A 144,179-nucleotide genomic window follows, 5' to 3' on the forward strand; every position below is an offset into this window, starting at 1 on the left:
GTGAATCACTGTTCCTGCACTGTTCAAGCCCAGGGCTACCCCCAGGTCAGTGAACGACCCAAAGAGCCTCCTTGTCCCCGCTCAAACCACTGCACAGACCAGCCTGGGCATTTGTCTCCCTTCAGCCTGACATGGCTGTCATACTCGTGTTTCCAAGCTTGGAAGAAGAACTGAGAAAAATTCCACTCGCAAGAGTCCTCTCAAGAGATGGGTTTGACCTGCCCCAGTGCCATCACCAGCCCCAGACCCCACTCTGGCAGTCCCAGGGCTTGTAAGTATTTCCCACAGCACAGTGCAGTACAGGTCCAGAGCACCATAAATACCATCCAGATTCTTGCAAACCAGTTTCTCTTCCTCCCTGTAAACGGTTATTAGTAAAACTGATCTTGTCTGCCTACCCCAGGCATGTCCAGGAGCCCTCAGCTTCAGTCCTCCAGGAAGACACAGCCTGTGCTACAGAGCCTTGCTTGTCCTGAACATTGTGCAGAGGGATACACCACCAAAGCACATTGGTGGGACCCCTTGGGTCCACTGTAAAATATTTAATACCAGGCATTCAGGGGTGCTGTGCTAGGTGACACTCAGGGATGAGCCAAGGTTCATGTGGAGCCTGAGTCACCCATTTATATTTGTCTCATTACTCAGGATCAGGACAGAGGCAGCTTTGGCTGAATGTCAGGATCCCAAAGGTCTCACCACATACCTGGAGCAGTCCAGGCACAGAGCAGCCCCATGAGGGTAGAAGCCAGAAGGAAAGGTTTCCTCAGATGTACATGTAACATCTTGAACTCACTGTCTTTTTTCACAGACCTTCGTTACAAAGTTGGCCGAGCCCACCTATTTTAATAAGAAAAGAGCAAATATAAAGCAGTGATCCTATGGCAATGTGAAAATTAATGGTGGAGAGGAGGAGAGAAAATATTATGGTCCTTTTTTTTTTAAACTAGGATTTGGTCTTCTCCCAAGAATATTAACAAGTGGAGTTGGGGTTGTCAATTAACTGCACAGTGGTGGTGGCAGTGACACTGGGGCCTTCTGCTCCAGCTCCTTTTAAAAGCAGAAACACAAGTCAGACCTGTCCCTGCCTGCCTGGGGCCACTGTGGATGCTCCTGGCCTCAGAGTCACAAAAACCCAACTCTGCAGAGAGCCACGTTCTAGGACAGCCTGTACCAAGGACAGATTTCCAGGCAAGATCCCACCGAAGGTGTCTCAGCATAAGACAGTTGCCCGTGGTTATCATTACTATATGAAGCCTCCTAATTGGAAGTACCTATTTGGTTAATCCCTTCATATTGTGGTGGTTTGGGTTTTTTTCTCAGTTTCTCAGTGAGGGCAAATGCCAGCCCTGGTGGTTACTGGGCAGGTAGGAATTACCCTGTTGAATCTCACCCATTTCCTATCTTTGATCCTTGTGAAATTTGCCTCCCACCCTTTGATGTGGCAGGATGGTGTGTTATTCTTGCTTCTCCTGACACCTCCCACCAGAAGCTGGGAAAATGGTGACTTCCTTGTGAAAAAAAGTGATTTTCCAAAGACCACTGAGTCTCTGAGTCTGCTTTCATTTTATTCAGGTTTTGCTTGGGTTTAACTGGAGGTTTGTCAGCAGCTACGCAGGGGTAAATCAGAAATAGCTTCAGGCCTGACTCATTCAGTACTCCATTGCATCTCATCCCAGCTGGCGAGAGCTCCCCTTCGGCTGCTTCTGCACAGACCTTGCTCCTGGGAAGCAGAGCTGGGGGTCAGGGGGGGCTGGGATGTCAGAGACTGCTCTCAGAAGGGGTTTTAAAACCAAAATGTGGGAAATCACCGCTCATGCCTGTCATCAGCCATTGATGGAGCAAGACCTGCCCGTCCCCCCAGCTGGTGGGGCTCGCCCAGCCGCCCAGCCCGCCGGTCTTCAGATGTCAGCTTTCCTGCCTCTGCCAGATGGAAGTAACGGAGAAAACAAATGTTTTCCCCAAAATAGTGCCTCCCTTTGTGCCTTTGAGCAGCCGTGTGTCACTCGTGCTCCTGCTGAGTCTGGCTTTAGGTACAGCTGGCTGCTCCGGGTAAAGAGGGCTATTACTTCTTCCCACAGCAGATTGTCCATACGATGGACAGACTTTGTGCGTAATGACTCAATTTCTCTAAAAAAAAAAAAAAACCAAACCCAGGAGAGGAGCTATTGAACAAACCTGCTGGGCTAGAGTGAAGGCAACATGGGGCTGTGCCAGCCAGCCAGGAGCCCAGGAGAAGGGTCCCCGCTGGCCCCACTCACGTCACCTGGAGACCCCTAAGCTCCCGTGGATCAATCTGGGTGGCTGCAATTCACCAAGGGGAGGCTGTCACAGCGATGTCCTCAGACTCCAGCCCTGGGCATGGGAGAAGGTGCCAGACAAGCCATGGGGGTAGAGAAATGGAAATTACAGCAGAAGGAGGAAAGGGAGCAGAGGAAGGTGCTACTGCTCTGAGTCTTCACGGAAGCTCTGATTAAACACAGCACATAAACTTCAAAAAAGCAGGTGTGAGAGTTTTCAAAGCATGAAGGACATTTTCCCTCATCTGCTCCTGACAGACCTGCTCAGGAAGAGTAGGCATGGGGCCGAGCTGGTGGGGAAAGCAAAGCAGTACATCTCCACAACCCCTGTAATGCTGGCTCCTAACGAAATTCATAAAAATTTTAGAAAGTGATAGAGATGCCTGGAACTTCCTCTACCTGTCACTGGCTTATTTCTAACAGAAGCCATAATGAGGTGCCTGGAGGACAGGATCATTTAGTTTTCTTTACAGTAATCGCAATTTAGATGCTCTGTAATATAATAAGAGCGAGAAGGGAACGGCAACTGGAATGGCTCACCAGCTTGTCAGGCCTGATGAGCTGCAACACAATAGCCTGGCAGGCCCTGTCCTGCCATGTTGGGAATACAGCTTTGCAGTCCTATCTTACAATAAAAACTGCCTGTTGCTGTCCTCGCTGGACGAGCACGTCGAGCAGAGGCACAGCTGCCCTGTGCTGCACACCTCAGTGCTGCAGGTGCCCCGCGGCACCTTTTGTGGCACACAGTAGCCCAGCATACAGTGAAAGCCAGTGGCTGATGGAGGCAAAAGCAAATATTTCAGCTCCTACCAAATCAACCGGGCCTCTCCGAGGGCCTTTGGTCACCTGAGTGTGTGCCCAGCATGGCCTGAGCACCCTGCAGCACTGAGGCCAGAGTGCAGAGGCACGTCTGCCCTTGGAAAGTCCTGGCTCACACTGCAGATCACTTCCTTCAAGCTGGGAAATTTTACCTACAAACCATAAACACAGAACTGCTTATATATTCTATACATGTACTTACCTGCAGTTATCTCTGCGAAACAAATAAAACCCCTCCTGAGCTGTGCTGACCAGGGAGCACTCATTCAGCTCTCTCTACATCTGGGCAGGGCTGGTGTTCGTCAGCTGGGCAGGAGCTGCAGCTAACGTGTGTATGATGTATAGTGCAGAGCTCAGCCAAACTGCGCCCTAATGCTACTGCTCTGAAAAGCAAAAAGTCCGTTTTACTGATTCAGAGGCCAGAAAAGGCCCTGGCTCTTCCTCTCCCTGAGCAGCTGCTGGCACCACTAGCACAGGACAACTCTCCTGTTTCACTTTTTCCTCCTGAACCTGCAAGAAAAGGAGCAGCAGGAGAAGCAAGGAGAAACCCACCACCACCTCTTGCCGGGTGGTTTCCCAGGGGTTTTCAGGGAGGAGCAGGGCTTGGGAAGAGTGGCCAAAGGCCACATGCAGGCTCTTGGGGGCCACCAGTGCAGGGAGGTTTGGTGCCCACCACCCCTCTCCCCAGCGCAGAGCACTGGCTGCTCCAGGGATGTGCGTGGGGTCTGGGGTTTCTTGCCTCCAGCCCTCCCAGGCAGTAAATCAGCTCAGTTATCACCACTGCTGCCAACTGCTCCTGGCATTCAACCGGTTTCACCTTCTCCTAACTCTCACACATTTACAGCTTCATTAAAAAAGCAGGTTCAGTACCATTTGCCTCTGCCTTTGGTTTCTCCAGCCATAATCTATATGTGTAGATGATGGAAAACTAAAGGACCATCACCAAGGATACCCTAAACTCATATCCGAGACCATCTGCTGTCTCTGGGGGCTCCAAGTGTCCTTGGTGTAATCTCAGCAGCATGCCTTGCCATGTGCTGGCTGCTCAAGGAGCTGTGCAGGGCTAAGGAGCAGCTCTATCTCCTCCCCATTGAAGACTGTGCCTCTCACAGCATCTCCTAAAAAAACAGTTAATCATTTTGCAGAGTGACCTGGGAACCTCAGCCAGCTGTGAAGCACAGCAGGAGCCAGGCTGCTCAGATCGATCAGTGTGCACGCGTGAAGGAGGAAGCGTGTCCATCAAGGAGGACATCCTGTGCTGGGAGATGTTCTGGGGAGGGGACAGCAGGCGAAGAGGTCCCAGCCTGGGCAGGACTGGCCGTGGCCCCAGTAGCCCTGCAACGGGCGGCTGTGGGGCTCTTGTCTGGGGTGTCAGCTCCGGCAGCGGCGTTGTAGGGGGAGAATCTGCTCTTTGATGACACGAAAAATCACGAATCCTTTTTCAATTGCCATTCATATCCCTCTCCCATATCACTCCATCAGCTCACCACTGTCTCTCAGCTGCCAGACACATTTAAGGCGCCTGCCAGGCTCCTGGCAGCAATCTCCTTCCAATCTTCAGTCCCTCCTGTGATGCCCATAGCCCAGCGCTGCCGTGGAGGAGAGCCGGGCTCATGGCCCGTGGTCCCCATTGCTGTCCCTAGAGCTGGGCAAATGGTGCCACAGGGCCCCAGCACTGATGCCTTGGGTACAATGGAGTTGGCATGAGTTTTGCATGTCACTGCAGCGGAGGACTGCAAGTTAACACCTTGTGCTGGAGTTCTTTCCTGTGTCCACAGTGGTTACTAACTAATTTGTTTAAAAATATATATATCATGATTGTAGTCCTATACTAATTAGGCCTGCTGCTATGATTCTTTGTTGTAAAACTGGACTTAAAAATAGGGTTGCCCCTCTTGGAGAGGTGGGTGGGGCATGGCCCCCCAGCAGCCCTCGCTGCCGGCACCACCCCGGCTCAGGCCAGGGCAGTGGCAGGGCCACCCACCTCCAGCCACTGCCAAGCGCTGGGTCTCCAGCCCTCATCTGCCCACACTCCTGGAGGAATAACCTCTCCAGTTACCTTTTCCCTCACTCCATTTTCTCCCTTTACAAACCTAGACTACTACCTCATTTTTTGGTAATCACAGCTAGTCACTCTCATTTAGCTTCCACCCACAATACAAAAGCAAACCCTAAGTGCCCTATTTAGCACCAGGGTGTGCTCACTGGTGATGGTGGATATTTTCCCCTTGCTTCCCAAAGCTTTATTGATTCAGTGATGTCCCTGCTGCTCTGGGATGGCCTTACAGGACACTTTCCCATGAGAAAATGGTCCTAAATGGTTGACTTCATTTGCTGTGATGTTGATGTGAGTATCCTCAGACCTGAGCACTGTCTTGCCCTTCCCAAAGCACTGTTAGGGGTGCGTGTGCTACCTGGGACACTGGGATGCCCAGGGCACATGTACTATGAGGGAAATGCTGTTCTTAAATTGGCATCCAGCATCTTGGGACACAAGTTGGTGGCTCTGCCGGAGGCAGCATGGTGCTGGCTGGGTGCCCGAGCTCATTTTAGCACCTTGTTGACTACCCCTGCCTGGGCTGTGTCTGGCTCTGCAAACTGCCATCACTGCAGGGAGCTGTTGGGCGAGCCTCGGCCCCTGCCCTGGGCCCCCCATCCCACCCAGCACTTCTGCGGCACCAGGTGTTTAACATTCATTTCATGGCATTTCTTTCCATCAGTCCCAGACAGCTGGTGCGAGGGGGTATTTGCGTGGGCCCCCCCCGGCTGACGTGGGGTGAGGGTAAATGCCCACACAGAACTGGGGGGAAGGAGCTCGCTTCTGCAGGATGGGTTTGGGGACAGAAGAGGAGGGAGTTAAGGGAAGGAGAGGAAGAGAGCACCTGCCCACAAAGTACAGGAATACTTTAAATATCCTCTTTTTTTCTATTTCAGTCTAACAGGTTTTAAATAAAGCAGCAATTCAGCTGCTTTTGCCATTGTTAAAAAGAGTTTTTGGAAGTCTGGTACTTTCTTGCAATGACACGTAATAGACAGATCTATGGGTAATGACACAGTGCATGCATGAACAAGCATTTAAAATCTCTCTGTACTGTGAAATACCTAACAGTGCCAGAAAAAACCCTCGCTAATACTGTGGGTGTGTGCTAAAATGTGTATTTCTTTTCTTGCTAATTCTTCCAGGGCAGTGGGAAATGTTGCAGTGCAGCTGACAGCATCTCTCAAGTAATGAAATGCTGCGATTCAATGGTTTTCCACACTCGCAATGGCAACACATTCTTCCCATTTGTATTCCTCCAAGAGGCTTAGCAAGATGAGAAAAGCTACTTCAGAAGCAATTTCAGTGTGTCTGCAATTGACTTGTGGGTTGGGGGATTTTTTTTTTAAGGCTTTATCTGCTATAACACCTCTTCTTATGCTGGAGGGAATTTAGTGAGGGGTAAATAGTTAATTTCATTAGCAGATGCAATTTCTCCATATTGTGAGTTCTACTGATTGAATCACAGAGTAAAATGCTAAAAAAAAGTTTTATTCTAAGCTTTTTGAAGGGTTACCAAAATGCCATTTCCAGAGGAGATTTGTATAGGTCTGAGTTAGGGAAATGTGACAAGTTTTGAGGAAGTCTAGATATGAGAAAATGAGGATGACTCAGGTTTTAAACCAGTGGGGTTTCTTTCATCAGATACTTGTCATGGTTGCAACAAAAGAGTGTCTGCAACTCCAACTGGAGAAGAAACCATTAGCTCAGCAGAAGGTCAGTGGGGGAGAGCATTATTAACCGACAGCTTGTATTGTAAAATGATTTTCTCTCTGCACCAAGGAGGCATTTATCTCTGAATTTTTACATGATGAACATGCAAAGCACAGATTTAGGGGCATCTGATAATGTTAATCCAATTATAGTTCTATTCCAACATCCCTTAAATGCTTCTTCAATTCTTTTATCAAGAGACTTAATTCTCTGTTTTGAGTGCATGACTTAGAGATATTAGGAAGATACCAGTTCTTGTTACTGAAGAAACTGACTGTTTCAGTATAGCCTGGTGCTATGAATCCTATGGATCCAACAGCATATTCTGTGTCACCCCTGTAAAGGAATTGTAGAAAATATTTCTGTTGATTTTTTTTGTTTGTTTTTGTTGTTTAGCAGCCCACATGCTTAAAATGTGAGTTCTAGCTCCCAGACGACCATGCATCAGTCACAGTAACATGTGTGATGTGCATTTGTTAAATGGCAGGTAACAATAGCTGAGTACATCAAGCCAAGGTGTCACGATTATAGAACTGACTGTACTTAATTATCAATGGGAACTGAGGACCAGTGACATCAAGAGCTAAAGCACACAGAGATCTTGGTGCTCAGCTTCAACGCCAGTGACCTGGCTTCCCGGAGTACCCAGCACCGTGTTGCAGGCCATGCTGGCCGCAGAGATCCTTCCAGCTCCACTGCTTCAAGCTCATTTCTGAGACTCCTTGAGCTCTCTGGTCTTCCCTGAACACGAGCTTTCACATCCAGCTGGAAGCATGGACAACAGCAGCGGGCTGGCCATGCTGCTTGCCTTTTCCCCCACCCATGCTCTGTAAGCAGTCTGGTGGAGGGGAGATGTCTTGTGCTGCAGGTGAGTGAGAATAATGAAACACTGGAGAATCAAATTCCCAGATATTGCAGGCAATAACGTGATGTCCGGCTCTTTCATAAGCTCATTTTCTCTTGGAAACAAGCCAGATTTACTGCTGTTCCAACACCTCATTGCAGTTATGTTTAGAAACCTCAGATGTGCAGGCAGGGACTCTCATCTTGCTGTCCTCTTGTAGCAACTTGCTTGGCATTTCTTGCTCCTCACCTGACTTTCACCATCCCGGTGTGACCACCGTGAGACATTTCCCTCCTTGTAGCCTTTGGTCACACACAGGGGCTGGTCATCTCACTTGCCCACTGAACAGACATCTCCTAAGAGCCTCTCCTTTCACCAGCCCATTAGGTCTATCACTTTGAAAACCTGTGACTGGAAGCATATACATATTTCAGACAGAATCTCACCAGAGCCCTCCTCAGCCCTCCCGGTGCCTTCCTACCCACACACCCACTCCAATCCTCCTCTCCCAGTATATTAGCCTTGACTCTAAATTAAACCGTCTACATTTGCAGGACTGACAAACAGGGCTTTGGGAGGATATTTAACTATTTAGTGTATTATCTTCCTGCTCAGAGTGAGGCAACACAGCTCGGCCATCCCTAGCAGCTGTCTAGCCTGTTCTGAACAATTTCTAAGACAAAGATGATGTAATTTCCCAGAGATGCACTAGAAGGGGACTCCATTTGGTTAGGGAAGTTTGTCTATTCAGCCTGTATAAGCATTCCTTGCTGCCAAAGATGATAACGTCACCCATCATCTCTGACCTTTGAGAATAGCTCATTATAGCACCACTTTGCACAGACACACAGTATGCTCCCTCTGGTCTTTTGCACACGAAACAATCCCAAGTGATTTATATTTTTCCTCGCGGGTTAAAAACCATCTGCTTTTTTTCTCTCCTGGCCTCTCAAAATTCTCATCCATCGTCCTTAAAGTGTGGCCCCATGTTACAGACACAGTGCCAAGCTAAGGCTTCAGAGTGGCTTAGCCTGGAGCAATGATTATCCCCCTCCCCATATGAAGACAATTACTGTTAACATCTTCTAGGATGATCTTTGCTTTTTATGAAGCAGTATCACAATTTGACTCATATTCTGTTTGTAGACCAGCTGCAATGGAGCTGTTTGGAGTCCAGAACTGCTGCTTACCTAGTTATTTTTCCTTTTCATTTCATTTGCCTTTATTTATTTCCCTCCTGAATGCAGTGTTTTCCACTTTTTTTTTTTTTTTTTTTTCCACAGCCGTTCATCTCACTGATTCCTGACCTTCCCTCCAATTAATCAAAACCAGTTTTGAATTCTAATCAGGCCTCCCAGCCTGCAATCCTGGAGGGTTGATGCATTCGTTGGTTTTATAAATGCAGCCTCTAAGCCTTTTGTTAATTGCATTAATGACAATATTTGTCAGAAACAGTCATGAGAGACTCCTGCTGAGTTCCCCTCCTTTCCTCCAGGTTTGACAACCTATTGATATTTTCTGTTCTCTCCTGCTTACAGAAAGCAATCAATCAGGATTGTGTGCTCGCTTCTGTACTTTTTGGAGCTTTCTGTCAGTGCCAGTGGAAGCATTTAATGACATTGTGAGGGGATTATTCACTCCGTTCTCCACAGAGAAGTTCCCCAGCCTGCAGTACTCCTGTGCTCAGGGAAACTAGCCAATTCGCTTCCCTCTGAATCCCCTTTGGCTGATGATTGTGTCCTGATGGCCCACTCTGTAGAAGACACAGCATTCAGGGCTAATCACTTTGCACATGCAGTCAATTGGTTTGATTTCATGATGAGCCTGAAGCAAACCGAACTCCCTAACAGCCTGTGGCATGGGGACGCACAGGCCACCCAGATATTATGACGATCATGTTCCTCTCCAGGCTGGGCAGAATTTTTGTGCCCTGAGGAACAGACTAGTGCAGGAGTGATGGAATTGCTCAGTGCACAGGCACACCCCACTGTGGCGTGGGGGGGCTGTCCCACCACCCGTGGCACACGTGTCACCAGGAACCACACTGCACGCTGGCAGGGCTGGTGTCTCACAGCAGTCATACACCTTCTGCAGCATAGAATATCTATAAGAACACTCAGGCACTTCAATGTTTTTGATTGTTTGCAAAATAAAATCATCAAATAAGAATCCCAGTGATGAAATTTATTGTTGTCAGATGTTTGGCTGTAGGTACACGCTCAGAAATGTAGTACTCCATGTCCTTTGTTTAGATGGCCAACTTGAAAACACCGGTCATCTGCAGTCACTCGCACTCTAATGGCAATAAACATAAATGCACAGTGCTGGCTTGAAATAAAACCTGAAATGATACCGTATCAATTCAGTGGCAAAGAAGCAATAATCCATCATGGAGTGCTGAAGAAAATTTGTCCTAGTGCCATAAAGCATTTTGAAAGAAAGTAAGAGTGCATTTCATATGAAAAACGTGAGCAGTATGAAACAGCCTAACACTGCGAATGGAGACGGTCAGTCCTTCCTGAAAATATTTGTCACGACGGCATCAACCTGCTTGCTCCCCCACATGCGTTCACATGAGTAGGGCTTGGCTTGACCTCCCGCAGTGACCCTTGATGTGGTAGTTCACCGCGGTCATCAAAACGTGTCAGAGACAATCCCTGACGGGGAGGTCAACCTCACGGAAACCATCCCTGAACATTTGCCCAGTTTGTTCCAAGTCCTCTGTGACTTCTTCCAGTCGACCCACATGTTATTTGAAATCTCAAAACTGGACCTGGTACGTTAGCTGAGGCCTTATTATTTTGAGAGGCATGGTTATCTCAGGTGGCCTATATTCAAAACTTCTACTTAGACACCTTCCCCTCAACATCTCTTGATGCACTATAGTGATGCACTACAACCTCAAACACTGTTTTGCAGAATTGCTGCACAGCCAAAAACTACTGCGACCGTGTAGAATGTTTTTGTTACTTAAGTACTCTTACCTATTTGTCCTGATTGAAATTGCTCCTCTTTCAGGTATTTTTTCTAATTCATAAAAATAATTTCAAGGTTTAATCCCATCCTTTGAAGGGATTAAACTATGTCCAGTTGATATAATCTGCTAATTTAATAACCATCTTCTGTGTATTGTGTCATCAGTGGAAATGACTGAATAACACCAAAAGCAAGTCAGGTCCCTATGGAGCAACAATTGATGTATTTTTCCAGCTTAATGATGAAAGACTGATAGCATTTTTCTGAACAGTCTAACCAGTTCTGTAGTATTTCATAACACTTCAAATGAGGCTGTTATCCCCTGTTTTGCTTTTAAAATGTCATGTTAAAGGAGCTGTTTCTCTTTTTTATCCTGAAGCTCATTATATTGCTTTTCAGGAAAATAGTTTTAAAAGTGTGTATTATTAACAAATTTTTGTTGGTAGATGTAAACCTACGTCTAATTTTTTTTTAATTGACTATTTAATTAAATTATTATCCCTCTTCTGTGAAGCCTGAAGGAAAAAGACACTCAGCATTTCAGTTTCCCCTAGATTCACTATCTGTTCATTTGTTTGTTAAACAATGGACCCAATTTTCCTTCCCTTTCTAGTATGGGTTTTACTAGGCTTTAGCAGCCATAGTTTGTGTTTTTCTGTCCTTTTTCACACATATCTGTGCTACCTTTTACATTTATCCATAGCAACATATTTTCCCTTTCTATTCTTGTTGATTTTTCTGTTAAAGAACTTCTGATACAGTCACAATAGCCTCTTACTATGTTCCCTGGTTTCCCACTACATTGACATCATTTGTCATTATGCGTCCTTTTATTAGTTCTCACAGATGATCATCATTTATCATTCTGGTTGTTTCAGCCATTTTAGAGAGTATTCTGCAGTGAATTTCATATGTCCCTACGTAAGTAAGAATTTCCAGCTTTTCAAAATGTGTCTTTTCAGAGAATACCTGCTCTCCTGACTTCTGTTCCTCACCTTCAGATACATCCCCGGGGGACCACACTTATCCTTTTTATGTATAGAAGTGAGTTGATTTGAAGTCCACATAAATTCTATTGTAAAGGTTGACATTTTTGCCCAAAATTACAGAATTATATTCTGTAACTAAGATCAAACCAGTTTCTTCTTCCAGATTAGCAAACAACTCCTCTCTAGTCAGAATAAAACCTGAAATAGTCACTCTCAAAGTACATCCTCTGCGAGAGAGTGTCCTTCCTCATTTGTAGACACATTTGTACAGTTTGCACTCTGCCATAGCATTGTCTGCATGTGTTACAAAGAAAACATCTGTTCCAAGATGGGTTTCAGAGGAAGAGAGCTTTCGTCAAGGCCAACAGTCTCCCTTTCAGGGCAATTCATTTGTAACCTAACATGTCATGTTTTACCTTTCTTAAACATAAACACTCTCTGCTACTCTTCAGTCATAGAAAATTACCAAATTTTGGTAGCAGATAGAATTTCTTGGGAAGGAATACGAGTTTTGTGTTCAATTATTCTTAAGAATAAAGCTAGAAGTAAAAATAGCTGCGTATAATATTTTGGATAAATTCAAGTTCTGACCATCAACTCTCCTCTCTACTACTGGAATGACTGAGGCTACTATGTGAGTCTGCATAATGATTCTCATCCACATTACAGGATCAAGATGTCAGACACACAGGGAATGTCGCAAGTCTGGAAAAAAGTCTCCTTTTCCCACTAGAATACTTAGTCCACTAATGGCACAGATTTCTTTATTAAATATGTTAGATTTTGAAGCCAACAGCAAACAGAAGAAAAAACAGCAGTGAAGAACAGAATAGGCTGGTACTCGGTCTGGATAGAAAAAATAATTTTGATTAATACCTATCTTTTAAAGTTCCTTCACATGTTAAATGAGTTGTTAAATTAGTTTTGAGACCGATCTTTGGATTAGTGAAAGGTGCTGGCTAAATGAGAGCTAATAAATTACTCTAAACTGAATTTTAAAAGTTTGTAGTTTTGGCCTTAGAATGAAAACCTGTTAGATATATGAGCCACTGGGAACCAATATAAATGTCAGCATAAAGATTTATCTAACCAAATGAAACAAAAGAAATATAATACATATTTCTAAAGCACCAACACTGTAAGTATGAAAAATAAATGCAGAAGATGGAAAGACAACACCACCACCATTCAGTAGATTTAAACTTATTCTTTATGATGCACTTTCATCAAAATTTGTAGTTGCCAGGTATCAAATTTCATTCATGCAACATCAATCCACTAAGAAATACATACTTTGGTGAGAAAATTAAAGTCCATATTTATGTAAAAACTGCTTTGAAATAAAAATAAAACAAGATTTATTTATACCAAAAAAAATCTTTTTTTTTTTTTTTTTTTTTTTTTTACTAACAGAATAATTATCTGGAAAAAGTAATTTCCCACATGATATAGTTAAAGGAAGTTAAATATATTTAAAAATGGAAGATTCTGCATTTACATAGTTATATGCCATTAATATTGAAGATATGCTTTCTGGCAAAAAACTTCTCATGCTTAAAAAACGCACCTTAATTTTATACTGTACATTACAACATACAGTAGTAAGAAACAGAAGTAGTAAACAGGTTATAGGCAAAGAAAAAAAGTTACGTTACAAGACAGTTACAACTGTGACACAAAAAAACTAAAATGTTCAGTTTTAACAGTATTTGAAGGCAATTCACAATCATTTCCGGAGTTTTGTGAAATTTAAGGCCATTAGTTCTAAATAAAATGTATCTGACACAAACTCACAAAACTGTGTATTTTGTAAAAACTGTACATGCAAAACCATTTTATAGTTATATACGAACAGGCATATAATAAAATTTTTGGGTAGATCTGTCCACAAAATTGTGCACAAAGCAACATGGTTGCGCAATTTTTAAACCAGTTAATTAACATTATCATTCATGCACCCTGAATGGAAATGTGATTAAATGACAATATTAAACCCAAATATTAAGAGCCAGCATCCCTTTGAATGGGTAATCTAGACAAAAAAAGTTAAAATTTTAAATTAAGTTTAAAATGGTCCATTATAAAACATCTGCTGTAATCACTCCAAAAGACTTTTCTGGTGCAAAATCTCCAGTGCTTTAAGGAATGCATGATAAGATTTAATGAGCTCAGTGACTCAGCTATAACACTCTGATAGTTCTGATTTGAGGTAATTTTCTTTAATTACTTATAGCAAGTAACTCTTCTAATTTGCTTCAGTAACTAGTTTAAAAAATTGTAAACTTAGATAAACTTAGAAATTGGAGAATCTCTGAAAAAATACACATACCTCCCCCTCAAAGTTTGGAGTTAGTCATAAGTCATATGCAATTATGTTATTCACAGTTTAGGAGTTTATTCTCAAACTGTGAGATGAATGGATTACTGAGCACTGATTGAAGCAATTCAGGTACTGGAAAACACATATATTTGTCCTTCTCTTAGCTTTCATTTTTATTTGTCTGGACAAACAATTCAAAGAGATATTGCTTCTCTTGTTATCTTGTGACAAACTATTGCAAGCTAGAAGACATGTGAGTCAATATTCCAAACTTTTATTCTTAAGAATAGTTATAAAAGTACTGAAATTTAAAAATAGTAACATGTAAACATTGATACAGAGTAATAGCATTCCTATACATTTATATACACACAGTATTCAGAGAGGACAGAGAGGACAATTATCATCTGAGTTGAAATCCTGACTTGTGCTTTCCCCTCCAATAAATACATCCAAAAAGTAGGGGGTTTTGTCAAAAAAAAAAAAAAAAAAAAAAAAAAAGGGAGAACATCAACATTTTGCTCCTAGCATTTAAAAGCTTTCCAGTTGCTCATGCAACCATAGGAGAATTTTGGTATGTGAAGAGACTTTTTCTAGCTCCAAAAAGTTGTCAGAAGCTACTGCTGCATCCAGAGACTCTTGACTTGTGATAAATGCTAAACACTTTGGAGCAGTCATATCTGAGTCTGCAGCACGTGGATGGGGGGTGTATAGGGTGGTGGTGCAGGTGATGGCTTTATTCCTCTGACTCTCATGTAGGACAGAAACTGCTCTGGGATCTCAGCTAAAACATCTTTAGCAAGTCTTGCCATGCTTAACACGTGGTTTCCACTTCTGTCAATGTAATCTCGGAATGGCACAAACTACGAAACAAAAGAGACGTTCACACACGTCATCATGCAGACACAGAATACATCTCACAACTTAAAAATAAAAATGTTTTATCTAGGGTACATGAATATGCTACCTTACACATTTTATATATACACATACATACATTGCATTTTATATTATATATTCACATTGTATCTCAATCTTAAAAAATCTGTCTCCTGATAGAAACAGTGTCATGCTTTCACTTGGATGAAGTTCTTCACATAAGCCACGGCTAGTGCACATTGTCAATTATGTGTTTCATTGATGTATTTGGTTTATCTCAACCCTTTTCACACAAGAAGGTAATTCTGTCTCAGAAAGATATTTTTAGCTTACATTGCCAGCTTGTTAGGCCCTCCTACTAGACTGCCTCTGCTCTGGCAGTTTGTTAATAGAATTTTTGACATCTGAAGTGAACAAACCAGAAAGAATGACTTATTATTCTTGGCCATTTTGCATTATATGTAGTAGAACTATGAACCACCTGAATACTTTTTATAGGATACTAACAAATGCATAAAGAATATAAGCAAAAAAGGATCGGATTCAAAAAATAACTTGATATGTGATAACCAGATCTGCAGATCTAACCTCAAAAACTAGCTACCCAGCTCTGGCTTGGATTTCATAATACTAATGAGATGCTCGTACTAGTGGTATAGAAAAAAGAAACAGTCTAGGTTCCTTCATTTTTATTTATAACAGCCAGCATGCAGAGATGTAGTGGGTTAAGTGGGTTAGCTAACAGGTTATGCCAAAGGGAAGGCTGGTTTGAAATTCTGCTTCTTGCTCAGATCTTGAAGCCTGTATCAGGGCAACAGCTAGGTGACTTTTCAAAACTGGGATTCAATGTCCAAAGCTACTTCTGGCACTGCTATGCTATGCTGGAATTCAAAACCTAAAGGTGCCTTCTGCCCTTCCCCCCTCCACGCCCCAGGAAGATTTGTTAACTGTTGTACTCCAGGGTAAAACTAGAACTGACTGAGAGGTCAGACCCACAAGTGTCTCATCTCCTGGCTGAAAATCTAAAATGTGAAGACTCTTTTGCCCATTACACCAACCAGACAAATTTTGCTTTCTTGGATGCACAGTAACCTAGGCTACAGATTAAATTCCGTTTTCCTAAAAAGCACTGAAGTTTTCAAGATTTAGAGGAACACTGAATGACAGTGAGAGTTTAGCCTACACCATATTTCTGAGATCCTGAGAGTTTTCCAGAAAAGACAGAAATAAACAAAAGAAATCTATTAAGTATATTAAACAAATAAAAAAACCTCTTGGGGTAAAAAAAAAAAAACAAAAACCAAACCCCAAAAACCAACACCAAACCAAACCACAAAAAAACCCCCCAACCAAAACCAAAGACAACATTTCAGCATTAAAGAACTCAAACTTAATTAAACCATTTTTACAACTTTGGAAAGCACTTCTCATCCTGGACTTACAAAACCTATCTAGGCATCAATCTCCTACTAAAAGGTATTTAGAATTCAAGAGATGACTCTTTGCATAACTCTCGTGAAAATGACCTCAAATTGCCAGAGAAATGGCTTCAAACCTAGATATTTGAATTACGTTGAACTAAACAGAAACCTGTCACCAAATTATGAACAGCTACTACAGCTACTGATTAGGGCATTTCCCCAGGAAGCAGTAGATCTGTAGTTTCTTAGAAGATGACTTAGTCACAGAATTGTTGAAGCTCGAAGTGACCTCTATAGATCCTTTAGTCCAACCCTGCTGCTCAAGCAGAGCCAGCTAGCGCAGGTTGCCACGGTCAGCAAGACTACAAAAGGAGTGAGCAAGACTATTCAATGAGAGTAGCCTTTATTCCAGATCGAAGCATCCTTTACCTCTTGTGTTGTGTCCGAGAATGTATCAGGCATAAGGGCAGGAGGGCAAAAGGCAAAAAGGAGCCTGATTTTAGGGCATTAAGCCAGGAAGCAAGGTATCTGCAGTTCCATAATTAGCTGTCTTAACTATTTCTGTGTTTATTCAGTAACTCTTTAACACAAGAGACAAGCATATACTGTGGTATTTACTAGTGCTGACTCCCCTGTTTCATAAAAAAAGCTCTAGCAGTTTTCAGAAGCAAGCCCAGCACTGCCCTGTTTCAGATGGTTGTTCCATCTTAAACTATCAACTTTTCTGTAAGAATACATCTGAAAAACAAAAAAACAAACCAAGCATCTCTGTAGCCTGCCGGTTTACACATTCAGCTGGGACAGGATAACCTTAGTGCTCATTTCCCCCTCATGTGGTTATTCATTTTCTAACGTAATATCAGTCTTATGTAAAAAGCACATGCAGCCTGAGTTAAAGAACAAAATGTGTCCCATCCCAAGAGATCACCTTACCCATTAGTGTGCAAACATGAAAACTCAGACCACTCTTCTGCAGCAAAGGGAGGTTATTTCTACCGTGTAATTGCTGAAATGCAATTATACAATATAGATGGCCTGAATTAGTTCTCCCTCCCTTCACAGTATACAGACGTTGGAGGAACTGGAAGAACTATGGACAGAGAAGCATCCATACAGATATACAGGGAGAGCTGGCAATGACAGCAAGGCCTAGAGCTAACGTGTAGAAGAAGTAGAAGTGGCAGAGGAATAGAATGAAAGATGTAAGAGAAACCAAGGGAAAACTAATGGAATGTAAAGTGCTTTTTCTGTAGTTTGAGAATTCAAGTTAAAAGGCTAATATACAAAATTTCCAAGAGAAACAATAGGTACACTACAATGAGTAAGTATTTTCCTAAAACTTCTTAAATAGAAAAAGGATAACAAAGGAGCAGAGATGAAATAAAACTGAAGAAGAATTGGTACACATGTAATACAGAGACCCTAAAATACGTATGTATACCAATGAGGAGGGAATAATGAAGATCACGTCTTTACAGGAATTGCAGTCAGTAGTAAATATAATAGGTACAGTGACTCACTGTTAGCAGGCAAATTTTGCCTTTACTAATTTAATTAAAATATTTCACAATACTGACTGTTAAAATTATCAGTTAATTTCACTAGCTAATTTTAACTAACCTATCACACAAAAGATAAACTTTTTATATTTAGTAGTTAATTTTATAAAAGCAAATCAGTTTTGTCCAGCCAGATATAAAATAAAGGTCATATCAAACCTAAAGGGTTTGACATTATCCATTTTAATTTATTTATCTAGCCTATAATGTATTTGGTAGTATTTAGATAGAAAAAGAACACAAAATAATACTGCCTTCAGGTAATTCAATATGGCTTGGGGCAAAGTTCTGATTGAAATATGGTAATAGTAAATAAATGCTTTATCACATTTCTGATGTGCAATTAATTCTACAGAAATACATGAGGGTATTCATTGCATATTATTTTTTATTACTCAGCAGAAGTTAGAACATTTCTATTCAAAGCATTTTCACAAATCTTGTTTATAAAATTTGAAGAACTCCATTTATGCTCTTTGAATGTAAAAAGTTGTTGGGAGAAATTATGTATAATTACATTGTGAATATTTAAATGCATTTAAACATAAGTGCAATGCATGCCAGAGATACCTGAATTAGCTTTAAAAAATCTGACATTGCACAGGGCTTTGCAGAAATACTAGTTTGGGGTCCAGAAACACTTCAGCTCTGGAGGCAGATCTCCACATGTTGCTCTGTTGAACAGCACTGACCTATACAGCATGACAGCCCCTCTCTAGCCCATTATGGACTACCAAGGAACATTATAAAGGCTTTGACAAAGTAAGAAACATTATTTCTTGCCTCCTGTTCAGCTGTCCAGCTTCTCCTCATCCCTACTTTTATAATTACCTTTTTGACAACACTGACTAAAGCAGCCAGCATATCTTACTCTTCTAAGAGTTTTGGTAAGTCATTCTCTCATCAGTTGTTTTCTCTGTGTGTTGCAGAAATTAAAAAAGTCTCTTTTTCAACTATTAGTAAAAGTAATTTGGGAATCTATGACTTACTTTAATGTATATCCATACAGATTCATGAGGGTAATTTAACTGCTGTCATCTTATTCTTATTTGTGATCCCCATTTAGGAAAAAAAGCAGAGAGGGAATTTTAATGTAGTACTTACTGCACTGAGAAGCTTTAAGACTGGGGAAAAAGATCTGATCATTTTAATTTCCATATATTTATGTAGACTTGTTTATTTTGTATTCTAAACAAAAAGAACTATAAATCAGGTGTCGTATACATGTTTTGAACACTTCCTTGGATAGAGATATTGTATCCAGCAGCAGTTATCAAATCTTTAAACATTCACATACTAGTACTTCTAACATTAAACATTCTGAAAAGTTTCAGTTCCTGCATATATAAATGAAAACAAATACATGCATTCCAAAGTTTATCAGCTGCATCTGACCTTAATTACTATTAAAACATTATCACCTGCAATATGAGCTATTCATATAGCTCGGTTATTCTACACAGACACACATATATATATATGTATATATATATTCTAACCAACAATAATATAGAAATCCGACCTGGCTTGGAGAGGAGTAAGTGAAAATAAGCAGGAGGAAAAAAAAAAGCAAAGACCATGAATTTTAACAAACATGAAGAATAAAGGGAGAAACAGAAATGGCAGATATAAGGTAAAGTTTGAATCTAAGGATGCCTGTCAGTGTTTAAGAGGCATTTGGACAATACTCTTAATAACATGCTATAAATTTGGATCAGCCCTGAAGTGGTCAGGCAAATGGAATAGATGTCTGTTCCAGCTCTCATCCGAGGTTCATTAAAGCATGAGACATCTGCATGGTTGCATGTGGCAGACACAGCATAGGAACTGGGAGACAGTCTTCTGGACTGGCAGTTAGAGACAAGAAAAGATACTCTAGGCATCTCAAATGCACTTCTTATAAGCCTGGGTATTGCTGACTTTCACAAAAGTTGCAGTTTTTCATAATGGAATCACAGTGAGATGGCAGTACAGAGGCAGTTAACCCTTCTCCCACAGCTGTATAACCCTAAGACTTAATGTGCTGCCAGTTAAGGATCATTTCCTAATGAATGCAGATCCACTACTATGTGTTATATAAAGGCTCACAGTTATCACAGAGTTTCTGAGCTTGTTATAAACACCCCAAGATAAAGTATGTCAGTGCTAAGGTAAAACGAAAGGCAGGAATATAGATAGAAACAAGAATTCAAAACAAACAGGATCAGTAAAATCTATTAAATTTTCTCTCCCACCTGCACAATGTCTCTTTCTGCAAACTTTCCTCTTGAAGAAATCCTTACTACATCACCATCCAGTTCTTCCATAGCTTAAAAAAAAGATAAGAAAAAAAGGAATTCATCTATGAGTTCAGCTACACGACAAAAACAATCCTACTGATAAAAATTTGAGTAAATTTATACTTTAGGGCAACAAACCCAACGATTGTTATTTAGGTAACTCTAAGATAATTGGTGCCATAAAATACATGACGCTTTGTAGTTATTTTACACAGACCATGATAAGGTCCTTATCCTTCCAGCTCTCAAACCAGCAAGTACATCTGTTTTGGTAAGACTGTATTTCTACTTTCATAGGTGGAGAAGAATTAATCTTCAGCAATTATTTTTACAGAAGATATCACAGGATACAGCATAAAGAGGTAGTAACTCACATGCATACTGAAAAAGTAATGACTGTTATAACACATAGGAATGAGGAGTTCTTAAAAAAAAAATATTAAGTTCACGTTATCGGGAGACAAGTTCAAGCCAAACTAAAGAGCATGTTTTTTTCAAAGAAAAAAAATAGTAGGTCTATAGAGCACATCGCCAGATGATGCTCTTGATGCAAAAAATGTACATGTGTTCAAACCAGGAGGATGAACAAGTATTTGAAGAAGAGATACACCAAAAATTTCCAAAATAGACTTAAACCACATCCTGCTCAGAAAATTCAAATCTAAAAACAGTGTCCAGGGAAGTATCATACTTGCTTATTCTGTTCTTAATATTCTCTAGATAACCACCCATGGCCATGTCAGATACAGAACACTGGTCAAAACCAAACCCTGATCTGACCTGTTATAGTCGTCCTAACATCCTTAAGTAAAGCTCTGCCAAATGTATGTGCCATCTATCTGAGCTCCAGACTTTTAAGAACCCCTCTGGTAGCCCCCAGGGGCTGGGAGGTCTAGGGGGCAGTGATATCTGGAGAGGAGTAGCTTAGTCTCTCTACAGCAGAACTGAGGCTTGACTGGCATTTGAATCATAAGACAGTGTGCCTGGAACATACACACCTACACACACACTTCTTCAGCATCCACATCAGACGTGGAGTCTGCTGTTTTTTCCAGAAGGAATTTCTGCAGATGGAAAAGTCATTTCTCTGCCTTCTTGGGCATTGAGGGACTATGGATTTGGCACACATCTAACAAGTGAATTTCACTGCAGCAGTATACTCAAGGAGTGTGAGTCCAACGATGGAAACTGTATCCTCCAGTACAAACAGAATCCTGCCTCAAGAAAGCAATAGGGATGACACCCAAGAACTCTGCAAAGACAACCTCCAGAAGTAAAAAGAAGACAATCTACAAGTCCTGACTGAGTTAAGGGGAACCTGGGCAAACCCAAGGACTGGACAAACAGGGAGAAAGGGAAAAGGCAAAGAAGGGGTCAGAGAAAAGTAAGTAACCCACAACTAAAGTTGGAATTCTCAGGGGTAAAAATTAAATTTGCAAATCTCCCTCATACGCATATATGAAGATAAACTGTCATTTCTCATTGCTTGTGGCATACAATCACCTGAAGTGTAAGCGTCCACTTGGACAATCTCTTACAGGAATAAGATACTTAAAATAATCACTAACATACCACTTGTCAAAAAGCATAAGAAAGTCAACCTCCAATGAATTTTCTCTCATCTTTTTCCTCTTGTTTTCATACTCTTAGAATATCTGTACAAGAATTAACATGTACAGTTATTAGTGACTATTTACATTATATCACTGTGGTAGTACTAAGTATATTTCATGTACAAAAGAAGGCATACTGTCTAACCAGAAGTACTAGAATTAAAAAGAAAGGATGTAGGACTTTGAAGAATAGATATACAGGGCATGTCTCTACTTCATAGTGCAGTGATACACATGATGGCATTTAATAAATCTGTCCAAATAATGGAAGCAGCTTAGTTACTGCAATAAAGAATGGTGTTCCAGAACATCACATGAAAGAATATGTAAATAATCATGGTAACTTCTCTCTTGCGGTAATATTCTCTCAATGCTGCTACACAGTAAGGCTCACTCCTGTTCAGACCACCTCCCACATATATTTATTTTTCTCAGTATTTTCTTACTGCAGTTAGAACAGATGATCAATATTTCCAGTCAACTGACACTTCACAAGGCAACTAAATACCCGTGTTGAAGAAATTCAACATAACTTAAGTATACTTACTTTACTGTGGGTTTTTTTTTTCCACTCATCTTCTGGAGCTCTGTAAATGCTGAGCCCCCATATGGTTCTGTGACTTGAGCAGAGAGCCTAAGGGGCTTCACAGCTCCACATGGTAGCTTGTAATCATACTGAGTTATCAATCAATCCAGCTGGAAATGTCAACAGTGCTTACAGCTTGTTCCTTATGCTCTTTTAAAGAACAATATTTGTTTGAAAAGCTACATATTACTAAAATATAAAGTAACATAAAAAATTCTGGGAAAAATACTAGAACACTTACCATCAAACTCTGCTGGTCCTACCCCCACAATAATTATTGACATTGGAAGCTTTGAAGCCTTCAAAAGAAGAAAAAGAGGTTTAATGCATTACATAACCTCTGCCAATAATATGTGAGCTCTGAGGACAATCTGAATAAAAAACATGCAGAAGTTATGTTCCAATAAACATTTTTTTGCACCTAAAAAGTTGAGTGGTATAAACTGTCTGCTTAAGTGGTACAAAACATCTTGAAGATAGAAAAGCAGGTGATTATTTTAATTTATTTTTTCCTTATAAAGTCTTGAATCTTATAGGATCACAACTGAACACAACAATGTTAGGATTTAGAACTAATATGACAAGTAAGATGACAAATTTATCTTAGTAAAGTTTGTAAACAGACAATAATTGAAAATATGTACCTAATGACAGTTTGACATTTATTTAAATGTACTTTGCTGTTTCTTGATATTACATAGCTATTTGGAACTGTGTGACACTTTTTAACATAGATCTTATGCCAATTTTTCTCAAGAGAATAAATTACCTATTTGAGCAATATGTATCATATATTTCTTCCATGAATGAAATTTTATTCAAGTCAGTTATCCATACTACAAAGTAAACAATATATTGAACTGGCTTACGGAAAGATTTTTAATTTTACTTTATCTTTTTCATTCGATGAAACAAGGAAGAGATGATATTTGGCTTTCCTTGAATAAACTCCCTGTAAAACCTTTAAAATTACAAAGACAGTATCATAAATATTGGATTCTTCTGCCCTGATAGTAGCATCAGGAATCTGCTAGTTTACAGAAATAATCTGAAACTGCCTCTGTTGAGGAGGGTAACATCTGAAAAAAAAAAAACAACTACCAAATGTCAGGGTTGACAACTGCTCCTTATTGAGATATTCTCATGAACTGTGAAATGTCTACAGTCATTTTAAACAGGAATAGACAACACCGGCCAAAAATCATAGATGAAAACTTTCTGCTAAATTAAACTCTGTTTCACTGAAGTCTGAAGTCAAGTGGTTTTAGAACATACTGTTATATTTTTCTTTTGGAATATAAAAAGTGTTTTTCTCCCTCATTTAAAAGATACTCTCATTTTAGATATATCATCACCATTTCCCATTCCTCATCTGTCATAATGCTACATATAAAACCAACTTTCTTTAAGCAGATTTACAGTTAGTTACTGTAACCATGCTATTTAAAACAATGAAAATACGTCATTCTATAAATCACTAATGTTCTACACCTCTATACATTATACACTCTATACTATACTTTGACTGCAAATTCATCACAAAGTGTTACTATGAAGTCAATCTTTCAGCTAAAATTTTGTAGCAGAGTAAAAAAAAATTAATAATCCGTTGTTAGTTAAGTACTAATATGCTACTGAAGATAACAGTAAAAGCCGTCTGGCCATGGTCTTGGGCAAATAGCTCTAGGTGGTGGCCCTGCTCGAGCAGGGGAGTTGGACAAGATGACGTCCAGAGGTGCTTCCAACATCAACCAGTCTGTGGTTCAGGGCCATAAATACAGCATAACTGTAACTGAATTACAGTGCACTGTGTAAGTCAGTAATACTGAATATATATATATATATCAAGACATGAAGGCATTCCTTAGAACAGAACACCCTCTGTTTTTCAGGTGTTTTCTAGAACCTTATTGCTTGACTGTGAAGAAACATCCTTTAAAGAGATTCCTGCTCACACAGACACAGTACTATGTGCTATAATGTATATGAAATAGTAATTGGCAAGGACAGCATAAAGACAAAGAGTTAAACTTTTGCATATAAACTTAAGTGTTGGCATTTCCTGAATGACAGCATAACCTTTAAACAGTTCGGTAAAACAGAATGTGTCTGACATACATGCTGTAATGAGAAAGATGCCTAAAAGCACAATTAGTTTTAAAAAATTAAATATACTTTTCCAGAATTCTATACATACCAAACTGCATTGAACATCACTGCCCTTTTGACTATTTTTGATGTTATTAAGACTGAAAAAACTGCTACTGAATAGTATTTAATTTGTTCTGCCATGTTATACTGTGCTCACACTTCAAGAAGAATACAGAAAAATTAATTCATCTTCATAAAAATAAAAGACAGCAAATACTCCCAAACTTCCACTCATTCCAAGCTAACAACACATCTGTATTTCCAGACAGTTGCAGACTAACAGCTATTATTCCTGGAAATGAACTATTACTAGAAACAAGGTTTTTCTGTGCATCTTAGTGGCAAATTACTTAATCTTACAAGATATCAGCCAACTGGACTTGCTGGTCTCTCGCTTACGGACTTCAAATTGAGGGGTGAATTAAATCAAGAGCTGCTCATTTTTCTCCACAGAGCCTTTTTGTCACCTAAAAGAAGCTCATGTAAAAGAAGCTATGTTCCAAACTTCTGGCTAGATGATGAACTTCCAGGCCCAAAGCCTGTTTATCTTCTTTAAAAGTCAGAGTCAGTTCATCCTATTTTAATATTGAAGCTGGAAGAGGAGAGGAAGTAAACTGGTACCTTCAAACACAGTTACAGCTCTGGGTGTAAAAACTTACCAGGTGGGGTCAGAGTCCTTGTTAACACACAGACTCTGCCTACATGCTGCTGGTTAGAACCTGAGGGCATCTTCCTCTCCAGTGAAAGACAGAACATTTCAGTAATATTTTAATGTGCATCCTACAAACTGGAATAGTATTGAGTCTCTGCAGGAGGTAGTGGAAGTGGGCCTTCAAAAATATGCCACCTAATTCTACATTACTCATTTTGACATGATGCTTAATTATTTTAATGTAGGCTTTTCACCCTCCACTTCCCTATTAACTAGATCCAGCATGGTATATTCAAAACTATTGGTATGGATCTTTTCAATCCCTGTCTGGATGTTGTTTCTGTGTGTACTTTGATCTGACATGTCCTAGGGGCAAAAGCAAAACAGAACCTGTTCATAATACAGAATATTACTTATATGATTGGCAGTTCTGAAGAGAAAAACATTGAAAATAATGCAAAAACCGATAAACAATTAAGAATTTTCAGAATTCTAGGGGACTATTTAGAAGGAAATCAGGTGACTGGTATGCTTGCTATTTGGGATTAGAAAGTCCAGGGCAGCTTTTAGAAAGGGGTGGGGGGGGCGTGTCTGCAATTGCTAGAAAGATAAAGAACAGTTCACTATGAAAAACTGTATGGTGGGATGTGCATGAGGAACGAGGAGACAAGAAGCAGATGAGGAAAATCATACTAACATACAGTGTTAGAAAGAAGAGTATAATTTCCCATAGAACACTAATTATTCTGAGATTCAACTTTTGCTTTCTTTTTGGCTTGATGCATAATAAACTTTTGCCATTTGGAAAAAAAGGTTAATTTATGGAACAAACTTAGTGCCTGAAATATTAACTGATTTAGTTTATTGCCTAAAATATGAATTCCTAGAAACATAATTCTTTTACATTTCAACACTTTCAGCAAAACTTACATTCACTATGGATTCTTTTGTCTGAGCCATATCAGAAATAACTCCATCCGTAATAATGAGAAGGACAAAATACTGGGAGCCATCTTTTACTGAAGCAGCATATCTAAGGGAAGAAAAACGCAACATTATAATAGTAAAAAAACTCTTTATACAAAGGAACTAATATGAAAAGAGGTGTACTTTTAAAATTTGACTAATGACTAATAAAAATAAAGAAACATGATGCAGTGGATTTTGAAAGTAAAGACATTCATAACTAAGATGGACATTCTACTTCTAAAAGACAACATTAGAAAAACATAACTAATACAATATTGATACCAATAATCTGCATGTGTTGAATCAGTGAAAAATGGGGACTGTATCACTACCAAGAGAAGCATGGACAGAATGTCCTTTATAGAATTGTGAGTCGTTAGAACATCTAAGTTATGTAATAGTTATTACCTCTGGGGAACAAAGTTTGGTATGAACGGTATACACTGAATGGTTGGTTTTATAGCAGCAATAAAATTCGTTAGGATTCAGCACATTGCATAAATATATATCAATTTTTTTTTGTCTTACAAAACCAGGTTACTTACCGCTGAGCATGATTGCAGATTTATAGTTCACATTTATGTGCCCATTTGTAAAATGGCTGAACTTGCACCCTGCAGCCCTGGCTTAGATACTCGTCTCTTTGTACCACCCACAGATGTCCTTTCAAGACTCAAGTTTATCCCTGTGCAGCACATGAATACAAGACAAAACACACCTAGTGCCATTTTAGTCCCACTTCAGCCAAAGCACCCATGAAGCAACTGATCTTTGAAAACGAGCAGCTCTTGAAGATTTGTGAAGCGCCACTGAACTCCATAGCCTGCATACCAGAAACTAAGAAGAATTCAGTTCATTTATCTTCAATTCCCAAGGGTCAAAGTGTCCTATATTGTTAGAAAAGAGATTTTTTTTGTGTGGAGCAGGCTGCTCCACTTGCTGTTTCACTTGACAGCAGCCAGTATAGTTCATACTTTCATGAAGACTCTTGGTGCTGTAAAGGAGTCAAACAGTAGAACTTTGTAATAAAAGTAGCAATGAATAGTACAGAGAGTAGTAAAAAAAAAAAAAAAAGTTAGTCTTCATATGAATACTGTGGAATATATACCCAAGTACAGAATATGACCGTCAAAGAACTCTTCTTGGTCACTGAACATGAAAGGCCTGGGTCACTGAGCAGGATATGTTCTAATGATGCTCATGATGATTGCATGTGCTTAGAAAATTCTAACTCTGATGTTACACAGTTCATTTGCAAGCAAGTATTGCCAATAAACAAGATGCTGTGACAACAACATTTACAAAAGTTTGGAGGAATGTGTGTGACAACTCACGGAGAGTCATCACATTCCTCCACCTCCCTTCCCAAGATACAGCTGGGTAGAAAAGCCACACAGACAATGAACCAGTTGAACATCATCTATCTGCATGCTGGCAGTAGGGACTGATGGTTAAATATACAGATTAGCAAGACCTACTGTGGAATACATTTTCACTACCATGAGGAGACTTCTTTCATCTAATTTTTCCATGATGCTTATAATCTTTTCAATGATGACTGCAGTGACAAGGGATGAGAGAGTAAAACAAAAATTCATTACCATTTCTGAGCACTTAAGACTGACTACATACGACTCCACAATAAATGGAACAGAAATTTGGTTATTTCAAATTTCCACATAATAAAACATTCTTAAGCCTTTTTCAAGAAAGATTTCATATGCAGAGGGGAGATGACAGAAGACACTAGGTTGAATGTGGTGTAATTTAGATAATTCCCTAGCTGAGGGAAGGATAATAAACTCATTATCTGCTTAAAGAGTTTCTGAAGAGTTCTGAGATCACAACAGGATAGTAATATCTGACATTGTTTCCAGAGATTTCATCGGAGGCATATTTTTAAGTAGGAGGAATGTGGGAAGAAGAAATTTCTTTGAGACTGAAGGTAGGTTCAAAGAGTACCTGTAAGCTAGATCATAATTTTTAGTACCATGTCTGTGAGTCAACAGAATAGCCAAGAAACTGAACCTTGAAGGAAAATGATGTTACTGAGAACTGGACTGGTACATGGACTGCATTAAGGCTGATCATGCAGCAGAAATCCTCATGAAGATACTTAGCTTTTCCACTACAGCATAGTATGATTTCCTACCAGAAGGAGTTCCCAAAGTTTGTAACAACTTGGTGTTTAGGCAAAAGTTCAGTGGAAGAATGGCAAATGCTGGTGGCAGGCTTCTGTAATTATGTGAACGTTGACAAATATTCCTGAGAAACAACTAGTGAGAAAAGGAACTCAATTTATGCAAATGCTTTGATGGTACTAGATCAAGAATTCCAACTTTTGCAATGAATAGGAGGCTTGAGGTTAATTGCCAAATTCTGAACTAGCCAGCTCAGCTGATATGACCAGTTCTAAAGAAGAAGAAAGAGCCAGAAAAGTCAATGGGTTAGATTTCCACTTAACGTGGCTAATGCAGACACTAAATGCCACATATATGGAATTCAGCTGTCGTAAGGATTGGCATATTTCCTCACAGTCTGAAAACTGCTACTGAAGAGATCCTATCAAAAGAAAGATAAAAAGGAGACAGCTAGTTGCTAAAGACAAGTAATGGAATATACATGTACATGTTTGAATGTTATGATTCAAGATGGAACAACTAATCCTAATGATAACTGAAATCAGCTATCTAGCCATGCTGGGGTGCACAGAAAATTCTTTGCACCATAGAATTTGCAAATTATTTTTAATTGGGCTATAGAACTAACAATAGCAAGAACAGATAGTAAATAAATATTTCTTACTACAACAATTAACTATTTCGCAAGCTCATAAAAAAACATTTAACAGTATGATGATTTACACATCCCTACTGCTTTATTTTATAAACATTAGTTCTTTCTCTGTAACTATAAATAAAATAAAACCTGTTCAGGTAGTTACTCAGCTAAATTATCTAAGCCATGTCACTTTTCCTATACCAACACATGGAGATACACTGTAAGTCAAGATCTTGTTGGCCAAAATAAGACAACATTATCCTTCTTAAGAAACTTCTACAAACACAAGAAGGGTTTTACTTCGAGAAGTGAGATGAGGTGTTGCAAAACACAGCATCGTGGCTCCCCAACAGTGGCTGCTGTATTACTGCCTGAATGGCACCACTACCAGTTGGGAATTGTGCCACAGGGAGCCCAGGAAAATTTTGTTGATGTTTTGGACATTCTGAGATTAGAGGAACTACACATGCCTAAAAACTCTGTGGTTTTTTTTTTTTGTTGTTTTTGTTGTTTTGTTTTGTTTTTTTTTTTCTGGATAGATTTATATTTTTTTCTGTGAAGCAAAATTCTGTGCTCCCAAAGACAAAAAAGGAAGACAGTAGAGTGATCTCAGAAAAATTTTCTTTCCTTGTGATTATTCCTAAGATTTTAACATAGGGTGGATCAACTGGATCACTTCTATTTATTTTTAATCATAAATGAAATTCTGCATAATACTAGCACATGGTCTTCAAACCTACTCAAAAGGTACAAGTTAATCATGTTAGATTGAATAAACAAAACAAATGTAAATACCTTTTTCTATGTTTAGCATCATGTAACTGTTAGCTTTTTATATGTAATAGTTGTACTGACAATAAGAAGCTTCTGCAAAGTACCTGTTATGCTGCTTACCTGGCTACATGGTTAATTACAGGGGCAAAGTTTGTTGGTCCATAAAGCTGTACAGATTTTAGACTTCTGTAATATGCCTCCATTACACCATCAATTCCATGGCAGTATGGATTTTGAGGGTTTCCATTCTAATGAAAATAACAGATGATTAATCACTAAAAATTGTGAAGCAAAATTATGTAGGTTACTGAACACTACCAACTGTACATTTTTAAAGCATTCTAGGATCTTATCAGAGAATTTACTACAAATGCCCAATATAAGTGCCATGGCTGCCTGTCAGTGTTAACTGCCTCAGGAAGGAGGTTCTGGCAGTCTCATGTCATATGCTGTCTGGATCACTGGAACGGGCTCCTAGACATAAATACCATCTGAAGTGGAATTAAACAGTCCTTCTTACATGCCACAGTAACAAGCACTTCCCTGTGTGAATTTAAGGTATGAATTACAGGGCAGATGTAAAACTGGAATCATGTTTATGAGCACAGCTCTGGCTCTATGATTTCTTATTTTAAAAACGTGAAATAAAAACAAAACCAAAACGGTAGCCAGATCCTGATGTTCATACATTATGTGAGTATAAGGTAAACTATAAACTCTTCATTATTTTGGTACAATGTTTCTGCATTGGAAAACTGATTTCGGACCTGGTATAAACAGATGGAGAAAGAAACTTATCCTTTGGGGACCCAGTGAAATGGCTGGGTCTGTAAATTCTTTGGGTAGGCATTTTACTACCTATCTGCATAATGACTCTATAACAAGGATACCTACTTACAGATGACAATACAAACATATAAGCTAAATCTCAGATTAATGACCCATGTCAGGCCAGACAAATGATCCATATAAGGCTTCAAAACCTTCCAAATCGCCCCACCATTCACTCAAACCCAGGACATGTGACAGCAGAAGTAGAGTATACCTCCCTGAGAATCTAGAAAAGCAAAGGGGATTTTTCATGGAATTGGTCTAGAACATTAGAAGAGAGTTCTGAAAACACTGCTTAGCATTAACTGAGAAACATCTATAAATGTTTATATATGGAAGAAGAAAAAAAAGACTGTTTTTTCCTCTGTAAAAGCACCACAATGCCTCATGAATTAACTGAATTAATTTTATGAACAACTTTTAAATCTGAAAGTTGCCAGGAATAAGTCTGCTGTTTTAATAGCCTTAAGATTATACGTATCAATATATTTGAACTTGTTACAAGAAATTCTGTGATTCAAATGAATATCTGCAATTGCACCTGTTTTAAATTACTATCTATGTGGAAAACCTTTCCTTAAGATAAGACATGTGGCATTGTTTTCTAGCACAGTCTGACAGAAGAAATACACATCTACAATCACAGTCTTCTGCCATGTCTTTGCTGCTATCTAATTAAAACTCACCTGATATACCTACACTTGCTGGAATTCTGACAACTTTATCCTACTCAGAGAAGAACAAAAAACTCAAAATAAGCAAGTAGATAAATATCCACATAATCACAAGCATCAGTTAAACACATCAAGCTTTCTGGCAAATCCTGTTAGATTTTAGGTTTGCAATTTAACCGGCACATGGACTAGTCACAGATTTGTTCTTGTCACCTCAGTTTACAGTCCATTTAGTTATCTCTATGCCTCTAAACTATCAGCCTGTAAAATATAAAGAGATCCCAGAAAATGAGATAGAACAATAACAATAATAATGAAAGATTATCTTGGATCATGATTCACTTGCTTCTTAAGATAGATTAGCTTCAATCTAAAGTCTTTCAAGCATCTGCTTCTCATGCTGCTACAGCTGAGGTTAAAGATGATTACTGTTCTTTATTACTATTTTTGGCCTAAAGGGACTTCTTGAATCTGGATTTCTCTCAGTAACTTGACTATGATGAAAAATTTTGAAACAGTCTTTTAGACAGAAGAATTAGCACATTCTCCGTTCTTTACTTGTCCAGTAATTGCTTAAGACTACAACCTTAACTCCCTAATTTTTGTTGTAGTAACGAAATTAAAACAATATATATCTGCTAACTTACCAGTGCAAATTCATGTGACACTCTTCCATCTGGAGGCAGTCTAGCTCCAAAACCCAGTGCTGGGAACATTTTATCACTATCATAGTCCTGAATTATTTCACCTACTGCTTTCAGTGCCATACCATAAGCATTCAGCTGATAGGGATTCATGTAGTGCAGTGAAGTAGGCTGTGAGGGGTTACCTGTTGAAGCAAGGATCAGATTTACTTTAAAACTGAATCATTTCAAAATTTTCTCTCTTAAAAATGACAGAAATCTAAGAAAGCAAAAATTGAAAAGAAAATATCAATAAAAGAAAATTAACTTATTTTCTGTATACATAAATGTGGTTGTATCAGGTAAAAATGCAATGTTCTGAATACATTTTTAATACGTTAATAGCTGTAATAGGTTAGTAGCTGTAAACTTTTTCAGCATTGAAAGGGCAGAAAGAAAGTGTAATTAGAATTGTAAATTTGTGTCATTTTATAATATGATATACACTTTTAAGATTAAATTTACAAAAGTATTATGACATTCTGAAAGCAGCTTTGGAGGAGGATCAAAACTTATCGCTGCTTCACCCCACTTCAGCCTCACTTCACCTGAAACTCTTTTCTTTTGCCCCTCTCAATGGGGTCTTTCAAGTTAGCCAGTTTTCCCCCAGAAATAATGAAGGAACAAACAAAAACAATCAGAAAGTACACCTGTATTTGTAAACTGCTCCTACTTAGTCAATTTTATATGTAGCTTTTCCAATTTTGATCTCTTCTGTTTGCCCTGCTTTTCTGGACAGAAATTGGCCTCTAGTCTGCTGATCAGCAAAACAGAATCCTGATTCCAGGTGGTGCCAGGCATACAGACAATAATACAATGAAGTTAAGTAGAATACTGATATATATACATACACACACACATTTCTACACTTAAAACTGAACACAGCACATACGTACAAAATATGTTTATTTTTATTCTTACCATTTGATGCTGTGAAATCAATAGCTACTGTGAAATTGATTTGGGTTCTGTAGAAAAAGCAAATACAAATCTTATTAATAGTTTTAATGTTATTTGGAAAAATAAACAAGAGAAGACAATGTTGTTTGTGGACAAGCTGTAGGACACTGATTTTCTAATACTGGAAATAAACACTGAAAATACTCTTTTATAAGGTACCAGAAAAGAGCTACACAACACTATTTTATTAACACCCTGAAAACAGTTACTTCACTCCATCCTTCCTTTTTTCACTGTTTATGAAAACTCCTAAATCATTAATAAGGTTATTAACAACCATAAACATTATTAATTCATTTTCAACAGTAATACTGATTTTTCCTTGGACATATTTTAGCCCTAGTCATGGAAGACTTTGACAAGGCAAGTAGACTTTTACTAATCTGCTACGTTTCTTAACACTAAAACTGTGTCTTCAATCAGAACATGCTTGAAATCATGCTGTGCACAGAATCTTTCGACAGTATATCATAGTTTTTGGCAGTGGATTTCTTTCATGTGAACATAGTCAACACTTTGAGTGAGCATATCAGGGTAGTTCTTGGCAGACAAAAGTAAAATCTGGAAGCAGGAATATAAAGATCTGTGTCTGGAGCAGTAGCTAAATAAAGCCATTATCGTACATGGACCAGTTGTTAGCAGAGAATTATTGTCAGAAAAATTAATCATTAATGGACTTTTACAGTGACAATCCAATTAAATGCAGTTCTGCTTTGCAACTTCCTTCAGGACAAAATACTGTCATCCTGGAGATAATCTCTTAGTAAGACTCTAGCAGGAAAAAGAGTTTGTATGAATTTGAAAATGGACTTTTTGCTCAGATTTAGTCTTTTACATCTTCCTTGAAATTTCTGCCTCTCAGTGTGTGCTATTATGAGCTTAATGGTGAAATTAGCACCAATTAAAGCCCTCTGAAAGTTACTTAAACAGAGTTAACTGATGTGCATTTTGATTAAACACCAACAGTCTGACATCTGGCCTTTCAGCAGCGGTTTTACTACTCAAATAACCTGACACACCCTTAGAAAATATTATTTATTTCATAAAAATCTGGGTATGAAAAAAAATTCACATGGAATCATTTTATCATATTGACCAAGGTTGACAAAAACTAAGCTAGTTTACAGGTGGACTCTTGCCTCCAAAAAGTGGTAAAAATTGGCATATTAATGCCCACAGTATGAATAAGAGTCCTTGGAACATGGTCAGCCTGGAATATGTCTAAAAATGTTGTGGACTCAATATGAAATTCAACAAAAATAAAAAGCAGTGAAAGCTGCTGCAATCTCTGAAAAGTTCAGACATCTAAGCTTTATGAGAGAAGTTTTCTGCCAATACGTCTGCATTCTGCTTTATGCAGTTTCACAAAAAAAAATGTAATGGCATGACAAGTCAGATTTTGTTTGATCTCTACCCAAACATCAGGATCTGTGGCTTCTCAATCACAATGTCCTTCTGCATTGGCAGTTACTTGCACGAATAAAGATCTTAAGAAGTGTATGTTAACTAGTTTTTCACCACGATCAGTACAGTGTGCAGAAAAGTTGTCTTCCTCAGATAAGAATAGGTTAGGAAAAACAACAATAGAAAAGTCTAATAGAATACCATTCCTAAATTTATGCCTAGAGTCCTCATTGGCACTGCTAAGCAAACCTGCTTTTTGGCTATAATCCCCCTGTACTTAGATTTTAAAGACTTTGCTGTGATGCAATGTTTGAAGAGTAAAACAAAACTCCTCCAAGCACTACATATCAGGTACATCAAGTACAGAAATCCTTCAGCGTGCTGAAGAATGTGTCACTGAGAAAAAAAACCTCAGCTTTTCCTCTGTATAAGAACAGCAAAACTTATTTGTAAACTCATTTCCTGGACCAGCTATTGGTAAGAAGAAATAGAGTTTCACAGATTCTGAATTCAAGACAGAAACAAGAGAAAGCACAGTAAGAGATTTAAAATGAAAATGGCTAACAAAAGTAAAAGAAAAAATACTAAAATCACCTGTAATGGCAAAAAGAACAAAGTCAATTTTCATGTGACTATAGGTAATGACTGACAGCATCAGTTTCTGAAGTATTCCTCAAAGCATTAAATGTATACTGCTCCAGATAACAGAAACCCATCTGGTAAATTAGAAAAACTCCCTCTCCCATTTACAATGCACTGTAATCTGGACTATGATTTTTGTCCAAGCAAAAGTGTATGCAGTATCTGTCAATTTGACAACTATAAAAATCTTGATATAAAATAAGATCAAAACAGATAGATGTCTATATCTCTAGAATTTGCTTCTATCCATATGTACGTTTCAATGATACTGCTGTAGAAAAACATGCAAGAACTTAAACCAATTATTTGATTTCAACAATTTATAGATGACTGCACATAGTTTAGACTTCAGTTTCCTAAATATAGGTTCCTAATGTTATTTTAGAGCCCCCAGGGTATTTATTACACAACAGAAATTTTTGGGAGTCTAAAATGGCATTAAATGACTATATAGTTCAGGAAACTGCATCGCACTCACAATGCAACTGTCAGTTTGTATTATGGACTCATGACAACAGAGAATGTCATTCATGTCTTACAGAGAACCAGGGAAGCTAGAACAAACTCTGTTAGGGCAAACCTATGCTGTGATTGCCCTACGTTTTTAATGACCATTTGGTTTCATATATCATACAAAATACGCAGAGAAAAGGAGGCTGAGGGGAGACCATATCGCCCTCTACAACTACCTGAAAGGAGGTTGTAGTGAAGTGGGTGTCAGTCTCTTTTTCCAAGTAACAAGTGAGAGGGCAAGAGGAAATGGCCTCAAGTTGCACCAGGGGAGGTTTAGATTGGATATTAGGAAAAATTTCTTCACCAGAAGGGTTATCAAGCATTGGAACACGCTGCCCAGGGGAGTGGTTGAGTCACCATCCCTGGAGGTATTTAAAAGACTTGTAGGTGTAGTGCTTAGGGACATGGTTTAGTGATGGACTTGGCACTGCTAGGTTAACAGTTGGACTTGATGATCTTAAAGGTCTTTTCCAACCTAAATGATTCTGTGAATCTGTACCAGAAACATCCCTCTGAATATGATCTCATGGAAAAGAGACATAGAAGCCTAAGTTACACAAGGCACCAGTGTCCTCTGAGGAATGGAATAACAAATTGCAAAATGGTACAAAATAAAGATCAACTCTTGTAGTCAAAATTATCAAAATATAATTAAACCTGCTTTGAACACAAAACTGGGTCTTTCAAACAAACAATTCAACTTCAAATTAGTACCACTGGAGCAAATATTTTCCAAAACAGCTGTAGCATTGTGAATATGTGTATTTTGTGTGAAGGATTATTAAGAAAAGATATTTATTTCTCTACTGTTTCACTAGGATTGAAAAAGTTTACCATCCATAACTAAAAATATTAATCCATGAAGGATAATTTAAAAGCTGTGTGTCATTAAAACACCAGATACAACTATTTTGAAAGCCAAATAGAATGACTGGGAAATCAATCTGGATGACACCTTAAGAAGTGTTTTCATGATAACAAGTGTTATTCTAGAACCAAATTAAATGTAACAAATGCATCTGTAAGTCCACTGTCCTGATTTTATTTCTACTTTGTTTTATTTGTTTCTAATAGACTAATTCTTAGGTTGTACCCAGTACATGTTATTAGGTTACTGTTATTAACATACTAACCATCATCAACAATGACTATTATTTATAAGATTATTGATTACTGTATTTTGTGCAAGGGACATTAGCTGAAAAATCATTAATACAGAATAAGGATGCTCAAAATTTTAAAAAGTATATAAAATTGAAGTCTTTGAGACAAATTTAGGAGCCTGATTAAACGATGTAATTTTACAACACATCAAGAGAACAAAACTTACTGTTTCTGATGCGGAAATTCTTTGGCTAAGGCTGTGTCCCTGCTTTTCCAGCTGTATAGTTCTCCAAGGAGCTACATCAAAAGCTCATGACACCCTCTACATCAGTAACCTGGTCTGGGCTGGAATAGAGTTAATGTTTCTTTTTGGTAACTAGAATAGTGCTGTGTTTTAGATTCAGCATTAGGTTTGGCATGAGAAGAATGCTGATAGCACACTGATGTTTTCAGCTGCTGCTGAGATTTCAAGGACTCTCCAACTCCCCATGTCCTGCCCGTGCACAAGAAGCAGGGAGGGAGCACGGCCAGAGTACCAGACCCAAATTGGCCAATGAAATATTCCATAGCAGGTAACGTCATGCTCACTATATAGAGGAGGGGTGATCGGGAAGAGGGGCTCTCTGTCACTTCTGGGATTGCGATTGTGGGATTTTGGTATTTCGGGATTGCTAGACAGGAACAGGCTGGGTATTGGTCAGTGGGTGGTAAGCAATTGCATTGTGCACTGCCTGCTTATATTTTCTATTACTGTCATTGTTTTCATTTTATTACCATTATTAAACTGTTTCTATCTCAACCTGCTAGTCTTCCTTTACCCCTACAGTTTCCTCCCCCATTCCCAGGTCTGGGGGGAGGGTGGGTGAGCGGCTGCAGGGTGGTTGGCTGCTGACCAGGCTCAAACCACAACAATCAGTGATACTTCTAGGTCATGAGGCTTTGCACAAAAGCCAGTAGAACATTGACACCTGGCTGGGCAAGCTGAGCTGCTGAATGTCCTGTCCCAAGAGAGAACTCAGGTAGAATATGCAAGCACAACAATGTGCCTTATAGATTCAGAGCTGGATAGATCACTACTACTACTCTACCAGAGTTTAGTTGGTATAGAAAGACATGATTTATTTGATACCTGGACAGGGGATTTTACCCTATACTACCACAAGAAATGAAGAAAGTGTCTTAAAAAGAACAGTAATCTTCACCTCACAAACAAAGCAGCCATTTTGTTTGTTTCTTTGGGAGAGCAAGGTGAAATCTATTTTATTTTAATAAGAGCTCTATCAGCACTGATAAACATAAGGGAACAAACTAAGTCTGGATGTAGCTTTTGACTAGGCTTGATAATGTTTGTAATGATTAGGTTTTTTGAAACAGTACATTGAAAGAAAACATGATTTTCCTCCTGTGGCTTCAGAATGACAACCAGCTGGTCTGTTAGCGGCGGGGGGGGAGCTGCTGAAGGTTTGAGGACCACTTACTGCGCAGAACTCTACAACAGAGCTCATGGAGTAACTAACACTACTAAGAGGCTGTATCATCTCCATGGCATTTAAGTCACCAGTGACAGTTATTTTATAATTTTGCCTTTGCAGATGCTTGTTTGGCCAAATGCCGTATCAACATAAAGAAGATTTTTCTGATAAAGACTCTACAAGATCTTTCTCTTATGTAGTCTTATTACTCCTTGTTATTCTCCAAGGATGCAAGAAATACATGTTAAAGCTTCCAAAATATCTAGCTATGGCAGCCCTTGCTTCATAACTGTATCTCACACCACATCTCCTCTGAACATCAGATATGCATGCCATTACATTATATGGTGTACTGGTTGGATGAAAATAGTTATCATGAAAGGAGTTCTAAATTTTTATTTTGACCATCAATGATTCAATACAGTTAAGCTAAAAAAGTATGTCCAAAGTCCTTAGAATCCAAATGACATGTTGGTGTTCACTTCCAAAAACCTGCATGAAGGTAAGGCTTTTAACATGATGGGAGAAAAACATTTCCTCTTATCTTCCACTAATCTGGGACAGAAGAAATGACTTAATATTTTTTTAGTTTCAAAAGGATTCAGGTCCTGAATTTCATTGATTTACAAATGCCTAGAGTAACTTGTTAGCTCATTCCCTATTCTAACAAGTCAAACAGGCTAGAAACTTCTGCACAGAAATATTCTTTCTGTTCACCAAGTCTTGGCCACATTTTTCGCTCCTGATCTCTTCCAGAGAAAAACAGAGCCGACTATAAAGTTAACTGTTTGACAGTCATTCCTGTAAACCAGGATAATTTCAATTGCATACCTCTTCAAGGCTGTAACCCTTATGTTCCTGATCTTATTGATATATTTGGAGGTGTTTTGATAGGAATATGTTATTAATTGGTAAGTGGAAGGGGATATCTGACTTTGAAATATACATTAACTTTTAGCACAATTTATCTATTTTAAATATGAGAAGGTCAGTATGGCAAAATATGTGATTAAGTATCAAGATGTAAGGAAAAGCCAGCTACTAAAATGGTAGCACTTGATGTAGTATTCAGATGCAAAAGAGACGTCCACTTCATTCCTACCATACCACTATAAAATTCAGTCTTATGCAGTAAAATGAAATTAGAGTTTATGGACAAACTTCTACTTCATTCTTCAAAGCTCTTTAAAAAATCAAGTCATATTGATGATACTTATAATGGAATATACCAATTAAACAGATGCAGACTCAAAACATAAATGAAATCAATACTGTAATCCCAATCTGTCACAGTTAAAGCTGTCAAGATTTCCATTAAATCAGTATTAGTTCTAGACACCACAAATCAATTACAATGAAAGTTCTGAACATGATGTATTTCATAAGCATCCATTTATGGAAGAGCCAATGTTGTGCCTATTGCAGAATCAGTGTCTTCTTCCCCTTGCCTAACTAAATGGAAGAAAAACAGGGAGCTAAAAAAAAAACCAAAACATTTTGGAGGACATACTTGATGGGAAAACAGACTGATAGATGACAAAATCTTCTCCTCCCTCTTCCTTCAGAATCTGTCAACTGGATTGCAACTGATATGTAGTAGTATTAAATGAGATGAACAAAGGAAGGGAGAAGCCAAGAAAATGACTGAGTCAGCCTCCTGGTCATGTTTACAAAACTGTATAGGTTGCAGAAAGAAAGGTAACATTTTATACAAGTACTTATACAGTTTTTACTGGCATGTACATAGAAGTAACTGTATGAATCACTAAACAAGATTCTATATAAAATAATTAAATTGTAAGTATTACTGCTCATACTTTTAAGTACAGAGCATTCTACTGAATTATACTCTTTTTATATAAAAGAGAGGAAAAAAGTTTAGGCAGTAATTATTAATATCACAAGTCTTCTTTGACTTGCAGTTACAGAGATAAATACAAAATATCAACAAGAACAACAAAGTATTATTTGTATTCAAAACTTCTATTATTTGTCTATAGAATGTAGGTAATTGGGTTTATTAACTTGTACTGTAACATCTATGTGAGCAATGTCATAAACCACCCTAAAAAGATTACATATGCATCCACTATATTATTTTCTTAACAAATTTAGGTATAAAACTTAATTCCTCAGTTTCTCATGCATCTATGGACAATACACTTCAAAGAACAAAGAGCTACCCTAGAGGTAAAAATGGTTTTTTATGCATTCATGTATATGTATATATATATATATATGTAATTCAATACACACTTTTGGCAAACGTGGATGGATTGCCATTTTCTCCTTCTGTTAAAGTCCACAACGGGAATGTTTCTGTGAAAGTCAACAGTAGTCCTAATAAAAGTAACCTGTTTCTCTCAAACTCTAGGATTCTCTACTAAAACCAGAATACCTGCACAAATCAGAAGGGCTCCACAACAAACTGACCATGACCGTTCATATAGAAATCACATTCAGAACCTTGATGCTCCAAGTACTCTTCTGTTATCTCATGTAGCTGTCTGCCTGTTACTCACAGTGATCCCAAGCAGATCTAACAAGCCATACTGATCATTGGAAATGACTCAGAAACAAAGAAATAACTGGTTTCCTAACCCTGAAAATCTAGGGGCCTCATGAACAGCTTGTCAAGCAAATGTGCCGATAGAATTCTTGATAGCATATATAGTCAACATATTATTCAGATGTTAAAGATGCACTAGCACCTTGACAGCATGCCTGACCTATATTCAGAAGTTTTACCTTTGCTAAACTGTAATAGATTCTAATGCAGTCAACAACTAAATTCAATGCTATGTGAGAAGAAACTGTAGGATCCAAAGAGTGCAAACAGAGGCAAGAATTATTCCAGCAGTAGTGTTTCCAGTTAACTGAACTGGAGATAAGGATAGCAATTCCAGAAGAGCTTGATAACTTGCAATCCTGGAACAAAGTGTAGGGGTCCTGAGCACACTAAAAAGCCTTTTAATATCTCTAAATGGACTAACCTTGGCCCTCCACCACACACGCCCCAGTTGGCTCAGGAGCTCCATTTCAGCTCAGCCTTCAGTCCCTGCCTGAGCTACGTCAGAAAAGTATGTGTCTCCAGCTCAGCCAAGCCCATCCCTGGCCATGGACTCCATTAACCCAGATCCCGACCCATGGACTGACTTCCTGGCTTGGCCTCCTTGCCTTGTTCACCATAGGCCTGCTCGATAATTGCTGGACCTGATCCTGACCCAGATCTGGGGTTTTCCTTTCCAGCCTGATCTTGGTCTGCCTCATCACCACAAACTTCCCTGATGATCTGGACTCTTAATTAAGCCTGGCCACCACCTCTGAGCTTGCCCTGATTGCCTTTCCCACATACTGTACAACTGGATTTGGCTAGTGAGATCCTGCCTTGCCAGCCCTGCCACCCAGCTCTGCTCCCAGCTCCCCAGCCATTCTGGGCAGGGATGGCTGCTCCCTGGACCCAACTCTTTCCCTCCACTAATGTGTCCCACTACTTATACACCTCAATGATGGGCCTATACAATTCCCTCTGAAGGTCACCTACAATCCATAATGCATAGCATAAAACACTGTAATATCAAACAACCAAATCTGAAATGTTGCAGAGTCTTTGCATCCTATCCAAATGAGAAAATATGTTCAGCCACCAAAGAGCGAGCAAATAAGCAAGTCATATCACGAATTTCTCCAAAGATACTGAATGAGAATTTTAAAGAGAATACTTCTACATCCATGTTAAAAATCCTAATTAAGCATTACAGTCTAAGGGAGTATGTATAAAATCTTGCATAAAATATTCTTGTCAGGTTTAATCTTAATGAACCAAAAGACACAATGTTTTGAGATATGTAACAGACTGAATTCACCCTTAGCAAAAATATTTATTTTCCTGGATGAAGATCAAACAGCAGTGAATTTGGATTTTCTAATTTTAAAATCTAGCTGTTTCAGAGAACTGAAACATCAAAAAGCCTGTTAGTCCTTAAGAGAGAAAAAAATTACACTGCAGCAGCCCATGGGTTAGGGTCAACAGTTTGGAGTACATCTTAACAATGATCCATTCCCTCTACAAGTTATCCATTCAATATGGATTACAACTTCAGGGTGCGGTTTTTCAAAAACCTTGAATGCAATGGCGGTCCAGATAGTTTAGTGACAGTTTCTCTGTAGCTAACAATTATGACTGGGTGTGTCACTTTAACTTAATTTACTTAAATGATGCATGTGTTAGAAATAAACCTTAAGCACATTCTCATCTGTAGGATTACCACTGCTGGGAACAAAGGCAAGGCCCAAAAGCTACTGCCCAAACACATCACTTCTTTTTTCATTTCAGCTGAAGCGTGGTTGAAGTCTGGCACAAAAAAAGTAACTTGTCTCTTCACAGGTAATCAATGCTCTAAAACAAATGTGGAACGTATATTCAGACTGCATGCCTCAAAAATCCATATTAAGTGCCTAGGAATGTATAACAATTTCTATCTATCTTAGAGAAGAATTGTGTTCTGGCAGGGAGGTTAAGAGCCAGGAATTTCTGAGATCCAATCCCATTTCCAGGCATGTTCCAGGTTAAGCCATTTAATGCTTCTGTCTCTACTTCCTTTGGGAAAATGATAATAAATGAGAAATTGAACATGTTATAGATTTACATAATTAGTATTGAAAAAATGCCTTTGAAGAAGAAAGGCTCTAAATAAATGCCAATATTAAAACCAGCAAAGGTCAGTGTAATCAGAAGAAATAAAACAGCATTTTATTGATTTAATAGTATGCAGGTAATTCCCTTTTGGTTAATCAAATTTTCACTGGTTGATCAGATGTCATTACTTAATCTTAGTGTTTTAGTACCAACACAGATTCCAACATTTTAAGTGAAGTTCCATAACTTAACTTATGTCAATAACGATCTGCAGGTTTTATGTAGGAAAGTACAGGCTCTAAAATGAGGAAACAATACAGCTCTTTACAGATACTACTTAGAGTCATCATATGCAAAGTAGATACACAAATTATTAGTGAATTACAATGAGATTGTGAAAACAAGAGAAGTTCGTTGCCAATCACATACCCGCCTTTAATATAGTCAAGGAATGAAACTTCTGTTTCAATTAGGAAGGAAAGCAATGTTACCTGAAAGTAAATAAAAGAGAGTCAGACATGAACTGTCATTTCCCAGTTGAACAAGTAGAGACATAAGCACAATGTTTTTGGACCTTTATCCTTAAGATGTATTCTCCTATAATATTAGGGAAAAAGGAAGTTTAAAAAAAAAATTATTAAACCATTTCAATAGTCAGCTCTTGAAAGGGAAGAAACAAATTTGGAAGTCTACTACAATTGTTTTGTTTTTTTGAAGCAAAAGGTAAGGGATGGAAGATTGTATTCCAGGGCAGGTTACCACATGTATGTCTTCTGATCACTGTGCACTACATCTACACATGAATATTAAAAGCTAGATGATAATGCATCTATTCTATGAGTACTTCAACACTGTTTAAAGAACTCAATTACAATTATTTATGTCATTTCTCAACTCACATTAAAAGTGGCACTGCGTATTGACACAAGCCAAGAATGCAAAGATCTAGTAAATTATACATACGTACGAAATATATAAAAAAATGTAAAGTAGAATATATAAAAAATGCAAAGATTAGAAATTTCTTCAGACCCAGCTTTTATCATTCTGAAATAATATAGGTCCAAAACAAAGACAGTGGTCTAAAGGTGTTACTGGCATTTCCAGCACTTGAGTCACAGAAGTATAAAATCAAGTGGAAAAGATCCAGAATTTAAGATCTTCATGCACTGCACAACACTTATGAAGCAAAGAATACAATCCAAATTGGTTTCTTTTTATTTATGAAGTGACACAAAACTCTCACAACATAAGTGCATCAGGCAGTCAGCAAAAATTGATGAAGTAACTACTCAAAGAAAATTCACTGATAATGATGAAAGGAAAAAAAAGAGGATGAAAGTTCATCAAAAAATCTGATTTGCCTCCAACTGCAGAAAAATATAAAAAATTTAAATATTCCTATGCTGTAAACTTGGACTCAGAATGAGGTTATAGGCAGCAATTCTGCCTTCTATCATACTTTCTTTGTCACAGGTTCTCTGTGATTCTTAGTGACTTGCAAAGTTTAAAACCATCAAATTAAGCTTCTAGTTGAGAACAGAAGACCGTAACAAACTTCTACCAGATTACTGGTAGCATAGTCTTGCATGTAAGACTGAAAGTTCTATGCATTTTCCCACTGGATACAGTCATTTTAATGGTTCATCTGTTATTACAGCTGATTATCTTGTTCCTAATTGGTTTAAGCAAATGTTTTCAGCGAATCTGATTTTTGAGTTAAAAAACAGAAATAGACAATACAATTTCAAAGTGGCCAAAGTGTTTACTTCCATGGTAGACAATGCCTACTAATGTTCTAAGTTTTATACAGTGAATTTTAAATTTCATTACTTTGATTTGTTCAAAACTAATCATGTATTCTGAAACATTTCTCCTAGCTTGTCTGTCTAAATTTCAAATGACCCCTTAAGTAGTAATGAACTGAGATGGCTACTGTATGTATGTATGTAGTCCTTAAAAGCATCAGTGAGATAGCAGTCAATGATCTATATCCACTTTACTTAAAGTTTTCAAGAAGGCAACTTCCTATTAGTGAGAAAGATGGTCTTGGTGTCTGGTTTGAAAATTTATAAATCTGTGGAATAAAGAATATCTTGGGTCAATGACAGGGAGAGGATAAACAAAACTGCATGCAAACACATAGGAAAGTGTCAATTTGGAGAAGCATAAGGGAAGTCTGCAGGAATAACAGAAGCAAGGGCAAATAAGGACAAAAAGGACTTGATAAAGAAATTACAAAAGCAACGGTAGAGAACAGTGGTAAGAAAATTGTTAACAATTGTTTATTGGAAGTTTCCATGTAATTTAAGACAAAGGATAACAAGACACAGTTGATTTTGTCTGTCCAAAGGTGAGTGAAATACATTGTTTCAAATGCAGACAGATGCACATGAAGGTGTTAAAATACTTAAAACCAAAATCAACAAGAAAATTGAACATGTAAATGCATGCTTTGCTCCTCTGTACCCTAAACCAGATTTCATACCTACAATTTTGAGTACACTTACTTTTAGTATTGATTTAAAACAATCACTTCTCCTAAGTTTCTGACTCACTAATTTAGCATAACAGAACTTTATTTTAACATGCTAAATTGTAGTAAAAGGAATATGTTAACAAAAATTATCTAACGAATCAGACCTTGTATAGAAAATTTTCATGGACAAGCTGCTTCTGCCTATTTTTCACAATTTAAAGCAGAAGTACAAAATAAGTGTTTGTTTTTCTGCTGATGAACAGACTTATACAAGTATGTGAGAAAGACAAAACACCCCTTCAAGGCTACAGTTCAGAGTGAAAGTAGCCCTACTGACTTCAGTGGAACTGTTCATATGAAAAAAAAATAAAATGCTGGATGTGTTTTCAAAAGCCATCTCTTATATCTAATTAGGTTTTCCAATATACAGTTCTTGAACATTTATCTTCATTTTCCTGTAAATGATGCTTTGAACATCATGAATGCCAGAACACGGAAGCTGAGAAAGTGCTGAAGGGAATTATTTGCACTGCTACCAAATGGTTCATAAAACAGAATATGGAATATGAACAAGAGGATATTAAACTCACATACCAAACTATATTAACAGATCTTTCAACACAAATTTACAAAAACCTATTGGTAATAAAAAATGTTGACTCTTTTTGGTTTAGTCATGATAAGCATACTAGCTTTTATTGATGCTAGCTCAGCATTTAAAAAGAAAATTGATTTTTAAAAGTGCAGATATGTTTCAGATAAAAATTAATAGTGTCCAGTCTAACAGTTTAAAGAATTTGACCGAAATTTTGGTATAACTCATTTTGGAAATCATTAGCAACTTAACAGCACATTTGGGACACAGCTTTTATCAGACTCCTCAAATTAAAAAAATCTGAAAACAAATGCCGTATAACAGTAAATAGTTTATTGTTGTGGCCTTCACAGAAGGTTCTATTCTAATCCTGTTAAATTACAAGTCAATTACACTCTGTTTCAAGAGAAAAGCATCCAGTAACATAAAATATATTTACTTACTGTTCCTGAATTAATATACTTTTTCTTTTTTCCTTTTTTCTTTGGATTTATTACCTAGAAACATAGATACAAATATTAAAGCAGTATGATTTATGATTTAACATAAAGATAAGTGTTAAGATACTTTCAAGGAAGAAAGTAGGATATTTTCAACAGATTCTAAATTTATTCAGAATACTGTTTACTTATGCACCTCAATGCTGGGATATATGCATATTTGAAAACTGGTGAATTTATCTTCATGGTACCTGCTGGGTAAGCCAATGCTGTTATTCACATTTGACAAATAGGGGACCAGGGCAACAGAGGTGAGAGTGTTCATTAAATCTGAGTACTCAGTGAAACACTTCCTTAAATTTTCACAAGATTCTGCATTTTTCTGTGTTCCTGATTCCAGTGTTTCAGTGTACCATGTCACCACTTCTTCATCTCACAACGCACCTCCTCACATTCCAGTTAATCTGTTTCCATCTTCTCAGTATTATCTGAGAAACATGAGAGTTGTTCTACTCCTAGTTTCTGTATTTGGTGCAATGACAGGATCTGGCTGACAGGAAGAGCAATTGAGGGGGACAGATCATACTGTGACAGAATAGAAATTGGTCAGTAATTTGATGAAAATGGCATAGACCACCACCTGACTGGCATACAGGAGTTGTGGGGGCTCCAGGCACTCCCTATACAGAAGAATCTTCATGGAACTGGACTACATAACATTAAAAAGTTTTCTTGAATGTCTTGAACCCATACATATAAAACTTCTCAATGTAACCACCAATAAAAATTGTTTCCCTTCTGAACACATACCCATTCAAAGGCAACTCTCAGTCAGTTTCATTACATACACATTAAAATGTACTCTTGCTTTTTTATAAATTGCACATGGTATTGGAAGCAAAACATTATTTTGTTAATTAGGTCGATCAACTATCTCCTATATAACTAGGAAACTCAAATCCTTGTGGCTTACTGCCAAATTTTACTAAACTACTCACAGATGTTCTGTGAATGACAAGGAATGAAAACATTCTCAATTGAAATCTTAGTCACTTAACTGCTATAAAATATTTAAACAATTTTGCCTGAAAACGGGAAAAATAGTAATACATGTCTTCCAAAAATTCTCTCCCCCAACCAAAATGAAATTACATTTAAAGATCATATTCCTTGCACAACACAGAACAGCTGTGAAATGTAAGGCAGAAAGAGATGACTAACATTTAAAGTCTTCCCAAACAGATTAAATGAGAGTGACTCTTTCCTTCCCTCCAATATGCCACACAGTTATCCAGTGTTATTCAAAGCTTTTACTGCCTTATACATAAGCCCTTTAACACTTAAAAAACCACAAATAACCTCTGTCCCTCCTATTAACAGTGTCTTAACTGGTCAGCAATGGATTAAATCTATAATGGTGGTTTATAAACAATGCAGTAATTCTTGTTGAACCAGAATCTTAGCCAGAAAGTGACTCCTGCTGACAACCACCCAGAAGAGGAAGATGAAAGTATCAGACTGCCTGCTTGCCCTGTGGCCCCTCCACAATCCAATGGTCAGGCCTGAGTTAGTAGGTGTGCAGTCATTAAATGCCAAAAACTAGATTTATCTGAACCTTCTGCTTCAGGCAACTTGACAATTGGCTTCTTAAAAATTGCTAGGAAATGCACTAGAGCTTGGACTGAAATATCATGGCAAACAAGGCATCTACTTGGGATCAAAGATTAATTAAATGACAGGTTGTCTCTCTCCTACAATTCCAGGTACTATAATTATTATAGTATTTATGTGTTTTTTTTTTTTTCTCAAATTTCAGATAGCTTTATAAATAAAACAACATTTTTTAGTCTCTGAAACTCTTACACCCCTGCAGTAACCTAGGAAGCTACATGAACTCTTACCTATTAAAAGAAGGTCAATTGAAAAGAGTTTGTTATAGCAATGCTTCTAATCTGAAAATATGGGACACTCACTGAAACATAAATTTCTCTACCTGCCTTGGGTCAGCCTGTAAATGCAAAACAATTAAAAAGAATGTGTCCAGTCTCTTTTGTTCTGATATTGCACAGACTGATCAAATAGAAGCAGTACCAAAGTACAGAGGATAGCAATCATGAGGCAACCATGAGATGCTCAGGGAAGGTATGCTACTGCTGGGAGTAAGATACTGACACTATATTTAAGAATCTGCAAAATGACTTGAGATGTTACAACAGACTATTCCTGGCAGGGTGGGAGTCATGTCAGTGATACAACAGGAGAAGACATTTTCACTGCACATTGTAATCTGTACTGTGACACTATCCATAGGAAACTGCTGTAAATTACTGTAACTCTGAGGTTGATCTTGGACCTAAATAAGAAAAAAAATCCATTGTTTTCAGTTATCTTTGTCCTGCTTTGCACAGCAGCACCTTTGCTCATCTTCAAAATAAAAGTGCAGCACATAATCAGAGCACTCTCCTTCCCTACCCTGCATTTGTGCTTGCTTAAACCATCATATTTGTGATCATCTATATTAGGAATATAAAATTTTACAAAATACAGAAGTTTAATGGCATTAGTCCAAGACTAATTAAAGGACAGTTTAAGGAATAACAGACCTGTGCACCATACAAAAAAAAAAGGCTATAAACACATAGGCTTGCCTTCTCATTATTAGCAAGAATATCTTTCCATGAGGAAGAAAAAACATATTTCAGCTCTGAGACACCATGCATGCAAACGGCATGATGCTGAAACTCATAGTGCAAACAAAGAAACTGACCTAAATCCTTCAAAAACCATACCTAAAACCCGGAAGAAAGTCTTAAGTATTTATTCTGAGGGACACAAGAGGCCTTGAAATTAAACTGTCTACCAAGATAACAATGACTAATTAGCTGGATTTGTTTTATATCTGAATGACCCTTAGGAGAAGCAGAACCGAAAGAAGTTCCAACCATGGGATTACAATTTCATCAATGAAGATCTTGCAGACAGGCTGGTCAGGAATTTCCCAATCTGGACACAAAATGCGAGTCTAAATTCAGGAATAGGCTCTTCTACCAGAAGGGACAAAGAGGGAATAGAACTGCAGTCCTCCAGACAGCTAATCATGGAACCATCCCAAAAGCAACTACAGCCCATATGAATCCGTAAGTCACCAGGTGGCATCCCGTAGCAGAAGTGCCTGTATTACCTGCAGTACAATTTGAAGGCAAGTTAGCTACTAATTTGAAAGAGGACATGCTCACACTAACAAGGCTATGTTAAAGGGAGATTTGGTAGGAATAGCTATTCCTGTTTTTAAAGATGGCACATATGACCACTGTTGATGTTGGGGTGCCTTAGATATTACTTTCCCCTAGGGAAGGCAGGGACGGAGGGATAAGATTAAGATCTTGGCTTCTGGTAACACTGGAGATCATGGATAGAGTCACTTAAATACCGAGAAAAACATCACACACAATGTCCCAGGTAGATGCTGGGGAAGGAGCTCCAGAATACGAGAAAGAAGTAGTACTTTTAGGGACTTCCAAAACAACAGGGGGGGAAAAAATGCTAAGTGTTTTATTTTTAATTCTGTTCTTATACTTGGTCTGCATTATGTAAGACAAGGGTTGAAACTGCTTATGAAGTAAGAAGACCCATTTTACTCTACCAGAACTTCCAGAGAGCAGGAGGGCTCTATATATGATGACATTTTCCAAGAGATGACTGCTTGTCACTAAAATAATCCTGATGGTCCTAAAAGGAGGATAACCATATTATGTCAGCACCAGAATTGGTCATTAGACTACAATAATCCAGGAGGAATTTACTAGCTGAGCTGTGGCATAACTCTAACTCATCTGCTCTACTGCTTCTTGCTGGGGAGCACATTCACAGTACTTGAAGTTACAGTACTACACACTGTTGCCTACTGAAGATGAAGCTGAAGTGATCTAAGTGATACATAAAAATAATTGGGAATAAAATCTGAAAATTAAATTTCTTGAAGCTATAAAAAACTTAAGCTGGAGTTTAACACTGCAGAATGTAAAGTATTTCCGTAAGAAGAGTCTGTAAATTGACACTTCTCAGGGACAAAATACATTTTAAATATTTCCCTCTTATTGCCTCTCCTTATTTAATACATTTTGAAATTTCATGATACATTTCTCATTCCAGACTGAGATTCTTCTGGGATATTAATTTAAAAATGAAGTTTTATTGTAAAGTCTTAATGTTTAGACTTTTTTTTTTTTTTTTTTTTTTTTTAGTCAGTGTTCTGGTACCCAAATCTCAGATAATTTTTAACGGAACCTTTCCAAAAAAGAAACAAAAAAATTAGTCCCTTTATGACACTTCAGGTTTGTGTATCTCTATTTTTGTTTGCAAACTCATTGATTGCTTCTGAGAATAAATTACAGCACATTTTGAAGATACGGTAAAGTTTGATCTTGAAAAATTAAGTTTAACTTTTTGTAAATTCCAATAACCTCAGACTAAATTAAAAAAGAAGTCTTAAACTAGGGACTTATTAGATCGGAAATAAACAAGCCTGCACAGTTTTGGCCACAGGGCCCTGAGGAGAAAAGAGAAGAGAAAGAAGACTAAGAAGGAATGTGGATATAGTATGCAATCACCTACAATATATGATAAGGTCTTACCACAGAAGTCACCTAACAATATAAAACTCTATAATTGAATTGACAACTGCTTGTCAATCCCAGTAGCTGGCAGATGTATGAATCCTAAACCAGAAATGAGATGCAAATTTTTAAGCAAAGATGGTAACTGACCACATGAAAAACCCTACCAATAAGTAAGCTAAATTCTCTGTCACTTGCAAGCCATGCATCAAAACTCTAAAGATCCTAAAGCCTGCACTTGAGATCAAAAGCATGTGACTCTGCATCGAATGTATAAATCACCAGATATTCTTTGGAAAGGAGAAAATAGCATACAACACATGTAACAGGTGGCAAAAGGATAAATAAATGATAAATTGTTCATGCACAAATGGGGGTAACCCAGTATTTGCTCCATGTCATACCAACCCATCTGCTTGAAGTGTTCTTGATCTACGATAGCCCAGTGTGGATATACATCCACACATACCTACTTGTTTTAAAATCTTTTTATGAAGCAACACTTTTAGATTCTCTATTCTTCTTTATAAAAGGAGAGATGTGAAATAACTCCAAAGTTTGATTTTGCCAAGCACTGGGCAGATTTGACTGGTTTCCCATGAAAACATTGGAAGTGTTCTCATTTATTTCCTGAAAGTGAGTAAATACTTAAATACTTACCTCATACACGTTGAACTGAGATTGCCCTCTCGACAACTCTCTGTAACTTGTTGTGAATTCTCCTATGAAATCATGGCTGTATAAAAAAAAAAAAAAAGCGTTTTCAAATCAAATGCACAGCGTTTCGTATTTTAAACATGTATTACACCTATTTATGAAAAAGAGCAGCACAACCAATATGAACCAACACCCAAGAAAGGAGCAATGGCAAAAGATATAATTTTCTTTAAAATCTTTATTTCTCCCTGTTGTGTGTTCACTCTTTTAGTAGTAAAAATTCAGAGATGAAAAGCATCAGCTTAAATTTTTCTGATGACTTCTGCTTAACTTAGCTGCACAATGAGGACTAGGTTGTAAATCAATGATCTGACCCCAGTGTAAGCTTACAGAATCTGAAAAAAACGTGGGCTGTCAAAGACTATCACCATTTTCTCAATGGATGTCTGCTGGCACCACAGACTTTGAACTATGTGCGAGAAAGGGAGGTATTAAGAGAGAGAAGGGAGCAATTTAAACCAGAAAAGACCAGCCCTACCAATTTGTGTAATGTGACATTGAATGGTACTTCCAAGGGGAAGACCCAAAGTTTATTTCAGCTGCTATGTCTTCCCATATGGGAGGAGAAAATCAATCCACTGAGGCTACTCAGCTTATGGTATCAGACACCATTGGAAAGTAGATCTTAACCTAACACTAAAGCAGTGGTTATCAAGCTTCTCCTTTCTAAATTCTATTCCTGCTCCAAGAATGCATTCAACAATTCTGTGCTGTCACTCACGTTTTGAAAACTGTTAACTCTTAACCAGGGGATGGCACGCTGCTAATGAGCCACTGTGAGCAGGGTGGCCAGAGGGAGGGTAGTGGATGGAGCATCACTGAGAGAGGCAGATGGGATCAGGGACCTGGGGCACAGAAACCACAGGTCTGCCAGAAATGACTGAACTGCAGGTTCGTACCTCAGATAGGTACCTGGAATGGAAGCGACTGCAGGGGTGGATGCCTAACAGCTGACTACACAACTCCCAGCAGTCCCATGCTCCATTCTTCGCAGCTGAACTTCCCTCACTGCTGCTCCAAGTCTCATTCCCTGCTGCCACATCTCCCTCTGTTTTCACAGTTGTTCCCTAACAAGGTGTTGTATGTCTTCTACACTCCACCTCCACATCTGGTGAGCTATGAAACTAACTTTTTTAACTTCCTTCATAATGGTAAACTAGAATAGAAAGCCAAAGTTTTATGATTTTGTTATTTGTAAAATTTGTTTTTAAGAAATATAGCACATTTATAATTAAGCTATAAATAATAAAAGCAAATTGCAAGGAGAGGAAAAATGGAAACAAACCATAGCAACATGAAATTTCTTGCTTGATTTATTCATAATGAAAAGAAATGAAATCAAACAATCCCCAAATATAAATCTCACTTTCTGAAACCAGCCTGAATTCACAAAATATGTAAAACAAACAATGAAAAAGTCCAGTCATCATGCTTATGAACATGAAATAAGCAAAGCATCCTGTAGGAAAGCTCGATAAATACTATATGGCAAAGATATTCCTAACTACTCAGATTCAGAAAGGACGACCTCTCATGAAACACTCCCAGTCTGAGATCAGGAAATTGCTTCCAAGACAGACTGACTAAGACTTTTCTTAAAAAACATATTTTAGAGGTATCATCTCCTTTGATTAAATGGCCTTCAGACTGCAATGACTATTTAACCAGGGGATCAAAAGAAGCCACCCATACAGGCTATAGACCTCGAGCTCTGCATGGGCTGTAGTACATAAGGTATATTGAACCTTAGGTAACCATGGCACTGGAGAAGAATGTACCTTGGTTAAAGAGGAACCTTTCCCTTTCATAACAGTTCTTACCTTAAGTTTTCAAGTCAGCTTGTATATTTCAATGGCAGATATTCAAACAGTAGCTCAAGGACTACCTACAACCTACAAACTACCTACTACCTATAAACATGCTTTAGCAAATAGAGCAAACAAGGAATTCCAGACAGGGCTGTCTCTGAGGCAAAAAAATCTGTACTGCTCAAAAGCAATTGTTTCTTTAATCCTATGAGACACTGGAAAGCCTCCTTTCCTTGTGGCAGCATACACAGACTGAAAAGAACTGAGCTAGAAAGATACAATTCCTCTGACTAATCATTAATATATATATATAACAATAATGGGCATATATAACTAGTCTCAGAGTTCTCTGTACTTAAAAGATCAGCAACCTGGATTTTAACACTCAGGATTCAGACAGATGTTCACCCTCCCACTAGGTTGGCTCTGAAAGACGAGTGCCTGTCAGACAACATTTGCCTTTGCCAGAAGTATATAACTCATTAAGAAAAACAAGGCACTGATCCCTCTCAATATTCATGATCATGCTTCACCAAATGGATCTCCGTATTAGTTTCTGGATTGAGAATCCAAAGAAATTATTCTCTTTGTCTTCTTAACACCAAATATTCCTAGACTTAAAGACTTCTGTCCATGAGCGGCATATCAGAACACTGAATCAGAGACTCTTTGCACATAAAATAATCACTTGAACCCCATCTCACTAAATCCTCCGCTTTTGGCACTTATGCTTTGAAGTGCTGAAAATCACTTTCAGAGTTGTATTAACTTTGATTTTTTTAATGATATAAAGAAAAAAAATCAATGGAGGAAAGGGCAATCATCACCAGAAATATGTCAGTGAGTAAGGGGAAAAGTATAATAATTTGAACATCAAGCTGGATTTAAAAATCTAGGTGGAGAAGGAGAATGAAGATGGAGGGAAAGAAATAAGGTGAGAGCGCCTATAATCTGAGATTTACAATCTCTCCTGCACTGTTTAGATTCTCAGATGAATGTTTAAGTCACACCAGGTTAGCATAGTAATATTTACAGTTTTAAAATTAAAGAAAAAAACATTTCTTTTCGATAGATCACAAATGTCAAGACTGTGAAATGGCTTTTGCACCATGTATGCTAAGTAACAATTTCCAATTTCTCTGAATTTAGTGAAAAAGCCTTCAGAGAGAAATAAAAACATCAGAGTTGCTAATGTGACACTGCACATCATCTTATATTTTCCTTCTGTAAGACCCATCTGCAAGTATTTCATTGGTAAGGACACTCAACAAAAAAAGTTACTCTTTCACACAAGTGGGCTTGTACAAAGTAACAAAACCAATTTTTGTGACTTCTTATAGCATCAAATATTTTGGGGTTTGTCACAGCTCTTAGAAGCAATAAAAGGTATCAATTAGACCAAGTGGTTCACATTTTGAAAATTCTTGGGCAAAACCTGGTCTGAGACAAAGAAATGTTTAATAATTAATAGTGTTAATGTTACAAAGGTCCTGTATTGCTTTTCGTGAAGAAATTTTAAGTGATGTTTGAAAATAAATGAGAGCTAAGAATATACAACTACTCTTAACAATATAATTCGTGAACATAACAGTAAGAAGCTCAACCCAAAGCATGCTGGTGCCATTTTTTTCAAAGCACAGATAACACAGAATGGGGAAAAATTAAAATAAAAAACCTCTAAGTCAAGACTCAAGAAGTCAGAGTCAAGTCAATTCAAGATTCAGAAATCAAGTATATGCACAGTAATGTTGCCTTACTGATTGCAGAATAACCTGCAATATTCAGTATAACTTGCTCTGCTATCTAGCAGGCTCTCTGATGATCTTTCAAAGGTTGTCTTTGCCCAGTGTGCACATTTCTGGAGCAAACAGATTCAGCATACTGAGGTGATCAGCTAGTGTAACAACCACTTACAATCAAAGAGTCTATAAAAAATGGAAATTAATATGAACAGAGTAACAGCAGCATCGCACAAAAAACTGATAGACTAATTCTTGAATGGTATTTACTTCAGATACATTTGGCAATGTCAAGGTTAAATTAGGCAGTTAGGTTCTTGCTCCAATCACCAGTAAGTCATAGGCACCACCAACTGGCAACTTATTCCAGTTAGGATGGATTCAATCAGACCATTTTCCCCTGTAAGCTATTGAAGCAGCTGAAATGATTAGTTCAATCTATTTGTCTGATTTTTACATTGTCTGAAGTTACATGAGATGAGTGCTGTCTCATCTTTCTGAGGAATTTAACATGTAAGATGTCAGTGTTCTGCCTGCTTCTAAATTCAAAAAAGGTAGAAAGCAGAAGGCAAAAAAGAATAATATAATTAGAATAAAAAGGAGTGCATGTAAATAGTAACCTTCACTTTTTGTTTTTTAGATATTAATTTTATAGGTATTCAGAGAGGGATGTGAGCAAAAGCAGATAATATTTCAAGCTGTTTGGGAGAGCATACAGGCTAATGATAGTCTGAATTCTACAATATTACTTGTCAGATTTCTTCCTTTTCTTTTTAATCATATCTCAGTTTCAGATTTTGGGTTAAGTGGGACAGCACATGGGGTTGATACCTTAATAAATCTATATTTTTTATTAACTTGGCAATATAATTTAGTTTTTCATTGTTAAATTATTTTTTAAAAATATTGTAGTTTATACACAAGAGTATAAATATATCACATTTTTAAGAATTTGGCAAATCTAAGTGAGGAACAGAGGATGGTAACAGAAATTCATCATTACAGTGATGCAGTGATTTTTTGCTAATATGGCTTTGTTAATTGAAATCCTTGTACTTTTAATTGCCAGAATATGTTACTTTGTCTCTCCAGGGAATAGCTGATCAAGAAGGATGAATTTGCTCTAGTAGGTATTTATAGAGGGAAAACATGTGATAAGAATGCTTATGTATCAACAGGCTTCATGGAACCAAAAAGACAAAGTATAAGCTGAGAAAGCTGAAACTGGTTTTGGGCACGTCAGCAAGGAAATGAATGACAGCACAGGATAAATTTGCCTATTATGATTACAAGACCTGTTGGGCCACAGAAGCACAATATCATTAGGTATAATACTAGAAGCAAATTTCATTAGCAATATTAAAGACATTACTGTATAATAAATAATATACTCTTAACAATCCAGATGTAAGTGCATATCCATCTATTTAAAAATATAAATGAAGATTAATAGGAAATAATAAATCAGACCAACTTAAAGATAAATAGAAATCAACACATTCTTGTATTACATACAAGTTCTAGTACCATCATTTATGAGTACAGTTTCTAATCAAAGTATTGAGATACCAGCTCAAACATTTTTAAAAGAACAAAAAGTATCAATCCAGTCTGACAAAAAATAATTCTATCTCGTTTGTCAAAATAATTTGAAATACTAATTTCTTCAGAAAAAAAGTACACCCAGTACAGACAGCAAGCTTGAATAATAACAGATTGCCCCTCTTGAATTTAGCCACAGAATTTGCATGCATATTCCAACCTCCTCTTATTAGCAAGGGAGTTATTTAAAACCCAGATTTTCCAACTCCAGAGTTTACAACAATGTTTTGGTGAAGACAGGCATGAAAATGAACATTCAAACACAATCTGAACTTATGATAATTAATATGTAATTTCTACATTGCACTATCTAGGCAACTATTGAGTAACAAATGCAGGCTTATGCATTTTATCATACTTGAAAAGCAACAGTTTATGAAGCAGTGTTTTAAGCAAAAGAAAGTAGATTATAAAATGGATTATGCCTCTCATCATATATGTACTTCAACTGATAACATAATGAGATTCAAAAAACTGATTTTACACATCACAAGTTCCATGTTGCTAGTTCCATGTATGAATATACACACATCACGACTGAAATACATTAATACATCAGCATTTGCCACAACTGCAAAACAAAACAGAACAGTAGCACACCAAAATTTTTTTTCCAGTACCTGTACCTCTAAATATTGATAAACACTATTCATTAGTCCTGTTCTGGTCACTATATATTTATACATTTTAAAAGATGTATATAAATATGCATGGATAAACCTTAAGTTTAACAATAGAATTAATGTCTTACCTTCCATCTCTATCCCAATCATACACTTCCACTTTAATTGTCCTAAAAAAACAAAACAAAACAAACAACATAACCCTATTATAATATATATTAAAGTGTACCAGGATTGCCTTTAATACCTGTATTTTAATAGAATATGGGGGCATCAAATCCAGAAGGCAGAATTTTCCAGTCAATTCTCATGGGGGAGAAAATAGCAAATCACTCAGTTTACCCAGTATATCTTCATAAATTAATAGTAAAACAGTAGAAGCTAAGAAAATAAGTAAACACACTGGATGTTTAACCAATATATTTTTACTTGATGACGTTCTGAATTTTCTGTGTTTTTTATAAATGATTCTTTAAATCTTAAAGTATTATCAAAGTTTTTAAGAACATTAACAAACTGGAAGTTATTGTGAAGGTTTCTTTGGTATACGCTATTATCCTGGAAAAGGGATATCTACTGTGGGGTTACATCATTTTACAGAAAAAAGTAACATATCCATATTTGAGAAGAAGTGTGCAGAGCTTGAAAGGTTCTTTATAAAACAATATTATTAAGCAGCAAAGTACACATTAAAAGCAATGTTCACAATACAATTTAAAGCAGAAAGGAATTCTAGTCCATACATCTTGGTTCTGAAATGAAAATAACTACTCCAGAACACAAAACCCCTTCAATCTGGTAGCGTATTAATTCAAGATTTTGTGAAGGCCCTGTCTGTGGCTGCAGATGGAATAAATTTTAGTTCTTTAAAGACTGCACTTTTCCCCTCTTAAACTTCCCCTAGCTCTCCATATAGGAGGAAGCTGCTTAGCTAACTGATTAAAGAGGACAGAAAAGCACAGCCTAATTTTTATTAATTCCTATAAAGCCAACAAAATAGTTTATTTTTTTCATCAGACAACACTAGATAAACATCAGATTATACAACATAACTATGATTGGCTTCCTAGAATGAAATGGGACAAGCAGATTGTGGGGGTATGGGGGGAAACATGGCAGAGGCAGACTCTGGGTACCAGTTTTTCCCAAACTGACAGACTGCCCTGGATGCTGTGGGAATATTCACCCTCCTCTTAGTGAGTCAGAGGCTGGTGGGCAATCTGGGTAGTAAAACCTTAAAGTCTGCCAACGTACAAGTACTCAATGCAAATATTTTTCAATAGGAGAACTAATTAGAATTTACTTCATTTAAATCAGAATTGAGAGCCAAACTAGTAGATTATTATACAGACAGAATAATACATGGATCTAATATATTTTTTCACAGTATAAAACAATAACTAATTGGCAAATCCTCAAAACCAGAATGAATGTTTGTGGTGATACATTCATACTAATGACATTATTCCCATCTTTCACATCTATCACAGATCCCAGAGGACCAACATTTGATCTGTGAAACTAACATTATCTGAAAGAGACTTCTGGGGTTTGTCTTTTTATGTATTACCATTCTGATTTTAGGAATCTAATCCTTACCTTTAGAAAGAAAAGTTTTCAAATAAAAAACCCCCAAACTTTGGATGTTTTTTCTGGACTATCAGCAGACACTAATTTGAATTAATCTGACAGCTAAGAAGCATTTCTTAATTTGAAACATGATTGTTGTAGGCAGGATTATGAAGTTCCATGGAGCCTTTTATTCATACAGCATTCACTAAGTAAATTATGTTGAAAGCATTCAAAGTAAAATCAACATGAGAAAACAGTAGTTACACAATAATTTGAAGCACGTTATTATACTTTTTAATTCTCTTTTGGAATGCTGGAGTTATTTCAATACGCCTCTACCACAATATCTTTCTTAATTACTATGAAAACCCTTTTACTTTAATATGATAAATAGTGCAGAATCCAGAAACTAGCTTCATGAGCACTATTTTGCTTATGCATTATGCACATGAACCTATACACAAGTTAAAAATTCTATTTGATTAGAATGTACTTATTATGAAATTGCTGCATTTTTATTGCACCTAATTGAAAGAGTAACCAACACGGTTGACAACGACTGTATCAAGTGCTTTACAACGAGAGTGTTAGCAATGTAGGAGAACCCTTTTTCCGTCAGTTTGAAGGAACATGACATCAAGTACTGGAAGTGTATCACAGAGCAAATAAAAAGATAAGATCCAGTAGGAAAGATTAAAAATGGCCATTCCCCCAAAAGATGATAAAAAAATACCACTTTCCTAGGGAAAAAAAAAATCTCAAGTAAATTAGCATTTGACTTTTCAACAAGCAGCTTATAAAGACAGAGCTTTATTACTGTGAAAGTAATAAACTGAAATTTTGACTGCTTAGCTTAGTGAATATAAGGACTTTTTACTCGCCTGCTTTTTCATGTTGACTACTGAGACTCAGTCAGTTGATTCAAGAATTGGTTTGTTTATCCCCTGGCATTAGCTAGAAAATTACAAGTTCAGCGAATGCCTCCCTGGAAGACTAGGTTTTCATGGTAACTGATTCAAGTAATTTTAGTGTACACATTTCACCGAATAATTAGGTTGATAAAGTAATCCAACAGACTTATGACATGGCAAAATCATGTACTATGGTAAGATAAAATGTACATGAAAGGATAGTAATCACATACATGGAAGCTGAAAATAAAAATTGAGGTAGAAAAGTAACTACTTAAAATCCAAATTAAAGACTGTTTCGAAGACACACTCATAGGAAAATTGTCAATTTGAGCAAAATCATACTTAATTTCTCTACATGCAGCAGCATGTTTCAACAAAGGATTTGGCTTCTCCTGATGGAAACAGCAGTATATGGTTAGAAGAATGTAATACTAAACCTCTTTTTATTCTAATCAGTAAGATAAAATACCTTAAGTTATATAAGATAATAAGATATGAACATATTAAAAGACATGTATATGGGTTAGAAGGCATTCAAACCAGATTTTTGACATTTTGCCTTTGAAATACCCAAACAAGTACATTTTGCATCTCTTGTACTTTTCACACAGTCCGTGTAAAGCTGAATTGAACCACAGCACATCTATCCATCTATCTACTACATTCAGCTTACATATTATGTATATTTTTGTTCTAGTCTTCATATATTTCCTTCATGATTTTAAACTAAATATTATACTATGTACTGTTAAAAGTATTATGACTAATTGATAAATCTAGACTTTCTCAGGGTCTTACCAAAATAACTCCAGCTCTCCAGATTTCAGGGAGCAGATATAGATAAATTTAACTGGGTACTTAATAATAACACTAATATTTAACTGCATTTCAAAAATATGAATGGTGACAACAGAACAAGAAGTAATCAACAATGAGTTAAACATTTTCCTTGTTGCTATCGTTAGAAATTAACATGTCAATTTTTCAAGGTCTGAAAATATCCATTGTTCCTCAATTTAACTAATTTGCTTGTTATTATTGGTAAAGTATTGGCTAAAACCATGGTATCAGTACCATGTTTTTCAAAGATGGATTATTTTGTGTAAGATCACTGAAAACTTCATATTTGAAGAAGATGGAGATTACCTTCTACATTTCTCATCTACTTACCTATATATTTTAAAGGCTTTTATTTATCAGCATCCTCTGACATTATAACGTCACCCAAGGACAACAGATCATAGTTTTTCATTGAAACATTATTAAAAAAATATTTGTGCACACTAGTAACAGTGGCCATTCTTCAAATTAGTCTTTTCTTTCTAACTGTTTCTTAATCACATCATAGAGAGTGAAGATTTTTTTTTCCAGAAATCAGCACTTACATTTCCTACAGATTTAGCATATTGGCTTTCTTTTTCTAAATTCTTTAATGTGATGAATGGTTTTAAACACACATTATCCTTTCAAAATTCTGATTAAATAACCTAAATAACATCAGGACCTGAATTGCATAGGAAAGCTTACTTATAAAATACATGAGTTAGGGGGGAAAAAATCACATATGCTAAGCTTAATCTATAGCTTACCGGTCATAGTCTCCATTACACAGTGCTCTGACAGAAATCTTGAATGCCTGCCACACTGGATTTAATGTATTTTTTACGACTTCTGTTTTGTGGCAGATTGTAAAACTGTAATAAAAAAAGATATATTTTGTATTTATTTATTTTTTCTTTTGTGCCATCAAACATGGAATGAAAAGAGTTCTAATCTGTATTCACTCATACCATGTCCATATAAAATTTAAGACCAGAAAAAAAGAAATGCAGTGAAATTAGAGTGAAAGGAAGACTGTAGAGGATGGACCTGTTTGAGAGAGATTACAGACCAGGGTGCTAAACAACTTTAAACTTAAAATGTTTTTAACCAAAACTTTGTCAACAATTACAATCATACAGTGAGTTTATTTCAGGCAAGAGCAGTCTCCATCCTACTTGCTTAAACAGGCCTTGTACAGCCAGGAATCAGTCAGAGATCCAGAAAGTGGTCTAGTAAGGATTTGACTCTTGCTTAGCAATTTAGAAACTGAACTAAGGAAGTCATGGTTTTCTGATTCTTGTTCCTCATTTTATGTCTATGACTTTTTAATCAGGGCTGTCTCAGGTAAAACATATAAGCCTTTGTGAGATCCCATGATCACCTTCTCTCAGGTGAAATACAATGAATTGTTTTAATGAATTCCGCTTTCTCTGAATGATGTAAAATTAAAACACTACTTCTGAATCCTCATCTTGAGGACTGAATTGTTCAAAAGAAAACAGGAAGCAAGGTCACTGGTAAAATCACTACCAAAATTCCCCATACAGAAGTAACTGAAGTCATCCTCTGAGGGAATATCTTCCTTATGTTCCAAAGGCCTATGTTTTTATCCTGGCTATCATTCAGAAAGCATGCCTGAAGCTAAGAGACAGAGAAGGGAGCATCCTCCTGCCCCTGGGTGCAAAAGTACTGCACCAACCTCCTATTGGATTCAGGAGACCAATAAAGAATCAACGGTTCAACACTGACTTCTTGGAAGGAAGTGGAGAAGTATGGCACTCAAGGCCAGGAGAAACTGCATATACCAGCACTCCCAGTAATGCCCAAAGAAATTCCTCTAATGACCTTACTGCCACTCACAAAGGAGCCGTAAATCCTCCATGCTTGCAATTTAAGATATTCAGTGTTTATTCAGGAAACTGTTCCTATAATTTGCCTCCAAGAGGAAAAGAGCAGGGAACAGACACACATATACCCATAACATAAGTTTATGTTAACAACTGTTCCAGTTAAGCTACTGAAACAAGTAGTATCATACATGTCTAGCCTTTGGTTTGATATGACGTTATACGTCAGGACTATCAGTTTCCAAGAAAACTTGACCTGTTAGTTGAACCCCACGTAAGCAGTATGTTGACCAGAAGTTGGCATGTCAAGTCTTAGAAGCAGAACAGGAGAGCTTAACCTACTTTAACAAATTAAAGCATAAATGTAGCAAACTGCTACTTGTAAAAAAAACCCAAAAATGCTGTTTAACGTATTTTTGAATTCTATTTCCTAGAACTCTGTCAAAAAGATAAAAGATATTTCAAAATTTGCAGTAGAAGATCGTTTTATCTAAAATAATTTCTAAGCATTAGCATATTCTGCAGCTACAAGTTTCTCTGAGAAATCTATTTAAAGGCATATTATATCTTAGTAAAAGTAATGTTATTTAACTATTTTCATGACAATTAATTTTCATAGTGCCCTATATTTATAATACATTTAACTCTTAAAACCATAAGTTGCAATATTTGATCTATTTGTTACAAAAGTTTTATTCCTATACTGCATACCAAAATATACTAAACCCAACATTATAAAAGAAACATAGATTAATCTGACAAATATAAAACCATGGGAACTGTATTACCATCTGCAAATAAATAACTTGCCTACTGTTTAGAAGCAGAAATACTTAACAGGCATCTACCTGCCATCCTCATTGCTTCGATGAAATACAAGGAAAGGATCAGATTTCCCAAAGAAGTCCTTCTTGTCTAATTTGTTTGCACAGAATTGCATTAAAACCGAATCCTGAAATGGATAATACAGAAAGATTACATACAGCATGCAGTTTACTACACTAAAATTAAAAAAAAAAAAAAAAAATCATACAAATTGAAAACAAAATAAATGAGGGTATCTGCCTTCTAGATGCCCTTTACATATTCATATCCCTGCAATGTCTTGACAGTGCAGTTTGAACTGCTGGAACCAAGAATTCCATTCCTTCACAGAGGGTGCAGAGGAATGGTGAATTTCTATGCTAAGTGCCTCAGGATTTTTCCAGTATTTTTTGACATTCAAAGTTGCATTTTGAGGAAAGAAGATGCACAAGCAATGAACACATATTAGAATTAATTTCAAAAACTCCAGTGAGACACAACTAAGCCTCATTCCCTCGGTGACTTAAACCTGTAATTGTATGTTCCTGCTATCTGTAAAGCAAATGGCTTAGCAGCTTGCTATTAAGACTCTAGAAAGTTCCAGAAAATGAGCCTGAAAGATACAAATACACCCATTCTGATGACAAATAAGGAGAAAAGTTTCTTTGCTGTGGTCAGGAAAACCGGTAGTCACACATGGTCACCTCTTTGGGCAGAGTCAATAATGTGAGAAGGATTATAAATGCAAACAGAAACCTGCAGACCAAGCAACTAACTGGGGCAGGGGCTGCTGGAAGACTGTTCCATAAACAGGCCCACAGGTGTAACAGCAGCAAGAGGATGACTAGGGAAAATGTGAGCTCACTAGACATTGGGGTGTGGAGCTAGGTTACAAAGGACATAGAAAAGTCTGTGTTTCTCATAGCCTTCTATGCCTTGGTCTTTACTGGTAAGATATGCCTTCATTTATCTTGGGCACAAGAGACCCAGACCTCAGAAAGTCTGGAACAAAGATGACTTGCCCTTCGTAGAGGAGGACCGGGTAAGGGAACGTTTAAACAGACTAGACATACAGAAGTCCACGGGACCTGATAGGATGCACCTGTGAGTGCTGATGGAGTTGGCCAAGGTCACTGTGAGGCCACTTTCAATTATCTTTGGAAAGTCATGTTCAGGGGAAGTTCTTGAGGACTGGGAGAAAGCAAATGTATCTTCGAGAAAGGGAAAGGAAGAGCATCCAGGTCAGTCTTTCCTCAACCTCTGAGAAGATGATTGAGCAAATAATCCATGAAAACATTTCCAAACACATGAAAGACAAGAAGGTGGCTGAGAGTCATCAGTGTGGATTTACAAAGGAGAAACTCATGCCTGATCAACCTGAAAGCCTTCCCTCATTAAATGAGTGGCTCAGTGGATGAGGGGACACTAGTGGATGTTGTTTATTCTTGATCTTAGCATGGCCTTAGACACTGTCTCCCATAATATCCTTCTTCACAAACTGATGAATTACAGACTAGATTATTGGACAGTGAGGTAGACTAAAAACTGGCTGAACTGCTGGGCTCCAAAGGGTCATGATCAGTGACACAAATTCCAGCTGGAGACCAGTCATTAGTGGTGTACCCCAGGTGTCAAAAATGGAGCCAATAGCATTGAACATCTTCATTAATGACCTGTTTGATGGGACAGAGTAGACTCTCAGCAAGTTTGCAAACAATACAAAACTAGAAGTAGTAGCTGCTACACCAGATAGTTGTGTTGCCATTCAGAGGCTCCTGTACAGGCTGTAAAAACAAACCAACACGAACCTCATGGAGTTCAACACAGGGAAATGCCAAATACTGCACTTGGAGTGAAATAACCCCATGCACAGTACAGACTGCAGGCCAAACATCAGGAAAGCAGCTTCACAGAAAAAGACTGGGGGGTCTTGGTGGATACCAAGTTGACCAATATGCCCTTGGCAGCAAGGAAGGCCAACAGCCCTCTGGGCTTCATTAGGAAGACTGCTGACAGAAAGTTGAAGAAAATGACTCAGCAATGGTGAGGCCACTCCTGAAGTTCTGTGTTCTGCTCTGGGCTTCCCAGTACAAGAAAGGCATGGACATGCTGGAGCTATTCCAGCAAAAGCGTCACTGGAATGACTAAGGGATTTGACCATCTTTCATATAAGGAGAGGCTGAGAGCTGGAATGATTTAGCTTGGAATTATGAAAAGAGAAGGCTCTGGGGGATCTTATCAATTTGTATAAATAGCTGATGGGAGGGAGTAAACAGACTCTGCTTAGTGGTATCCAGTGGAAGAACAAGTGGCAATAGGTACAAATTGAAATACAGGAAATTCCATTTAAATACAAGAAAAAAACTGGTTTACTGTGGGTGTGGCAAAACAATGAAACAGAGACACTGTGGAGCCTGCCTGGATTTACTCAAAACCTGACTGCAGAGAGCCCCAAGTAACCTGCTCTAAGAAGAGCAGGAAGGTTGGAATAGACAATCTCCCAAGGTCTCTTCCAAGCTCAGCAATACAGTGATTCTAAAAATCTTTGCCATTCTGAGTTATAAAAGTTTGACAATCTCAGAAGATCAGATAGGAATTAATCCAAATATTGAATAAACTTAGCTAGGAAAATATCACAAAGTATGTGACAGCTGGTGAGACAATGCACAAGACTGTGTGAGAGTGCACATGAAAGAGCATGACAGAAAATGCAGGAGTGCAAGAGAGAGAGATTGAGTCTCAGATTCTTTGCAAGCTCCCTTCAGTGGTTTTGAACTAGTCATCATATATGTAAAATTTGAGTGGGGTGAATCCGGCAGAACATGAAGGTCTTGGAAGGCACCTTTATGTGTCTTCACTCAACGAGAAAGAAAAAAACCCAACTCCTGTTCTGATTATGGACTTAATGACATATTTGTGACCTTTAAATAGTTTGTTACAACTGGGATACAAATGCTGGCCTTGGAGGATAAACCCAGAATATCAGGAAAAAATTGCATTTATTTTCTTTTAAGGTTACCAATAAGCACTTGGGGTGATGCCAAACATCTCTTAAAAATGGTAGGAGCTTATCTTCTTAAGAAACATAGAAATACAGTTTCTGCAGGAAAGCAATTAAATGATGCATTCATTTAGTTACCTGATAAAAGTGTGAACATTTTGATCGTGTACTATATACAAAAGTTTGAGCCAGTGTAAAACAGTAAGGAAAAACAAGCATTATCCAAGACCATACTTATTAATTCATACTAGTAACACGGGAATTTCCTGCTGCTAAATGGCAGTTAAGTGAGACTGAGTTGGTGCACCCTATTAACATAACTGTGTGGGACCAGCAGGTTGCCTGGAAAAGGTAAATAAGATTTGCACCCATGTGCTATTCAAATATACCACTATACCACTTCTGCAGAGAAATAATATAAACTTGACTAAACTGGAAATAAGGCACAAAATTAAGGATTTCTTTTTACTTCAAGTATCTAGTAAACTTAAGAAAATAAGGCCCAAACGGATTAGCTATCAGATATATTAGTAAAAAGAAAACCATGACTATTGCATAAGCAGAAAAAAAGTTAACCATTTATGACATGATATAAAAGTGAGAAGTTATATAAAAGGCAAAGCATGATCCCTTTAACATCACCAAATTACAAAAACTAAGTCCCAGAAACAAATCTCTTCAAGCCTCAAGGTACTGTTGCTGGTTTATGTATCTAATCTTGTACTCTCCAGATCCCCTGTACATTCTCATCAAATGTCTGATGCTATTGTTTTCTTCATTTAAGATTTGCTATCTCATCACTGCAAACTCTTCAAAGATACACCCTACGGGCCCATCCAATATATACTATGCTTTGACAAACTGACACCCTTCTCAGATTCCAACCAGTCTTTATCACCCCATATCTATAATCCTTCCTTATTCTTCCTTCCAGTCTCTGTTCCCCTGCAATTTACAGGTTGCTGCTAGCTCATTCAGTGGTGGGAAGCAACCGAGCTGGCCTGGCTGCTGGGTGCTTTCTGACCAGGAAGCCTCCTCCTCTGTCCAATCCACTTCTCCACAAAACTAGGAGGGGGAAGAGCAGTGATACTCTTGGGGAAGGTCATGTCCACATCATGTCACCTCCCTTAACCAGCCAAATTCTCCAACACTCCCCCCTCCCCCTGATACTCTTCTGTTTTCTATTAAATAGGTAGGCATCTGCCATTAATAGGCCACAGAAGTATTCGCCTTTTTAAAAGAAAACTGTTTAAACTCTTCTTTTATGGCAATTATTTGAAATACTTTACTATTTTTTTTCCAATAAACATTAATTTCACATTTTAAAAATAATATGACTCACTATTAGCATAAAATCTTTTAATTATAAGGTTAGAAATCTAAAATTTTACTTTGATGTTCATGTAATGTCAATATTCCATAACAGAAGTATAATTCCATGGCTGAGACAAATTGATCTTTGTTAAAAATTGGATACTAAAAGATTAAAATGTAATTAATCACTTGAGGCAACAAAGACTAGAATTAAAATGCACATAAGAATCAACAACTTTATACTTCATATTGTTTTCTGTTTCTTTCTGCTTCTATCTAAAACTAAGAGTAATTGCTAGGAAAAAAGTATCCTAATTTCTTACATATATCACAAAATGCAAATTTGTACATTACACCTTTGACAATCTGATGCAGTATAAATCACAAAATAATTTTCATTTTATTTTTCAAAAAGAAATGAACACACACTTACTCGGCAACAGCCTAGTTCCTCTGCTGTTACTATGACTGTTCCACATTTTTTCCCAGGTATTCCTCTGCAAGAAAATACAAGTACATCACGTCAGTTCATTAATATCATTTATGAAGTTTACAACTGACACAGATAAGCACAAGGTAAGCTTTCAAGTCACAAAACTGATGGCATGCTATACAATTTCCCTTTTCTGTCACTTGTCCTGTGTAAAAAAGTTAGTTTATCCTATGTAAATTGGTAAATGAGTGGCATGTTTATTCCAGCTGGCAAGAAACAAATCAGTTTCAATTTTAAAAGAAATAGCATAAAAATTTTAAATGGGATGAAATGACAATATCAGATTTCTATTTTCCACTCTCACATTGATGGTTTGTTTAGAGATGACTCTACAACTTACTGATTTGTGAAAAGTATCCTTTTGCAAACTTTCCTTACACAAAATACCTTAAATATAATTTAAAATAAATACCAGCATTATTTCACATTTTTTCTGAAATGTTTATGAAGACACACAATAATCTCAACATCATATCAGATAGAATAGTTGCAAAATAAATAAATCACCCAGACAGCAATTAGAAGCATGCTGCTGCAACACCAGAAAGCACAAACCAGATCCTTACCATGAAGAACAATAAAGGAACAGAAAAGCTACACATAATCTGATAATATTCAGTTCCAGCAGCCTTTTGGGGGGTGGGGGAGGGGATGGGGTGAGAAATACAAATATTGAGATGCAACTTTTTGCATGATAGTATAATATAAATGAGAAGTCCTGCAATATCCTAATGTCTACTAGTGTGCTCATGAGCACACACCTTGGCAATTACTTCTAGATTTTTTAAAGAAACTATTGCTATTGCTTATGCTTGTTTTATTTCTAGTTCTTTATTTCTTTATGTCTTTCTTGCAAATAATGATTTGAATAAAATTTATTTCCAAGAAGACACTAAGGTAAAGTTATATTTTAAAACTGATTGTATTTTTTAGGTTTTTCTAAGAGAACTAGAGGGCACTCCTGTTCTTCTATTATGATGAAACATTAATGTAAACATTTACTATTGTTCTTATTTTGCTTATTAGTTTTCTCAATCCTTCTGAAAATTTTTACAATGCTCTACAACTTTAAAAAAGTTTAGCAAGACTGTGGTATAATAAAGAACTGGTGGGAAAATAGTTCTTGGAAGCAGATAGAAGTTTTGAAATTATGAAAAGGAGCAAATACTAATGCAAATTTATGCAAGCTCACTGAAACTTGTGTTTAGAAGTTGATGTTTACATCTATAAGGAATACATCAGGTGCTTCTATACCACTGCAGTCATTTGCCAGTCATCAGAGACACACATGACTGCTCTCCTGGACCTCCTCAATGCCACATGGTAAGTCTGAATTTCACAAGGAAAACAGTAGATAGGGAAACTGTTCAAATTTTTTACTGTAAAATTTTAAATAATGATTTAAATACATACAAAACTTATAACACTCTTCCATTTAATGTGATATGATTTATAAAGAACAATACTTTAAGACTAAACGGGAGAATTTTCTGCAAGTAACATTAAAAAAGAATCTGGTCATTCCAAATGTTACACAGTACAACTCACAGTTTTATCAGCATCTTCAAATCACGTGGTTTTAAATCTGTCACCCTCCAACAGCTCAAGACCAAAAACTACCCATTTTAGCTTCTGTTAGGAATGGGATCTTAAAATTGAAATCTCAGATTTTCAAAAGATGAAAAAGCTGCTTTTTTTGTTTGGAACAGTACTTCCTCAAGCTTCGAAAGCTTCTGAAATTTGGTAGTAACAGCAGTAGTAGAAATGACTTAGTTAACAGGGTGATATTGACCTTGCATGATAAAATGTTTCATGGAACAAATGACCATCACCCTGGCTTTAACAGGGAAGGAAGAAATAGAAATCACAGAAGTGTAACTAAAATACCAGAAGTTCCCAGCAGCACAATTCTGTAGGTTATTCCAATTCAGATAGAAAGCACTGGTATCAGAATTACCATTACCCGAACTAAAATTCTTCCTACTGAAGTATTTGAGCCCTGTTAACTGTTCCATTAGGGACCCATCTGAGACATTATCTGGACAGTGATGATACTTCGAAGAAAAAGCATCAAACAATTCCTTTGGTATGAAAATTCAAATAGATTTATCCCATTTCCAAAAGATTACTGTGTCAGATGCTAGATTGTGAAAAAATCTACAACTCTGATCACCTCCTGAGGAGCTGGAGGTCTGAAGAAAACTGTTAATAAGCAAGCCCCATTTCTGACAAACTGGTCACCAAACAGTTGCCATTTGATAGAGAACCTTGTGCCACTCTGCCTGCAGTTATAACACATGGCAGTCAATGCCTGCCTGTCTCAATCTAAGATTTGCACATGAAGACATTTATGGAAAAACATGCTTCATTTCATCTTACGAAGGCCAAGGAATGTCCAAACCCAAGAGATACATGTAACTGGAATTATCAATCTGAAAGATGGGGGAAACTGGAGAGGCAATCCCCTGAAAATATTTGGGTGGGTATGTCAGTAAAATAAGGAATTCTTGATTGTTGAGTAGACATGAAAAGTAAACCCACTACAGACATATCTGAAAGCACTTGGAGTAAGGTTTGGCTTGACATATCACCAAGGTTCTCAAAGACATGTGCCTTATTAAAAGAAGGATAGTATTACCATGATGGTTATAGAAGAGGTGAAAAGCTTAATTGAGATTAGTACAGAATTTCTCAACAGAACAAAAACTTCTCATTATTCAGGAACTAAATACTCTACCAAATGACCTCTACAGTTTGTGATACTATTAAGTACAAACTTTGTATGCTTGTCTCGAGACTACAAACATGAAAAAAGTACTGGACCATTGCAGATATGGGGTAATAGTGAGGCAACCTGTATTGCATAACCACTGTCAACTTCAACACTCAGTGCTAGTTATCTGACATTCCGATACAGAAAATTTATCAGTCTAAGTGTGAATAGGGTGCAAACTGAATAAAGTAAGAGAAAATGTGAGGAAGATCTATGTTTCAGTGGGTCCTAGTGTTTTGAGAGCCTAGAACCTGTAAGTGTTCTACAGGGATCACCTCTTTTTGGATAGTCTTTGAGAGAGCAATAATTGGGCAGTATTTGAGTAAGCAAATAATCTGACAGAGGAACCAAACAGAAAACCATCATCAAATGAAAGGTCCTCAACAATGCCTGCATTTCTCTAGACAAGATATAGTCTTGAGGAGTAATTATTGTCTCCACGATTGAGACACTGCATCTGCAGCACCTAGAGATGTTTGAAAGGACATTCTGAAGACCACTTGAGCTTTAAAAAAGATTGAAAGGAGGACCCTTCCAGAGATGGGGAAAAAGTTGGAGAAAGATGACAATTTATCTGGTAATTCAAACCTCAGGTTAAACAGAACTTTCAGTTTTGCAGGCTGAAACTGCAGTGAGGCAGAGGATGGAACAGTTTTCAGATCACTCAAAAATTTACAGTCTTATCCCTGAATTTACAAAACCTAGTCCTCTGGCAGTCACAACCACAGATAAAAGGATAGGATGAATATATAGGAAGTCCCAATTCCAAGGTTCAGATGTTTTTCTATCAATTATTTTCACAGCAAGATGACAGGAGAAAGAGCTTCCCAAAACAGGCCAGCTGGCTCCAGTACAGCCTCATTAGCAGGCAATGGCACTCAGATGTGAATAACTAGCATAAAATGCTCATTAAGCTTTGCAATGTCTCTGCCTCCTCATTAAAGGGAATCCCTACAGGAATGCACTTAGTTGATCCTGAAAGAAGCATTGCTCAGAGTTATAAATGTGGCTAGCATCTTCTCTCTAGGAAGACAGAACATGCAAATATCTAATTGTGAATAATGTCTCAGAAGTTGATGCTCTCTTGAGGAAAAAAAAATAAAGCTGTGTCATTCTGGAAGTAGATATATCTGTACATCATCCTTTCATGATAATACAACTGGGGCATGCAAGGCCAGCCCGAGCAAATCTTATACATGGAGGTTGTCTTGAGAAGGCATTTAATGAATCTAGTAACCCAATAGATTAAGAGAGTAAACATTACTATTAAAATGTCAGATTCACCTGCTTTGTATGACTAGATTTATTTTCCAGGAGAAATTATCAGGAGCAAGTGTTCACTTCTGTACCTGGCCAGTCTGTAAAATAAAGTGCAACACTGAAGTATGTTCTTGAACAAAAACACTCATAGTCACAGGGATAACAGGCTAGTGCACTACTATAGTGGGAGCAAGAGTCTTCTGCAACAGACCGCATTGAATTCAAAGCCCTTAACAGTGTCAGAAACAGAGTGAGGTTCAGGAGACATCCTCATACTTGCCAAGAGCAAATACTATTAGGTTCATGCCTCAGAGGTGTAATCCGCTGGTGCTTGTAAGATCAATGAAACTGCAAGTCATGTCTGTCATGAAGGCAAAGAATGTGCATATGCTCTTTTGCATTCACAATGAAGGTTAGTAGCAAGGCACGTTTCAGCCTGCCTGACAGACCAGTGCAATGGTGACCCTCTAGGCTTGAGATGTTTTACCTTCATTTTGATGAAGGACAAGAGTATGCTTTCATGGTAGACTTTCCACAGAAATTTTCACTGGTGATATACAATCTGACTTGGAGTTGGCCAGCCCACGGCAGCCATGGAGCCCTGAATCTCACAAGGCTTTTGTAAATGTCCAAAGTAGATAGATCTGAAATTTAAGCTTCAAGTCTTTCTAATTTTCATTTTGAAAGAATGACAGAGCTTACTTGAATGCCAATCAGAGAATGGAATTCAAGCTTCTCAAGCTGCTTAAGTATAAAAAGTGCTACTTCAGTGAAGACTAAAACAGCACTGGGCATTCTCTTCTTTGTACATATGTTGGCAGAGAACAGGAAAGACAAAATAGTAATGAACTTCAGAAATAGAGTGAAGAGAAAAAGCTCTCTGATCTCAAGTGACAGATCATAAAGAACATTCAAGTTACATGAACATGGACTGGACTTGACTTTGTGAAGAGAATGGTATATTCAAAGCAGTAAATACCATTAGCAACAGAAGACATACAATGTTGTCAATTGAATTATTGTTATTTGAATATGAAGAGCCATTAAATACATGTAACTAAGCAAACAATCCTGAAATGCAATGCAATAACTTAATGAATAAAATAAGACAACAAATGTCTCTTAGACACCAGACTTCAGAGGGTCCAGAGTGAACAGTTGTCTAGCCACAGCACTGTCAAAAGCACCAATGACAAAATAAAACTTGAACACTGGAAAGAGCTGATCAAAACTCATGAACACTTTCTCATTAACAAATATCTATCCACACCACATATACAAAAAGGAAGGCATATTTCAAAATCTTTAATAGGGACAACTGACTTGGGTCCATTTAGTAACTGCCATACAACAGAGCAGAAGAAGCCAGACCTGAACAATGCTTGTTTACCCAAGAGAAAATATATTACACAGACCCACACAACTCTGAAATAATTGTAAGAGTTCTTTTCCATAGAATCTTCACTGATATCTTTTATTTTCTCATAGCTAATTTAAAACTTTAAACTTCATCTGTTACTCACTTCAGACTTCGCTTAACCTAATCACCAAGTGATTACAAACTGCTCAATGGATGATTTTTAATCTACATGTTTAAAATAAATTTCAGGAATTTTCTCAGAAAACAATGTGTAGCGTGCTGAATAATTTACCACTTTGAAGACAGAAATAACTACAAGGACCTTCAAGAAGTTAGCAACATTTGTCTTACTGAATATGGGTGTCTTGAAAGTCAGCGCCTTTCTCTGACCAAGTCACCACAAGCTTCCAGTAGAGTCAACTAACAGCTGGTCAAAACAGTCAATGGAATTGCAGTAGTGCAATTCACTGCGGCAGTTAGCATGTTAGGCCTAGATAGTGAAAAGCTAGTGAACTTTTGTTTTAGTAGAAGTAAACAGAACAGGGCCAACCTCTTGTTCTAATCGACAGGATAATGGTGGTGTGCTCAAATAGACAGTCAAACTATGCAACTAACCTGCTCACCATGAAGAACTAAAAATATGTCCTGAACAAGTAGAGAGTGTGTGGTGCTGAGGCTCTCCTGGGTCAGCCCTGGTAGGAGCTGGGCAAGAGCTGTTTCTCCAATTTTGTTACTGGAGTTTCCCCACCTGTCTTGTACCTCTGCATTCCTCTGTGGGTGTGGAGATGGGACTTCAATGGGCCGATGGCTTTCCTGGGATGGTCTGGAAGCAGCCAGGGCAAGGTATTGTTTGGGCTCCATCGTCTGCCATTGTGCCTCTTTTCCTTTGTTTGCAGCCAAGTTTTTTAATCATGTAACCTAACACATCTATTATACCACTTACTATACTTGTCCTCAAGGCTATTTCCTGGACAGGGTTTTAGAAGTTTAATATCCAGAATGGGATTAAGAGGAGAATCAGAAAACACTGTTGTCTAATACCCATAATATTTGCTGAAGTTAACCATTTTGTATGACTGTATTAGAAATCTAATACTCTGATCATCTGATTTTTCATTGTTTGTGTGGGGCTTTTTTGCAGGAGCCAGATTACAATTAGCAGTTTCCTACTGTTCCACAGTAGCCATAATTTGTTAAACAGTAATTTAACACTCATAATACTGATGCAGTCAATTTGAGGTTTATTTTGGGGGTTGGTTTCGGTGTTTTGTTTTGTTTTTTCCCTTTTTGATTGTTAAGTTTTATATAATAGCTCTTTTATTGCAGACAACTTTTGATTAGCTACTGAAATTGAAGGACATCTCAAAGTTAAGATTCATCTGAAAACCTTGATGACAACAGAAAGTGATGCAGTTTTAAAGTACAGTTTTCTGGGTAGTTTTTCAAGTTGTTTAAGGAAGTCATACAATGAAGTAGTATTAATTCTAACATATATTGTGTTATTGTGTGCATAGAGGTGTGTTTTTAAGTTTAAATAGTGTATAAGAATTTTCCTAAATTATGCTGCAGATACTGAAACCTTCCTCACCTGCAGAGTTGAAGAATTTATTTACCTTTAAACAGTTCTCAGTGTGCATAGTCCCACCAATACAGAGAAGGGAAATAATAAAGAATTTGTAGTGATATTAATAGAACTGTTTATGTATAGGACAATTAAGCCTTTGATTTAAAAATAAAAGGTGTAAAAAGTACTGGTGTAGTCCTTGGGGAGGGAGCAGGAGAGGTTGCAGAGGGGGCAGGGAGGATTACTAGGGATTTGTCATAAAGACTCTCTGTAAATACAGCGATCAGGTGACTGAACTATATATTTGGAGCCCCTCAAAAATCAGCAAAATCCATTTATTACTGACCTCGGTTCTGAATATTAAAGAGAATATGAATCATTGTTGAAGGATGTTGCAGCAGTAATGATCACAGCACTGTATTTGGTTTGCATGGCAAAGTTTTGGTAGCAGGGGGGGCTACAGGGGTGGCTGCTGTGAAAAGCTGCTAGGAGCTTCCCCCATGTCCAATAGGGCCAATGCCACCTGGCTCCAAGATGGACCCACTGCTGGCCAAGGCTGAGCCCATCAGTGACAGTGGTAGCAGCTCTGTGATTACATATTCAAGAAGGGAAAAGAAATACCCGAGGAAGAGAAAACTATTGCCAAAGAGAGGAGTGAGAATAGGTGAAAGAAACAACCCTTCAGACACCAAGGTCAGTGAAGAAGGAGGGGGAGGAGGTGCTCCAGGTACCAGAGCAGAGATTCCCCTGCAGCCCAGGGTGAAGACCACAGTGAGGCAGGCTGTGCCCCTGCACCCGTGGAGGTCCATGGTGGAGCAGATCTCTGCCTGCAGCCCGGGGGGGACCCCATGCCGGAGCAGGTGGATGTGCCCAAAGGAGGCTGTGACCCCGTGGGAAGCCCACGCTGGAGCAGGCTCCTGGCAGGACCTGTGACCCCATGGAGAGAGGAGCCCACTTTGGAGCAGGTTTGCTGGCAGGACTTGTGACCCCATGGGGGACCCACGCTGGAGCAGTCTGTTCCTGAAGGACTGCATCCCACTGGGAGGGACCCACTCTGGAGCAGTTCATGAAGAGCTGCAGCCCATGGGAAGGACTCACATTGGAGAAGTTCTTGGAGGACTGTTTCCCATGGGAGGGCCCCCACACTGAAGCAGGGGACAAGTGTGAGGAGTGCTCCACCTGAGGAGGAATGAGCTGCGGAAACTATGTGTGATGAACTGACTGCAGCCCCCATTTCCCCCCGCCCTGTGCTGCTCAGGAGTGGGGAGGAGGCAGGGAAAACTGGGAGTAAGGTTAAGCCCAGGAAGAAGGGAGGGGTAAGGGGAAGGTGCTTTTAAGATCTGGGTTTATTTCTCATTATCCTACTTTGATTTGACTCATAATAAATTAAATTAATTTTTCCCAAAGATGACTCTGTTTTGCCCATGACGGTAATTGGTGAATGACCCTTCCTTGTTCTTACCTCAACCCACAAGCTTTTTGTTATATTTTTTTCCTCTCCCCTGTCCAGCTGAGGAAGGGAGTGATAGAGCAGCTTTGGTGAGACCCTGGCATCCATCATCCAGCCAGGGTCAACCCACCACATGCACTCATGGAATTCAGCAAGAGAACTAACAGCTTACATTTGTTACAAATCAATTTGAATCATCTACAGCTGAATGTAAATTAGGGAAACTAAGTCGAAGGCTTATTTTGATAAAACACTAACTGAAAATGTTTTGCAAAGACTTTTCAAGGTTTTTCATGTTACTCAATTTTTGAGCATGAACTGTATATGATAAATGAGTCCTGCTGAACAGCTGAAATTTGCCTGTGTACAAAACCCAAATGATTGGAAGACATTTACAGACAGAACTTAGTCAAGGCTAATGGGCTGGCAGGGCATAATTACAGGAGTGCCTCCCTGCGAAGCAGTGCTAGCCAACCCCTGACATTTATGATTCAAAAGGATTTGTTTCAGCTATGCATAAGTCTCAAAAATTCAAGTAGATTAAATCCCATGAAAATATTTTCTAAACTTATAATTAAAGAAAGTTTACTACGGTTTTTGTAATGGAAATATTTATTTTACATTCTTTTAAGTTTTTCATGATTTCATAAGGATCCTTAGATTAAATCAAAGGAAAACTAAGTAAATTCTCTTTCAGTTTATCAATTTAAATGATCTGTTCTGAACTGTTATTTCATCTAGAAAGAGTTCTAAAAGCAATCTAAAATTGTTTTTGGCATGAAAATAGGAAACTTCAGATGCTTTTCCAAGCTTACGCTTGTGTTGGAATCGTAAAAAATTAAGAATTTAATTGGATTTAAGTATTGAGAAGAGTTTTTAGCACGACAGCTCAACACTTCAGAGTTCTTGAAAGAGAAAATGTGGGTCTCCTTGAAGCTGGACACCGTTTTCACCAAGATTAAAGTTTAGGGCCACCTCCACAGAACATCACCACATTATTTGATACAAACTAGAGGAATTATTTTAAAAGACTATTTTATCAATGGCATTAAGTTCTTTACATAAACAAGAAAAAAGTCTCTAATAAGATCTAGGAAAAAAGGCTACCACTGATACATTTTGGGCACTGATAACAAGATACTGAGTTCTGAGATTTTTCCCCAAAACTACTACTTGAACTAATGTTTAAGTTTGAAGTGGACAGGTACAGGATACAAGATATGTACATGAAAAGGTAAATAGTGTATAAACCATATAAAACACTAAAGATAGATATGAAAAGGTCACCTGAGTAACAAAAATGGTTATTTACATCAAATATATACAGAGAAGAAAATGTATGGCTAGGAGTATATTTCTTAGGAATTTTACATCAGATTAATATTAGATCGTTAATATAACTGGATTAGGGAGTTTTCTTTTATTTACAATTATACTAAAATAATATCTAACTACATTCTGAATTTTGACAATTGTTGTAGTTCGTCCAGGCCCTGGTTCTTGTTATTTGAATACAAAGTCAGAATATGTGCTCTGTGTGGTGTTTTTACTAAATTCTGGCCCAGAATACTATCAGGTTTGCTAAGCCTAAAAAATTCATCTGCCCTTATAAGGAAATCAGTGATGAAAAGTAAATGAAGTAACCCTGGTACATTACTCATAACGAACCCAGTAAAATAAAACAAGTAGAATGTTCCATCAGACAGAGTAACCAAATTAATGATTATACATTGCAGTGCGATTAGTATTATAATAATAATAAAAAAAAAAAAAAAAAACAAACAAAACAAAACACAACACACAAAAATTCCAAACCAAAAGGTATCATCACCACATGAAATGTCCAGCTGTACCTTTAAATGTTTACTTTTAATGTCATATGTGAATCTGTAGCATGCATTTAGATAAAAATTGTAAAATATTTTCAATTACTCAAACAATATTTAGGAATAGAAAATGAAGACTGTTCAAATAATTTGTATTTTAAATATCTGTACATCCCTATGAACAATGGTTTGCAAACATCAAAATCCTCTCAGTGGGAGAAACATCCATTGATTGTAAGCAAGTTTTTGATACATTTTGAGAGATAAATAGAAAATATTTGATAATCCAGACTGTCTCATTGCTTGGGAATTGTGTTATTGGGAACAACAGAAATACAAGCAGGAATGTCTGAATTTGAAACAGTGAGGGTTTTCTTCATTGATGCTTGAACAAAAGGCAATAAAGATTAATGTGTTAATTTGAGAACCAGAAAGAAACACATTTTTAGGATTAGTATACTCAATACTATTCCTAATGCAAGATGTAATGAAATTGACAAAAATTTTGGATGTGTGAATTCCTTTGCTAATTGTCCAAATTGAAACTTAAATTATCACGGTCTATGAAGAAAGACTTCTATTGTACCTCACCATTTATTCTTAGAAGCCATGCCTGTCAATTCTGTATATCAAGATTCCTCACAGAAAAAAAAACCCACAACTCTCACCTCATGAAGCAGTATGTGTTCATCCAACATTCAAGAATGACATACTTACACAATTGATTTTTCCAGTCTGCTCCCCTGTGATCCAACTATTTCTCCCAGTGTACAAAACATTTGTCCCAAAAAATCCTGAAAAGCAGTAACATAAAAACTCTGAATTCATATTTCATATAGAAAAACATTTGGTTTCCCATTTACCTGGGCTGTTCACTATTGTAAAACACATTCTGCAGGAACAATGCATCTTAATAATAATTATGCAATAATGAATCATAAACCAGACTCATTATTACATATTTCACATAACACTGCGTTACATTTACAGAAGTAATTCTAATGAATTACAATTACTGTTTTTATATTGCCTTTTTCATCAACAAAAATAAAACTGACAAGGAAAAAATTTAAAAGCATTAGAAACGTGACTGTTTTTTTACCTTCCTTAACTGGAGCATTTTAATAAATTTGTCTTTTATGAAGAGGCTCTACACTGATTCTATTAATTTATTGGAAGTTAATTAAATTGGCAGAAATTCAAGCCTGTGCAGGAACTCTATGAGCATCCTGGATTGACAATTATACATAAGCATTGCTTTAATGACAGACTTTACTTTTGTGCTTTATAATTTACCTATATCACTAAAAACCACCTAATTTTCATTTTGTATCTCCCTGTAGCGTAAGTACTATAAAAATATGAATGAATTTTCAAACTGTTGTATGTATATTGAAAAAAATTTGATGCTTCAGTGCAATTCCTTATCTTTCAAGTGAAAAGAGCTTGCTAGCTCTGTTCTTCCCAGCATCATTGGCAGTAGTCCTAACAGTAGCTTGTGAGATTTGTTCACAAACAGTAATGAGAATCAAGACACTATAAGTACTATACAGAAAACCATAACTTTGTGATACTGTGTATAGCAGTGAATATTTGTACAAATAGTTCTGACTCTTCTCTCAACCCAGGCCACTCATTCCCATCTCTAAGATGTGTTAGTTATGGGTCCATATAGTGAACTGGATATGAGAACTAATCCCACCGAAGAAGAAAATAAACCTGCAAAAATAAATTTTTCAACTATGTCCTTTAACTGATCTGACACTGCAAAACTGTTTCCATAAAGATTGTCTTTTAAAATGTCTAAAATTAATCTGAAAATATTGAACTCCTCATTAATTTTTAAAAACATCGGGCATGATATATTCTAAAATAACACCATTTTCTACACTGAAACCATGTACCATTTTCCTTTTTTTTTTTTTTTTCCCCCAGTGGTTTCTATGACTAATTCCTATTAGTTCCATAGCCTGTTATTAATGACAATTGTTCAGTACTCTTGGTTTTTTTCTTAAATCAGGAAGTTACTATGATCATAAAAGTCTAATTTCAGGTAGCCAGTTTTAGAAACATTATTACAGACAGCTACAATGGCAGCACTGTCTAGTCTGGTTACTTCATACATCCATTATAAAACCTGCTTCATTTGCTTCTCATTTTGTCAAAACTGAGTCACTGAAATTCATCCCCCAAACTGTTCAACTATTAAATGACTTGCCCAGTATTTCAAAGAAATGGGTCAGCAGCTATTTTTAGGAACAGGGAAGATCTTATTCCACACAAGGTGACTACACGAGCAGTCTAGCTATGCAAATACTACTGGCCTGATATTTTTCAGAAACATCAAGCTCCCAGTGCATGGATATCCGCAAAGCTCTGATCACTTCCTACCTACTCACTGCCCAAATTCTTAAGAGCTACAGGAAAGAGATGCAGGAAGCTGGCAGCAAAATGAACAAACCAGACCAACCTTGAGCACTTGGGAAATGATGGAAATTAATTGCTGCAGTTAAGAAACACATTTCTAGCTACCATCTTTCATAGGGTTCTCAGAGCTGTCTTCTTCATGTGCATATTACTTGGCATAGTTAGGATGTCTTCAGCACAGACCAAGTCTACAGCTACCTGTACTTCAAGACTTCCTCTTACAGACAATGGAGGGAAATAGATATTTCTGATATTAATGTTAATGTCTAAAGAATAAAGTTTCTCCCTACAATTGAAGATTCCAGGAAATTTGCACTGTTTAAAAAACAGGACCTAATGTGTCTGAGTAGGCTTGGCCTTTACTAATTAGAATGTAACAGGCACGTATGTAATTCAAGATCTACTTGAATTCTTCAGAAGAACATTAGTTTGTTTTCTCATTGTTTTGTCCTTTTTTCCATGAGCTCAGCAAGATACTCAAATCTTCATTTCCTGTTCCAGTAATCAGACAATCAAATCTAGGCTATATATTTGCATATATCTTTGTCTGCACTTCCATAGTGACTAACTTATCTTGTGTCTTATCTTTTTTCTTAAAACTTAATTATGAGGGTTTTGTACAAAGAAATATGTTTCAGAGAAAAAAATAAAAGAATTTGGATAAACTGGTTACTACAGAAGTGCAAACAATCTTAAGCAGAAGCCCAGGATAAGGCTTTATCCTTGCTGAAGACAGCATAACGAAGACTTCTATTTCCAGCATCCTCCTAGCTAGCACTGCAGTTATTCAGACCACCTCTCCATGATGACAGAGATGGAAAACAGTTTGCCTCGGGCTTTAAATCTTTACACAGAGGATCTAACTGGAGATCAATAGCTAAAATTCTTATCTTTTCACTGTGAAGCAAACGCACATAACATTCCTTCCATTATTATTTTTTCACTTGTTCCAGATTCTTAAAAGTTCTCTTACCAAAGCCTTCCTGTATTTATTTTAAAAAATTCACTCAGAGGCCTCTGAATTCTACTCATGCATCTTTACATTTTAAAGTTACTATTTAATCCCTTCACTTCAAGATGACATGAGCATATAAGGTTTATACTAATACTAACTGTGACACAATCAAAACATGTTTACAATTTTTAGGACCCAGGGAAGAATCAACAAAATGCCATGTCTCATATCTGAAAAGGTATATGTCTGCTTACATATGCCCTTTACAGGAGGAATATTCCATTAAACTTATATTCATGAGCATCGTATATGTTATTAACCACAGCACAATCACTGTATTTGTCGCTATGCATCTGGTATTACAGTCAAACAAAAATAAACATTTACGAAAGCATAAGCATTTTAGAATAAAAAAGTATAATAGCAGGGAAAAACTTACATGTTTTGATAGGTTAGGACTCTTCGAGTCAACATCATAGCTTAAAAAAAAAAAAGTTAGAGTTGTCAGATGACAGATCTGAGGGCAATGTAAAGAAACAAAAATGAAATAATTCTTTCACCTATTTCAGTGTGTGAAATTTACACAAACAAATATGTGAATAGAAATTTCATCAGTAAGGAAACCAAACTAAATCATCAGATTATAGGATTATGGTTCACCAGCTATTTGAAAATAAATAGTTTTCAAAAAAGTGCAGGCTACTAAGAGCAATCATTCTGATACTGCTCTTTGAACAATTAAAGCTACCAAAAACAAGAACAAAAATTTTAAAATTAATCTTAGAAAACAAAGCTGTGAATTATTATCTTAGGTAATTTTTCACCCATTTGACTAAATAAATAGAGGTAACTGACAATAAACTAAATTGCTTTTAACAAGAGTTTGACTTATTCTTTTCAGTTTATCATAATCTTGTTCTTCCTCCAGCTGGAAAATGCCATTGTTTCCCTTCTACTATCAAGTCATATTTCAAAAAAATTACTCTGTGAATTCAAGATAGATTAAAAAAAAAAAAATCTTGGGAGATTACTACTCTCTATGCTTTCATAGTCTCCCATCTTTATCAGATCATTCACAGCAACATTTTTATAAAATCCTACATTCAGATTCAATACCAGTAACTAAACTGAAAAAGTATCCTCTGTGCCCATCTCAGCCTCCCCTTCATGTTGCCATTCCCACCGCGTGGTATGCTATCCCTTCAGTCATGCTGCTGCACCTGGTTGTTGGGATGCATTATGGACCAGACCACAAGTCAGAAGAATGGGAATACCATAACGTAGCTGGACATGATGCAGCAGAGTCAAAATTTTAGAAACTTATTTGTAAACAAAGGAACGACCATAAAAATCATTAACATGAGTTGTTCTTTTTTAAAAACAGTAAGTAATTGCGTGCTGACTGGTGAAACTGAACAGAAAACACAACTGGTAATTTGACCCGAGGGCTAGCTACACAACTAAAACCACTCCTTCACTGGCAAAATCAGTAACAAATCATCAAATATGAACAGAAAGTGGTCTGAGATGTTGATGGCTGGACAGTTTAGGAGGGGGCTCGATCATTTTTCAGAACACCAAAAATCAGAGTTATATTCTCCGCTTTCTCTTTGTTGCAAAAAATAGGAATCATACAAGGAGTTTCTTTCTTTGAAAAATAACACTCTGGCCAACAGTAGTACACAATTTTGCTGAGGAATTTTAAAAAGGAAGCTTTCTAAAGATACTTCTTTGTTGATCTAAACTAGAGTTTTAATCTGTGAGTAGCTATATGAGATTCACATATTAGGTAAGCACAGAGTATGTCTGATATTTACAGCTTTTTGTAAATAAACAAACAGGAGCCCTTTTCTCTGAGTACACGAAGAAGCAAACGGGAGACTGTATTTTCATTTCCAGCTCCAAGTCCTTTTCAGATAGCACTTACCCAGAAGTTCTCTACACTTTCCTTTCTTTGCCTAGACAGAGCCTAGCCTTCTCTTTCTTGGATCATTTCTTTTGCTCTTCTCTTCTATTACACTGCTTCCTCCCCGTAACATACATGTATTTTATGAGGAGCAAGAGGCAACCAAATCAAGATTCTTATGCAGCCCCAACTGCGTCTTTATTTCAGCAATTGCTTACCTACACTTGGAGGAGAACCCTTCGTTTCACAAAGTGATTCGCCCTTACTTAGTTACTTTAAATAACAGGCAACAAATACACTCAGCAGATTTAATGACATTACATTCAATTTCTAAAATAAAAAATGAAGTCTGCACCAGGCTTCCATGGTGAAGATGAAAGAATCTGCACCTAGCCATCTAAATGCACCCTGTAGTCTATCTTGCCATTGAGTATTTCCTTTCACTCCATGAAATTACTGAAGTCCAGATGGAAACGGCTAACTGCTATCTTTGTATTGAATACAGTGGAACTTTATTCATCACTCATCACTCCAACACTTCTTGTTAACTTAGGAAGCATTCTGACATGCTATAAAACGACATTTACCGCTAAAGAAAAGTTAGACATGGGGTTTTTTTTTGTTTACATGATATAGGAAATGATGCCATTCAAGGGCATTTCAGTACACCCTGCTGGCAGCTTAAAATAAAATCAGCAAAACTACACATAACTTTATTAACATTGCTAACATACAACTACTAGGCATCATACTTTTTCTTCCACTGTTACAGGAAAAGCAATCACTAATGTGATCAGTGCTCTATTTATTTTATGCCCTGCTGAACATACAGATTGATTGACATTCCAGAAAATTGGGGGTGGGGGTGGTGTTGAATTTAAAAAAAAAAAAAAAAAAAAAAAAAAAAAAAAATCAAGAGACTGTCAGAGTCACTTCAAAGCAACTATTTGGATAAGTAAATGGCACATTAAGAGTAAAGCCTAGAAGATTTAAAAACTGCTTTACCATGTACTTGCTGGGAGATCTTATGCAACTTATTAAGCCTTTTTTCATCTGTTTTGCTGTCTACAAGACAGAAATGCAATAAATGCAGTTTCTATAGCAAGGCAAACGTGCAACACCACTTTAAATTGGAAAGTGATAATACTACAACTTACCACTACTATATTTAACACCTGAGTAGGATTTGTTGCAATTCCATAAAGCATGTCAGGAGACCTCAATCTTTAGGATTAGGAAGTAGAGGAAAGCAGACTATACTATCTTTCCTGATATATTTATTTGGTAAGTAACTTAACAGATGATTCTCCTAAATCTTTCCCAAGATCAAATAAACTAAAAGAAATACACACAAAAGCTGAAATCTTAGGAACACAAAATAAGAATTGACAATACTCAAGCTAAAGTACATCTTGCAAAGGAAATTAAAAGCAATAGGAAAAGGGTTCTTCAGCTAAAAAGAACATGTAAAGAAAAACTGTGGCCACTATGCATACTATACTACAAAACTGAGTGAATGGCTTCCCCATAATTATCTATGAGGTTTATTCAATTTGTCTCTCATAGGACAAGGCTAGGAAGAATTGCTAATAAAAAAGAGAATGAGAATTAAAAAAACAAGACAAGCTTGATTACCAAAAAGACTGAAATAATAAGAATGGGATGACATACAACAGATGATGTGCAAGGTGACCTGGTAACTGGAATCTCAATTCTATTTACCAAAGAATAAAGTGAACATCAAACCAATTCCACCAGTGGAATTAAATGAGTGCACCTGGAATAATGTCAAAACCCATCTACTTCTATAACTGCTTTCATTTAAAAATCTTAAAATTTAGTATACTTAGATGCATACTGGCATTTATTTTAGTAAAGAAAATTTTGGCTCTGTACTATTTGTACAATATTTTATTTCTGGACAGTATATCCATACCTCTTTTATTTCCTACGCTGAAAGAATATTTTGACATTTTGACATCCTTGTCTTTCTAACTGTTTTCTAAAAGTAATGATTGTGAGTATAACTATATTTTGACTAGTTATCACCTGCCAGTTTCTTGAAACTTGGTCATTATTATGTTAAACATTTATTTCTGAGGATGCAATGATAAATCAGTCATATTTATTAATGTATTCCATGTCAATAGATATTATCTCTTTTCAACTTAATTTTATGCTGGACAAAACTTATATGTTTACAGAGGCTGCAATATTAGAGTCAAAGATTGTTAACTTACAAATCAAATCGCAGATTCTCTCTTTCTTCAAAGAAGTAGTCCATTATAAATTTTCTTACAAAATCTGGATTTAAAGTATTATCAATTACTTCTGTTCTTCCAAACTGTAAAAGAAAAGTATATGTTTAAGCCACATCCTGTAATGAAGTATAATTAAGTAGACTGCCAATACCAGCAATATGTGAGATATGAGAGCCTGTAAAAAATTCTCTTAAACGGATTTCACAAAAAAAATTACTGTGTTCACATGACTAGATCAGTTATCTGTGGATGAAGACAGACTGACAGAAGACCTCGTATTTCAATACGAAGAGTGTTGCATGCCCTGTATCATATGATCTAAACTTCATAAACATCAGCTCCTAAAGCAAATCAGAATCCACAGAAATTTGGGGAAGAAATTCGGGGAAGAAATTCAGTAACATAAAAATCCAGTTTCCTCAAAAAAATGACAACAAGCAGAAGCTTGTCTATATTGCTTATTTCAAATAGCTTTAAATGTTATGGAACATAGTCCTTCCACTAGAAGTATATAATTTTTGCATTATCCAGCTCCCATTTCACCTCAGCTCAGCTCTCTCCATTTCCGCTGTCCCTGAACTTTGTGTAAAATGTCTTTTCTTTCTTGGTGTTTACAAGAAGAGCCTCAGCTCTCATCAAGCTGAAAATATTTTAATTTAAACAAAACCAAAAAACTTTTGATTGACTTCAGTTCATATCCATCACAGATATAAATGATTACAAAATATCAATGTGATAATTTTGTTCTTGTTTTAGCTGTTCTTTCAAGACACTCAGAAAACTAAACAAAAAAAGTTATTGAAATGAGCATTTAATTTTGTCCTACACACTGCACATATCAAGGCACATTTGAATATAGCCTACTGAAAAGCTTTTTGACAGACAGATCATTAAGGATCCTCAAAACTGCAATTCAGGACTAGAGACTTTTGAATGACTCAAAGACTGACAACCTTTTCATTGACAGCACTCAACTAAATCAATAAACATGGATAATGAAAGAATAAACCTTCTTATAACTGAAGGTTTTTGAGATGTATTTCCTAAAAATCTTTTCACGTCACTGATGTGAAGCTAACCACTCTAACCTGCACAGAGCCCTCAGCCTACAACAGGAGCCTCCCTATCCCGGCCCCTGCGTAACTTAACATATATGTGGTATGATAGGACAGAGCATAGTCCACTGTCTCTTCTTCTCAAAACTAAGTGATTTCCTTTCATTTTTTCATTCTTATTAAAATAAAACGGTAAAGAACTCTAGCCACTTTATTTGTGTGCTTTGAAGAAACTCTATTACTGTCAGCAACTCTTTTTTCTCCTTTCAATGACTGTGTGTGCGTGCATTCAAACTGCAGGGGACTGACTCCATCATTCATTCACACAGGTCATCTGGAGAAGTGGGCCTGCATCTAAGAGGACAACTGCTTTGCAGAAAGCAACTACACAACCAAAAGTCTCAGGTACAATAAAATGTTCGACAAAAGTTAACACATCTTCAAGACACAGCTCTATAAAGTCTCAGGAAAAGGAACAATCCTCAAAAGTGACACAGTGGTGATTTGTGTCTTTACAGAGTGTGCTTGAATCCTTTTAGGTACCTTCACTTTCACTATGCTGTGAGATGTTCAGTTGGGACAATCTTATTCAGAGATCTCCATATTCCAGCACTTCCTATAAAAGACAGAGAAGCAAAACTATCTTTGCAGTGAACGATACCATGTCCAAATAAAAAGGCAAAGAATATTTAGCATTTAGTGCCAATTAGCATACTCCTTTGCCAAGACTTTACATAATTTCTTAAAACCTAGGTGGCATGATTCTCTGGTCTCATTAGAACCTTTATATCCCCTGCAAGAAGTCTTCTGAATATGTCCTAAGGCACAAATTGTTCAGAAAGTAAGTTTACTCATCAGCAAACACTGTATTTCTTCAGCTCTCCTAATCCAAAGCAACAATTATGAAAGGGGTAAGCTTTATACAGATATGGGCAGGACAAATCTCCAGAAGCTCTCCAGATTGATGAAGATAGTGAATATTCAGAATAAAATCCCTGAGACTCACTAGTACAGGACGCACATGATCCTGGAAACAGATCAGAACATGAATAAATAGTTTGATCCTTACTGTTTATTTTGGATGAAAAAAATCAGTCTCTTGAGAAATGATTCAAGGTATTCTCTGAAGCATTGGGATAAAGTTGACAGGCAGAGTGCTGTAAAAACACTCTCTTGAACCAACACTGGTGACCACTATGGCCAAGTCTTAACCAATGAGAAACAACAGCAGTGGTAGAAAGTTGGCATTTTTATGTTAATAAGTATGGCTGGAATACTTGCCTGGGCTAATAGGCCTCTCTTTCCCGTCCGAATACTAGCGTTCAAATTTTACATACATTCAAAGTTTCCAATCAGTTTCCAGGTCAAGTAAATCTCAATGTTTATAAATAAAATCTTCCTGTCAGCTGCATGCTTTATAACATGCAACAATATTGGAGCCAGGAAAAACTGAAAGCTAGAATGGCTGATAAAATGAAATATGCAGCAATATCTCATCATTTAGTACTGTTTGAGAGTATGCACTGAAAATGAGAAGTCACTCTCTGACACAAGCCAGTAAGCAGCAGTTCATCAGACTAGGGACAAGAAATTAAAACAATGGGGTCATAAGGACCATCCATTTTGAAGTTCTGAACAGGAATATCTCATCTTTGTACTTCTTTCTCCTCAACTGTCCTATTTCTTCCATTTTCACTCTTACAGCAAACTGCTAAAATTCTCTCAAAAACTGGAATCAGCTGCATAAAGAGGAGATTTTCTCTTAGTACTGAAATGTAATAAACACTGACCTACTCCAGAAGCAAAAGACTCTGGGTCTTCAAAAAGAAGATCCAAGGATGACTGCCTTGTAACTGGCAAAGCTACAAGACGTACAAGTAAGCAAAGAACACGTATTAAGTTATGGTAGTCTCTCTTGCTATGTCCAACAGAATCAGACAGACATATACAAAGATATCCATGAAAGTATCTCCAAATATTGCAGATTCAAGCAGCAAATTGTCCTAGGAGACTCCTTAATTACCAGCCAGGAAAAGCAAGGTTACTGAAGTCCTTTAAACCCTGAGATTAGGACAAGCTTGAAAGAGAGTATGAGGATTTTCAATCATGTGGAACCCACATTTCCATATACATGGAAGACACGAAGAAACGAAGAAAACAGGGATGCATAGCCTAAGAAAGTTTAATTTCTGCTGCCAAAATCATCATCTAAATTGAAAGGCACAAACCCAAAATAAGTAAGTGAGCTCAAAGAATAACTCGTCAAAAGAGTGCGTTTAGGGGCACTAATACTTCACTTAACAAACCTCTTGCTTGACACCTTCACAAACAGATTATTTTCTGACAGCATGATCCTTCTTGAAATAGTAAAGGCAGTTAGCACAACAGGAGGATATACCTGACTTTGGAAAAGTCATTCAGAAGAAAAGAATATTAATGACTAAGTAAAATAGACAAGAATCATAGAATACTTGAGGTTGTAAGTGACCTGAGCAGATTGTCTTGTTCCACCTTCCTGATCAAAGTGGGATCAGTTAGAGTAGGTTGCCCAGTCAGATTCTGAGTATGTCCAAGGATAGAAACTCTGCAACCTCTCTGGGCAACCTGTTCCCATACTTCACAGTAAAAAGGTTTTTTTCTTATGTTTAAATAGAATTTTTTGTATTTCAATTTGTACCCATTGACTCTTGTCCTTCCACTGGATACAGCTGAGAATAGTCCATCTCTGCCTTCTGTACTGCTTCACCTCAAGTATTTATGAACATGGATAAAATGTAAGCCTTCTCTTCTCCAGGCTGAACAATCCCAGCTTTCTCAGCCTCTCTTCATATGACAGATGCTCCAGACCATTTAACATTTTAATGGCCTTTGCTGGACCCACGCTAGTATGCCCTTATCTTTCTCACATGGGGAAGCTCAGCACTGGATACAGCACTTCAGCTATGGTCTCACTAGTGCTGAGGGCAAGGATCCCTCTCTTTTACCTGTTGGCAATGCTAGCACAGGATGTTGAGCTTGCACACTCAAAAAATCTCTTCATTTCACTCAGGTGGAAGGTACTGAGGGACTGGGGGCACGACAATGTCTACAACTGCATGAAAAAGTGAGATACAGGCAAATAGCTAGGTAAAGGAAAGCACTGTTTCCCTTTGTTCCTATATACCCTAAAATGATTGTGACTACAGGGGGACACAGACACTCAGACAAAACCAACAGCTTATTTATGCAGCCTTTTGGTTTACTAAGTTCAACCAAAAACAAATTCGAAGTCCTGTACTGGTACTGAGCGGTGGGGTATGAGCTGTGTGGAAAAGGGCCTGGTGCAGCCATGAGGGTTTAACACCACGTTGGGTTGTATCACGGTCAGCACATGCAACAACAGATCAAAGGTAACAATTATCCCCCCTCTATTCAACATATGTGGGGCTCCACCGGGAAAACTGGGTACAGTTTGGGGCTCTAAATACAACTGAATCAACAGACTGGAAGCAGTTGAGTTAAATAGACCCTAAAAAAACCCAAACGATCAGCAGGCTGGAACACACCACTTGAGGAAAAGCCGCTGGAGCTCAGTTTGTTCAGCTTGGAGAATAAAGTATTTAGGGAAGATCTATTTCTACTACCATCCTCCACTACCTAAACAGCATTATAGAAGACAGAGCCAGACAGTTCACAGAAAGCACAACAAAAGAACAAGATGCAATAGTCAAAACTTGCAACAAGGGAAATTATGAAGGGATATAGGGAAACACTCTTCCAGAATGAGTGATTAATGGGTCACCCAGAGAGTTGTGAAGTCTTTGCCATTAGAGAATTTAAAACCTTAGCTAGGAAAGGCCCAGAGCAACCCGGTCTAACTTTGAAGATGGCTTTGCATGGATCAGGAGGATGAACCAGACACAGCAGATGAGTAGGATGTAGTAGTAACACAAAGGTTCTTTCACCTGAATTATTCCATGACTATGTCATATTTCATATCTGAGGTTTTTAAGTTTTATAGTCCCATTAGAAATAGAACTATATATGAGTGAGGGGTGGGGTTTTTGGTAGCAGGGGAGGAGGCTATAGAGGCAGTCCCCTGTGATAAGCTCCTCGAAGCTCCCCCAGTTCTAAGTCAACTCCACCTCTGCACCAAAACTGAGCCAATCAGCTGCGCCTCTGTGATAACATATTTAATAAGGCACGTGGTGAGGAGGAGTTGCTGCAGCTGCGTGAACACCAAGGTCAGTGGAGTAACTAAGGAAGAAAGGAGGAGGGAGGTGTGCCGGAGCAGAGACCCCCCCTGTATCCTGTGGTGAGACGGCAGGGCAACCCCCCCGCCACCCATGAAGATCTATAGTGGAGCAGACATTCATTTATGGTCTGTGTTTTGCATGATTGATCAAGGTGCTGTGCACGAAGAAGGCCGGGGTCTTGTGGGAAAAGGTAGTCCCCACTGTTGTAGTTCAGAACTGAGGAGACTCCAGCATGTGGGGGTATCCCACGCCAGAGCAGCTCAGGAAGGGCTGCAGCCCATGGGAGGGACTCCAGTTGGAGAAAGTTGGTGACCCACGACGGAACAGTGTGGGGAACACTGCGTCCTGTGGGAGGGACTCACATCGGAGAAAGTTTGTGGAGGACTGTCTCCTGTGAGAGGGGGAATCACGATGGAGCAGGGGGAAGAAGTTCCAGAATCTCCCCCCACCAAAGATGGAAGAAGTGGCAGCACTGACTACACCCCCCCATTCCCTGCCCCTGCACTGCTGTGGGGAGGAGGTAGAGATATCAGGAGCAGAACTGAGCTCAGGCAGAAGGGAGGGGTGGGGGGAAGGTGTTCTCAAGATGTGGCAATGCTTCTCACTGTCCTACTCTGTTAAGTGTTTTTGTTAGTGTCTGTAATAAATCTATGTTCTTTTTTTTCTTCCCCTAACAAGTCTGCCTTTTGCCCGTGACCATAGCGGGTGATCTGCCCCTCCGGGTCCTATTTTGAATCCCAAGCCTGCCTCATTTTTCTCTTCCCATCGCTGGAAGAGAAGGGAGGAGTGAGTGGCTGTGTGGTGTTGGGCTGCTGACCAGGCTCAAGTTACAACAGAATTCTAAGGAAAAGTTATTTCAAATGGGAAAAAATAGTTATAAAATGGCAGATAAATGTCAGTTTTAATCTTTTAAAACAGGAAAATATCATTAATTTATAACTGCTTTTCGTCCCTTCAAATCTGCATTTTTTTCAGTAAACAATATTTCACTTTACACTATAACCATGTTACACTTGGGAAATCTTTCAGACTTGATTTAAAATGCATGACAGAAGTGTATCAGTAAAAGAAGATAAATATGCAATAGGCTGGTGATTAAATCACACTGAGACCAGAGAAGGCCTAACAGAATGCCTGTTACACTGCTAACCTTTATCTCTCATCAGTTATACTGAAATTGTTACGAAACTCGATTGAATTCAGTGACGTTGCTAAATTTTCTTTAAATGATTTTAAATTACCTTTTTTTTAATCGAGGTTTCAGTTTTTTGGTCTGCTCACTTTTTTCCAAGGGCTACACAAATGATTCCTTCACCTTAAATGAATATAACTAATTATTTAACTGACAAATTACGATTAAAATTTATCTTATAGATGACATTAAAACGCTGGCCTCCAAAAATCACCAGTCTACACTTTTCAGCTGAAGAAATCATCACCTTTTTAAGTCTGTTTTCCCAATTACCTATAGCCTTTTTTAAGCAGAACAGGTTATTTCTATAATCGAGTTACTTATGACATAGCTGCTAATTAATTAGTTCTAGACATGGCCTAGTTTCCCCACTAACAGCTGTGTAAAGCTAAAATCTTAACATGGCCAACAAGCAAATACTTACATAAATGTCATTCAGGAGAGTAACAGACTCAATTTAACTATTTAAAAGAAAATAAATGTTCAACAAAGAAATCAAGAACAGAGTCCCTTTTCTGGATTTCCTGACATGGAGAGTCTTTGTCACCTGATAATGCAAGCTCTCCTGGTAAAAGGGGATTTAAAAAATTTATTTAGTCATTTGAACTTTTATGGCATCTCAATCTAGTGATCCAGCCTAGGGGGCTATGAGTTATCAGAAAATCATAATCTTCATTTTAACATCAGAGTTATAAAAGACTAGCAAGTTGGGTAAGACCAATATCAAAGATACTAAGCCGCTATTGTAATTATGAGGATCTAACCCAACCCTCTGTTAATCACTTTCTATATGAATTCTCTGACTTAGTTCTTGCTCCGACTTTATGGCCATGAGTGAACTTGAGAATAATATCCAGTGAGCCCTCTTTTCTTGCTTTTTTGTTTGTTTGGTTGGTTTTTTTTTGTTTGTTTTTTTTCTGTTTGTTTTTTAATTTGCAGTGTATTACCACAATTGCAATGGAGTTGTTTCAATAATTAATCACCTCCGTTCTGAAAAAATAATTCATTGTTTCTTGCCTGATTTTTGTTTCACTTCCTTTTCCATCCTTTGGATCTTTCTGTACCTTTGTTAGTCAGAAGTGTTTTCCATGATGAAATCTAGGTTCTTCGTGTTGATATTTATAGCTGATTACAATTATTCTTAATTCACTCTTTCATTAGGAATATAATTCAAGCTTAAGTTTTTCAGTGTATCTTATGTTATTTAATCTTTCAATAATTCATTACTTTTATCTCTAGTCTTTTGCCTTTTAAACATCTTTCCTGAAATGTGAATAGTCAGAACCCAGCATTCTGTTACAATTCTAGGAAACTAAGGGACTAAAAAAAATGCTTTAAACTATCACTATGTTCTTAGCTTTGATCTAAAGGGGTTTTGAAAATTCTTCAGGAAGCTCCAGGTAACACTCTCCATTGGAAGCTCACTGCACAAAATGGTACATGAACACACAACAGAAGATAATCCTCAGAGTTTGTAGTCTAGTTTCACTATATATGAACAGAACAAATAAGAAACTTGAATTGTGGAGAAATAAATGCAGAACTAATAAAATGAGACTGTTATAATAATGATTGATAGTCACAAATAATCAGAATTACAGAAACTACAAGGAAACAAAAAAATTCAAAACTGCCAACCCTACTCTAGAAAAAGCATAGCCATAAAATGTTCTGCACTGTGTTTGTCCGAAAGGAAGAATAATGTTTTTAATATATAAACTCATACTAATTATCAGAAAAAACATTCCTCTCACATGAATGCAGGTATTCTTATGAAATCTGTATACTGCACATGCACATGATGGTGATTTCTATATAATTCTTTTTAACTGATGGTTGTACAATCATAAGTATATAAAAGCCAGAAAGGATTCCTCAATTTTCTGTGCTTTGGATTTTTTCCATTAACTGTTTCATTTGAAAGGAAACAGGACTTCCTTGAAAAGATGATGTTCTTTTATTTCAACTGTCTTAATTCCCTCAGTAGATTCTTTCAATAAATCTGCCAGAGAAATATTTCCAGTGAACTGAGTATCATGCAACAGCAAAATTAATTCTTTCTTCACAACTGGGACAGTATAAGCTTCTTCCATACTCTCCATCCTTTGCTTCCTTGTACTGAAATATTTCCTACTAATCAGCTAAAAACTACTTCCTTTTTACGTCATCTCCCTCTGCTAAAGAAGATACAAGCTACTGTTCCAAAGAAAGTTCACCAGTACTCTAAAAAAACAAAAATCTAAATCCCAATAAAAGTTGATTCTAAAACATTTAGCCTTTGTCATTTGCATTGACAGCCTTCAAAATCTACAAAGGAGACTCAAAAGCATGTTTTATTATGGTTCAAATAGTAATCAAATTGGTAGATACTGCAGTGAAATGCTTAACTACTAGACACAAGTAAGTGTCCACTTTGAACAAGATCAGTCAGATTAGCATTGAATCATTTACACTGAAAAACACATTTAAGATCATCAAGTCCAATCATAAACCCAACTCTAACAAGTCCACCATTAAACCATGTCCTTAAACACCACATCTACACCCAGGGATGGTGACTCAGCCACTTCCCTGGGCAGCCTCTTCCAGTGCTTGGTAACTCTTTTGGTGAAAAAATTTTTCCTAATGTCCAGTGTAAACCTCCCATTTTTCATTGAACTATTTAAGTAATTAAGCTCTTGTCCTATCACTTGTTACTTGGGAGAAGAGACCAACACCCCCCTCACTCCTTTCAGGGAGTACTTTTAGACAGCCATAAGGTCCCCCCTCAGCCTCCTTTTCTCCAGACCAAACAACCCCAGCTCCCTCAGCCACTCCACATCAGACTTGTGCTCTAGACCCTCCACCAGCTTCTCTGCTCTTCTGTAGATGTGCTCAAGCACCTCAATGTCTTTGTTGCAGTGAGGGGCCCAAAACTGAACACAGTATTCGAAGTGCAGCCTCACCAGTGCCAAGTACAGGGGGACAATCACTTCCCTAGTCCTGCTGGCCACACTACTTCTGATGCAAGCCAGGAGGCTATTGGCCACCTTGGCACACTGGTGACTCATATTCAGCTGGCTGTCAACCAACATGTCCAGGTTCTTTTCCACCAGACAGTTTTCCAGCCACTCTTCCCCAAGCCTGTAGCATTGCAGGGGGTTGTTGTGACCCCAGTGCAGGACCCAGCACTGAGCCTTGTTGAACCTCATACAATTGGCCTCGGCCCATTGATCCAGCCTGCCCAGATCCCCCTGCAGAGCCTTCCTACCCTCAAGCCGATCAACACTCCCACCCAACTTGGTGTTGTCTGCAAACTTACTGAAGGTGCACTTGATCCCCTTGTCCAGATCATTGCTAAAGATATTAAATAGAACTGGCCCCAATACTGAGTCCCTGGGAGCAGCATTATCTAGTAACTTATGATAGAACGGAAGGATGTTTGCCTCCTGGAGATCAACTGATGTCATGAGTTAATTATGATTAATTATAATTCACTAATTATTTATTTTTATTATTAATTTATTGATTAGTAGATAGAAAAGGAAACATAACAAACAGTCATTTTTCTGGATGAAAACTCCCTACAAGATCTCAACAAGTTCCTATGGACTTGGATGTCCATGGATGGACCCGTTCAGTACCATACATGCCTAAACAATCTGGAGCAGGGACTGAAAAATTAAAATTACAAAACAAATAGATTTTTACAGGATTAAACGGGATAAATATATAAAAGACAACTATAAAGACCTGGCAGAACAACATTATTCATACTGAGTGATTGGATAATAAATTGGCAGATGAAATTCCATATGGATGAATGAAACACTACATGCACAAGATAAAAAAGGAACAGCTAAATTAATACAGAAGTTAGGATGGCTGAATAAGCAATGTGAGCACATAAAGGGTATAGTCTTTCTGTTAATAAACTGTACAGTATAGGGACTAAGTACATCTCCTGACAGTATTTTTTAATTTCCTTACATACTGGTCACCTTTTGTATCTTGGGATTCCATTACAACCTTGCCTAACTGCCTTCTCTCTCAATCTGACAACTCAATCAAAAGATGATTTTTCCTGCCTCCATCATATTTATTCCAGATTAAAAAAAAAAGTGAACAGAATCAATGAACAGGAAGGCCTGAAAAATGGGAAGCCATGAACAATTTCAGAAGACACAATGGAAATTTACTGAGGATATAAAATAATATTTGGCAGCACATGAAGCTGGAAATCACCATGATGAGGACCAGTGAGAGAACAGGCTTCCAGACATGTATACAAATTTAATTTGCATCCAATGCAACCTAAGCCCAGGAAATATGCACCCTTCATTAAATGAAGGTGTGCTGGGTTTGTGTGGAGGGATTTTTGGTAGCAGACTAGGGGACTACAGCAGTGGCCCCTGTGAAAAACTTCTCAAAAGCTCCCCTTGTCTCCACGTCAGACCTGCCTCTGGCTAAGGCTGAGCCAACTGGCAACAGCAGTTGCATCTCTGCAATGAAGTATTTAAGAAGGGGAACCTGAAAGGGGTTGGGACTTGTGAGGAGTTACAAGGAGACCTATGCAAACACTGAGGTCAGTGGAAGGAAAGAGAAGGAAGCGGGGGAGGTGTGCTGGAGCAGAGACCCCTGTATCCTGTGGTGAGATGGTAGGGCCACCCCCTGCCACACAGGGAGGTCTGCGGTGGAGCAGAGGCTGACCTGAAGCTTGTGGAAAAGCCCACACCAGTACAGGCAGCTGTATTTAAAGGAGGCCGGGACTCTGAGGGGAGAAGCAGCCCCCACTGTTGTGGTTCAGCACTGGGAGGGCTGCAACACACAGGGGTGACCCACGCCAGAGCAGCATGGGAACAGCTGCGGCCCGTGGGGAGGGCTCACACCAGAGAAGGTTCATGGAGGGCTGTCTGCAGTGAGAGGGGAGCCCTGGGGAGCAGGGGAGGAATGTGCGGCATTCACCCCAACTCCCGAGAAGGAAGGAGCGGTGAGCTGACTGTGACCTCCATCCCCTGCCCCCTGCGCTGCTGGGGGAGGAGGCAGAGAGATCGGGAGCAGAGCTGAGCCCGGGAAGAAGGGAGGGGTGGGGGAAGGTGGTTTTGGATGTGGTGGCACTTCTCACTGTCCCATCTTGTCTGTGAAGTGTTGTCTTTGTTAGTGTTTGAATTAAAGTGCTGTTCTTTTTCTTCCCCTAATGAGTCTGTCTTTTGTCCGTGACTGTAATGGGTGAACACCCCTCCCTGTCCTTATCTGGATTCCTGAGCCTTTTACTTTATTTTCTCCTTCCCATTCCTGAGGGGGGATGGGATGAGTGAAAAGCTGCATGGTGCTCAGTTGCCCTCTGGGGTCAAACCATGACCATCTTTTTTGGGGTGGGCAATGGGGGGGTAGTGATAGTGGCAGGGGATGGCAGGGATGTGAGGTTTCCCAGAATAGTTTGATTTAACCATTTTATTGAATACATCTCAATACCTTAGCTGAAGGGGAAAGAAAAAGCACACTTTTAGAATAGAGACTAGGGCAATTATGGAGAATATGAAATGATTTACTATGTTTATGATCCCCAAGCATTTTCTGCAGTGCTCAAAAGCAAAAGAAGGAAGAGAACTATGCATAAAAGGTTACGGAACAGAAACAAGGTAAACTATGGTGTCATGACTGAACACCATTCTTTAATGTCTACACGTATCATCAGGGGCCTATTATTTGTCTCAGTTTTGTCCTCCAAACAGTTCCAGGTGAATTCCATCTGTACAAACTAGTAAAATATTAAATAAATGTTTAAATGCAACAGAATGGACACATATACAAAATTTTATTGAAAAACACAGTATTAATGCATTCGCTTCGCTACAGCAGGCAGAAAAAACACAAAAATAAAGATCTGAGATTACCCATCTAATGAATATATCAACTCATCTTCTACCTGCCACCTTATTTTGTACTACTGGTATAAATATAATACACCACAACATATAAAATGCAATCCTGACTCAGCCCCTCTATCATGTCAACCTCTGAATTTTGATTGTCATAACAGCTACTAGGAATGAGATTCTACTCACCGAACCTCTGACATAGTCAAAAGTGTAGGCTTTTGATCATCACTTGGAGGCATTTCTAAAGAATGATTCATCTGATCTAATTCAGATATCTAAATTAGGTCTGATGAACTGCCCTCAGGATGTTAACTTTTTCCATTAACTATAAATAAACAGCCAACTGACTAGTAAATACCTATAACTAGACCTTCTCCTGATAGACGAGATAATTATGTCTCAAAAGAAAAAAAAAAAAAAAACACAACTGCCTTGTCAAAAGGCTGTTTTAACCCTTGTAGCTCCTAAACTGGCATGATACCATAACCATAACCACATGCCAAAGTGCATCCCTAGCCAACATACTCTCTAATCAGTGTGTAGATGCAACACAAGCAATAATGTTGCACCCTTTCCCGTTCAGGTATTTTTGCTTTGGTCAGGATGATAAAATGGCAGAAGACAGTACAAAGCTATAAAGTGGTGACACAATTCAACCACTACAAACTCGGATCTCTTAAAATCAAGAGCAGATGGAAGCTTTCCATCCGAAATCTCCTAAATCACCTCAAAACAAGCACACAGAACATTTTCTAAGTAAGGTGATAATGTTATAATTTTACCATTGGCACAATTATGATATTAAAAACTGTAAATACCTATTTTAACAGTTACAACAGAGAAGTATGAAAATTCCACAAAATACATATGAACCTTAGACAACAATAAAAGCTAGAATTTCTGACAAAATCCTCTTAACCCTAGACCAGAAAAGGAACCAAATGCTTTAGTGATGATCTAGGCTTGACTTCCAAACGGCACCAAGCCACCTAGTCACCTGAATGCCTCAAGACTCCTCTGTTTCCAGAGTTAGCTATTCAGACATTTAGAACTTTGTGTATCTCCACATTTCTGCCAATTTAATTAAGATTAGTGAATTCCCATTTAGGGTCCACAAACCGACATTTCTTCACACAAATCATCAGCGAACTGTGATCCAGTAGGTATACTGAGAGGATGTCTAGTACACAGTTCAGAACAGAGAGCAGCAATTTAACTAAAAACTACAAATGAAGTATAGAATGTTTCATGTATCGCCCAGTTATATGAGCTTTTCTCCAAGCAGGAGACAAATTTAATTCTCTCACCCCAACAACATTGAAACCCATATCCACCATGTTCCAGCAAAGCAGAAAATGTGCTTCTCCAGCCAACTGGCAAGGACACCAAATATATGGGAAGAGGTCTGGTTTCTGTGCCCCTGGCCACTCCTACCAGCATTTTCACACAGTAGTAATAATATAAAATATCAGTTCTGAAAACATCAGGCCTCCTCTCTTTTACAGGGAAAAATAGTAAGATAGTAGTCTCTTGGCCCTATTCTTAGAATGCATGGCCACTCAGCAGACCACCTACACCGAAGAACAGTTCCATCCATCCTCTCTGTAAGTCAGCTAAATAGCACATTTCATCAGTAAAAAGATGACTACCCTTCCCTTAACACTGTCAACTCTTTCAAAGTGTAACTTTAAAGGAAAAAAATCAGATGAGTAAATACAGAGGGGCAGTTCCTGGCTATAAACGTTGATCTGCTGTAGATATCCAATTTAAAGGTACTTAATTTAGTTTCTTAAAACATATCTCTTCAGTGTTTACACTGATAGGTTAAGCAGGCATAGTCCAATCTATACATAATACCCTCCCCTGTTGCCTGGTGTATACTCTAAATCAGCAGCATCTAACTTCTCCCAAACACTACATGGGAAAAGTAGATGTTTACCACAACTACAGGCTAGTTTGCTGGTCCTGACCATCACCACAGTTGAATCCTTCCACAGATCTTATACTGTTTGAGTGTCTTTCTCTCTTGATATCCACAAACCTTGTCCAGATTGACAGCTAAGTTTGATTTCACTTATCTCAGGGAGACTGTAAAACAGAAAACTCATGTATTTTCTCTAATTTTGTTTTCCCTTTTGATGGAAATATGCAACACAGATATGGAAATTGAGATTAGTGTGTCTAGGTTTTAAGTGTTTACTGATATGTAGGACTCCTGTTGTTTAGCATGACATTCAAGAGGTTGTGACATGCCATTTCCTGCTAGGCCACATGACCAGCCTTAAGTGTACTCAAAAAGTTTATACATATATGAATATGTATCTTACCTCTCTCCATTCTTTGTTTCCAATGGCTTGTGTGTACAGAACACAGACTGTGAAAAGAAAAAAATATTTGGTAATTTTCAGAATTTAACATATTCTTAAATTAAGTAAATCAATTTTGTAGTCTGTTGACCTGCTCAAATTAGTAACTAGGACAATCAAATATGTTTTCCCTCAGTTTTCACTATGCTTAACCAGATCAGCAACAATATGGTCTAGTTGCTGGAGCAATGAGCTAATAAATAAGGTGGTTCTAAAATGGGAGGCAACCCTTATGCTTGATCTCCAGCAAATCACTTGACAATTCTTATCAGTAAAATTGCATAAAAGCAGGACTTCATTAAATATGGGTGGTCTGTTAATTCTAGTTAATCTAATCTAATAAGCCTAAATGATGCTTCCTTCAAGAGATAAGAGAATTAAAATAAAAACAAATGAGGATCCTACTGGAAAAAGATACAGGGAAAATAAAAGTGGAAAAAGGGAAACAAAACTTCTCAGTTTTTCTTCCTTAATTCTGCTTCTAATTATTTATATGTAAGCATCTCGCATATGCATTTTTTTAAAAAAACTAAAACCTAATAAAAAATGGAATCAATCAAGTTTGTCGACCTAAGCTGTTTTTGAAAGACCAAGTGGCATGACCCCACAGGCTTCAATCGCCTTACAGATCTGTTTTTCCAGTACAGAACCCACCATGCATTAATCTGCAGCTTCCATCACAGGGACTGGTAACAGAGGTACAGAGATTATAATCAGGTATTTTAAATACTATTATAACTACAAATCATTTGCACTGAAGGAGTACTATATTTTCTACAGTCTGGAACTAGTTGCATCTAACAACCATAAAGCAATTTTTACCTGAAACTCCACTACAACAGTTTTCTGAACAATAGAAATACAGATATTTGAACACTTTCTTCCTGACAAATTCTTCCCCTGTACTGATCATTGATTTTCAGCAGAAGGTTAAAAATAATACTGTTTTGTGTTGCAGCCTTGAACAATAAAGGCAGAAGCCTGGTTTTGTTCTCAATGAAGTCAGAATCATCAACAGACCACAGTACAAATGAAGTCAAGCTTCAAATTATATTTTCTTCTTACTTGAAAAGTATTTGCTCCACACACAAAAAAAATCCTGTTAGGCAGTAGCAAATAAGAGGAACAACAGAAAAAAGCAAGTGCAATATTTTAGCTCACATATAAGTTAAAAGTTAACACAATTCAACGTTTTTTTTTTCCAAAGATGTTGGTTTTTTAGAAGAAAAGCTTTTACCAAAAATTTTTAAATAATTCTCTGGAGATGTCTGTCTTTCTCCATATATTCTAAATGAAACCTTGGGCAATCATGCTTCTAGTAGCATGAATCCAAACCAACAAGCCTATTTTTACAGCACACTCTGGAGTAGATTGCTGAACTATATTACACGAAGAATGATGGGAAAACGTGAGAAAACAGAAAGAAATGGAAACCATGAAATCAGCTACGGAAGTGTCTGAAGGTTACTGAACTTCTGACTAACCTTTGCATCTAGTAAGATCTGTGCCAAGGTAACCCTGGGAGAAGAAGGAAATGTTGTCAAATGAAGTTTCCATAGATATCTGCTAACGTAGAATTAAGTAGGATCACACAAGCATTCCTTTCACTTTCTCCATCAGAAACTTTTTAAAATTAATGTTACCAGTTCTGCAATAATGAATATTTTCCAATTTTCAGTAATGGTTTCTCAAGAATGCAAATGTCTTACTAATTTAAAAAACAGATATAATTGTGGATTTTGTCCATTTTTGCCAAGAGCTTACATCTAAGTTTTCAATCAGAAATTTCTCATACTTGTAACCCCCAGTTGAGAACTGAAATTCATTTAGAGAAAAAGCCACTCTTTACAGATAATGTGCACTTTTCTATTCAGATATTTATATTGTCTAGATTTTTCTTAAACATAATAATTTTTCACAATCAATTTGCTGCTTTATTTTTTTCTACACCCTGTTCTGTGTATTAGTGTTCATACACTAAATCAAGTAACAATTGTGCATTGCAGCTGTGGAACAAAAAGAACATTGAAAAAGGAGAGATTTAATATTGTGGAGAAGAAAGCAACTCTACAACTGTAAAATATCCACTACCATCAAATTTTAAGAAAATAAACATTCTGGCACTACTTATCTTTCTAGTTTATGAAGCCAAATAAAAGAACAGCTATGAACAAAATGACTAAAAAAGATTACCCTAGGATATTTTAGTTTCCTCCCATGGTTGACGAGATGGGAGTCACACAATATAAATGGGTTAAAAAACAGGTGTAAAGCTCCACCTTAAAACTAATTCAGTCTTTCTAACCTACTTTTTGGAAGGCTGATCACACATGTCTGTCTGTTAGAATCCTCAGGTTCCAAATTCAGTTTCTTTTTAGTCAGTTTACTATCATTCGGGTTTTTACCTTTTGGGGACTTTTAGCGAGTAATGCTATCTTTCTCATCTTTTCATTGCTGAGGCATTAGTAGACTTCTATTCCCCTCCACTACCAGTGTTCCCCCAGTGCTTCTAAAGGTATTTCCCAGGAGTGGGACCACCTTCCTAGTTTAAGAACCATTTCTATAAAATCTTAAATGAGGAGAAAAGAGCTAAGAATTTGTAATATGACTAGCAATTTTCTGACATTTATCTGGACTGCTGATGTGGCAGGTACTTTAAATATAATGAAGATACAGACTAATAACCATCTCATGCAATATTTATTGCATTATAAGTACAAGGTGCAAATTTGACAGTGATACATACATGTGCATCTCAGTGACATTTCAAAAAAAGTCAGTCCTAATGAAAGCTATGGAAAGGACATACATTCCAGACTTTCTGATAAATACTTTGAAAATTTAGAATAATTTAAAAACTTCTTCCATCTTTCCTCTAAAACTCACCCCAGAAATTTTCAGGAAACCATCCATGATAATGGTCTCCATCAGTGATAAGATTCACTATCCTTAAAGGCTCCCAGAGACTTTTTTTTTATAAAAAACTTGATTTCATACTAATTATGATAACCCCTCAAAAACTTCTTCAAAGTCTTATCCAACCGGAGAAATGTAGATAAAAATTTTGATCAGAAGCACTTGAACTGCTCAAACCAGAAATCTAAGGCTTCGTGAAACAACCAATGATTTGGGGTTTTTTGAGCAGAAAATAGTTAATAGCATTGTCATGTGGGAGGGGAAGGAATAAAGTGGGATAAATACAAAATTCTGAAGTTTCAAAAGCCAGCATATCATGCAAAAGCATCCTGAAATGGAGCTGAACAACCAGTTCTCCTGCAATCTGGAAAACTGAGGGAGCAATGAGGAAGTTCAGAGCAGCATATTTATGAAGAGTAATATACCCTCATAAGGAAGTTGGCTGAAAAACCCTTTTGGAGAGCTTTGCCTTGTGAGCTCTTCCAAGGGAAGTTATATCCATAACTATAGTCAGATATTAACATTTAGTCATTTTTAACTCAGGGCACTAATACCACAGGGTCAAATTCAAGGTAAATTTAATGAAATCTTGCAAAATGAAGAAGAGAGTGGAAGTGTCAACAGTTATCACTCAGTTGTTGGTTCGGTTCCCAAAATATTATAGCCTGCACCTTCTCAAAAATACTCCTAGAAAAAACAGTCTCCATACTGGAACAACAGAATGGTCCAAATGCTACAGTAAATCAATATATATGACTTGCTCTGACTCCGCTGAGGAGAAAGCACCGTCACTAAGAGACTTCAGTATTGTTTAAAATACTTCATGAACAAGGGCTATCCAAGTCTGTCCTGTCTATATCTAAAATCTCTACATTATTCCTGTTACTTGCCTCTAGGAAGGCAAAGTGCCAGCTTCCTCTTAGCATGAATATTCTAGATTGCAGGGAAGTGGTTGGAATTGGAATAAATACTGAGTAGCAATTACAGTACCAAAAAAAGGCTAAGCAAACCTCCTGAAAGGACCAGAGACATCACAAGTCCCTTTCAAATTTCAGAAGACTGTTTATGTTGACATGGGACTCAACTATATTTCTCCCTCTCTGAGAAAAAAATCCAAGATGATAAAAATCAGATTTTCACAATCAGTATGATTCCTAGATAACTGCATTGGAGTTTGAAAAGCGTATTAGAATTGGCCTACTCAAATCTAACAAGACCTCAACATACAGACTGACCCTACATGGTTCTAACTTGTATGAGATCTAATGGTTGCAAATTCAGTGAGTCTAAAAGTGGATCTTGATAAAGTTGTGTGATACTGGTGGTTTTAACCCTTTTTTAGCCAACAGGATAAAATTTCTGTATACCAGCCTAAGAATGGCCTTTGTCCAAGCAAACAGACACTGAGGAAAGTTATCCTGCCATACTTCCAATTACAGAAAAGAATAGCACTTCTTATACTACAACCTTACCCCTTTCATTTTTACACTAGGGCTGTATCTTTGTGCTCAACTAAAGGACACTAGGAGCAAACAAACTAAACTAGGTAACAAAAAAACCTGCAGAATACTAAAACTATATGTATACTGGAGAGTACCCACAATCTAAGATACTTTGCCAAATAATTTCTTGAGTACAAATACAATATGAACACTTCCAGAGCCAACAGTTTCCTCCTTCTTTCTTTATCAAGGACAGTATTACTGTGTTCCACATTTTAGTACTGCTAACCTGTGACAGACAGGCACAGGCCTGATTAGCAGCATCACTGGATACTCACAACTTGCAACCTGATCTCTAAAGCACACCACCAATTTGAGTGCTTTAAATAAGCTATTTACCTGAAACAAGAAAGCAGTATGTTTTGAATTGATAGGAAAGGTTATGACATTTTAAAAAATATTTCCATATACTTTGAATCCATAAAAAATACCACCAGTTTACTTCTCAGAAATATTTTAAAGATAAATATTAAGATTTCTTTAGGTTTTCCTGCCACTCTGTTTCCTTGTGTCCCTTCTCCAGCATGGGTCACCCACCAGCCGCAATTGCTTGGGTTTGCCCACCTGCCCTGGCTTGGGCTGCCCACCAGCCACAGACCCTTTAGAGGTGTACTGCCTTTTGCATGGAGTGCCTCCTCTCAAGAATGCATCTCCAGCAGCATATCTTCAGAAGCTTGGCTCCAGCAGTATCTTTGGCAGCCGTGCCTCTAGCTCATAGCTGCTGCTGCTTTTATTCTAAAATACATTTAGGCAGAGGCACCGTGTGCTCCCCTGGCTGGCAGAAGTTCTGGCAGGCGATGGTTGCTCACATGGCTTTCAGAGCTGTGACAGCCACAGGGTCCTTCACAGCCTCGTCCCACACAAGTCACATTGCAGTCCCAAACTACACAAACCCAGCAATTTCTGCCTAATACCGTTCCCTACCTGATCAAAACTTGAAGTGCTTGTTCCTAATATTGAGTTTAAAACCTAGACACCTCATCACTTCTGTTGAAAGGTGCCTTGATTCAGTAATGAGATCTCTAAAGTCAATCTATCAGGGGCAATAGGTCACCAAGCACTCTTCAAAACTGGTTAACCTAGACAACTGAGGTTTTATTAGCCAACTAAAAGACAGTAATATGCAAGACGCTCAGTTCTGCTTCTGCATGATCTCCTTACACCAGAGGCATGGTACTGCCTATGTCTCCTTTTTAAAAAAAAAAAAAAAAAAGCTTTACGAGTTCGGAATTTCAAAACTACTTCTAACTTCGTGCAGCTTTTCTGCAGCAAGCAGAAGCTTTTCCCATCAAAAGTCTGTTGTGGAATCTCAAGAAACTTTTGGCTAAGAATGGTCAAACATACTCTCACAAAAGTACTCAAATGTTTCATACTGTCACATGACTCAGTATTCAAGGTTATCCCATCAGGACATGGTTCCATGTCCAGATACTTGACAGAAGGATATGTGTCTTAGGTTATTTCCAATGCCAACAAGTACAATACATGGTACTCTAAGGAAGAAAAACTGAGGCTTAAAAAAGAAAATTAACTTTAGAGAGTTGTAGGGGAAACAACATGACCCAAATACACCATAATCTAAGGACTAGTCAATTAACACTACAGAAGTACTTTGATTACACACTATCAGAAAAAAATAAAATCTTTTGTGGTCTCAGTTCCTTAAAGGTTTTATAAAGTGACCAATACAGGAAGATAGTAATGGATTTTAAATCAAAAGTCCTATCCTATATAAATTCAGAGGCACAACAGTTTTTGGGGATCCAGTCATAGATTAATAAAATTTATAGGGAAAGTGGGTGTCGCTATCTTATGTATCTGAAAACATTAATTCATAAACCATCATGCTATTTTCAATCAGGAAAGGTCATGTTTCCCAGAGATTAATTAATTTAATTTTATTTTTCAGCATATGACTCTAAGAACAGTGGACATTATGTACTAGCAGTAACAAGTGCTTCTACTTTAGTTAGAAGTTTGCTTACTAGCTTTGAAAGAGATCTCGAACATCAGATACTCAGAAGAAAAATAAAAATACTTTTCTGCATTTATTCATGTTGGAAAAATGTAGACTGATTGATAAATAAGGGACCATGTAGCTGAGGAAAGCAATATTGAATACAGAGTCTTCAAAATTCCAGTTCATATAACAAAAAACTAAAAGTGCAACTTATTTAAGTGTAACTGAATTACTTCAAATAATTGTCACAACGACAATGTAAACCTAACTGACACTGAAGAAAGTCACCCACCTAATTTTTAATCCAGTTTTTACACATCTGAAATACGATGAGAAGAAATTATAAAAAGCTATATACTTACTTGGATCAGATTTAGAAAATGTATCTCTGTCCAAAAGATTTCTGTAAAAAAGAGATGAAAATAATCTTACTTATGAAAAATGGTGAAAGATACAAATCAGATACCAATGCATATAAGTTTTTAACAATTTTGATTGCACATCAGCTTAATTTTCTGCCCTCCTAGTATGTAAGATTTACTCAGTCAGCACTAACGCTTCAGTTGTCTTACATTTAATTTTATTCTACATTTTGGATTTGAGCAAACTGTGGCTCATATACTCCAATACCATGAAGTGAAAAACAACACATGACAAGCACATTAAATACATATAATTGACATCAGGAACAGAAATACTTTTAAATCACAAACATCTACCAGAGTTTAACTTGTTAGTTGAATCGAAAAATTTTAGACTTTAAGAGAATGGCTATGAGACCTCAGAGTCATCAGGAAATACCTGTAAGAATCCGTCCTGGATGAGTAAGGTAATGAAAAATAAAGCATACACAGGACAAACCAAAATTATGAATTTTCTAAATATCTACAAAATACCTAGGAATAAGTAGTAAGAACTAATTTCTTTGTTATGCAATGCAGTCCCAATATCGTAGACACACTTCAGCCAACTGAGAATCATACACCAGTGAGGAAACTCAAATTAACAGTAAGTATAATCGGGACTGACCAGAAAACCATACCCAGAATAGTTACCAACTTATCATCATTCCAAACTAAAAATTTGAAAGAAAATTAAGAAAAAAAATTTAAATTATCTTGACAAACTAGAAGGATGGTCTGAAAACAGGACGCCATTGAACAGGGGCAAGAAGTAGCTATTAATCTTAGGCCAATAGTTTAATTAGGTACCAAACTTAATCAAAAGTAAAAATTAAGTATAGTGGCATATAGCTGGATATACAGCAGTTATGTCAAAATGGTTCTAGACATCACAGTAGACCAGAAATTGAATGCAAGTCAGGAATCTTGTGCCTTTGGGAGAAAGACACACTGGAATACATAAACAAAAATGCCACTTTAGAGTAATTGTCTGGTCTTCATAACCCTGGTAAACACTCAATTCAAGCAATAATGTTTAGGGCACTCCAATTTCTTGCAATCTAAGACAGACATGGAGCCACCGGAGTGCACCAGAAGCAGAAATAATTAGAAGTCTATAGAGTATATCTGTGAGGAAAACTGCTGCAATTGAAGCTGATCTCCATGAAGACGGAGCAGATAGGAACAGGTTTAACCCTAAATTGAATCTTCTGCACTGCAGGTGTGGAAGTTGAACTTTATTCCATTGCTTTACCACTTTTCATTGTTACGGGTGGCCAGACGTGATGCAAAATCACCACTGAAGGTCTTTAAGAACATGTTAGGTAGCTACAAGCCCTAATAAGTTCTTTGATCCTACCCTGGAGCAAGAGGATGGATTAAAAAAAACAGTTTACATCCCTTACAGCTTATTATTTTTAGTAATTAGTACAGCCTCTTCAAAGGTCACCATTTATTACTCTCATTCAGATCTAAATCACATTATTTTTGTGCTACTGTACAGTGTTGAAAAGTATGTTAATATGTTGTTCAATACAGGTGTTCTAAGCAGTCCACTCAGACTTCAAGGAAAAGATACTGTATTCCCAATTTAGTTACTGCCAAATCCACATTTCAGAACAAGCAATACGAAAAGCAGACAGCTTTAAAAGAACATTGGGCTCATCTGTTTTATTTTCTTTAGCCAAAGTAGGCACTAGGATTAAAATTAGTGTTTGTGAATGAAGTCTGCACATGCTACTTCATCAGAATTTCTTTAATCTATTCAGAATTGGGATTTTTATATATGCATTTAATTATATTTAGAGAGACTGTATTACACCTTAACCAAAAATGTGCAAATATAAATTGAAATATTAACAAACCCAGGAAAAATCAGTGATTTCAAGTCTGTATTTGACAATGACCCCTACAAACTGCTTTGAAATACAGTACAGTAAATTCTGCAATATCAGAATTGCCAATCCAAAATGAAAATTATCTCCTATTCATCTTTAATTATACATACCCAGATATGCCATTAATTCTTGGTAACTGAATTGGTTTTATTATCCCAAAATGAATTACCTTAAAACCTCAGGGTCATATGAAAGAAAGAGTACATTAGGTTTTAGGATAGGCATTCCATGATCACCATTAGGATTCCAAGCAATTTTAATTCCTCTGCATAAATATTATGCCATGACTCTACAATTGGTATGTTAGTGTTTGTGACTGCAGATTAAGATTAAACTATTTTAATTACTCTTACACTGATCTGAGGTGCTTTGAGTTTTTTAAATATTTCCTACTCTTATTTTGTTCCTTTTTAAGTTTTCTTCCCTTGTTTTTTCATAAGAACGTAGACTGTCCATAGCAACACTATAAAGTTCGGTCTGTCCCAACACTCTTATTCCAGCAGTTGCAAAAAGTAGCCACCATTGGAATAGTGTGAAAACAAGGTGAGAATCTGTAGTACTTCCCAAGAATGTTCCTGGTCACCAACCATTATCTGCTCAGGGACTTCCTGAATTAAGAACATTTCTATATAGACAGTATCCCTGAAAGGACTGTAAGGTTGAGATAGCAAAGTTTAACATTTTAATTCAGGTCAGTAAGCATCCATAATTCACAGTTTTGCACTAATACAGCTTGCAATATCCTCAATTCAACCCTTCACACATTTTACCATAAATAAACAATGTCTTCAGCAAAGTTTGCAGACATGTCTGATCTTCCAAATCATTAATAACTAAAAAAAATAGTAACAGAAGAACTAAAACAAGCTGTTCAAGCAATGCAGACAGTTTGGGAAGGAACTTAAAGACTAGTGCCAACTGAAAAAAAAAAAAAAAAAAAAAAAAGTCTGATTTGTCCACTAAATCACCTAACAGCTCAAGAGGCCATTCAATTTAATTTGTGGATTTCCACTTTAGGGGGAAAACAATCAAAGTGCTCCTTTAAATATATGAAAACTGCACGGCAAATAAGCATGGGACAATCTACAACCAAAAGAAATGCTAAAAGCAAAAGAAAGAAGACTGGATGTATTTCTGGGTCTGGATGTATTTTGGGAACTTTATGTAGTCTTTATCCCCTTAATAGTCAATGGCACTTTCTGCACAGGATGAGCGATACAGGGTATATTTCTTTCCCTTTTTCCTGAGGAAAGCAATTACTTTGGTACTGCACTATTTTGTCTCAGGAAAGTCCTAAAAAACCTCACAAACTGAGAAATTAGAAACATTTGAAACTTCTGTTTCTTCTTCCTAATCAAAGTATCAAGATAAACAGACTTCTATTTTGACTGAACATGGTGAATATATTTTTTCTATGCCCATTAAGCCTTCCAGACAAAGAATGCAAAAAGAGAAGGAATTGCTATTAATTATGAGGAAGGGGGAAAAAAAAATAAAATAAATAAAAGGAGAGATATACTTTTACCTGGGGAAACTTGCACATCAAATACCTACAACAAAGAAGTCTAGAAACTTCCGTGCAGAAAGCATTATTTTACCATTACAGATCCTGAAGGAATTCATTCCGCAACTGTCCATTCTGGAGTGGACTTTCCAAAATGCTTGCAATAGCATAGATGACAAGGGAAAAAAACAAATAGGATCCATGGCAGTAATGCCTACTTAGTCTAAACTGGAAAGCACAAGACAGATTAGAAATGATGGGATAAAGATTTATTTTTTTGTACAATGAGACCAGTTTCCCCAGGGGGACAAGCCGGGGAAAGTAATCATTAAATAAGAAAAGTTAAAACATATTTAGCTATGCCTTGTAGAATCACTTTGTTCACACAGTTTCATGAACTCCATAAATATCTGACAAAACAAGTTTCTGCTCAGTGTTTCGCTTCCAATATTGTTTCAGAATAAAATAGAATATTTCCGTTGTAAGGAACCTACAACGGACATCTACTCCAACTGCCTGACCACTTCAGGGCTGACGAAAAGTTAAAGCATGTTGTTAAGGGCACTGTCCAAATGCCTCTTAAACACTGACAGGCGTGGGACATTGACGACCTCTCTAGGAAGCCTGTTCCAGTGCTTGACCACTCTCTTGGTAAAAAAATGCTTTCTAATGTCCAGTCTTTTGTACCATGTTTAATGTAAAAACATCTATGTATAAATCAGATACTTTAAGGTTCACTGATCTAGTTAACAGTGGTAGCTAAACAGAAATCAATAGTCTACATTGCTTTGCACAATCTTACATACTCTATGCATTATACATGTTGACAAAGACTGACCTATCTTAAAAAGTAACATTTACTCACCCTGTTCACCCATACTTTGCTTCAAATTTGACTTTAATGATCAACATCTGAACTCCCTGTTCTGTCATTTTTTTTGTTTTAAATTTAACCCTCTGTTAAACACAACTGCTAAGCAGAAGTAAATCTAATTCCCCCCTTCAGAAATTACAGAATTCTGGCACTGAAGAACAGACCACAGTAACTATAGAACTGAACGGTTTAAAATCTATTTCTCTAGTTTCAAAAAAAAAAAAAAAAAAAAAAAAAAACAAAACCAACCCAAAAAAACAAAACCCTGACAAACAACTGTGTTCGTATGACTGGAAAAATACTTATTTATACATTGCTTTCAACAGCTCTGAAATCCTTAATGATAAAACCATGGCTTACTTCAGATGAATTTGTCAGAATCTCTGCAGGTGTTAAGGTTTTGTTTCTCTTCATCTTTAGATTACATTTAAGTGCATGCAAAGATCCCTTGGTTGTGAAGTAAAGCACTCAGCAGTTTGCAAACACTTAAGTTAGTTACCCACACAAAATCATTTTTAGGTTTTAGAAAATACACATTTTCTATATATTATATTCTCATATATGCATACACAACTCTTCTCACAGGACACCTGTATCACTCCATGGGAAAAAGAATTACCCCTAGTTTATTAAACAAATGCATTTCTAATTCCCTCACTTAATGCTGGGCCCACATTCCTTCTTCTAGGAAAATCCTGAAAAAAAAAGATGCATCTCCTCACTTTTTGCTATGCAGAACAGTATCCATTCTACTACTAATTGCACCATAACTGTATTACATTGAAGTAGTGTTCCTCAGCCTTAACCAATAGTACTGGACTTTCAACAGTCAGTTCCTAAGATGACATATGATCCAGACCCTACTTGAGTGAAGAGTCCACTTGACTTCATATAATCATAGAATACCAGGTTGGAAGGGACCTCAAGAATTATCTGCTCCAACCTTTCTTGGCAAAAGCACAGTCTAGCACTCTGTCCAGCTGAATCTTAAAAGCATCCAATGTTGGGGAATTCCCCGAGGAGATTATTCCAATAGCTGATTACTTTCACTGTGAAAAATTCTCCTCTTGTGTCCAACTAGAATTTTCACAGGAATAACTTGTGTCCATTACCCCTCATCTCTTCCATGTGACTCCTTGTAAAAAGGGAGTTGACATTTCTTTGTAGCTACCCTTTAAATACTGGAACATGGTGATAAGGTCTCCCCTTAGCCTTCTCTTCTCAAGGCTGAACAAATCCAATTCTCTCAGCCTTTCCTTGCATGACAGGCTTCCAGTCCTTTGATCATCTTTGTGGCCCTTCCCCGGACCCTCTCCAGCTCATCTACATCTTTTTTGTATAGCAGGAGCCAAAACTGAACACAGTATTCCAGGTGTGGCCTGACAAATGTTGAGTAGAGTGGGACAATGACTTCTTTATCTCTGCTGGTGATGTCTTTGTTGATGCAACCCAGCACCCTGTTGGCTTTCTTTGCCACAGCAGCACACTGTTCACTCATAATCGAGCTTGTTGTCCACCAGGACCCCCAGGTCCCTTTCCGCAGAGCTGCTCACCAGCTGGGTAGACTCCAGCCTGCGCTGCACTCCTGGATTATGTTTTCCCACATGCAGGACCTTATACCTGTCCTTGTTGAACTTCATAAGGTTCCTGTTAGTCTGCTCTTCCAGCATATCCAGGTCTTCCTGCAGGGTGGCTCTCCCTTCTGAAGTGTCCACTTCCCCACTCAGTTTGGTATCATCATCAAACTTCATCAGGGTACACTCGATCCCATCATCTAGATCACTTATGAAGATATTAAACAGTGTTGGGCCCAATGTTGATCCCTGGGGGACCCCACTTGTGACAGGGTGCCAGTTTGAAAATGAGACTCCTTGAAGAGTAATTTCACAAACTAATTTTCAGTTGTAGTGCTAGCTTAAGTAGTCACCCTTCCCTAGCTATTTATTCTCTCCTCCTGTATTCTGTCTGAACACAAGAAAAAAAACAAGCTATTAGCCTCCAAATCACTAGATTCAAAATGCTCTGGACCTAAAAACAGATCAGACAATTTCTCAGAATTTTATCTTCTTGTCAAAATAACTGGTTCTCTTAGGAAAGGCTCACAGGTGAGAAAATGGTGGCTGACTCAGAGGCAGTTAGGATGACCTCTTCCTTTCTGTTCAAATTGTCTCCACTCCTTGGGGCACCAGAAGGACTGGAAAGAAAACAAACATACCTCTGCTATGCAAGCTTGAGAAAACATCCACAATACCATTTCATAACCTTTGGAGAAGTAATTGACTCTTCTTGTTAACAAGAAGACAAAGAAATCATTTTCAGCCTCCCAGTAACTTTCATTGTCAATTTAAACATATATTGGTTCAGAAGCCATTCTCTTAAGGGAAAAAGAAAAGGAGAAGCAGTAAGAAGGGTTAGACCAGCAGTGCTTCCAAGAGTTTTATGACAACCCACAGAAAGTCTTCTCTGGCTAGATGTATGCAAACAGTTTTAGGATGAAACCTCTATTAAAACTGCTGAATACACCTAAGGGGGTTAAAAAAAAAAAAAGAAAAAAAAAAAAAACAAACAAAACAAAACAAAACAAAACAAAAAAAAAAAAAAAAACAACAAAGGAATTGCCAAGTTTATTTACTTAAACATAGCAATAGCTTTGCAGGAATTCTGTGGAAACAGACAGGAAGTACTGGATTATGAAAAGATACTCTTGCAGACGAAGCAGATCTGAACACAGTCTTAGACTATTCCAGTTTAGATTTAAAAAGTCCATTTAGGAATATCACAAACGGGTTGAACTCTCCTTCAATACCAACCCAATTATTATTTGAAACCAAAAGAATGAACCATCTCCATTTATGCTTATAAGGCTGGGCAGGTAAACTGTCTCTGGCTCTGAGCTACAAGTGATGTATCCAAGGGGATGGCACTAAGGATTGCTGGTGGTCGAAAGACCTATTCAGTCTAGTGTAAACTCACTAGTCCTTTTAGGTACTTTCACCCAGCCCATCCAAACCCATGGAAATGTTGTCCTATTTTAAATCTATTTTCCTTAAGAATGTATAGTTAATACAGTGTTTCATTAATGTATAAATATATATAAAACATACAGTTGGTTCTGCACAGTTTTTCTGGAACAACTCTTTAAAATGTATACATCAATGAAGTAATTTAGAAAGAAAAGGTATACCATCAATTTAATACTCTTCATCCCTTCTTAGACATTGCAGGCATGCTGGGTGAGGCACGGCTCAGGTGTGAGAAAAAGAAAGAAAATGAGGAAAACAATACTACTACAGAAAGTCTTCATAATAATACATTCAAAGTCATTACACACTTCCTAGTACCTAGCCCTTTTCCTGCTGTCAGGCTTTCCTTTATACCACCCTTCTGAGGCCTAAGATTGTTGGCTTCAGCTGTGGGAACACGTTACAGTGAGCCATTCACCAGTGTCCCACGTCCCATCTGGGGAAAAGCATAATTTTACAGTGGTGGCAGGGTGGAACAGCTGGTCTCAGAAGGAGTATGATATTAATGACTTCTTCCTCCCCACTCCAAGGACCCCCACCTGGGCTATTTTTCCAACATGCTCTTACGCATTGCTCTTGCTTCACTGTTCTGCAACTCCATTTTACATCCACATTTACTGCATATAGTGCTTGAGACTGGCTCTTTCAGCTCACTTGGTTTTGCCCAGCTCCCAGCCTGCACTTCTCTACCAACCACTGGTGACCTCTTTACCGCACTGAGGTCCCCTGTGGCATCCCAATCCCCCTCTTTTCAGGCTCTGCTCCTGCTCTTCCACCCTGCATCCCCTGTCCCCACTTGCAAAGGCCTCTGCTGACACACCACACTGATGCTCCTCTGCACTACCCTGTTCTTTGAGGGTCAAAAATGCATCATTATACACAGAATAACTACTTGCTACTACTGTCTGTAGAAAGAAATATGGTTATACCACACAATTACAAGACAAAGTGAAACTAACTGAGCAGTAGCTACCTAGTCATTAGAAAAAAATGCTGGGTTTGAGTTTGCACCTAAGCAAACCCAAACAAAGCTCCATGTAGGCCAAGACAAGTTTAGACAAAACCTGAGAAGTACTGAGCCCTTGCACAGTTAGTGTGAAACCTGGGGCCTCTTCCTAGGAATCACAAGACTGAATTTACAGGGCAACAGATTGGCCTTAAATTCCAGAAGTCGTTGAAGTACTGAGGCCCGAACAATAGGCCAGAACTGAAATTGACCTCTAGATGAATCTCAACACCCCACAATATAGTACTAATCATATGTAGTATTAGCCACATATATATTACTTGTCTATCTTAGTATATGTATCTATAGGAGCTCTGTTGTAACTTCATTATGTAACCATAGCCGATCAACTGATTTTTCTTTATTTAGAGGCATGAGGTAAAGCCGTGAGGCCAGACACCAGACCCTGATGAGAAATATGTGGGTTTGGTCCCTTTTTGCAGCATCGCCAGACATCAAACCCTGTTGAGAAATATGTGGTTAAAGTCCAAATAGATACACATGCCCCCCACCTTGGGTTCCTCCTTAAGCCCTGGCCAGGCTTTGGGCGAAATCCAACAGGGAGGGGACACCAGATGTTTCCGCACTTGAAGTTTGAAACCTGTTTATTCAACAATATAAAAGCTGGACCCTCTTGCAGCGACTTTGGAGACCTCACTTACGAGTGGAAGCACTGCATAGGACCTCCCAATTGCTGGGAAAGGCCCTTCATATCCTCGCTGCAACCAGGGCTCCCCAGCAACTGTGGGTCTGGATGATGGTAAAGTATTAGGGCAATTGGCGATGTTCCTTTCTTAATCACTATCACTGACTTTATGTAGTAATGATTAGCTGCATTACCTTGTCTTGCTTATTTTCTTGTCATATTATTTTAGGACTAAGTGGTATTATCTTGTTTATTCTCTTCGCTGCTTATAACTAGAGTGTAATAAGCTTACCATTCTAACTAAATGTATTATCTTACGTTTTGTATTATTTCTCAATAGATAGTAAAATAAGTCTATTGTTTCTACTGGTATCCGAGTCCTTTCTGTCAATCCCATCAACTGGCAAAACAGTCACATGGCTGCATGCTTAAAGTTCAAACAACATAGCCACATAGGTGAAAACCAAACCATGTAGGCTATCAGGAATGCACTACGATTAATATTTTAAAAAACCAAAACAAAAACAAAACCAGGAGAAAAGTACACTGGTGGGAGAGAAGTGATCTTGCCAGAAATCAATGCCTGGGACAATCAAAAATATAATTAAACATACTTTTGGGTACTGCAACCACTAGAAAGTGTCTGGTTAAGACTTTCAAACTGCCAAACAAAAGGAAAGGCAAAAATTTTGAAGTAGTACAATTTGTTCCTGTGTGCAAGAAACCTGAAATTAAATCATCTTAATTCTTGATAATAGGAGTTGCTTAATGCCATTCAGCCCATTCATTTATATTAGATTTCTGTACAAATTGTGAAGCGGCACAGAACTGATCCAAACCAGGTATAGACAACTAATTGTATTTCTGTTGAATTAACCATGGTAAGGAGTTTATGCTGCCTTTACACATATTATGCCTGGTGGGAATACAGCCAGCATAGAGCCTATCCAGCATAAACCCAGAACGATGAGGACAGACTACCTGATTGAGCATAAAGCCTAGCAGAGCAATACTATCATAGCAAACTTTCTGAATTAGCGAAGTGACCCTGTACTGTGCCAATATTTTACAACACTTTTACCATCCTTCAGATAACCACATCACCTTTGATACACTACTAGAAGTCATAAAGTAATCAAACTACAGCTCCACTTTCCTATAGAAATTTAAAAATTACTCTCAGGAAGATAACTCTTACTGATAACTCCTCATTCACTAAGCAAATAAACCTCAATATGAAGCACAGTGAAACTCTTGGCCTTTCCTGTAAGATAAAGTTTCATAAAGGCTGTAGCTCAATCAGGAGATTACAGGTAAAAAACTAAGTCAGTCAACACAATAACCACGAGGAGCATAAATCACCACAAATCACAACAAAAAAATTAAAAACTTGAGAGCCCACTGAACTATGTTGAATTTCCTATATTCACACACACTACAAACCTCAAGATACAAGATAACCATCACCCAGTTGCATTCTCAGCATTGAATATTCCAATTCAGTCAGCAACATAGTAACTGCACTGATAGTAAGGAAGATAGGAACAGAATATGAGGTTTTTCCAAGATTTAACTAGATTGCTATCAGTGGAGCACATCACCAGGAAGGGAGATACAGAATAACTGACACATGGCCTGAAGCTTACCTCAAGCTCACATGGGACCACAAGTTTACACACACATCTGGTAAGTGAATATTTAAGCCTAGGCACAGGCCTATAATCAGTATGCAGTGCACATTCTCCTTTAGAGGAAGAGGAACCTATGGGCTGGAAAACAGTAGTGGATTAAAAGGTAAAGAGAAACCAACTGGAGAGCCAAAGTCCTGATCCTTCACCACATGACAACTGTGCAAAATTATGCTAGGCTGCAACAAATAAAGATCATTTAGCAAGTGACAGTAAAATTTTCATCAGACCATGGCCCTTCAGGGCATGTGATGAAGGGAGCTATAAGGTGCAGAGAGAGATGGCTACTCTAACAATTGATCCAGACAATAGTGACTAGTACCAGCACCAGAGGATTCTCTGGGATGACACAACTTAAATAGTTGTTCTGCCACATTCAATCTGGCTCTTGAGACAAAGAATACAGATTCCTGATTAAAAAAAAAAAAAAAAAAAAAAAAAAACCACAAACTCAGAAGTTTGGAATCTGTATCTTACAAGAGTTAGAAAAGAATTGTGAATCATTTGATAGGCACTAAGTAGTAATAACTAGAAGAAATTAAATCAATTTATTGATTTTATAGCATTTGTAAAACTACAGCCAATGCTGGCATTCAATAAACCATGGGAATCATATGAGTTTTTAGTCATAAAGAAACCCCAGAAAGAACATCACCTGGTATCCAAAATATTTCTGGGTTTTATAATTTTCATAGACAATTTCTCATCCTGAGATGCACTTCTCCTAAAGGCTACTTGATGCGCCCCTGAAGTTAAACAGGCTGGCTTGCGGAATAAGAAGTAGTGCAATGCCATCTGCAGAGTACTGGAACCTGGCTAACTTGGTAACACTGACAGTATGGGCATGCAGGGCAAATTAACTTAGGAAGTGCTGACAGATGAACCATACAGAATTAAAAGCTAAGTGCATAGAAGCTGTAATACCTACTGAATAACAAAAAAAAAATCACCCCAAACTTAAGTATTGTCTAGAGACAGAAATTTATTTTGTGGCACAAACAGCTTGGACTGCTTCCCTAACCACCAAGTTACACCATATGTACAAACTGGAAGAAGTCCCCATATTTTCTGTAATGAAAACAAGCCAAAAAAAACTCTAGGAAGAAAGAATAGTTATCAGCTGATAATTGTTGATGTAAACTAGTGACCAAATTGGTTCTACAGCTCTTCAGGTATCAAGGGAAAACTAATGTCAGGACCCAAACTGTTTTAAAACTATTTCTCTCCAGATGTTAAGGAACACACAATTGCTAAATCTTAAAGATGTTTCAGCATTCACTGAACTTTGTAGTTTGTTCTTGCTGTATTTCTCAATTTCATTTAACACTACTTTTTGAGAGCTTTAGCCAATGAATGTGTTTACAGATGAATCATAAACATGTGTTAATCATTAACCTCTGCCTCAATGACATTCATTTTACACTCAATTTTGAAGCATGATTTTGTAATCAAAAGCTGTCATTGCAGCACATAAAGAAGGAAAGAATCACCATGGAAATTCCCATCCTTCTGCACCTGACATTAAGACGTATCAGGATGGGAGACCATTTCTTTAAATAAGAAAAAAAAAAAAAGCAGTTTTAACAAAACAGACACTGTTTCTGAAGATACCCACAGAGAAATCAACATTGTAAACTATATACTGAAATTAGTTAAAAGTAAGGTAGATAAGGTCAGAATTGATTGACTACATTTCTCTGTAACTATCTGATGGATTCTCAAATCACTATAAAACTAGGGTTTGAAGGTATATACAAACAATACCTGTAATGAAAGAAACCACCATTATAACTGAACAGTGTCAAATCCAGCATAAATGTTCTGACATGTATAACTATGACAGGTTATTTGAAAAACCTAAAAGTACTACTAAAGGTCCTGTATTGCTTTTATACATAACAGCACAGCTTTCCTGGGACCAGGGTTTTCTGTCGTTGTTGCCAGTGAACTTTGCAGAGACAGGCAGTAAGTACATCTGGGTGTTCATATGTCAGCCTAGTGACTGTTTCAGTACGTAAATTCATTCTTACTCTATTTCTCATCGTCTCAGCCTTCTTTCAAAATGCACCCTTGATAAAACATCAAATCATACTTTATTTACTAAGGAAAGAGAGGGAGTGGCCTGACAATTTAAGTTTAGAGCATTGTCGTTCTGTCCTCAGAGAAATAGTGTTAACAGCAGCAATTCCAGGGCAGCTACATTACAAAATGGAGCAACGGACTGTAGCACAAACTTTGCTTCATTTCCCATCAGGAAGCAACACCAACAGTTCAAATTATCTACTAGAAGCTGCCAACTCTGCTGGTGAAAGGAACCACCGCTCTGTAACTGCTAGGCAATACTTCAGGAAGGTGCGAAACGTGAATGAAGCTATGAATATAAAAGCTCACAAATAAAAGTATTTTTAGACCTCTAACGGGAAATTCTCTGTGCTTCAAGGGAGAAAGCAGGATTTTTGAAATACCGATATACAAACCGCGGCCAAATAACTGTCGAGGAACAAAACTGCATTCACTAGGTTTTGCGTTACGGGTTGGCATTTTCTTAAATTATCGCAACAGCGTTACGATAAAGCGTGACGAGGTAACACGCCCGGTTTCGTAACAGTTTTGCAAGAGAACTCGAAACAACCTCCGAAAGGACTATTCCGGATGGGCGCTTTCCCCGTCCCCGCCCGCGCCACTCGGGACAGCTCCCGAAGTTAAACACCGCTGGAGAAAACGCTCTGCGCGCCCCGCCGCGCGGCTGCCGCTGCCCTGCGGCCCGGGAGAGCCCCGGGCACCCTTCGTGGGGGCGGCGGCAGCACCGGCAGCGGCAAAGCCGAGAGCTGCCCGGCGCCGCTGCGGGCTCCGCCGGCAGCACCCCTGCTGCCGGCGCGCCCAGTGTCGCGGCCAGCGGGCCGGCAGCACCCCTGCCGCTCCCCGCCTCTGCCCGCGGCTGAGGGCTGACAACTTCCCCGCACTCCGAGGAGAGGAGGGAAAGTGCCTCGCGCGGCGCCGGGCATGCGGAGCGCAGCCCCGCGCCCGGCCGCTGCCCCTTCTCCTCCCGCCTGCGCTGACAAGCCCGAGGCGAGGAGGCCCCCTGCCCCGGCGCACGGCGGGGAGCGGCCCGCCCGCCCGCCCCCTCCGAGCCGCCCGCCGTACCTGCAGGACACGGAGAGCTCCACCTTGGTGGCCGGGATGCTGGAGTTGAGCACGTTAAAATCCCCCACGGACGCCATGTTCGGAAACCCACCACTTCTGCCCGGCTCCCGCCGCCCCTCCGGCTTCTCCAGCCCGAACATGGGGCAGCGCAAGGAGGGAGGGAGGGAGGGAGGGAGGGGAAAAGGCGGCGCCGCGCCGCCCTCCAAGCGCGCCGCCGCCCCCCGCGGCGCGGAGCCCCGGCCCGCACCGCCGGCGGCTGCGGGAGCGGGGCGGTGACGTCACCGCGAGCGGGGGGCGCGCGGGGGAGCTCGTCCCCGCTCTGTCCCGCTCACGCACCGGAGCCCCCAGGGAAGGAAACGGCAGCGGGGCCAGCGCGACGCCAACCGGCGTGGGGCGGGGAGGGCCCCCCGCGGCAATCTAGCTGGAGGGGGGGCGGTCCCCGGTCCCTGCCTGTCCCGGAAACTCCCGTCCCGTCCCACCGGCTGGCCGGGGAATCTCCCTCTTTCCCCGCTTGCGAGGGAGCAACTCCCGGCCTCCGCTGGCCGGTTACGCCCCAAACTTCACCGCCCTGTAAACCGACTTCGCCAAAGCGGCGAAGGCACCGGGGGGCGGCCCCGGGGCGCGGCGGCGGCCGCCCGCTGCGGCAGGGGCGGGGCGGGGCGGGCTCCGCGCCGCCAGGGGGCGCGGCGGAGGGGCCGCGCGTGGCGGGGCGCGTGGGCCGCCCCTCAGGCGGGTGGGGCGGCGGCTCTTCCGCCGCCTGAGCGTGAGCGCGAGGGAGGGAAAGCGCAGCTCGGGGGTCCGACGTTCGTCTTAATTGCCCTTGTAAAGGGAACGGTAATTAGTATTGCAAGAGACTTGAGGGAAAAGGCGTGGATTTACCTTGGACATTATATGCATTGATACATAGAAGTGGGAATTTCACCCCCTCCTGTAGTTGCAGAGGCCCCCTTTTTTTTTTCTTTTTTTTTAAGACCACCAAGCCAGTCGCCCTGAATCTCTTCATAATAATTCACAATAATCATAAAAGTTCCATCATCTTATCTCTCGTGTTTAATTTGTATCCATTATCATGGCATCTAAGCAGCCTCCAAAATTCATTTCTCATCATTGCAGTTTGATGACACATAGAAGTGCTGCCATTCCCATGTCACAGATGGAAAGGTAATCATAGAATCATAGAACGGTTTGGGTTGGAAGGAACATTAAAGATCATCCAGTTCCAACTCCCTTGCCATAGGCAGGGACACCTTCCACTAGACCTTGTTGCTCAAAGCCCCGTCCAGCCTGGCCTTGAAAGGCACAGGCAAATTAATGCCCCGTCTATAGTATCTTTGATCTGTATTGTAGCACAATATGTAGGACAAGTCAAAGATCACAGGATATCACCCCAAATCCTGTACAGAAGCCCTCTACTCCTCTGCTTGTTAATGGTTTTACATGTAGAAATAAAGAGGTATAATGTGTTCACTTGTAAAAGGCAAATGTAACTCTAAAGCCACAGACCCTGTCAGAATATGTTATTTTAAAAATTTAATTTCTAAATTCTTGTTGCTGTAATTCAAGGTCCATGCATGATCTCAGATAGTACCTCAAAATAATAATGGACAGAGAACTTGAATGTGGAAACCTGGTTATCTCCTAGCCAGCAGATTAAGCAGTGGGAATACAGAAAACAGTAACACGGTCTTATTTACAGAACATATACTCCCTGTGCACAGCACTCATCTGAAGCATAACTTCAGAGGCAGAAATTCAAGGGAGATATCACCAATATTTTTATTCATAAACTTCTGACTTTACACCATATTTCTAATCTTCTGCCTCTGTTTTCAGGAAGGTATCGCCTGAAAGTCTCTTTTCTTTCTTTTCATGCTCTTGTCCAGTTGTGGAACACAAAGCAATTTCTCATCAGGTATTATCAAAGCATTTCCTCTTAAACCAGCCTGTTTTAAGTTTTTGGTACAGCTAAGAAACCACACACCTTCACAAGGATTCTAGGTGTGTCTGCAGGCAGCCAAACCAGTAAGCCTACAGCTGAAATTGCTAAAAAAACCCAAAGGCAAATTTAGTTCATGATTATCTTTTTCTGTATGGTAGTGTGAAGGTAAAGTAGGGTGAAGGACCACTGGTGTCTTGAAAGGCTAATGCAGAGTACAAATATGGTACTAAATAGGATGACTAAAAACTAAAAAAATAGTTTTAAAGAAAAAAATAACTTTTTCAGAATTATAATACTGTTCCTCCCTCTTTTATGATCTACTGTAAAAATCAAAACTTAATCAGTGTATCTCATAGGGCATGACACGAATAACTTAAAATACATAAATAGCTATTATAATAACTATAATACATTACTATATAACTACTATAATAACTATTAGCATGGGTAACTTAAAAGTATATCATGTAAGTTTGATGTGATCTTATATTCTTCCTTACTAATCACTTTAGATCACTGCTTTGAGTTAGGTGGGGGTTTGGTTTGATCATTTTTATATTATCTGATCGCAAGGTTTTATTCAGCTTAGAAAAGTGGAAATGGTTGTTGGTGATTCCGTAAATAGAGCATCCTATGAAAATAATGGAGGAGTTAAGGAAATTCAAGGCTTCAGTGTTGCTGGGGAGATATCCATCTTCTCACATGTTTATAAAGGCATGGCTATTTTGTCTTCTTATGTTTTGGCTCAGAATAAGTACGTATTTCTCAAGCACTGAGACTGATTTTTTATGGGAAAAAGAGGAACTAAAAACTAAAACAAGGAGTACTTGAAAGAGATGCACCGATGGGGTTAAATATACATTATTATTGTTCCAGAGACACACCTTCTATTTGCTCATTCTTAAATGGCACTGAGGTGTGGAGACTGGAACAGTGCCTAAGTATTAGGACAGTAGCTGGAATTTATGTACAAAATAGCTATCAGATTAGAGTGTGAAAGAAACATCAGGGCTGTGTGTTACATATGCTATGCTGACATTTGAATGAGATCATTGACTGTGAAAATTTTGCAGTGGAAAGGAGGACATATTTTCCTCACTTTCTCTTGTGATTGTTGGTTTATTATTGTCAGCTGTTGCTAATTATCAGATATCTACATAACTTGTTTCAATATGTGCAATCTAATTTAAGGAATGAGGGATATACTTGCAGTAATTACAGCATAAACTATGAACAAACTACAGATTCCAGAATAGCTGTAATGTGTAACACTGAATGACTGCTTTAAAACATCACTGCTTCCAGGTTTCAGCAGTATGATTGAACCCGAATGCCACAGGATGCAAACATTGATTATTCCCCTCCACCCCCTCAGCTTTCTGCCTTGTAGATCATTAATTAGACATCTCAAGGAAAGAAGTTTTATGAGTCAATCTTTGCACTCCTAAAAAAACCCCACACACAAAACCAACACAAACTATTCTGTAGGAAGCTAAGGAACTGTAAATGGCATTTATTCTTCTGTAGATGTGAGAGAATATGTGGATGAGTATAGGAGAAAGCATAGAAGTCAGCTTTAGCATTATTGGAACAAAACAACTGCAGGTATAACAAGATACCATTTTCACGACAACCAAAATACTCCTTATTAAGTCTGAATTTGTGATGAACATACCATATTCCTGCTTCTTCCTCAAGTATTTGTTCAGTAATTCCCTTAATTAACATCCAGCAAACACCATCTTTTTATCTTGGCTGCTGTCAAACTGTTTCTTTCAAGAGCCTGAAGAATAGAGTGAACATAACCATAACTTGGTCCTTCCTGATAGCTGAACATTGCACTGAAACGATGGCAATATCCTAATGCACACTGCAATTTGGGAATTGTTGTATCTTTCTTTCCTGCCTTTGATTGCTATACTTAGCTTCCTCTTTCTTTGCTACTGCTGATTGTTTTAATCCATTGACCAAAGACAAGGCATTTAGCATTTGCTAGGGCAAGTGGAACCATCGTCACCACCATCATTACTGGAACCATCAGCAAGTACCATGGCTGAATCCAGACCACAGGCTTTAAAAACGCATGATACAACATGCTGATGGACTTGTTTAGTGCCTTTATTCTTCTGGTATGGATTATTGCCTATAACTTCATGATTTTGTAATCCTCTTTCAAAGCACAGAAATACCAATGAAGCTCTTGGTTTTGTGATAGTAAAGTCTAAAGGAGATGTCTGACTCAGAGGCTCACCATAAAGGAAAAATCCCCAAACCTTCAAGGTTTTCACTTTAAATACTAGTTTTTCAAGAGATTATGTCTGCAGTCTCACAGGTGTCAGGGAGAATACATTCTTCAGTAAAAAAGTATCTAGGCCTGTGTTTCAAAGCCTTTGAAACCTATCCTTGCTGTCTGCAGGAGAAAAGAGCACCTTGTCACCATGGCATAAGCATGAGGAAATTAGTGAGTCACCAGTGCAGAGACAGCTAATGATTTCACCATTTCTCTACCATGACAAAGTTAGTAATGTGTTTGTGTCTCTACTGATTCCGTGCAGAATAAAATCACAAAGTATAAAGACCATTCTCCAAAGACACAAAGGATAGCTATCCAACAAATATTCTCATCTCACTATATTATACTTATCTACACCAAAATTGGCTATGTTATCTATCAAAGTACCTTTAGCATTAGATAAAGTTTCCCGGATTATTTTAAATTTTCTTCCAGTTTGATCCAGTTTGGAAGAGACCGGTCATCAGCAGCACAGCCATAAGGCTCCTTCCTTCCACATCCCAAGGAAAGTGTTCTTCCGTAGTATCAGTTTATCCATTCCAGGTTAAGCAGCATCAGTTCCTGACACAGTTTTCAGTTTGTTCAAGAGCTCTTCAAAATGGCAAAGACCCCTGATGCACTCTCAGAGTCATCCAGGAGGTGTCATGGAATCCATTTCATGTCTTACACTTAGTACTGCACAATAAAGTCTCTACATCTATGAAAAGAGGAATTTTAGATCTACTGAGCACTTTTTCTGGCTCTCATCTCAGAGAGAAGCATGCAGCATGGATCTCAAGTTCTAAGCATGTGACTTTGGAATATTTTTAGTACTAGTCTCTAGCAGTCAATGAAGTCAGATTACAGTTCAGATTTCACATGGAATCAAACTGATTAGGTCTTCTTGAGTGAAGAAATATTATTCATGCACCTTCAACTGAGCCATGGGCCAGACTGATTTAATTTCTGGACACGTTGCTAGAAAAATGTAAGGATGCATTTAAGGCCATTTTTCTAGAAAGACAACTCATGACTGTCTCACGGCAGCAGCCAATTTCAGGTGCCGCTAAAGTAAGAGTGTTTTGTATGGCAGCAAGGATGACAAAAAGATTGTCTGCATATAATTTATCTAAAAAAGTCTAAATAACAGTGTTATTTTCAATGAACATAAGATCAGACAGCCCCAAAATGAAACAATGTATTAATCACAAGATCATCTGATCACTTAGATTATTTTAATTTCAGAAGAGGAAATCTAGTTCTTCCTCTTCAGTCACTTCCCATGCTCTTGCACTACTCTTGATGATTGGAATTATTTTTTTCTATCCTTCCATGCCATGCCCACTCACTTCTAGGCCTTTCATATTTCTAAGAAATATCAGCTGAGTTGCATAAAATATGTGAGTGTTACAGATCTTTTAGGAATAATATACTTCATGGTTTCTTTCTCTGCCTAATCTCTACCCACATCTTTTCCCTTAGTCTGCTTCCAGAGTGTTCATAAAATCACTGCCACCATTAGCAACACATCTTTGGAGGCAAAGTCTTCATTACTTGCTTTGTGAATTGGCTACTGCAGAAGAAATTAGTGCACTCAGTCTCTAATGCCAATAGGTACTTTCTCCAGTTATTTTCTTCATTGAAATTAAAGTCAAACAGTTCTTTTAGGAAAAAAAATCATTACAGCAGTTCTGAACCCAAGAGAAGCAATACCCAAGCTGCTACATTTGGACCATCCTTCTGCAACAGTCAGGTTGTGCGTTTCATTACTCATGCACATGACTTCATGTGTTTCCTAATAACATAGAGGAGACATCAGCTCACATTGTTTCAGGCATGGAAGAAATCAGCATCACTGCCAAAATAGGCACAGGTTTTAACCTTTTGAGATTAGACTTCACCACAGATTTCATCAGGGAGTACCAATTGCTGATCTATTACCTAGCTGTAAATATTCAGACAAATGTGTACGTGGTGAGGGAGGTAACCTGGACTACTGTGGATGAGTGTTGGACCCACTGCCTTTCAGCAGTCACACACTCAAGATCACAGAAATATATAATCTGGATGACCTATCAAGTTCACATATCATTTTAGCTTCCCAGAAGGATTTCAGTGGAGTTGGGGTAACACTGTGTATTATAAATAGCCAGCAAGAAGCAAACCCAAACTTTTCTGTTGATTGCTTTTTAACAGTTTCTTTCACAAATTTCTCAGTGTAAGCCAAGATAGTGGAATTTTAAAAAACCTGTCACCATATGTGCCCATACCATGTCTATTGCTTCATCATTTTGAAAAAAGTGGTGGGTGTTTTTGTATTCCTTCAAAGATAAATGAAATCCCAGCATGTTGCCTGGTCCCCACCATCTACTGTTTTTCATGCAGTCAGGCTTACAGTGAAGCTCTGTCCCAAATTAATTTTGAAAACTGTGTTTGATTCTTATGTTAATTACTTTATTAATTTAATGAATATTTTTTTCCTAAAATTACACTTGTTTTGTGGAAGAAACCAACAAATGTCCTTTGGGCACAAAGAGAATGTGGCTCTACTTTCATAAAGGAAGAAATTCAAGGCTCCTTAAGGTGCTCTGTCGTATTTGATAACCCACTGTTAGACATGGAACCAGAAAGTGCAAGCCTCTCCTACAAGATGGGGTCTTATTGTCTGGGAAGAGAAGGAATTGTGTCTGGAAAGATTTGTGAAACTGTGAGAGTGATATAAACCATTCTCTGTTCTCCAGCTGAAAGACTTCCTGAGTCCCTATCAGTACCATTTATGATGTTGATTTGGCTTCTGCAATTGATTTTATGTCTCAACCTACAAGGACTCAAGCAACAGTAACTGAAATACTAGGAATACTATTAAAAAACTCCACTCCCACAATTATCAGTCATTATTCCTCGATAGCTAAGGTCAGATGCTCAGTCTGGCAAAGCAGACTTTAGTCCATTAAATCACTTTGCTTTTCACCTCCGGGAAAGGCCTCTAGCAGTAAGGTCTTTTTGTTCATATACTCAAAGCTTATAATTTTAGAGTAAAAGTAATTTTCTGAGCTACTCAGTATGGTTGGGTTCTAGCGAGCCCATAGGTTTCTCCCAGCGTGCAGATTTCACGTTTCTGGGCAGGGAAGGAGCTGGGCACTGGTCTGGTTTGCTCTGCCCCTCAGTGTGGGGTGGAAACCTGGCTATGACGTACACAGCTGGCAGATCTCTGCACAAGTAAGGCCCTTGTACACAAGATCTTTTGAAGAATTACAGCTACTGCAGGCAAAGTCTTCCTTTTCTGCCCGTTAACTAGAAGCAAGCTCCAAAGTGAATACACTAACTCTCTGAGAAGCTGATTTTAAACATTTGTGACTCATTTCTATCTATGAACTAAATTTTCCAACTTTACAGCATTTGTTTTGATTGCATTTTATAATGACAGTTATAGTCCCAGTTACCAAACATTAATTTAGGATATAGGTTGATTTTGCGTTATTAATGAACTATCAAAAAGGCAGTGTGACTTATAGTAGTGACATTTAGCAACTCACTAAAATATCTAGAGAAGAAATGAGAACTTCAGAAAGTTGTTTCTCTTTCTTTTATGGAAACAGGAAAGGATCTCAGATGGGAAAGTGAATTTTAAAATATAGTTTTTCTTCTTCAATCCTCATTTACACCATCATTCATGAATTTTAATTTTATATTATTTTCCATGACATTCAAATACCATAAACAAACAGCTGACAGCATGTGGATCGTCTTTGAGGAACACTGTCCATCAGATTTTCCTCATTTCATGGCAACATTCAGGCAATTAGGGTTTTAATGAGGCTGAAAATTTGTAGCCCAAATAACGTAATGAGTTTGACTATCTTCCAGAATGACTGTGGCACTAATGCAGGAATGCATTTAACCATATGTTTGAATTCATAACTGTGTTGTTGGACAGCAGCTCTGCCTGACTTAAGTGAGGTGTAAGACCACACTTCACATTTGCTGAGTTTGGAGGATTTATTGCACTGTTTCTTTGCTTATGTGAAAGGTACAAGTATGATGTTTCCATTTTCTCACGTCACATTCTGCTGTCTCAATGTACTTATTCATATCCACAAATTATTCAAATGAGACCTGATCCATTACTTATTTTCAGTTTTAAAATACCACTTAGAATTGCACAGCATTTCTCAAATGGGAGGTAAATTAGATTCTGTTACTTAACAGAATATGAAAGATTAAACTGTATCAGTACCATAGACTTAACTGTGCTGATGGCTGTCAGGACTTGTAATTCCATATCTGTGATAAATGAGAACCTTTTGTTTCCTCATCTTTTCAGAAAGGCCTTGCATCCTGATATTTTTTTTTTTCTCCCTGAAGTCTAAAGTGACTTCATACACATTATTTATCCAACTGTGGAATAAACATTCATCCGCAGAAATAAAGAACTAATTAGTTTGGGGCAGCTGCCAGATACCAGCAGCATACATTCCAGAGTCACGGTAGCAAGAACTCTGTGAAAATTATCCTACTATTTAGGTAACCATAGCACAATTGTGTTAAATTTATTCTGCAAAGAAGATGCTGGCTAGCTGGCAGCGCAACCAGCATTTGTCAAAGCTGAGAAAGTAACTTTATGAAAACTTAATTTTTTGACAAAAAAAAACAAAAACAAAAACAAAAAACAACTAACCAAAAAAAAACCTCACCAAAAATGCTAAAACAAATGTAAAGAAAAAGCAAATAGCAGATTTTAAAATAATAACGTGGATTGCATTCTGAATTTTCCTCAGAGGCAAACACAAAGCTCCCTGAAATAAAAAAAAAAATATTTGAATAGTGGTTCCCTGTTTCATATTTACCTATTTGATTTAGAATTTAACTATAAACACACAAAAAAAATTTGGTAGCTTTAAAAATGGTAAATTAATATTACTTTGCATGACTAAGAGAAATATTAGAAAAAAAATAATTTTTAAGCATACTGGATATTAAATTCATTGCAGAAGATTAAACAATCTAGGCCAAATTCATCCTTATAGGAACTCAGAAGAACAGAAATGAACAATGAACTAATTAACCCTCTCGAGTTTAACAGGTAATTCAGTACAAAATGATATTACACTTTAACTATTAACTTCAGGTCCTTAGTCATTTACAGTTTTATTGTACCTTTTCATAGTGCTATAATTAGCATAGCTATGTGGAGTTATGCGGTAAATTTAGAAAAAGTTTGATTACAAAGCATATTTTTAGTCCAGTTTGTGTGTTTCCCAAGAAACATAAATAACCCCTTAAAAGGGCAAGGCACTTAAAAAGTTTGTATTTTTAAAAGACTTTGGGAAAAATATAGATGCTTCAGTTATAAAATACAAGCTTGGGCTCCTAACACAAGGATAAATTCTTTATACATAATTGCTGAAGGTGTACTAATCCTAACCCTCAGTCCCATTTTAGTCTTGCAACATACCTAATTCCAAGAACCAGCCCATGAATTTAAATGAAATTCCTCTGCTACCTGGCATCTTGTAGAAGTAGACTCCCTACACAAGTGTTCTCCTCAGTACCACCTAGATCCCAAGAGCTGGATCATGAACTCCATATCAGAAAGGATCACTCTCAGCTGTAGTTGAGCTGTAACTCAGCATTCTTTTCCCAGCTCCGTCAGTAACCTAGAATTTACCTTCTACAAGACTAACCCTTGCCTTGCCTTAGCATTGGCTGAGAAGCCACTCACACCTGAGACACTCAGTATGGCAAGGAAATTTTAACAGTCATGCTTCAAAACATACTTTATCACACTTTTTCAAATTTAAAACATGTTTTACCTAGCTATTCTATGATTCTAACACTCTGACATCTGTATTTAGCCTTGTCCAAATAATCCTTCCAGGCAGAGAATGATGCAAAGTAGTTATTCTTCATTATTATCTAAAGCTTAGTCTAATCCAACTTTTTAAACTCAATAACTTTTATTTTACTTATTGCTGTAAATGTCTGTTCAGCTATAAATCTAACATGAACCTTAAATAAAGCTTTGCATCATGAGGCCAACTCAGCATGGTAGCTAACTTGTCAGAGAAAGCACTATTTCACATTGTCCAAAAGGTGGAAGCCTGCTGTTTTCATCAAAGTATGGTAGGGTCACTGAGGTTGGAAGTCACCTCCATATTTCATCTAGTCGTCCTGCTCTGACATGGCCAATTTCAAAGCTAGATCAAGTTGCTCGGGGCATTGTTCATCTGGGATTCAAAACTCTCCAAGGCAGGGATTATGCAGCTTCACTGGGTGATGCTTTCAAGTTTTTAATCACTTGCAAAATTTTGCCCTATATCCATTTAAGATTTCCTTTGCTTCAGCTTGTGACTGTTGCCTCTTGTCCTTTTTGTTGTGCACCTCAGAGGCAGCTCTCATGCTATCAGATAGCTCCACTTAGGTAATGGAATGCAGCGTTTAGACTGCTCCTCATCTTTTTCATCTCCAAGCTATACAAGGAGAGCTCCCGCTGCTGTTGTTTATGATGTTCTAATCATCAGCTCCCTAATCATCACGATCTTGCAGTGGTGTCTCTGCAACTTAACTGTCTTATAGCAGGGGTCCCAATGCTGTACCCAGATGTGACCTGGGGGTAAAAATCACCACTGTTGCCTGCTGGCTCCTGCCCCCAGGGTGTCATTACCCTCCCTGGATGCCAGGGTGCCCTTCACACTCCTCTTCATCTTGTTGTCTGCCAAGCCCTCTGCTGCAGAGCTGCTGCGCAGCCCCTCAGAGCCCACCCTGCCCCCCTGCCTGGGCTTGTCCATCCCAAGTGCAGGGCTTTGCATTTGCCTGCGTTGGAATGCACGAGACTCCTGTTGGTCTGGTCCTCCAGGCTGCAGAGCAGATCAGCACCAGAGATGTTGGAGCCCTAGCCCTGACCCTAGCTGTGGCACAGGAGCCTCTCTCAACACAGAAAACCGCTGTGATAGAAGTCTTTAATGGTTATTCTCTCAAACCCGATAGTATTTTTTTGTTTCCGACAGTAGCTTTTCACAGCACAATGTGGTATGGTAAAGAAATAAACTAGTCACAATACAAAAATTAGCTCAATTTGTTGTTTTTAACTAAACCCTTAGTTTTTATTGCATTAGGAAGTCCAAGCCATAGGCAGAATGTAGCATTGGTCTTGGTATCAACCTTGGTGCAACTTCCTCAACAATCTGTGAACTTAATACACTAAAATTGCCTCTCAGGTTTTAGAAGCCAAGCCATCACCACCTTCTGCACCATTGCCTTATGTCTGACCCATGGCCCTTGGTTTTCCTATAAAGTAAATACAGAACAAGAGTCTACTTGAATTACTCTCCAAAAGTCAGATATATATTTCACTATGCAGTGAATCTTTGCACTTCACATTTACCTTTTTCTTTATATGGTCTGAAACTGAATTTCTAATATTACCCTTTCAGTTTATCTTTGAAAAGCTCTCTTAAAATGTGCTTCTTTTTATAGTTGCTTTCCAAAATAAGCTTCTTGCAGCCATTTGCTATCTCAATCTAATTAATTAAATTGATTCTTCTTTTGTAGTAATAGAAGACAGGGTGAGAGAAATGCAAATATTAACAAATATCACATATCTCTCAAAGGCTTTTTTTCCCAGTATGCTTTCTGGGAAATTGCATCTGCAATGCAAATGAAAAATAGTAAAAGTAGTTCTACTAAACAAATAGAAGATAAACGTGTTACTTTAACTCTCACTTTTTGATGTTTAAAACATTTCTAAATACCCCTTCCCCTTTGAGGAAAGAGACATTTGAGACATAAATATCTCATTTTAGAGCTGCAGAATTGTTCGGATTTGAACTAATTGTGTCCTATTTCTTTAATCCTTTTTCTTTCTTGATGTCAATGGAATGCATATACTTTATTTACAGTCACATTGAAAGTAATACTTTCATGATCTGTCATATTAAGGAATAGATTAGATATGTAAAAAAGGCATTGCAATAAAAAGGGACAGCTTCCATTTTGTAAAAATAATTTTTACTGCAGAGTTTAGGATTGCAGAAGTTATTTAGCTAAATATGTGGAACTGACTACAGAAAAAAATACTATATTTTAAAAATTATTTGCTTGGATAAAAGTAAAGTTAAAAATTAATAGAATTAAACTATGATGTGGTGATTGCTTATGTTGCCACAGCTCCTTACCATGGTTATTGCATGAAAATGAATCCTGAAACCAGTGTTGCACTTGAAAACTTGTCACGGACAGGAAAGAAAAGTGCACCTTATATGGGAAGCCAAGAATTTATGGTATTCTAATGAAAATCTTAAGACTAATGAAAATACAATAGACAGTTATTAAGATTAGTCTAGTCACAACAACACTACCTGCTACAGTACAAATTATCTGGTTAATACAGAATGACAATAATAATAGGGTTAAAACTGTTGTACAAAATCTTCCTAGTATCTACTACCTCCGCTGTTGGGCTGTCCCTTAGAGTTCCATTTTTGGTCCTATATTTGATGGCTTCAGTTTTGCTAGAGAAGAAGATGGGTTTTGCAGCAAGCCATCAGCCTCCCATGCCCTTTGCCAGAAGTGTGATGTTCATGATGGAGTTTCTTCACTTTGCTGGAAGGAGTATGATGTTGATGGCTTTTTCCTCCCCACTCCAAGGACCCCCACCTGGGCTATTTTCCCAACATGCTTTTATGCATTGCTCTTACTTCACTGTTCTGCAACTCCATTTTACATCCACATTTACTGTATATAGTGCTTGAGACTGGCTCTTTCAGCTCACTTGGTTTTTCCCAGCTCCCAGCGTGCACTTCTCTACTAACCACTGGTGACCTCTTGTCCTGGGTTTGAGTGGTGGGGTTTTTCTGGTGGCAGGGGAGGGGGCTATAGGGGCAGTCCCCTGTGAGAAGCTTCTCAAAGCTCCCCCAGCTCCAAGTCAGCTCCACTTCTGCACCAAAACTGAACCAATCAGCTGCGCCTCTGTGATAACGTATTTAATAAGAAGGGACGTGGTGATGAGCAGTAGGACTTGTGAGGAGAAGTTGCTGCAGCTGCGTGAACACCAAGGTCAGTGGAAGAACAGAGGAAGAAAGGAGGAGGGAGGTGTGCCGGAGCAGAGACCCCCTGTATCCTGTGGTGAGACGGCAGGGCGGCTCCCCCCCCGCCACCCATGAAGATCTACAGTGGAGCAGACATTGATTTATGGCCTGTGGCTTCTGCCTTGTTGATCAAGGTGCTGTGCCTGAAGAAGGCCGGGGTCTCGTGGGAAAAGGCAGCCCCGCTGCTGTAATTCAGTGCTGGGAGGATTGCAGCATGCAGGGGTGTCCCACGCCAGAGCAGCTCGGGAAGGGCTGCAGCCGTGGGAGGGAATCCAGTTGGAGAAAGTTGGTGTCCCACGCTGGAGCAGTGTGGGGAACACTGCGTCCTGTGGGAGGGACTCACATCGGAGAAAGTTTGTGGAGGACTGTCTCCTGTGAGAGGGGGAATCACGATGGAGCAGGGGGAAGAAGTTCCAGAATCTCCCCCCACCAAAGATGGAAGAAGTGGCAGCACTGACTGCACCCCCCCATTCCCTGCCCCTGCACTGCTGGGGGGAGGAGGTAGAGATATCGGGAGCAGAACTGAGCTCAGGCAGAAGGGAGGGGTGGGGGGAAGGTGTTCTCAAGATGTGGCAATGCTTCTCACTGTCTTACTCTGTTATGTGTTGTTAGTGTCTGTAACAAATGTATGTTCTTTTTTTTTTCCCCTAACAAGTCTGCCTTTTGCCCGTGACCATAAAGGGGGATTTTTTCCCCTTCCCAGTCCTATCTTGAACCCCAAGCCTGGCTCTCTGTCCCTTCTTATTGCTGGAAGAGAAGGGAGAGAGAGTGGCTGTGTGGTGTTTGGCTGCTGACCAGACTTAAACCACGACACCTCTTTACAGCACTGAGGTCCCCTGTGTCATCCCGAGCTCCCTCTTTTCAGGCTCTGCTCCTGCTCCTCCACCCTGCATCCTGTGTCCCCACTTGCAAAGGCCTCTGCTGTCACACCACACTGATGCTCCTCTGCTCTACACCAGTCTGAGGGTCACAAATAGGTCATACTACACAGAATAACTGCTTGCTACTATCTGTAGAAAAATTATAGTTTGATACTAGGTGGTAGACACCTGGTCATTAAACAAACTGCTGTTGTAGCTAGTCAAACATAAAAAAAGCTCCATGTAGGCCAAGGCAAGTTTAGACAAAACCTGACAAGTCCTGAGCCCTTGCACAGTTAGTGTGAAACCTGGGGCCTGTCCCTAGAAGCAGCAGTGTTGGGCTGCTGGGCTACATGAGATCCTTCTTTTGTAATCTTGGCCATTATTTTTTAGGATAACACTTCTTCCTAAGGACACCTGACTGTCTGTAAGACACCCTTCTTCTTTGAGAATCTTATGTGCCTTTTCCAAACAGAACAGCACCAGCATGCAGCTGACACTTGCCTTCTTCAAGGCAGCTCGATGTTGCAAACAATACTGTGATATAAGATGTGGATTTGAACTTCCAGATTCAAGAAGGAAAGGGATCTGTCTCAGTGCCCAGATCACTGCATCAGTACACAGAAGACAAGAAAGAAGTATACTCTTCAAGATTTACAGAAAAAGAGCAAATCTTATTCTGTTTCTAAAAGAATAAATATTCTGGGATAGTGAGTTGACATGCAGAATAATTCATCTCTCTTGGAGAGTGGTGGGATCTCAAACACAACCTTGTTTTCAGTGTTTCTTAGAGGCTAATTATAAATAGCTATCTTTACCAGGTGTATATATGTTCCATTTAAGAAGTGTGTACTTCTAACAGGCTTTAAAATTCTTCTTAGAGGGAGAATCCTATAATATGGGCAATTCAAGATGTGATTTATAGACACCGACGTCCTTTTCTGGACTTGGTACTTCAAATTCTGACCTGACTAAAGTAATGCAATATATGTGAAACAACTAGATCACAGCAGAGAGCTGAAAAGTAGTCAGCATACGGTTATTATTAGTAGTTCTCTGAATTCCCTTCGTGCTCTGCACTGTCTTAACATTGGAATTGTTCCTGCCTCAAAGAGATTAAATTAGGCTAAGGTTCAACATGTGGATTTTAAAGATAACTGCAGAGGATGGGCTACAGAGAGCACACAGAAAACAAATAATGCCAAATAATTACTTCTATTGATAAAATCAGTGAATGGAGACAATGCAATGTAATACATCTAGATTTTACTAAAAGATTTGATATAATTTCTCACCAAATGATGTGTTGATTAAAAATTAGCACTATACAAAATTAATGCAGCACATTCTAAAAAGATTATGACTCAGAAAGTAATTCTAGAGAGCATTTATAATGGTGTGTTGCAGGATCAGTTCTATTCAATGTTTTTATCATTTACTGGGAAACTTCACAGTTAAAACATAATGGCAACCATTAATAAGGAAAAAAAAAAGTAGTCCTATCAAGTGATTGGAATTTCATGGTAAACTGGGTTCCCTGGAATAATGGTGCAATATGATTCATTGCAAACACATGCCTATAAGACACAAAGATATAGATCATACATGTAATATACAGAGCTCTGTTTTAGAGAGCAGCATGTCAACATGGAGTTGGAGACAAGACAGATAACAGCTGTAAAGAGTTTATAGAATAGGAGAAGGCAAATTGTAGTTCTTTCCCCAAGCATGGACTGGCCATAGGCAGCAGATGCTGTTTGCAAAGGGCCTTATGAAATGAGGAACAGGAGCCTGAGCATCAGCCTGAAACTCAGGGGAATTAAATTAATGTACCTAAGACAGGAAAAGTTTTCCCCAATGACAAACAAGATTTTGCACATATGAGTTTAAATAATAGAAACTTGGATTGGGTGAGAAACAATTTACAGCAAATAAAACTACCCTCCCTCAGAACATATTGGCTTCAGTCCTGATCTGGTATGCCCCAGAGAGCAAAGAAAATATCAGTCACAACCCTCCTCCTTTAATCATCCCTCACTTTTCATCATCTAATCCACCTGATCAGGATCGAGCTGTTGTCCCAGAAGACAGAGCTTGGCTGGTGCTGTATCAGCTTAGTGTGTCACCACTCTGCTTCGGTACAGAGAAGCCAGAAAGGACCCTGTGCTCTAAGCTGAATTTAGCAACCCTGCTTGGCCGCTGGCCACCCCCTGGCCACTGGACTGGCTCGGAGCTGCTGCTGACAGCTGTGCTCTCGGCCGGTTGTCCCCTCAGCTGTGTTTGCTGTCTGCAAGCTGCTCCGCGGTGTAAGGGCAGGCAGAGCGGCTGCTCAGCCCTCTCAGCCACAGGCTGCTGCTCGGGTGGTTTGATGGATTGTTTCACACGGCAGTGCCTGGGGTGCTGAGGCCCTTCGGGAAGGTTCAGTGGTGCACAGGAATGTGGTAAAGTCATCGCCACAGAAAGGAGGGTCCCCAAATACTGGCTTTTAAAGATCGCTTCAGTCACTCTCTCCTTGGGGTTCCTTCACCAATTCTTCCTGCTTGAACAATTATTTCCTGTAAATTTTTAGAATTGCCCAGGCTTTTCCCATCCTTATACCTCAGTTGATTTGAACAGAAACGCTGTCAATACTACAAAATACCCATGAAATTTAAATCTGCGAAGGCCTGACATGGTGTCTGTTGTAGTCAGCAGCTCCCACTGTCCTACAGGTAACTTGGAGTGGGTGCATCCTACACAACAGCCTGCTGCTCCCAAGGAAGGTCCACTGGTCTCTTCACAGCTCAGGCCTACCCAAGCAGAAACAAACCCCACCAGATAATGTGTCCCTATATTTGTATTTAACATGACAAACAGCAAAATATCCTTGTAAAATAATGCTTCAGATTGTGTGTGTGTGGGGGGGGTTCATATGGAGTGTATTTCTGCAAGATATAGTCCTAGTTCCTAGTTTTCCTACATCTTCAACTACATAGTTAAAACATCTGGGGTTTCTTATCTGTAGCACTTGCTGCAGTACTGAAGCAACAGGGAAAAAGCAAACTTGTTAGACAACATCAGTAAGACTGATTACTTGCCTATTTTGGGCTGGTTGTCAGAGCAAGATTAAGGAACCAGTTATCCCACAAAACATTAGAGCTAACCTTTAATTCTTACCCTGCAGTGGTCTTTACAGATCACTTAGCTGAGCCAAAGCAGTTAGACAGTCACTGCTGTCATACATACAGGATGCAGATATCTCCCAAATTTAAAGCTTAAACTATTAACATTACTCTTCACTTCTTCAGATCATTTTTTTTATTTAAAAATGCCTTTTCAAAGACACTTCAGAAAGCAGAGATTACTCTAAAAGTAGTGCAATGGATTATGTGCTAAATTCCCCAAACCAGGCAAGGCTGGAAGTAGAACCACAGGTTGAATGGGGAAGAGAGGAAAAGCTATAAAACTATGGCTATGTGACCAGCCGTGCTATTCTCAACAGTGCTAGTGGGAAAACCACAGCCCCTTTTCCTGACTCATAAGTCCATCCTCACCCACAAGCCTTCTGCTCCTCACAGTCATTTTCTCCCTTCCTATCTGCTGACGAAACCTTAATAGTATGCGTAACATAAACTACTTTATGCTTGTGATTGCTTTTTCAGTATTTTAATTAACATGAGTTTTCTGCAGCACCATGCATTTCATTATGAAGGACAGTATATGAAAGACTGTGGGCTTCTTACCTGCTGTGCAAAGCTGGCTCGCCTGGGAACTTCTAGGGATTGGCTTCTACGAAGTGAAGGACCGTCTCAAGAAGGAGCCCTCCTTCCTACACTCTGTTGGGGATTCATCTAGGGAAAAGAATATCACATTGGGATTTGCAATCCAGTTCAAATCTGGCACCTGACACTCTGCATAGCTACAATTTAGAAGTGGTAGAAACTCACTTGAAAGTCCTTGGATGGAAATCGTCTCATCTAGTATTAGAGTCGACAGAGTAGGTGGGTATGCAGGGCTAGTTGTCTAGGCTCCTGTTGTGATCAGTGAGACCTAGTAAATGCTAGCAATGGTATTCAGCGTGTGGTTCACCCAGCCAGAAGTAGTAGCCTGCTTCAGAGCGGGGTAGGACACTGTGGAGGTGCCATTGTCTGCTCTGACGGTGAGGGGTACCCCACTCATCTCCAGGTCTGGGCTGCAGATACCGACATTTAAGCAGGAGGAATCTCACTCTATGTTTTTTATTTCATGTGTGCAGTAAGACCAAAGAAAGCATAGCGAATACCAATAAGCCCATAGCAATTTCTAGTCCTGAATGGTACAAACCAAACAACATTAGGAAAAGGAACTGCAATAGGTTTGACTTGTCAAATGTATGCAAGCATTGGTTGCGTAGGAACTAATACATAAAATGTATTGTAATTATGTCAGTGATAATAACAACTACAGGGAAGATTAATTTCACACTGTCTTTAGCATCTTCAATTTTCTGGAGGTGGAAAAAGAAACCATGAAGTAAGCATTTGCTCTTGAAGGAGTAGATTTTGAGATTTACTCACAATAAGATAATTAATGTTTTTTAAGATTCAGCAAGAGATATACTTATTATGCTTAATAATGGCTCTATTAAGAATGCAGAGCCAAATAATCAACAGTTGTCCTGCCTCACAAGATTTACGATTAAAGAGTGTGATCTGGAGCAGTAAAAGGAAAAACAGCGAAGTAGACAAAAGTGAGAGATAAACGGCTCTGCTTGGAAACTGAATACAGCAAAACAAAAAGCTATTAAAGAATATCTGAGGTAGGTTAATAAAACTAATGTCACCAGTATCTGTAATGCCTACAGTAAAGTATATTTGCCAAAGTTGTGACTATCATTAAAACAAGAATTAAAGTCATGTTTGAAAGGATGTCCTTCATAAAGCAGTAATTCAGTAATTGCTGATTTGACCTCTGCATCTCAAAACAAAATATCATAACAGTATTTATTATAAATGTAACATTAGGAATCATGAAAGTTGATTCACTGCCTCAGAAAAATTATCAGTAGCAGGCTAAACTGCTAAAGCAGAAAGACAAGCACTAGGAGTATTTTAACACTCTGTTGTGAGTGCTGGGTTCACAGCATCAGCAATTAGGCTGAAAGTTTTCAAATTTTTGTTACAGATGAGGTTTCAGAGAGGAAAAATGTGCATCATTATGTGCATGTGCATGTGCATCTTACCCCCTCCTCTCTGATGTGTAAGGATGAGTTCAGACAAAAGCAGAAAGTCCAAACTTCTCTGTAAATATTTTTTCGGATTTCTTTCTGTTTCCCCACTAGTTCTATTAATCTTTAGGGAAAACTTCAAACAATTTCAGGCTATTTATCCCAACCACTGGGCTGAATTTGTCCTTGAAGCCAACGTCTTCCTTAGCAAGTAATGCAGTTCAATAGGACCAAACTGCAGAGTGAAGGGCTAGGTGCTGAAGAGTCAACACCTACCCCATACACTTTATGGATGATTTACTTCCATAGAGCCTGAATGCTCCTTGATGGTTGGAGTGCATTGCATGCTGTCCTAGAGAACCTATTCTAGTTTAGCTCATGTGAAAGAAATTAATTTCACATGCTCCCAGACCCAAGTGCAGTAAATGGAGACAGTCGGGAGGTTCACTTCAAAAGCTTGCTCCTTATCTGAACTAAAATAGTAGTATAGGGGCACTTTTGTCATACACATCACTTACAGAAAAGTCAGTAGGCACTCTGTGCATCACACAAAATATTAAATTTAGCCCTCAGACAATTTAAAATTAAGAATGTATGCAAATATTTTATGTAACAGTGGTTTCATAATCTCATTTTTTAAAAATCCTAAATAAAACATCCTGTTACTCTATTTTATTGCCAGTTTGACATGAACATTTAATGTGCAAGTATATTTTATGAATATATAAATAGCTATTTTTTTCAAAACAGTGCTCAAATGTGTAGCTGCAGGTGATTCACTAAGGAAGAAAGAAATGCTTATAATACACACAAAAATAAAGTTGTCTGGTGGGTGTACACAAAAGAAGGTTCATCCACATACAAAAGAGCTCTTGAAGTCATAACAGTCATCTTCAAATTGTTGCTTCATGGTTTGAAACTCCCCTTAGATGCTAAAAAACAGGAAGCATCTGTTTCAGATAGGCAAACTGACTCTTGGCATCTCCCAGTAAACACTGCTTTTCAGCTACATGTTAATTCCAGACATTGTAAGTTGGAGTTTCTCAAACACCTTCTCATTTCCTAGCCTCTAAACATCTATGATTACATGAAACAAATTAAGAAATAATGAAATGCTGCGTACTTTGTGCACTGTATTATTTTCTTTTATGTATTACCAAAAAAATTTGTTTCTTCTCTGTCACAAAGTACAGTACCTCCAGCTGCTTGATCTAAAAACACATCAGTATTAAGGAAATATTCTTTTGTCTTTACCAACTTGGCAATAGCTCATGACAGTTTTCCCTTCAGACTTTGCCCATGGAAGGAAAAAGAGAGGAACATTGCTTGTATCTTCAAAATTATTGTGTGAAGTTTTATATATAAATACATATGCATATATATAGATCCAGTAATTGCCATGCTCTTTATCTCCGCTTTCTAAGATTTATTCTCCAGAAAGCATAATCAGGTATTGAAAAAAACTGATCAACACCCTTTCAAAGAGCAGAGAAGAGTGTTGCTTTCCTTTTTGCTTCCTCTGAATTTCTATTGAAATTTCTGTATTTGATTCAGGTTTAAAAATTGATTTTTAAATAAGAAGTTTAGAGACCTTCTATGTATTATTGGAAAACTATTGTGTTGTCATGGTCTATCAAGAAAGTATTACAAATCTGTGATCTGGACTATTGATATAGAGGGAAAATACCCCAAAATGGTGTTATTACTTCTTGGAGAAGGCATCAGGACCAACATTTAAAGGAAGAAGCTTAGACCCGCCCACAGTGCAAAACCATGGCAGGACTGAGAGGAACGTCATCATCCAACATCATCTGTGGATGAAGACAGGATCTGGAGAAGGCAGCTAGCAACTAGGATATTTCTCATGACAGTTGTGGTATTGGTCATTCAGAGATCACAGATGTCCTGTTAAGTAAATGTCTCACTTGACAGACACAACGTAGCCTAATCACTCCTGTATATGAAACGTCAACTGGGAGCTCTATCTGGGAGGACACCAAGGAGTAGAAGTAGGGCTAAAGACGAGAAGGGGTAAAATACCAAGCAGCCTTGTACAAATTCCTGCAGACCCAGGGATTATTTGATGCATGAAGGACCTCCCTCTTAGATGGAAAAGTGCTGTGAAATACAACCTACTTCTCATTTATGTTATCGAACCTAGTGATCGAACAAGGATTGCAGAGCACTGCAGAGCTGGGTGTTGTGGGATATTGATGAAGCTCTTCCTTAAATGTTGGTCCTGATGCCTTAGTATAGACATAGTACGGTGCTATGTCTTGGATTTGTGCTGGAAACACCAGAAGCTGAGTGGGTTTTGCAAGCCTGCTCCTGGGCAAGGGGTGAGGGCCAGGAAAGGGGTCACTGCCTCACACAGCCAGGCAGCAGCTTGGTAGGGCTGTCTGGCTCTATACTTCATGCTCGTTGTAGACCCAGGGATGTTTTTCTTCTTTGTTCTTGACACGTTGGCAACCTGAGTGGCAAATTGTCCCTGCATGAGAATGGCAACAAATTGCTTTATCTTTCAAGGAGATTCCAGTTACAGATGGTGACAGGCAAAAGTAATTACCAGAACCTTCACAGAAGTTAAGCATTCAAAATATGTTACATATCAAAACTTAGCAAAAAGCCAATTATATCAATGACATTTTATGATCTTTGTAACTATGTGGAGACCTCCAAAGGCACTGGCTTGTCACAGGAATCTAAATATGTTTTGCAAAAAACCTACAAAAAACCCCCTTTGTTGTTCATAATTGCAAACCCATGAGGGACTGCTGCGATCAGTTGGTATGACACAGGCTAGGGATACAGTTCCAAAAAATTCCTGAATTATTGAGCAGGAGCATTTATTTCAGAAAAGCATTCACTTCTCATTTAAAAATGTCTGCTACAGGAGAATTCACCACAGCTCTTGTCAAGCTGTTCTGACAGATAAAATAGCAGCCTTTGAATTTGTCTAGTTTCATTAACAGACACCGAATCTTACCTTGGCTAGTTGAAAGAGCTTCTGACAGTCTATTTCTGCCCCCATAGTCACACTGAGACTCTCATGGGACTGAGCCTTCTCTTGGCCATTAGAGACAGGTTGAGCTCCTTGGTGCTCTCATTGGAAGCTGCGTTTTTCTAGTCCTTCAGACATTTTTGTAGCTTTTCTTTGTAGCAAGCTTATTTTTCAGTATATTCCACAAATTTCTGACACCAGAATAGGACAGTGTTCCAGAAAGATTGTACCAGTATAGCAAATAGATGAATTATAACATCTCTGCCTTTATTTGTCTGCATATCTGAGGTTGCTCTACCTCCTTTTTGATTAAAACTTCCACTGGGAACTCATGCTCAGGTGGTCATCCAACAGGGCCCCAAATCTCCTTCAGGGTCTCTTTTCTCTATCCCATTTTCTTTTGTCCCTTCTTTGTTCCAAAACACAATATACTACATTTGGCCATATCAAAATGTGGGGTTTGTGTCCAGCTTACTGAGCATGGCACAGCCCTTTCTGGATGTCCCCTTCATTTAATTTATGTTACTTCTCTCAGTGTGTCATAATTTGAGCTCAAAGGGCAACTGAGCTGAGCACCACACAGCTGCTCGCTCCCCCCTCCTCCATTAGCGCTGGGAAGGAGAAAATAAGGTAAGGCTTGGGAATTGAGATTAAGGACAGGGAGAGAAGAATCACCCATTACGGTCACAGGCAAAAGACCGACTTGTTAGGGGAAGAAAAAAAGAACATAAATTTAATACAGACACAGTAGGACAGCCTAGAATTAGCGAGGTTTTGAAATGCAAATTAAGATTTTTCCCTTTACATTTCAACTT

The 144,179-nt window shown here is 38.2% G+C and overlaps 1 protein-coding gene across 3 annotated transcripts; it reads right to left on the reverse strand.

Moving 5' to 3' along the window:
• Positions 1–12,868: 12,868 nt before the first annotated feature.
• CPNE8 (copine 8) lies at positions 12,869–121,257 on the reverse strand. 3 transcript variants are annotated; one of them, XM_032996327.2, is made up of 20 exons: positions 121,022–121,257; positions 107,200–107,240; positions 100,421–100,467; positions 85,730–85,833; positions 82,023–82,062; positions 78,919–78,995; positions 67,909–67,972; positions 63,205–63,308; positions 61,277–61,381; positions 57,330–57,371; positions 51,373–51,448; positions 46,100–46,153; positions 43,012–43,073; positions 32,770–32,816; positions 31,813–31,994; positions 29,781–29,908; positions 26,067–26,169; positions 22,575–22,632; positions 20,090–20,163; positions 12,869–14,859 (listed from the first exon to the last, which is right to left on the reverse strand). In XM_032996327.2, the coding sequence occupies exons 1-20, from the start codon at positions 121,159–121,161 to the stop codon at positions 14,671–14,673; spliced, it is 1,737 nt and encodes a 578-aa protein (XP_032852218.2). In that variant the 5' UTR covers positions 121,162–121,257; the 3' UTR covers positions 12,869–14,670. The 3 variants fall into 3 exon arrangements, with proteins under 3 accessions (XP_032852218.2, XP_032852219.1, XP_042649220.1); XM_042793286.1 differs by lacking the exon at positions 12,869–14,859 and adding an exon at positions 18,845–18,899 and having other exon boundaries at positions 121,022–121,226; XM_032996328.2 differs by lacking the exons at positions 43,012–43,073; positions 46,100–46,153; positions 51,373–51,448; ... (8 more) ...; positions 107,200–107,240; positions 121,022–121,257 and adding an exon at positions 36,698–36,727.
• Between the last annotated feature and the right edge of the window lie 22,922 nt (positions 121,258–144,179).

This window comes from Tyto alba, unplaced genomic scaffold (genome assembly GCF_018691265.1).
Source record: "Tyto alba isolate M040663 unplaced genomic scaffold, T.alba_DEE_v4.0 Super-Scaffold_2, whole genome shotgun sequence".
NCBI lineage: Eukaryota > Metazoa > Chordata > Aves > Strigiformes > Tytonidae > Tyto > Tyto alba.

Coding starts and splice junctions, on each gene's coding strand:
- CPNE8 (XM_032996327.2), bottom strand. CDS start 121,161: ATGTTCGGGCTGGAGAAGCCGGAGGGGCGGCGGGAGCCGGGCAGAAGT. Junction 31,995..32,769: donor TGATTTCACAGCATCAAATG/GTAAGAATAAAA, acceptor TTGCTTCAACAG/GTAACCCCTCACAGCCTACT. Junction 26,170..29,780: donor GTAATTAACCATGTAGCCAG/GTAAGCAGCATA, acceptor TTCTTCCCTTAG/ATATGCTGCTTCAGTAAAAG.